At 36.9% G+C, this 115,337-nt stretch overlaps 1 protein-coding gene and 1 pseudogene across 2 annotated transcripts; one reads left to right on the top strand and one right to left on the bottom strand.

Moving 5' to 3' along the window:
• Window positions 1-2,691: 2,691 nt before the first annotated feature.
• Window positions 2,692-103,695, top strand: SNX7 (sorting nexin 7). The gene is made up of 9 exons (XM_082686480.1): window positions 2,692-2,951; window positions 27,463-27,645; window positions 33,266-33,376; window positions 33,701-33,865; window positions 35,921-36,119; window positions 39,780-39,979; window positions 42,764-42,850; window positions 74,844-74,996; window positions 103,222-103,695. Exons 1-9 carry the CDS (start codon window positions 2,712-2,714, stop codon window positions 103,306-103,308), a joined length of 1,425 nt encoding a protein of 474 aa, XP_082542606.1. The 5' UTR covers window positions 2,692-2,711; the 3' UTR covers window positions 103,309-103,695.
• On the bottom strand, window positions 80,935-83,209 carry LOC309842368 (60 kDa heat shock protein, mitochondrial pseudogene; annotated as a pseudogene). Its single transcript has one exon. The product of its transcript is annotated as a 60 kDa heat shock protein, mitochondrial pseudogene (transcript).
• Window positions 103,696-115,337: the final 11,642 nt, after the last annotated feature.

The raw sequence follows: 115,337 nt of genomic DNA on the forward strand, positions 1-115,337 counted from the left end.
AGTTTTTCCCAACAAGATCATCCATGAACTCACTAACTGGTTGCTTTCCCCTCAGATTTTACACATAACATTTTTTTCTAATCAATTAAATTACTGTCCAGCAAAAAAATCAAAGCTGTTGGGTAATATCCAAGGGGTGACCTTGGATGAATCCCATTACCAGAAACAGCTAACTTTATGGATGGCTGAATGTAATATTAAAGACTTGATTATGGCCTTCGGAGATCCCAACTGGAAAGGATGAGAGATAGGAAGGTTTTTGACAAGATGTATGTTCTAAGAAACAAAATTTAATATATGATACTATTTATCCTATAATCAGAAAAAGAGTCTAGGAACCAAGGGACAGGACTGGGTAGGCTTCCTCTTAATATTACACCTGTACTTAAAATTTTGAAGCATGCTGGTTGATAGGCTTTGGTACCCAAATAAGAATTCTCCCACTAAAGAACCCAGTGATGATCCCATTTAATGGGAAGTGTAGACTGTTGTGTGGCAGTTTGGGATTTTTCACGCCATTGAATAAGCAGGCATGGCATGCTGGTAATTAAATTCAAAACTTTAGTCTGTAAGTTGCAAAATATCAACAGGATTGTAGAACTGGAGGAGGAATAGACATATTAGACTTGGAGCTGTACCAGTCATGGATAGGTTTGGTTTTTCTTCCTTTGGGGAGTTAAGGACTATTCTCCCAAGTGCTTGAGGCATAACTGAACTATATTCTGCAGGAATGGACATGGGTGGGGGGAGAAAGTACATAAAGAAATATGATATTAATGTTAGGCAGTCAAAGGAGTGAATTCTGGTGGTAGGGATTTTTTTCGTTCTTTTTTTCCTTCTGACCAGCATCAATATGGCCTTTCTATGTTTAGAAAATTCTTTGCCTTAGAAATCTCTGTGGGATTTGGCCAGGTGCACCAAGCAGATCTTTCCTCCGGGCTTTTGATACTAGAACTATTAACACTGGAGAGAGGACTGTGGGGCATTTTTGTGGAAGTAATAGCAGAGGTGCTTCTCTGTGGCATCCAGGGATCAGCAACGGTGGCAGCAGGGTCTGCACATGAGTTCTGTGGCATAGTTTTGGCTGTGATCCAACCTGTGTAGTCCCAGTTTGTTCTGCCCATTTTCTGAGCCAGTCTTTATGCTTTCTGGCAATTGTGTGAGTCATGGTATCCTTAAGCATTTCCTGGTTCAGACTGCAGTTAAAAAACCTTGAATCTCTCACTGGCCAGAATGAACTTAGCGAGGAAATAAATAGTCTTTTAATAACTTGTATTCCTTTTAGACATTAGCACAGAGCCTTTTTAAGCAAGTATATCTGATACTGTGGCTTATTAATAAATAATGTGATCCTCAACCTTAAAATGTGAGAGTTTGCTAAGAAATATAAGGCATTTACATGCAATAAATACAATCTATAAAACGACATAAAATTAAATGCTAAATTGGGAACAGGCAGTGTTAATTTGGAAAGTCTTCTAGAAAGAGATGGGACTCTTTATTTGTTAATTCCTGAAGGATGAGTAGGAGATGGTATTCTGGGAACCAAAAAGTATAGGAAGACTATATTCACTGGGCAGCTGACCAGCCTGACTTATGAAGTGCATATGTGAACTGAAAGCAATGGGAGGTACATCTGAATGGTTAAGAGGTAACATAATATTAAGGCCATGTCCTCTAATCAGAAGTAGAGAAAAGCTCTATTTCCGCAAATATTAAATGTATCTATCTTTCAATTTTATTAGAACTCTAAACATTGGGTTAAATATTTTGCCAGGAGTCAAGTCTGACTTAGCCTCCTCCCTGCCTACGGGCAAACTTACTAGACATTCTTTCCAGGACCGATGAAGAAATGAGCTGGCTGGGACTTAGAGGAGTTAAATAATAAAACATGAAGATAGTCCCCAAATATATCAATTTGGGTTCAATTTTCCTTTTTTTTTTTTAAACTTATTTTTTGAAAAAAATATAATAAGCAGTGAAAAACTAATTACAGCTTGGCATTGGCCGTACAAAGTTTGAAGATTATTTCTTGGTGGCCAGGACCCGTCCTGCTCGCTGTCCTCGACTCTTAGACACATTTCTGCTCATTAACTTGAGGAAGACGTCCAGAAGTACAGGCACATTTGAAAGTGGCTGAAAATAGTTTTTAAATACAACTTCCTTGGCTTGACAGTGAGATGACCACACAGTCCGGTCCCTGGGTCAAAAATCAATTACAAAAACAGAAGGGAGCTTTTCAAGTCTTTTATTTTTGCATTAGCCTTGGTAAAAAGACGGACTCCAAAACCACAACCAAGAAGAAAAACAACCATTTAAAATACGGGAAATACAGTACTGGCTTTTTCTCTCGGCGGGATGGGTCGGCTGCCTTCCAGCCTGCTTGTGGATCCCCCCGAAGTTGACGGTTCGCTCGGTCGCTTCTGCCCAGACCCCCCGCCCCCGCGGAAACCCACGCTCGGCCGACCCCGAGCCAGGGCAGGAGAGGACGCCCTCCTCCTACCTCCGCGCGCTCGGCTTTCCTCCCCCGGACAGCGGCCCTTTCCCCACCCTCGCCAGGGCCCACGAGCCCCACTCCCCGCGTCTCCAGCAGGCCGCGAGCCAGGTGGGGACGAGGCGGCCCCGCGCTGGCCCCGCCAGTTCCGCGTCTGCGCAGCGGGCGAGGGGCTGGAGAGGGGCCGGCCGGGGAGGTGCAGGATGCGCGGGAGCCAATGGGCACGCTCGGGGGAGCCGGGCTGGCAGCCGCGGCGGGCCGGGCGCGCACTGTCGGGATGGAGGGCGACCGCCTGGCATCTCAGGCGCGCTCCTCCGGCCTCCCGGCGGGGGGCGCCACGGGGGAGAGCCCGGGGGTCGACGCCCCCCTCCTGGGCGGCAGCGGCTCTTCCGCCCTGCTGCAGGCCGAAGTGCTGGATCTGGACGAGGACGAGGACGACCTGGAGGTGTTCAGTAAGGTGAGGGCGGCGGCGGAGGCGGCGCGTCCCGGGAAAGTTCCAAGTCAACTCCGGGAGTTGGCACCTTGGTGCGGCGGCCGCCCCCAGCGCGCCCGGCCGGCCCCGGCGGAGGCTCGGAGCTGGAGGTGGGTGGGGTCTCCGCGGCCACCCAACCCGGGCAGGCAGCTCGCCGCACTCCGGGCTGCGTCCCGACCGGGCCGGGAACCGCGGGCGCGCCCGCCTCTGCACTTTGACCTTCCATTCCGCACGGCCGTGGCTTTGTGGAGTCGGCAAAGTTGTGATTTTGTCCGCTGTTTTCTCTTTCTCCTTTCCTGTCTGACGCGGACACCTCATCCGGACAGTTTCCAAGCGCGGGAGGCGGTGGCCCGAGAGTGCCCCTCCCTAGCCGCTTCTTTTCGAACGCAGCCAGCCCAGAATTCGGGGAGAGAGATCACCCTAGTCTAGAGAAATTACTCCTGATTTAGTGGTACTGATTGTGGGTTTAAGACTGAACTGATTGACACCGGAGGTGTGAGCCTTGCGCCCAGTGAGACCAGGTGGCAAGGAAGTCCCCTCTTCAAGAGCAAACGGGTCCTATGTCCGGCAGGAAGCTCCTCGGCCGCGGTGTTGAGGATTTTTTCAGTGATCTATTGGTCCCCAACCCACCGCCAGCCGCTTTCGTTTTCCTTTCCCCGGGAAAATCCGGGACCAAAGGGCCCTCCTAACTTGCAGTAGAGTTGGAGAGAAATTCACTCGGGTTTAGTGGTAGACTTGTGGTGCCTGTAGACTGGTGGTTGTGATTTCTTTTTGGAAAAGGAAAATACCTTTCTTAGAGGGCTGTTAAAATGTCAACCCAGTTTTTTTTTTTTTTTATCATTGCTGCTGGTAGAACACTCCAGATGAGAACAATGTATTAGTTACTAAGAAGCCTGTGCAGTGGTTAAATGTTACCTTGAGGTGTTAGGGAAAGCGATCTTCCTAACTAGTGCTATTTTCTGGGAGAGTAAACAGGAGTTACAAAGTGAACAAGCATACTGTGACCCCGGAGAGGAGTGTGTAAAACTCCTTTCTCCCTTTAGGGTTAAATGAAATGGTAGGCGCAATCAGATTCTCGATGTTCAGACAGAGTAACAGTTTTGTGCTCTTGAGAAAGTTATTTGACCTTTCAATGTGTTTAAATTGTTAAACAATGGAATTATTTTATGTTCACTTGTAAAAAAATTAACACTGCCGTTTTATATTCCACACATACTTTATGTTCAGATCCGGGACAATTGGCCTATCCTTCACGTTGCCTTCTAAGATACCATTAGTCTTTGCATATTAGTGTAGGGTTCTGTGTTGTGAAACTTCCAGCATGGGGGAGGGAGATGGTTGGCTGGGAGTGGCAGCTGTGTATCAGAATCATCTAGGATTGTTTCAACCCAGTCCTGCTCTTTGTCCTTCCCCAGATTCTAAGAGTCCCAGTTCCCTCTTAAGAATCCTGGTCTTAATGAGCTCCTGCCCAGAGGCAGATCTAAGATGAAGCTCGTGGAATGGGAGCTTCAGATGTTTATGGGCTTAGGCCTCTGGAAATGTTGAGAGTTACTGGGAATTGTGGATGTTCTAGGTGGGCAGGGAATGGCAGATCGCAACCAGAAGCATTTCTAAGTTAGCATTTCTGGTTAATTGCCTAAAGCTATGTCAGAAGAAAGGCATCTAGATCTCCAAGGCTTAGAAGAGTTGTTGAGATTTCTTTTCTCATTCTAAATTGGCATTTGTTTTTCTATTTGATTTTGTTTTGTAAGTTTGGATTCTTTTTAAAAGTATGTCAACTTCAGCTCCTTACACCATACACCTGGATCTACCCCACCTGTTCGTGCTTTATACCTACCTGTGTTAGACACTTGGAAAAAAGTTAAGAACCACGTTTATAGAGACTGGCCATGTAGATTAAGGTATATATGTAATGTTGATTAAGTCTGAAAAGGGTACTTGGAAAAATTTTAAGTTAGCTGCCTGCTTATAAGTTGAGTTTTACAACTATTAACCACAGTTAGTTAGACAAGCAGATTTAAGAAAGTCCTCTCCATTTGGCCTGCTCTCTCTACCACGCCCTTTCTAGCCTGCTGCTCTGTAGAACTTTCCCACTGACCCACAGTTTACCCAGGAGTACCTGAAACAATTACTTCTAAAGGATACTATTGCTACCCTCTAATACTTTCAGATCAACTACTTTAATATTCAGGCTAACATTTGTCTTATTCCCTTAGATTATTTCTGAATGTCTATCATCATAATCCCCTCCAGAAGCTTTTTAAAGAGTAGAATCTTTGGCTTATTATTAATTCTTTTCTTCCTACAGTATCTTATAAGTGCATGGCAAATACATGTGAAATACTTTTATGTAAGATATTGCACTGAGTGTCTGGGAAAAAAAAAAGACATGATTCAGTTCTTGCTGTCAATCTTGGAGTCCAGGTGGAAGATGTGACAGAAACTCTAAATGGCAATATAAATCAGGAGAGATGCAAAACAAAACAAAGTATTGTTTGGAGTTTTCAGGGAATCCAGTAGGAGGAAAATGATACCAAATCTCAGGAGACTGTAGGGAATGCAAAGGATATTGATTAAAAGAGTAAATATAGATGTTGGAAGGTAGGGGAACATGACCAATGATTCAAAAACAGAAAAAAGAAAAAGGAAAAAAATTATAACAGTAGTGTAAGAATAGTGTTAGGACCGGGCCAAAATGTGGCTTGCAAAAAATTTAGAGAAGAGAGTCTGGTTTCTATTTAAAAAAAAAAAAAAAAAAAGGAAAAAAGTTCTTTTTTGAAAATAATATGTTAAAATAAAATAAATAGTCTTTATTTATTTTTTTAAAAGATTTTATTTATTTATTTGACAGACAGAGATCACAAGTAGGCAGAGAGACAGGCGGAGAGAGAGGGGGAAGCAGGCTCCCCGCTGAGCAGGGAGCCCAATGTGGGGGTCGATCCCAGGACTCTGAGATCATGACCTGAGCCGAAGGCAGAGGCTTAACCCACTGAGCCTCCCAGGCACCCTAGTCTTTATTTTTATTAAATACTGTAATGTGTAGAAGGAGTAGCAACTGAAACGTAGCAAAGGTAACTAGGTCACAGTCAAGCAGTACAGTACCTATCTGGTACTGGGTAAATGACAGATCCTGTTATTGGTCTTTTTAGAAGGTATTCAAGACCATAAAATGAGATCTGTATCATCTAGTATAAACAAATGATTTACAGATATAATTAACCTCCTCACCACTAGTCATGTTTGAAGGGATAGGGATTGTAGGCATGGTGCAACAAAACTAAGAAAAATAATTCTTTTTTTAATATAATGGACAAAAAAGTTCTGGAAGGTATAGGCAGGCTTAATTTCAATCTTCAGCAAAACTATCAAACCTATAAACTATTTAGTATTTTGTTTATAAACACTATGAAAAGAAAGAGGTAATCTGGTTTTGTAACAATGATAGAAAATAGTATGGTGATCAGTCAGAAATATAACAACAAGTATGTTTATTTGAACAATGTTTTTGAATCATTTTTGTGAAAAAGGTTATTTTCAAAAGAATAATAGAATTTAGTTGTTGAGATAGCCAGCTTTTATATATATTGATCTCTGTCAATCTTGACATTATGATAGAGGGACATAATTGTACTATTCAACAATTATGTCAGATACTTAGTAGAAGTATTGGAAGTTTAGTTATTAATCTTTCATATTTGTTCCCTTCACGGTCTCTGTTGGGTTCCTATTGTGTGTCTGTATCAGTCATGGCCCTGTTAAGAATCAGAATTCTCTATGATGACTTAAATGAAGAGTATTTAATGAAGAACTTCTTTTTTTTTAAAATTTTTTTATTTTTTAATTTTTTTTAAAGATTTTATTTATTTATTTGAAAGACAGAGATCACAAGTAGGCAGAGAGGCAGGCAGAGAGAGAGAGAGGGAAGCAGGCTTCCTGCGGAGCAGGGAGCCCGATGCAGGGCTCGATCCCAGGACCCTGAGATTATGACCCGAGCCGAAGGCTGCAGCCCAAACCACTGAGCCACCCAGGCGCCCCTAATGAAGAACTTCTTAACAGGATTTGGGACAGGGTTCAGGAACAAACAAGGTATACCGAACTACTGAGAAACTTGCAGAGGCAAAAAAGCCATTGGCACCCAGAGTTTAGTGGGAAGAGAGTGTAACTGTATTACAGTGTTGCTGGAATCCAGGGAGAACTGGACCTGTAGAGAAGGGGCCAGCACTTCCACGGGAGCTGTACATACAGAGGGGTGTCTGTAGAGGAGTACCCCTGCCAGAAACGTGGTGCCAGAGGAAGAAAGAAATCGTATATTCCCTGAGCTCCTCTTCTGCTGCTCTTGGGTCTCCTGCTTGTTACCCCCTCCCACCCACCCACCCAAAGCAGCTCAGGTGATGTCATCCACAGTGAGAGGAGATGGTGGGAGCTGGGAGATTGGGGATAAAAAGACTAACTAGCACAATACATAGTACAAAAGTGTGGCAAGTAGCTTTGGATAAAGATAGACACATCTCTATCTCCTGTCGCATATGCTCTTCTATACAGTGACCTGCCGCCTTCCTAACTAGAGGTGGGATCTCTTCCCCCTCCTTGAATCTGGCTGGGGTTGTGACTGCCTAACCAGTAAGTCTGGTGGAAGTGCAGCTTCCAGGGCCGGATGATCAAAGGCCGCCGTGCAGGCTGTGCTTTGCCCAGTGGGACACTGTACTGTTCGGAGCTGATAGGTAAGAAATGTCTGTTTGAAATCCTGGCTCCGCTGCTTCGTGGCTTTGTTTCCTTGGGCAAATTACTTAACCTTTCAATGCCTCAGATTCTTCATCTGTAAAATGAGGGCAGATAATAAATATGAGAATTAAATGAGTTACTGTATGTAAAGAGCTTGTGAATAGTTGGTGGCCTTTAGCAAACACTCTTGACTGTTGATAGCTGTACACAGGTGCCTACTGCAGCAGCCACTAGCCACATGAAGCTTTTGAGTGTGACATAGGCACACACATGTGTATACATACGTGTCTAATGTGTGCATGTATGAATATGTATGTATGTATATGTTGTGTGTGAGTATATAGTATGCAAGCATCTATGAATGTATGTGAATATTTGTGTGTATATGCCCAACTGTCCAACTCACTTAAAATCTAGAATGTGGGATTCCAGCAGTCAGGTCATGTGTTCTCCTTTCCCCATCCATATCCTGATTCTGCCTCAGTGGGTTTTATTTGGACGGTTAAAAAAAGTGGAACCCATAAAGCAAAGTAAAGTAGGCCTGATCTAGGACGTTTATATTCTTTCCACTAGAGGTTCCACCATTTACCATCATAGCCCTCTTATATGTTAAGTACTCTTACATTCCTTCCAGAGGAGGAGGTGGAGTGAAGTAGAAAGAAAATAAAAAATCCTCAAGTTCTCCTTATGAGAGAGCATAGATGGTCGACAATAGAATTTAAATAAATAATGAAATTTCAAAGTAAGTTTAGGGAGACCTTGTATGGGACCATTATATGCATAAACATTCCTAACGGTTTTCAGGGACTGAAAGATCAGTGTACACAAATGACGTGATACTGAATCTAAATTAGCATCATATTTTCAAGGTCATGTGAAATATTAATTGTACTGTACTCTGAATTCTCCATGCCACTCCCAAAGTTTCATCCCTGTATGAAACTCTCTGTATTTTATTTTATTTTAAAAATGTGTTTATTTATTTTAGAGAGAGAGAAAGAGTGAGCATATATGCACAAGCAGGAGGGGCAGAGGGAGAAGGGAACAAAGAGCCAGATATGGGGCTCAATCCCATGAGCCCCTAGACCATGACCTGAGCCAAAACCAAGAGTTAGAACCCAACCCACTGTGCCACCCAGGCACCCTGCGTCCTCTGTATTTTAAAGGGGAATCAATTATATCAGAAAATGTCAAAGGGATGTCTCAGCTGCCAATGCTAGTCCCTTGCTATTGATTCTTTGGAATGCTGTGTTGAGATTGAGCCTGAGATCTTGTCTGAGCTCAGCAGAAAGAGGGCTTGGATCCATCTACACTGCCCTGGAAACAGTCTTGCCACACATTTGCCCTTGTGAGGGAGAATAAACAAAGGGGTTTCACTGATGATATGTTTTGGCAACCATGACATATGAAGAAAGGCTGGGGAAACGCAAAAAGTAGTTTGGCTCAGAAAAGACTTGGGTTAATTCTTTATGAAGAGCTGTTATGATCTAGGTTGATTAGATGGTTGTAGTTTTGAAGGATGGAACTAGAATTGCTAGGTCAAAAAAATGAGGAGACAAGTTTTGGGTCAGTTTATGGAAGAATTTTCTAAGTGAAGGTTCCAAAAGGGAAAGGATTACTCAGCATGGTCATGAATTCTGTCACTAAAAATGTTTGAGCATGAGCCGGATGACTGACTGTCCCAGAGGAGAGAAGGGTGTGGCGATCGGACTGTCCCTTTGCACTATTAAGAGGCTATTACAAGCAGAATTTTAACTTATGCTAAATTTAACTACAATAGTAGTGGGAAGTCTTAATTAGATGGTCCTACTTGTCTCTTCACCTTAATTCCCAAATCACATTATCTTCTGCCATTCCCTAGTTTTTATACTTCTCTTCCCACATTGGTTATGGTTTCCGTTTACATCTCTGCTGATGTGACAACTCCTTAGAAAGCCAGGATAAAATGCTTAGTGTTACTTTCTGTTTATTCCTTCCACTCACTCTCCATGTGTCCGACATACCTAAGAAGTCCCCATCAGTTTACCTTCTTGGTATCTTCACTATCCATGCCTTCTTTCTGTTCCCAGAACAGAAAGTTGTTTTACAGTTACTACTGAGAACCATTAAAATAGTCTCATAATAGTCTCATAAAGTCTCAGTCTTCTTATCTTCTGCCTCTAGTCTATCCCATATGCTCACAACCACACTGACGTTTCCAGAGCACACAGTTCTAATCATATGGTCGCATTTTGCATTCAAGACACATGATCAGGCTACCTGCAGCTCTCCTGCCTCACCACTCTGTCGTCCGCAACCTTGGTCGACTGAGTCCGAGTCTTTGAGTCTGTTGTATCACCCGGGAGCTCACTAGCAACGCAGTCTCAGAACCCACTTCCCAGATATAATGAATCAATCTGTATTGTATGTTACCAGGAGTCTGCATTGATTTGTTTGCACCTTACAGTTTGGAAGTACCATTCTAGAAGTACTGATCTAGGTTGGTTCACTTGTCACTACATGAGCTTGCTTCGAATTTTTCTACCTCTGTGTAGTTATTGTTGGGTTGACAAAGCAAATTCCTTTCTATTCCTTATGGCCTAATGTAAAACTGCCTCTTACCTAAGAGCGTCTTCATTCTTCAGCTAGAATTAATTTCTCCACTCTGTGCTCCCCATAATGCTGTTCTGAATCTTGTAATACTTACTACATTACCTTATGAATAGGTGTTTATTTCTCATCTTGATTGCTTGTCTATCTCCAATAGAGGAAACTTCTTGATGGTAGGAGAGTAGGAACTTTAAATATTTATAGGATAAATGTGTTATTGAGTGATATGGCCTATGATTTTTTTCTTGTGTATAGACCCAATTATTATGGTAATTTGCTAATGATCTGTTTTCAGTAAATTCAATTTGTATTGTGTTGGTCCTTCCAATCAGGATACTAAACCAAATAGAATTAAAACAAATTGGTCTTAATAAATGGTGAGTAAATGTTATTGCTAGATGACACAGGGCTATGTTGAATGTCAACCCTGGACAAAATCTCCTTTTTGAATTTTATTAGAAGAAATAAATGCAAAGCAAACCAAAACAAAGCAAGAACAAAACAACAACAAAACCCCCTCGAAGCCCCAAGGGAATCACTTAAGAACCTATTTTACTAGGAAAAAATAACTTTTAGAGCTAATAGCACCTATCTCAATCAAAAAGCTTGGTTGCAAGCAATGGAAACTAATTACAGCAGGAAAGGAATGAAATGGTGCATATTAGGTACTCGCAGAGTAGATGTGCAGGCTGGACATGGCGGGGCAGAAAGGGATAAACATTAACAGAAACTGTAGCCAATGTTGTATTTGGAAAGGGGATTGGATGTTGTATAGTGAAAAGAAAAATAAAATCCATGAGAACCTTTACGAAAGTTTTTTATGCAGGCAACAGTATATATTTACTGATCTGTGACAATGGGGAATATTATTAAAATGTTTTGGGAAAATGATGTCAAAGGGCACCAGATTTGAACATAATATACTCTAAAAAATGTTTTATTGAGTTTTAAAGGTGCAATTTTATTTCTGCATCCTTGAGGTTCTGATAGAATGCTCTAGTATTAACTCTTAACTGGTAACCTCCTACATTTTTACAAATGGCCAGTGTGATCAAAAAGAAACACAGATTCAATAGCTGTGTGGTTGTAGTGTTCAAAATTTATTTTATTTTAATATTTATTTGTATCCCACACTTTCCAAACAGGATATAAGACTAAAAGTTAAAGTAAACTTTCATAGTTATTCATTTTAGGAATGTATATTAAAGTTTTCTCAGTAAACAAGTAAAAATTTATATACTTGAAGGATTTTCTGTTTTAAATGGAATATTTTATTAACTGACACTGTATATACCAATCATGCTAGATAACACAGTATTGTTACCTATAATATTAATAAAAAAGGATAGTCAGGAAATCAAATTTAGTAACAAATACTGACATAAAAATCAGTAAAATGCACAGAACAGAGGGTTCTGTGCCAGTTAAAACCAATAGTTTTTAAAATTAAAACTGAAATAATTATATGTATGCTTATATATATGTTTTTTATTTTGAAAATGCTATGGTATGGAATACTCTTTTTTACTTTTTAAAGTAACTTCACTGAGGTATAATTTATATACTATACACTTCACCCAGAAGTGATTTTTTTAATTAAATTTACTGAGTGGCATAACCATCCCTGTAAACAAGTTTGGGAACATTTTTATATCCCCCCCAAAATCCATCACGTCATTTATAATTAGTCTCTGTTTTCACTCTCAGCCATGGACAACCTCTAATCTGTTATTTCTGTCTCTACAAATTTGCCTTTTCAGGAAATTTCATATAAATGGAATCAGACAATATGTGGTCTTTTGTGTCTGGTTTCTTTCATTTAATTAACATAATATTTTTAGGTTCATTTTTCCTGTAATTTTATTATTTTTTAGTCATGGCTCTAATTTTTTGGTATAAGAAATAGTTTTTATTTTGAAATGAAAAACAGAGCTTAATCATTTGAAATGAAATGTTAGGAATAGAAATCCTGTTTAATATTGAAATGAAAACCTTATTACATGTGATCAAAAACAAATGGTAAACTCTTTGGATAAGAATCTTCAAAATTGGGGAAAAAAATCCCTAATTTGTTCTTCTGCACTAACTTTGAGAAAGTTGTGTGTGTGTGTGTGTGTGTGTGTGTGTGTGTTCGTACACACATATATAAATATATATTTAATCTAATTGAACATCGAATAATATTTTCATCAGCTTTCACTAATTATGCTGTAATATAAGCAACAAGATCTCAGTGACTTACCTACAATAAAGGCTTATTTCTTTTTCATGAATCTGTCAACTGTAACTGAGCTATGAGTGTGTTCCATGTTTTGAGTCTCTTTCACATGTCTTCTTCATTCTGGGATCAAGACAGAAGGAAAGACCCCTAACTGGGACGTGTGATTCCTCTGGCAGAGGGAAAAAAAATAGGAGCACTGGTGAAAACAGGTAATGGCTCCCAAATCTGCCCAGACACATGCCATTATCCAAACTAAGTCACTGAGCAAATCCATTGCGGTGGGAAGCTATTTTCCTTCCAGAAGGAGGCACTGAAAGTTACCTGGCATTTAACCAGGAGATATAATCCTCTCCTAGGGAGACAGAGGGCCACTGGGAATCATCATACCATCTCCCACAGTGGTCTTGTGGCAAAGCTAGAGGCAAATGACAGGGTAGACCTCTCTGAATAAGGAAAAACACGTTTTTTTTCTTCCCTATAGGGTATTGAATACAAAAAAGAAAAGTTTTCACTAGGTAAGGAGCATAACTAAGACAAATTCTGACACAGTAAATGGTAAAGTGAGTATTTTGTTGTTTATACCTTCACCAAAGCCTGTATTTGTTCCCACCACTTACCACCTTTCTGGTCACTCCAACTTTCTGAGTCCTTTCCTGTCATAGGCCTCATTGATTCTCCAGACTGGATTCCTTTTCTCTCAGTGTCTTTTCATCACTGGCTCCTCTTTTTTTTTTTTTTTTTTTTTTGTAAGATTTTTAAAAATTTATTTAACAGAGAGGCACAACAAGAAAGGGAACACAAGCAGAGGGAGTGGGAGATGGAGAAGCAGGCTTCCTGTTAAGCAGAGAGCCCAATGTGAGGCTCGATCCTAGGACCCTAACATCATGACCTGAGCCGAAGGCAGAGGCTTAACCACTGAGCCACTCAGGTGCTTCTGCCTCCTTTTCAATATTACCTCCTGAAAGACACGTTCCCTGACAGCTTTATCAATTCTTTCTCCCTTCCTTAACCTTTAATCCCAGGAATCCCCCCCACAACACACACACTTTTATTTTAGAATTTATAAACTTGTTTATTAATACTTACTCAAATGTGGGATTTTCCTGCTTCATTCTCTATGTTTACTTGTTTATTATCTCCAACCCTCCCACTTAACTAAAGTATAAGCTTCTTAAGAGCCAGGAAGCATGCCATCTTGGCTGCTGTTTAGCCTCAACCAGTGCCTGACACATGGTTGACATTCAGTGAACATTTGGAAAATGCAGTAAATCTACACTGGGTGCTTTTTGTGTGTGCATTGGCTGGTGGTGATGGTAGTGGTGATTGGGTCTTGGCTCTACCAGTTGAGATAAGTGATTTGCGGAGAATTATTATGATCCCCATGCTACAAGTTTATCTATAAGATACAGATGATGATGATTGCACTTATTTCCCATCATGTTGTTGGCAGGATTAAATGAAGTAATGTAAGTGTATAGTGCTAAGGCACAGTTTCTGTCCCTTAGAAAATTTCAGTATTTGCCATTATTAAGATTAATGTTTTTAAGTTTAGGCTCATCCATTTTGCAATTTGTAATGAGATGGTCAGAGACTCACAAATATATTTGTTACTATATGGTTTTTACTTATTATAGAGAGTGCTACCAGAATTGGGGTATTGTCTCTTAAATGCTATATTATAGGCTTGCTCATTTTATTGTTCTTTCCTCTATTGCAGGCTTTGCCAATACTGTATTTTTTACCAATTGAAAATTTGTAGTAGCCCTGTGTCAAGCAGCTCTCTTGGCACCATTTTCCTAACAGTATTTGCTTACTTTGTGCCTCTGTGTCACATTTTGAAAATCCTTGCAATATTTCAAACTTTTTAAGCATTATTATATGTTACTAACCTATCATCAGTGATTTTTGATGTTATTATTGTAATTTGTTTTGGGGTTCCAGGAACAACACTCGTATGAGATGGGGAACTTAATACATAAATGTTGTGCGTGTTCTGGCTGCTCCACTGACTGGTCATTCCCCTATCACTCTCCCTTTCCTTGAGCCCCCCTATTTCCTGAGATGCATCAATATTGAAATTAGGCCAATGAATAACCCTACAGTAGCCTCTAAGTGTTAAAGTGAAAAGAAGAGGCATATGTCTCTCATTTTAAATGAAAAGCTAGAAATGATTAAGCTTAACAAAGAAGCATGTCAAAAGTGAAGATATTCCAAAACCTATGCCTCTTGCACCAAACAGCCAACCTCTGAATGCAAAGGAGAAGTTCTTAAAGGAAATTTAAAGTCCTACTCCAGTAAGCATATAAATGATAAAAAATGAAACAGTCTTATTACTGATATGAAGAGAATTTTAGTGGTCTAAAGAGGAGATTAAACCAGCCACAATATTCCCTTAACCCCAAGCCTAAGCCAGAGCCAGGCCCTAACTCTTCAGTTCTCTGAAGGCTGAGAGATGTGAGGAAGAGGAAGCTGCAGGAGAAAAGCTAGAACCTAGCAGAGGTTGGTTAGTGAGGTTTAAAGAAAGAAACCATCTCCGTCATATAAACGTGCAAGGTGAAGCCACAGGTGCTAATGGAGATGCCGCAACAAGGTATCTGCAGGGTCTAGCTCAGCTCATTAATAAAGGTGGCTACACTGAACAACTATTTTCAATGTAGAAGAAACAGGTTGTTATTGTTTTTTTTTTTTTAAGATTTTATTTATTTATTTGAGAGAGAGCATGAGAGAGGAGAAGGTCAGAGGGAGAAGCAGACTCCCCGTTGAGCTGGGAGCCCAATGTGGGACTCAATCCCGGGACTCCAGGATCATGACCTGAGCTGAAGGCAGTTGCTTAACCAACTGAGCCACCCAGGTACCCCAGAAGAAACAGTTTTCTATTGAAAGAAGATCCTACTATGACATTCATAGCTAGACCGAAGTCAACACCTGGCTTCAAAGATCCAAAGGACAGGCTGACTCTGCTGTTAGGGGCTCGTGCAGCTGGTGACTTTATAAGTCGAAGCCAATGCTCATTTACCATTCTGAAAATCCTAGAACCCATAAGAATTACAAATCTACTCTGCCTGTGCCCCATAAATGGAACAACAGAGCCCGGATGACGAGACATCTGTTTACAACCTGGTTTACCCAATATTTTAAGCCCACTATTGAGACCTCCTTCTCAGAAAAAATATTCTTTTCAAAATATGACTGCTCACTGACAATGTACCTGGTCACCCAGGAGCTCTGATGGAGATGGATAATGGGATTACTGTTGTTCTCACACCTGCTAACACAACATCCATCTTGCAGCCTGTGGATCAACAAGTGATTTCTACTCCTTAAGCCTTATAATTTAGGAAATACATTTCATAAGGCTGTAGCTGCCATGGTGATGTATCTGATGGATCTGGGGGCCAAGTAAGTCAAAAACCTTCTGAGAAGGAATGCCATTAAGAACATTCATGGTCCATGGGAAGAGGTCACAATGTCAACATGAACAGGAGTCTGGAAGAAATTGATCCCAGCCCTCATGGGTGAGTTGGCGGTCTCAGGACTCCAGTGGCGGCAGAACAGCAGATGTGGTGGAAATAGCGAGAGGACTAGAAGCAGCAGGGGAGCCTGAACATGTGACTGGATGGCTGCGATCTCCTGATCGAATGTTCATAGCTGAGGGGCTGCTTCTTACGGATGAGCAAAGACAGTGGTTTCCTGAGCTGGACTCTACTCCCGGTGAAGGTGCTGTGAAGAAGGTTGAAATAACAACAGAAGATTTAGAATATGACACACACTTAGTTGATAAAAGCAGCAGCGGGCTTGAGAGGACTGACTCCCATTGTGAAAGAAGTTCTGCTGTGGGTAAAATGCTTCAAACAGCATCATACTCCGCAGAAAAATTGTTTGTTAAAGGAAGAGTCAATATTTGCAGTAAATTTCAGTGTTGTCTTATTTTAAGAAATTGTCACAGCCATTCCAGCTTCCAGCAGCCACCACCCTGGTCAGTCAGCAGCATCAACATTGAGGCAAAACCCTCTGCCAGCAAAAACATTACAACTCACTAAAAGCTCTGGTGATGGTCAGCATTTTTTAGCAAGGAAGTGTTTGGTAATTAAACTATATGGACTGTACATTTTCTAGACATAATTCTATTGCACACTCAGTAGACTACTGTTTAGTGTAAACATGACTTTTCTATGTATTGGGAAATCAAAAAATTCATTTGAGTCACTTTATTGCAATATTCCCTTTATTTGGGTTGTCTGGAACCAAACCCTCAATATCTCTAAAGTGTGCCTTGTGTGTGGATATAGCTCCCCAGTTAAATGACTCATGATATGTAGTATTTGTCATGTTATTTGAAAGTGCTAGAGGAAAAGAATATTCCTGGTACAGCTGTTTTAACTATCTACTAGCTTTCTTGATATATTATAAGTATATATTAAGGCTCTTAGGAATGCTTTTAATGTTGTTGGTGTGGCTGATATCAGGACAACTCAACCTTTTCCCTAGAAACCATCTACAAAGATGAAACTTTGATTAAGGAGGGTAGTTAAAATTTATTGTGTGTCAGAATCCATTTTAGTCATGCTTGTTAAAGTGTACAGTCAGTTTGCTGTACTCCGGAGGGACCATTTTTATTTATTTATCTATTTATTTTTAATTTTATTACATTCCTAAGTTGGGTCTGCAGTGTTGTCTGCCCATAGAACTTATTTTCAACTTCTTCAATTCTGGTCAGAGTAATTCTTTTTCCTGGTTTGCCCCTCTCCTACTTAGTCGTCACTGAATCTAGAATAGGTAGTTATTCTTCCTATTCTGGTTGATGTTCTGCCTATTCTGGTCTGGTTCGAACTGGCTGATACTGTGTTTAATATGTGTATTCAGTACCCCAAACTCATTTTGAGGCAAGTTTAGTAGACTTGTCATTTGTGGATTTAACATTGAGGCCTTTAAATATCTTTGGCATGCAGTAACATGACATATTCGTGAAGCATGCATAGAACTGTACCAGTGGTTTGGAGGACACACCATGTGGGAGCGTTACCTGTCTTTTAGCCTTAACATTTTACTTTTTATTTACCTGTCATAGCTTACATATGCAGTGATATTTACTAAGGTGAATAAAAACATTAATGTGTGTGTGTGTGTGTGTGTGTGTGTGTGTGTGTGTGTGTCTGAGTATTAAAAAGCCCTTAAAAGAATACAAATGCTAAAAATCTAGAACTTACTTACTTTTGCCTACCTACAAACTGTCAATGGAACTTTATTTTTATTTCTAAGTTTTATGAGAAGACTTTAAAAGAAAATTACTGGATAGTTTTCAGTAATCCAAAAATATAACCTTATCCTCTATGAGCACACCTTTTATAACTTTTTTTGTTAAGATTTTATTTATTTATTTGAGAGAGTGAGCGAGGAAGCTAGCACAAGAGAAGGGGGGAGGCATGTGCGAACGGGAGAAGCATACTTCTTGCTGAGCAGGGAGCCCGACACAAGGCTCCATTCCAGGACCTTGGGATCATGACCAGAGCTGAGGAGAAACACTTAACAGACTGAGCCCCCCAGGTGCTCCCCCTCCAAAGTTTTTAAGTGATTTTTTACTCTAGAGTATTTTCATACGTACAAAAAAATATACAGATCTTCCTTCACTTATGATGAGGTTACATCATATGATGGGATAAATTGAAAATATTGTGAGTTGAAATACATTGAATACAACTAACCTACCAAACATCATAACTAGCCTAGCCTACCTTAAACATGATCAGAATATTTACATTAGCCTACAGTTGGGCAAAATCATCTAACACAAAGCCTATTTTATAATAAAGTGGTGAATATCTCATTCACCTGAGATACTGAATTTGCTGAATATTGTCCTGAAAGTGAAAAACAGATTGATTTTTATGTGTAGAGCATGTGTTAAGTGTAAAGTGTCTTGGCTGTTTACCCTCATGATCTCATGGCTAACTGGAACACTACTGTCCAGCAGTATGAAAGAGTATTACGTTGCGTGTGTATCGCTGACCCAAGAGAAGATCAAAATTCAAAATCAAAGTATGGTTTCTACTGAAAGTGTGTCACTTTCTCACTATTGTGAAGTCAAAAATCATGAGTATTGCTATCTGGTTTAAAAAAAAATGTGGAGGGGGATTAGAAAATACTCAACAGGGTTGTGGTAAGGTTTACCTAAGATATGCATACAAAGTCTTCAAGCAGATGATGTATGTATCACATTTATTCCTCTTTTTTTTTTTTTTTTTATCCTCTCCTTAATCCTCTGTGATCCAAGGTGAGATCTGACCTTTCTGCCAGACTACAGAGACTTTTTCTTTTAATATACCATGTTTTGGGGGGAGGTGGACAGAGGGAAGTTTTCTGTCAGATAGAATGATGTGAAAAATTACATGATTAGTATATAGCTTTATAGTTCACAAAACCGGAGGTAGTCCAAGTACATTCAAGGCAACAAAGTTAGAAAATAGAAATGCTTGAAACAGAAAAATGGATGAATCAATTATCATATATGCATACAAGGGGATATATCCTACATAGCCCTGGAAATTATGTCAAATAAGATTAGAGTGTTGTATGCCCCTTTATAGAACATGACATGAGCTGGCTTTTCCCCCAATCACATTTTCAACAGTGTTCTGCAGAAGGCCTTTCTGATTTTTTATTATTATTATAAGCAGGCAGATTGGAAGGAGCTGTAAACCAAAACACAGCTGGTAAGTCTAAATTTAGGCCCATCAGGATGAGTATCCCTCATAACACAGTTTCTCAAACTCCTTCCACTTTAAGTTGCTTTTTTACCAGATGTCTCTTGGTGTGTGTGTTTCTTGCACATCAGCAAATTTTATTTGCGTGGCCTTTTCATGCCACTCTTCTGATTTATCACACTTCTCACATTGATTTTTTTCCCCTCTACTTGTAAAAAGAAAATAGCTGTTTGTGCACAGATGGTGGGTATGATTTAGTATTATAAGAGTAATTCATGTTATATTTATGAGATGTTTCCAAGTAGCCTTTTAGTGGGAAGTATTCAGGAAGGACACCTTTTAGAAAGGTCGTCTCTCACCTTTTAACCTGTTTCTTTTGGTGTTTATCTCCTGAGTACTCAAATATTGGCAGGCCGTTGTTTGTTTTAAAATTCAGGGATGTTTTTTTATTTATATCCATCGTAGAGCCTCGGAACCATCCAAGATCATTAAAGGAGGGAGGCAAAAGCATTTCTCAGAAATTACTGGAGCTGATTGTTAACCTGTAAGAAAATGAAGGAATGGAGGAGCAAGGATGCAATGCAGTAATCATATCATTCCCCCTTCCTACCATTCCACCCTTGCTTCCTTCCTTAAATTTTTATTGTGTGCAACTCTGTGTATAGAAATGCTGTCAGTGGGCGCCTGGGTGGTTCAGTGGGTGCCTGGGTGGGCGCTTGGGTGGCTCAGTGGGTTAAAGCCTCTGCCTTCAGCTCAGTTCCTGATGCCTGCGTCTTGGGATCAAGTCCCTGCATTGGGCTCTGCTCAGCGGGGGGCCTGCTTCCTCTTCTCTCCTGTCTCTCTGCTTACTTGTGATTTCTGTCAAATAAATTAAAAAAAAAAAAGAAAAGAAAGAAATGCTGTCAGTTTGCCAGGGCTACTGTAACAAAGGACCGTAGATAAGCGGTCTGAAACCAGAGACATTAATTTATCTTTTTCATAGCTCTGGAAGCTAGAAGTCTGAAGTGCATGTGTCAGTGGGGTTGGTTCTTTCCGAGAGCAGTGAGGAAGGAATCTGTTCCAGGCCCCTCCACCTGGCTTGTAGATGGCTGTCTTCTCCTCATGTTTCTCAACATTGTCTTTCCTCTATACATGTCTCTGTGTCTAACTTTGTTCTTTTTATAAAGACACCAGTGGGTCATGTTGCATAAGAGCCCACCCCAGTGGCCACATTTTGGCTTAATAAACCTCTGTAAAGACCCTATCTCCAAATAAGGTCACACTCTGAGGTATGAGGTGTTAGGTCTCTTCAACATATGAATTTTGGAAGGACAGAATTTAATCCATAACAAATGCTTATTCTAAACCAAATGTAGCAACAAGGAAAACTTACACTTAATTTGTAATTGGTTGTGTCAATAAATTTCAGTGTCATGCTAACACAATTCTAATGTCCATTTAACTAAGTAAAGTCATTTAAGAGGTTTCTCTCATGATGGATGTGTTGGTTTGGAATAAGGGTAGAGGACAAAGACTTCTTACAGTAATCTGGCTTCACTGTTACACATTATATATTATGTTTACATCTGGGCTTGAAACCATCCCAGGATTTTGGTGTGTGTGCCTGTGTGTCTTCACTATGCTAGCTATAAGGAGGGTATTCAATGTTATTTAAGAAGTAGAGATCTACCACACAGATCATTTCCCTTCTGCTTTAATCTCTTGAAGAAAGAAAATGAAATGGTGTCCTTTCATTGTCTAGAAGACCAGTAGATAATGGACATCTATCCAAATGCTAAGAATGAATGGACTTATAAATAAAGTTCAGGGAGGCGGGCAGGGAGAGAAAAAAGAGAGAACTAATGAGAGAAAGAAGCACACATTATTGTGGAGGTGAGACCTTTGTTTGGAAAGAACAAATTTTAATGATCCATTTCTCCTGAAAAGCATCCACCACAAAAGGTTAAATGGAGGGCTTTTTTGGTTAATTGCTTCTTTGGATCTTCTCAAACACTTATTTTCTTCTCTTATTCATGTCCAAATGTAAATCTTTTAAACATTGTCGTTATATTTTCTTTCCCCTTTTTTGAAGTGAATATAAAAGTCTTTGGATAGTCAGTTTTATTGAGGTTTTAAGAATGTTTTTGAGTGATTCATAGTAATTTAAATCCTTCTACTGAATCTTGGATGTTGCTAAATTTCAGCCTGTAATTTTCTTCCTTTGCTCGATATCGAAGCATATTTTTGACACCACACTATGCTCATTGGAATTGTGAGCTTTTGTAAATTCATGCAGATCTTTCCCGCTCTACAAAAGGATGCATTTTAAGCAGAAGAAATAGAATGCTAAATTATGTAGTAGGTATAAGAAGTGGGCTGTGGTGAGTTAAGAAGGTGACTACAAAGAATACCAAAGCACATGGTTGTGTGCAGTGTCAGGGAAATTTAAAGTACGCGTGCCTGTCAAATTAAAATTTGTCAGCTTAAAAAGCTACTACAAGACCCCTCCCCCATCTGAAAGTAGAGCATTCCTACGAAATCTTTTGTAAGCTGAGATGGATTAAAGCGAAGAAGCAGTTACCATTAATCTATATGGAAACAATTTTTAAGCCTTCCCAGACCCAAAACACAACCTCTCTTGGGCTTTTCTGGCACCTTAAGATGCATTTTGCTAATGGATGCACAAAATAAATGGAGATAAAGCACAGATGTTCACAGACACAGTTCAAGCGGTGGAGTTTGAGGCCCTGATGCTGAGTGTAGTTCCTGGGGAAGGAGCTTGGTGGCGCCACTCTTACTGCGTGGGGTGCACCCCGCCTTTCTCAGGGTTGGCTGCGGACGGAGCCTTCGCTGAGCACTGTTTTTGCTTTTCACCATTTTCCAGAAAAATGAAAATCTTTGGATTGCAAAAACAGATACTTAATGTAGTGAAGTGGCTGTACTATATACAATATATACTATACAGAGATATTTTTATACCTGCTGACTGCATATTTATTTGGAACCTCTAAATTACATTTTTAATGACTCCTTAGTGTTCCATTGTGTTAGCATTCCATAATTTATCTTGACAATCCAATTTCCATGTGATCCTAGGCATTTAAAAATTTCCTATTTAATTAAGCATCTTTGATCAATTAACAAAAAAAATCAAATGTTATCCAGGGTCATTTGCCCAAATGGCCCTAGACAATTATTTTAACTTATTACAGTAATTCTTGCTGCCTTTGAACATATGCACAGTGTTGACATTAACAATTTTAATATTTTTCTCAGTAAATGTTTATTTTAGAATCTGGAAATGCAGAAACTCATAGAAAAATACTAAACTCAACAACCATCCCAACACCTGAAATAACTTCTGTTAACTTTTTTGGTATAGCTTATAAGGTTGTATCCTCTGTCTCTCACGCTTTTTTTCTCTTACCCTCTCCGTCTTAAACGCACATAAACACACATACACACCCAAGAATCTAATTGTACACAAATTTTATATCCTGTTATTTTCTTTTAATAATATACTGTGACCCTTTTTCCAACATACTGTATTCTGTTACTTCTAGAATAATAATTTTAATCACTTTATTGTGTTCTATCACATGGATAGACTTTATTCTAGCCTATTAATAGGGAAATACCATAATTTATTTTGCTAAACTTTATGGCAAGATATTTATTGTCTCTTATTTTGTGTCTCATTAGTACAACTGTTATGTGTCTATTCCTTGGTTTAAATCATGCCTAAGTGTTTTTCCTTTCACAAATCATTTTGTAATCACAGCAACCTGAACCTTCTAAATTTAAACAAACCTTATTGTTCTTACCTCTTCACTTGGTGTGTCTTACCATAATATCTCTTGTATTATTGCATTGAGGGGTTATCCAAATGCTGCATTATAGTTCACAGAACTATCTTTTTGTGTGGGAAGAGCCTTAAGAATAGTGCTGTGGATATTACTGATGCTTCAAAAGGATTTAAGTTGATTTGTTTTCAGGGGTAAAATAAGTCAGTATTACGATTTCAGTCTTTTTTTCATTCCTAGTACTACAAAAGCATTCCTTCTCTTAAAATATTGGGGTTTTGCTACATTTTTATATACTAATAAATTTAGAAGTTGTACTGTTTTAGCCTTTGAGGTGGGAGAGATTTTGCAAATTTTCAACTCCAGGTCCTCAATTTAACCTTGAAAGGTTGAATTAATTGTTCGAAGTTATTTGCTTAGTCAGTGGTAGAGAAAGGACTAGAACCCACGTTTGAGCCTCCTCTGTAATGATTTTTTTTTTTTTTTTCCATTTAGGACTGGCTAACTCTGTTGCTAAGTTATGATAGACTTTGTTGCTGAATTCATCTTTAAGTGTGTTGGTTAAATTTAATCTGTTCATAACAACAGACAAAATTTTTTATTCTAACATCTATACATATTCTTAATTTTGGAGGAAAAAAGTAGTATCTAAAAGAGAAAGCAGAGAGTTGGAAACATGTCATTTTTACTACTGAAGAAATAACTCAAATGTCATATTGATACTGTTAGTTTTATGTTTGCATATGAATGAAACATTACTGGTAGAATTTACTGCATGTTATCCTTTTGTTTCATTTAAAATTTTTTATTAAAAAATAACATGCAGCCCTTTCTTTAAAAACAAACTATTGATAGTGCCTGAGGAGGCAGTATGTCCAAAGAAGTAGCCAGTGGCTTTGAGTCTGAGGAGGGAACCAGTGTGGTTGTGAATGAGAACAAGACTGCTTTGGTTCATGGGGTCAGGGCTGAGAAGACAGTTGGCCTGGATGGAAGATTGGTTACATGTAGGGGGATTGAGCATTAATAAATATCTTCCGGTTACTGGGAGCCAGGCTTCTCTCTGCTGGAGAAAAGAGTTACAAACATGGAAAGAGGTAAAGCTGGAACAGTCAAATGGTGTCAAATTTTAACTGGAGGTATTGGTGTGAACTCATAGTATTTACTTTCTATCTGTATATCTCTAGATCCAGATGTGTATTGCATGTGTGTGTATGTGTATGTGTATTGTACATATATTTCCTATCATTCACATCTTGGTTTCCAAATTCCAGTTTCCTCTAAAGGAACCAGAGTTTCTTAGAGAAATATCTGATTCTATAGCTGGGTCAGGGAAAATAGAAGATAAACCTGAAACATCTTGTTCTGCGAAGTTATGTTATGTACAGTGCTCAAGGAATAATGAAGACAAATCAAAAACACACAGATGCCCCTAGGGGGTTCGACTAGGCAGGTCATGGACACTTAACATCAAAATAAATTATGACATTAATGGATTATAACCTATTGAATAATATAGGAATCTGTGAGTCTATACTTATATAGTTAATTGTGTAAATAAATAAATACTCCTTATTCTCCTTAGGAGGAAACCTAGTGATAATGTCAAAATTGAAAAAAAAAAGGAATACATGTGTTATTTTGAAATAAGGAATGTAACAAGGAACAAAAACAGCTAATAGAGTTCTGAATTTGCTTCTGAAGAGTGTGAACTGGGAATAGCAATTTTGGAGCATGGGAAGCTGCTTTTAAATTTTAATTTGCTTTGTCTTATTTTAAGCTTTGTAGAATTATTTGACTTTTTAAAACTATACATATACTTTTTATTTTGAAATAATTTCAAACTGGGAGAAAAGTTGCAAGAATACCACAAAGAACCTAGATTTCCCAATGACTGCCATTGCACAATTTTCCTTTCTCTCTCCCTCGGAGTTAGTTGAATACATTGAAGACATGATATTTTATTACTCCTGAATTGGCCTGCATATTTTTTGAAAACAGGGACACTCTCCTACCAAAGTACAGTATACATACACAAATCAGGAAACTGATAATGACACAATACTACATTCTAAACCACAGACCCTTTCATATTTCTCCATTTGTCCCAATAACATGATCAGAGAGAAAAAGCAAAGGTTCTCCTTCTTTAGTATGGAATCCAATTCAAGATCACATGTTGTAGTTAGCTATTATGTATCTTTGGTCTTCTTCAGTCTGGAACAGTTGCTCATCTTCCTTTTTTCCATCAGAGGAGTTGAATTTTTGAAGCTATTTTATAAGCAATGTCTCTTCCTCTCAAACATACACAGTACCTGTATTTTTCTTCTGATCAGTATAATTATATCACCATTTTTAGTTAAATTCAGGATTAAGAACAATTAGTGGGTGTTCACAGTCAAGCCATATAGTGAACCAGGATTACGTTTTCATTCTTGTACATCTTTTGCTTTCTTGAGAGTTTATCATTCATTTATTCCTTCATTCATTCACTTCCTCTCCTTCCTTATCCCACACTCTTGCTTTTTGCCCATCCTGGCTTCTCTGCACCCATCTCAGTTCATCTATAGAATCTAACATGACATGCTTCCTCTCATTATGTTTAAACATATCACATATTCTGTCACCTCCCTCTCTCCTTCCTCCTCCCTCCCTCTCTTCCTCTTTTCTTTTTTTTTCCCTCCCTCCCCCCTCCCTTCCTTTTTCTTCCTTCCATCTTTTTTTTTTTTTCCTTCCTTCCTTTGCTCACTCCTCTGGTCTTTACTTCTGTCCCTCCTTCCTTCTTCCCTCTCTTGCTTCATTCTTTTTCCATTCTTCTTCTCCTTGCCTCCCTGGTGACCGTCTTTCTGACCAGGTCTGTATACGATTTCTCTAGTTCTGCTGCAAAGCTATCAATCTGGAACATTCCTTCACACTCATTTGAAGAGTTTCTTCTGGTTCTCTTTTCTGTTGAGTCTGCTGTTTTTAGATTGTTTCTTCTTCTTCTTCTTCTTTTAAAGATTTATTTATTTATTTGAAAGATAGGGGAGGAGCAAAGGGAGAGGGAGAGGGAGAATCTCAAGCACAGTCTCTGCTGAGCACAGAGCCCTATTCTGGGCTTGATCCCACAACCCTGACATCATGACCTGAGCCAAAACCAAGAGTCGGATGCTCAACTGACTGAGCCACCAAGGCACCCCCTAGATCCTATTTCTTATTTCTCTGTGCCCTTATTTTAGAAAGTTAAAGAAGCTTCCAATGAATGGGTGCACGGGAAGTCAGTTTTGGGTATCCTTTATATCTGAGATGGTTTTAATCTATGTATACTTGAATGACAATTTGCCTGGCTATATAGAGTTCTAGGTAGAAGATATTCTCTCAAAATTAGGAAGACGTTTTATTGTCATTTAGTTTCCTGTGTACCATTCAGAAATCTGGAGCCATTCTCGATCCTGAGAGTTCTGTTGTATTTTACCTATTTATATTCCCTCTGGAAGCTAAGATCTACTATGAAATGTCGCAGTAGTAGATGGTTGCACAACACATCCTACCCCACCAAGGCCCCATTCATTTTGAGGAGGTATGAGAGGCCCTGTCAGCCTGGAAACACTTCAGTTCAAAGCCCATTTTTCCTTCTTCATTTTATGGAGTTAGTTTTATTAAAGCACTGCCTGCCTGGATCCTTTAATTTTTAAAAACACTTCCTTCTCCTTTTCCATCTCTTGTTCTTGTAATTCAGCTTAGTTCTTGACTTCTAGCTTTCAAACTTCCTGTTGAGTTGTTATCTTATTATCATATTTCAATTTTCATGAGCCTCCTTTTTAATTGTCTTGCTGCTGTTCTCTGAATTTTTTAAGAATATAGCTCCTGTTTTTATTCATGAATTAGATATCATTCTTATCTCTGATGATTTCATCTATTTTTTGTAAGCATTTTTTTTGTTTTGTTTTGTTTGTTTGTGAGTCTTCCACATCAGAGGCTTTCTGCGTACTTAAATATTTTGTAGTCTCTACATCAGGTAATAAAAAGTGGAGGAGATACTCAGCATGTACGGTAGGGGCTTCACTGCAGGGTGATTAGGCAGAGACCTGGCTAATGCATCAGGGATTGCAACAGTTAGTCTTCTCTCAGAATGGTGAAGGGAGAGGAACTCTCCGATCGCTGTGTGGAATTTTGCACATTGCTGCCAGCATCCTTGCGGCCAGCTGAGGGAAGAGGGCTGGCCATCTTCTCGTCTAGTCTACAGGACTTTCCATGGCTATCTCTTCCTCGATTCTGCTTGGCAACCTTGAGTTCAGAGACAACCCAGAAAGTAAACTTGAAGTGGGATTTTAATAGGAAACAAGAGATAAAAATACATGTTCATTATAGCAGATCTAACCAGGAGTCCAGTCATCCTTTTTGTTCTTGATATATTTCATTAGTATTCATGGTTTCTAAGAAAAAGAGGATTTTAATCTATTTCTTCTGTAGATGTTAATTTTTGAATGTGTTTTATTCCTCAGGATGCCTCACTGATGGACATGAATTCCTTCAGCCCTATGATGCCAACATCCCCTCTGTCGATGATAAACCAAGTCAAGTTTGAAGATGAGCCAGATTTGAAAGATCTCTTCATAACAGTTGATGAACCTGAAAGCCATGTTACTACGATTGAAACTTTCATTACTTACAGGATTATTACTAAGGTAAACTTTTAATGAACACTTTTTTGAATACAGTTGCTCTCTGAACTTTGGAAGTGCTTTTTGTTCACTATGACTCTCAACAGTACAGAATCTTAGCTGAATTGACTTTTTTTTTTTCAACCATTTTAGGTAAGATATTGCATCTAATCTATCCTTCACTTGTTCTGTATGAAATTGGTGGAATTCAAATTACAGCAGTCACTCATCTTTTTAGCAGTTGAGCATCTTGAAATAAGAACATTTAGTTTTTAGTTTCAAAAATAATAAAGAATTATCTTTGTAAAGAAATATCTTTGGAAAAGAAGAGTCTCAGTTTGCTAATAAACAACATTTTGAAAACATGATACAGTATTTTGTTGTAGCATTTCTTTTGAGGATTACAAAATACAGCTTCATTTGTTTTCCAAATAAGAGCAAGTGGCTGCTTTATAAGATACTGTTAGTTGTCCAGTAATTAAAAGGCAGAGTAAATCTAGAACCCAAATCTCCTTAATCCTAAGAGAAGGCTGTGGAAAAGACACTTTACTTCTGACAGAATTAAACAACCAAACAGTTTAATTAAAAAAATTTTTTTATGTAATAGCAGCCTTTTGAGAATTATATTCATAGGTTGTAACATTTTCTTTTCTTTTTTAAGATTTTATTTATTTTCGAGAGAGAGAGAGCGGGAGGTGGGGGACAGAGAAAGAGTCAGAAGCAGACTTCCTGCCAAGGAGGGATCCTGATGCAGGGCTCAATCCCAGCACCCTGGGATCACGATCTGAGCCCAACGTAGACACTCACCAACTGAGCCACCCAGGTGCCTCTATAATGTTTTCTTTATGAAACCTCACCCTAATCTCTTTTGTAGCTGAAAAGGGTTTGGACCATCTTCCTATAATCACTTCTTTCAATGCAAACTCCACCTTGCTGCCAGTTAGTATTTCGTAAAAGTGTATATATTTGATCTCTTCACTCAGATTCTTAAAATCCTTCCTTGGTTCCTCATCTCCTGTACAACAAAGTGCAAATTCCCTTGAATGACATATAAAGAGCTTTTTAGTCTGATGCCAGCTTACTATATAAAGACTCATCTCCTAACTCCCCATGTTTAATATTCCTGGTCTCTACTCATCTAGAGCTGTTTTGTTATCCGAATACTATAGGGTATTTTCTTTTTTAAGATTTTATTTATTTCTTTGAGAGAGAGAGCAGGAGTGGAGTGGAGGAGCAGAGGCAGAAGATGACTCCACACTAAACAGGAAGCCCTACTGGGGACTCAATCCAAGGATCCTGGGATTATGACCTAAGGCAGATGCTTAACTGACTGAGCCATCCAGGCACCCTTCTAGGGTATTTCTTACTCTCATGACTTTGTATATGCTTTTCCTTGTTTGCTATGTCCTTCCTCTCCTAGAGGAAGAATGAACAACTGTTTATTTTTCAGCAACTCAAAATGATGCCTGCTCCACTACCCAACCCCCTGCACCTGCAGGCAAGAAGTCCTCTTTCTTTATCCTGTTTTCCCATGTTGTTCTAATTGAATTCTTAAAGAATGTGAAACATTGGAGTCATTATAGCAAAGAAATTAAAGGTCTATATTTAATCCTGCTAAGCCTCAGGTTTTTGTTAAGTCTATAAAACAGAAATGATAATCGAACCTGGTTCTGTAGAGTTGCTGTAAGAATTGATTTAGGATTGGTAATCAATGTAAAACACTTAGCAAAATGCCTGACACATAATAAATGTTCATTACTCTCCTATCTGTATGTGGGTAGATCACTATGTGTTACTTGCATTTATTTCAGGCAAGTCTGTGAGCTTCTAAAGAAGGTAATTGTATCTTAAGTTCTCCATATTTCCAAACACAGTCCTTTGGATATAGTAACTAAGCAATTTAACTTTTTGGTGCATGGATGAGTGAAGAAATTTATGGTATCATACTTGTATCAAGAGGCTACAGAGCAAGACAGCACGGAATTGAATCTTGATGACTCCCCTTTCTTGCTATGTGTCTTGGGCTATTTAATTAACCTCTCTATGCTTAGTGTCCTCAGTTGTAAATAAGATCATGGTACTAACCCTGTAGGGTCTTTGTGAATATTTAATGTGTTTATACAGACATACTGCTAAGTATAGAACCAGATTTCTACTGGTATTACTATTTTAATTAGAAGCACCCATTGTTATCCTCTTTCCTAGCAAAGAATTTGTGCAGCTGAATTATTTTCCCATCATTATTGGTTTCTCTTAGACACTTTTTTAATAAGCCACCCTGTGAATTTTACTCTAATCAGAGACATATAATTCTGATGAATTATCCAAAATTACATCGTACTTTAAATGTACTGCTCTTATAGTAGTAGTAATACTGATAATATCACAGTGTGTTTAACTAACATTTATTGTGTGATTACTTTGTGCTGGGCAATGTTTTAACCACTTTATACATATTAACTTATTTAAAGCTTAACAATGATCCTAGGACCTAGATGTGAGCTACCCCCATTTTGTGCATGAGGACACTGAAACTCAGTAACTTGCTAAAGGTTACACACCATAATGATTACCTGAGCTGGGATTTTAATTCCAGACCATTTACTTTCACACTATATGGGTTTTCTGTTCTGTTTTTGTGCATCTCTGCACTGTTATGGCAAACTATCTTTCATTTCACTTTTATGAAATACACATTTATACAATACGTACCTTTGTTCTACTGCTGATTGTTTTTACTATATCCTAGTATTTAGACTGAATCTATATATGCTAAAATATGCCTTATAGATACAAATACCTAAACATTTAGTAGATGAATATCATGTTATCAAATATAGTCTTTTCTATGTTATTCACTTATTATCATTTATTCACTTTCTCACATATTCAGTGAAGTTTTATGGAGTGCCAGTTATGTCCCAGGTACTGTGCTTGTGTATTGAGACAACACCAGCAATCAAGACAGACATACCCCTTGGCTTCATGGAGCTTTCAGCCTAGGGGGGTGATGGATATTCAACAATTACATGCTTAATTAATATAGTCATAAATGCTGTGAGAGAAAAATACAGGATTTTTTGAGCACAGGGACCCTGTCTAGTTTGGAGGTTCAGAGGTGGCTTCCCTGAGAAAGTTTTAGTTTTATGAAAATTTATATTTATGACATTAAGATTATAAGGGTGAAACACGTATACATGGGAACCTGTGTACACTGACAGTATCCACTTAGGAGTACTTAAGAATGATCTGGCTATAAATAATGATGAGTTTTAGGAAGCCCACGTTCCTGGCATCTGTTCTCCTTGTGGGAAATTACCCTTTATTCTCCAGATTAGACTATCTACAGTGACTGCTGTAACGTACTTTTTCTTTTGGAGATCAAGAGACATGCCTTCCTTTAATACATATAGAACAAGAGCAAAGATATTTAACAAGGGTCTTCTCCCTCACATCCTCATCATGAAGACTGACTCCTAAATGTCTCACCAGTGTGGAGTAGGTGTTGAAGGATATCCCTGATCCTAAGACTCATTTTCTCACAAAAACAATTTTCTGTATCCTCAGAGCCTAGAGTAACTGCTCTTGACCAAAGGTCAGTGTTTGTCGAATGAGTGCGTTTTGGGGTATACATCACATGAGTCCATTAGTTCTAATCTTCAAGTACTTAAGCTTTTAAGGTCAGATATAAAAAATTAAACACCATTTATGATATAGCTTCCGTGGAAAACTGTATCCTATATTAGAAACATTATTTGTACTTCAGATTAACTTTTCAGAACACATGCTCTTTCTGAATTGGAGATCTGTCATCAAACCCTGTTATTCCTACAGTTGGGAAGCTACTTTCTATCTTCTAGTGGCCAAAATTGACCACTTTAGATAGAACAACAATTTTGTCCCTGCTGTTGGGAAATAAACCATGATCTGAGCCCAGCTGAGAATACTTGTTTTCCCTTCCATATCTTATTCTTATAACTCTTTGGGAATAGAATAAATTCTTAAAGTAGCATGAAAGAACACACTGTACTTATCTTCTGTTTTCTTCTTCTGCTTTTGCAGTATGTTAGAAAACTCTTCTAAGTCAATGACTGAGTGATGGGGACAGAATCAACCAATTATTTGACTTGATTTTGCATCTTCCTCTTGCCAGAATTTATGTCAGATTGTTCTATGTTTACTTAAAGTGTTGAAAATTCTTGAGGACATATAAAGCTCTTAACTGCCCAATTTTTGAGTATTTTAGTGTTGGTTATGCCAATTTATATTTTTGGAAATTGGTAGTGAACCTATACATATGTGCCACGCACAAGAAGGTGTTCAATAAGTATTTTTTAATGAGTGACTATAAACCATGTTTTGTGTGTGTATATATGTATGCATATGTGTGTATTTGCATATATATGTACACATACCAACTCGTATATATGTTGTTAAACTGTGTTTCTACTAGATTTAGTTTTCCTATTTTTACCATTTCCATAACTTGTACCCATAGTTAAGATTTCATAGTGCTTTGTGAACATTTAGTTCCTTAGACTTCTGCATCTCATTTACCTCCACTTTTTCCCAAGGAAATGTTTTGATAAAATATATTGTATGATATTCTAAACATTCATTTTAAAGGAGTAAATTTTGGAAAGTTTAACTTTTGTGAACCTTATTTCATGACAATTAAGACCGCATCTATGACTTGAACTACTTAATCCTACCATCGCATTCCTCTATATGGGTGACTGATATTTCTGGTGAGTGCGACGTATGCATGCAATGTGTTATTCCATCACCACTCCTCCAGGAAAATTTCAACCTTAATAATAATATATATAATTTTTAATATGCAAAAAGTTTAGTTAATACAATATTGTATGAGTGAGTGTGCATTAGATAATCATTTTTTATTTGGCTTGGGATTTATGCAGTGGAAATGAGGTTGATATTGTACCCACGTTCTTCTTGTCATATATGTTGGCATAGTTTTTTGGTTTGTTGAGAACAGATATTTTATTTTCTTAATTTTCAGGATTTTAGGCAAATAACTCAAAATCCCTTGAGAAATGACAGGAAGATTTTCTTTTCACATCAAATCCTCATTAATAACATTTTTTAAACAGTGGTAAAATCACTCTGTAAAATGTTAGAATTTTCATATACTAAAAGCAAATTTTACCAAAGCAATTCATTTGAGAAAATTCCAGGAAAACATTTTTTTCTCAGTTATTATTTTTCAAATTACAAAAATAGAACTTTCCTCAAATTCTGAATTCTAATCATCTTGAGAAAAATATATTTGAAACCTAAATTCAGAACACACTTTCTTGTTAGCAAGAAAGTCATGCCAAATATAATCATAGTTAAAATCTTGTGGAAGGCAGATGGCTGCTGTAAGACAGATTTTTCAGTTTGGATTTTAAATTTGAGCATGATGTTTGCTTTCTTTCTGGAAATACTGGAAAGTTTGCTTTGTTTCATCTGCTACATGAATTGATGATTACAAAAAAAGTACAGGCTGACAAACACTGAATAATTAGAATTTGTTAATTTTTCTTAGAGACCCATTTATTTCAGAATGTCTAAAATAACATTGGGCAAATGTCTCCCGTCTTATATTGCGTGTGCTGTTATTTTCTCCTTCTTTGTTCAGACATCTCGTGGGGAATTTGACTCCAGTGAATTTGAAGTTAGGAGACGTTATCAAGATTTCCTTTGGTTGAAAGGAAAACTTGAAGAAGCACACCCCACTCTGATTATTCCTGTAAGTCTGCATTTTTTTTCCCATATGGTGGCTACCATTTTGTCTTGTGAATCATTAGAATGCCGAAAGGCTAATGTCAGACCTCTGAGTTCACTGAAAATCATTGATCTTAGAAACGTTTGCTCTTAAACATTCAATCTATGTACAGATTTGTTTTTCTAAACTGTTCTAAATATGTTAAGATTTTGCAGGTTTGGGTTCTGGCATTGTGAATCTTGGAATCATCACATGCTCGAATAGTCTTCCAGAAAGGAAGAGTATAGAATTCCTTATAATCTCAGGCCACATAATGCTTAGATACATCTTAAAAATTTTTTGCCTCAGCCATTGCCTGAGAAGTTTATCGTGAAAGGAATGGTGGAACGCTTTAATGATGACTTCATCGAGACACGCAGGAAGGCACTGCAGAAATTCCTGAACCGAATTGCTGATCATCCAACTTTAACATTTAATGAAGACTTCAAAGTGTTTCTTACTGCACAAGCTTGGGTAAAGAATTTTGATTTATACTCATATAATCCTTTTGTGTCTTTGTGTATAGCAGGTTGTACGCTTCCTCTTGTTTACTTTTATAAATCAGGCAGCAGCATCCTTGAATTGAGATAGACTATCAGACATTAGAGAGATATCCTTCAGATCTAACCCTGTGTCAAATTTACATGTAAACATCACAGACATCTTCTATCTTCCTCACATATACATATTCATATTTCTCTTGGTAGCTGGTTTTTTTAATGTCAGGGTACTCCTTGCATATATAGCTAATACTGAACACATACAAATATGTTTCCTTTGTAACTGGTTAGGACTTTTCAACTTAGGCTAAAAGTCTTTATTGAGTGGATAGATGGTTGGATGGATAGCCATATAGAAAATATGATTTTCTTATTTTTCTTTCAATTACCTAATGAAGGGGACTGTATCTATTTCTAATGCAGAAATTTATATATTCATCCTCTTTTTTCTTTTTTACCTATGGAAATATAACTCACAAATAAGAATAATGGCTAGGGATATTGGTCAATATTAAATGATTGCTGACCAATATTGAGTCTTATATCTCTCAGTTGTTGCCAAAGTGATAGAGGCTAGAAGGTGGTTCGTCTCAGTCTTGACAGATAGTACTTATTTGGAAGCCCTTTGAGACTTCTGTGAAATGAATTTGTGGCCTGACTCCAAACCTTAGAAACTGCTAGAAACAGTCTCTGTAGTCACCATTCACAGTAATAGTTTGCCAGTTGTGACTTGCGCCATCTCTGATAATGTTGACTCTATCAAGTGACACTGTAGCACTCCTGAGAAATGTGTTATCTGGTCAAGGGTGGCATCTGTCGTCGTATGCATGGAAAATCATATTGACTTGGAAGCAAACAGTTTTACTTTTTATGTATTCTTCTGTGTAAGACCTTCAGGAAGGAAGATCTGGATAAAGATAATATATTATTCAACATTTGGATAAATAGCAGTATTTTTATCTGTGGATTTGCTGGTCAGCATTATTATTTATAGATTTTTTTTTCTTGTGGGTAACCTTTTATTTGATCCCAAATCTGCATTTACAAGTGGTATAACCATCACAAGAATCCCTTTGTCTTCTTCCTGGTGTTCTTTTTTAATATGCTGTACTTCTAAAGGGTTACTTTTGTGTGGTGTCTCCTTTTATTGCATTTCTTCTTTTCGCAAGTCTGTAGCCCTCTCTCCCAGATTAACTGAGAAGCAGCTAGCTACATATATTTTTAAAAATCTTTCTCTACAGCCTGCCAGATAGGAGAGATAGTGTCACAGTTTACCCAACTTCAGTTGATTGAAGAGCTGTGGTCAGAGAGTATCTATTTACAAACTACTGTTTGTAACATTACATTACAAAGACAAAGCTAGTCAGTGCTTAGCAGTGAAGACTCTGGAATCAGACTGAGCCTTGTCCAGCACTTAGCTTGGACTTAAAGCGAGCCTCTTAACCTTCCTGTGCTTGTATATTCTTCTGTAAAATGAGGATAATAATAGAACCTACCTCATCGTATTATTGTGAGTTATAGATTTTAAAAATGTGAATATAGTGCCTGGAACATCCTAAGCTCTTGACACATGTTAGCTATGATTATAACCAAAGAATTAATGAAATTTCCATTTTTTTTTTTTTCAGGGAGTAGTTGAGATCCTAAGAAATCTTCTCTCAATCATTTTTCCATTAAATTCCTGTTATAAAATATAGATTGCATCTCCTATTGTCCCCTTATCTTCTCCAGTATCTCTTTAAGCACAGTTCCCTCTGTTAAACCTTGTTCTTTTAAAGATCCATGCTGAGCGGAAGCATGTACACATGTTTTACTTGCATACTTTGAAAAGGAATATTATCAAGAAGAATAGACTTAGAGGAAGACGTGTACCCCAATAAAACTCAGCTGCTTCAAACTACATTTAAAAAAAAGTATATGAAACATTTTTATTCTCTATTCTTCCGATGAGATTTCCTTTGGTTGGTAATATTGGAATATTCCCCTCACCACGGATATTTCATTTGTTTGTCTGTCTGTCTGTTTCTAGGAACTCTCTTCTCATAAGAAGCAAGGGCCTGGATTACTCAGCAGAATGGGGCAGACGGTCAGAGCCGTTGCGCTGTCGATGAGGGGAGTGAAAAGCCGCCCAGAGGAATTCATGGAAATGAATAACTTTATTGAAATATTTAGCCAGAAAATAAATTTGATAGATAAAATATCTCAGAGAATTTACAAGGAAGAAAGGGGTATGTAGCATCCCTGGGGATGTGATCACAAAGTTGTTTAATTTCCAGTGGATCTTCCCATTTGCTGGTGTAGTAAAGCTACATGATGTTAGCATTTCTTTTGGGTTCTCTCTTGAGATTTCCATCTCTCTGCTTACAGCCCTCATCTCTTCTTGCATGCCCTTTGTTTTCTCCATTACGGTCTTTCACATACTAATCATTGTTCATTAAATTCCTGGTCTGATCTCTTCAAGGTCCCTGCCATGTCTGATTCTGATGCTTGTTCTTTCTCTTTAAATTATCTTTTTCACCTTTTATTATGCCTTGCCATTTTTTTCTTTTTCTTTTTTTTTTTTTTCAATTTTATTTATTTGACAGAGAGAGAAGTCACAAACAGGCAGAGAGGCAGGCAGAGAGAGAAAGGGAAGCAGGCTCCCTGCTGAGCAGAAAGCCTGATGGGGGACTCGACCCCAGGATGCCAAGACCACAACCCAAGCCGAAGGCAGAGGCCCAACCCACTGAGCCACACAGGCGCCCCACTTTTTTTTTCTTGATAGCCAGATATGACACTGGGTAAAAGGAATTGCAATAAATAGGCCTTTAATAATGCACTAAGGCATGGGGAGGAGAAAGTTCCTGTAGTTTTAAATACAGAAGAGTTCTGTAGTTCTCACTATAGAAAAAAGATGTTATACTTGAATGGTTCTATAGTTTTGTGATCAGGTCTCAGTCTTTTACAGGGCCTATGCCTCTGAACTGTGAATTTCACAAGAGTTTTTCAGTTTTTCCCTCCCTGCTTAGCTGGGACAGAACGGTCAGAGTGGGCTGGAGTTGAGTATTTCCCTTTTTATGGTTAACACATTTCCTCTGAGGGCAGGCCTTTGTTGAGAAGAGTGGAGTGCTCTGGCTATTTCAAAAGGGGTTCATTTTCCTCTACAAGGAGCAGGAGTAGTTTTTACTCAGTATCTGCCGTGGGGACCTAGTCAGTTGGTTTGAGAATCTCTGGATTGATGGCTTATGTTTTTTTTATTTTCTGGGTCCCCCATTAAATAGTAGATTCCATGAGGACCAAAAAGGGAAAAGATTTATTTTATTTCTAGTATCTAGACAGTACTTAACACATAGTAGGTGTTCAACTAAAACCTGTTCAATGATTGAAAAAATAAATGAATTAATGTATCATTTGGTGGTAGGAGAATTTGCTTCATCAAGAATCGATTGGTTATTAAAAGAAATATAGAAAAAATTGTTATAGCTGAATGTACATTTCACTTTATCATTTTTTTTCTGTATGCATTGGTACTTGATGATGTCATTATGGTAACTAACTGTAGTTTAATAATTTGAGACTTTTTGCTCTGCCCTTGTTATTTACCATTTGTATTTTTCTTTTTCTTTTCTGAGATGCTCAGAAGGAAAGCTGGATTTTATGGTGAACTTCATAAATATCAGTTCTCATTTTCAGGGAGTAATTGCCACTGGCCCAAACTTGAGGGATTTCTTAGTCTTTCCAATGTGAAGCCCACTTGTCAGATTTTATTCAAAGTGATGGATTGTTTTCATTTGTAGCCTTGGGAGCCTAAACTATGTAGGACATTTCATTCATATTCAGATCATGAAAATTTGTGATCATAACTAATGGTTTCTCTTTAAAAATTTTTTTTTTTTAATTCAAGTTTTGGGATGCCTGGATGGTTCAGTCTGTTTAGTGTCTACCTTTGGCTAAGGGTCCTGGGATAGAGCCTGGTCAGTCTCCCTACTCAGTGAGGAGTTTGCTTCTCCCTCGCCCTTTGCCCCACCCTGCTCATGCACTCTCTCGAAGAAATAAATAAAATCTTTAAAAAAAAAAAATTATTCACAAGTTTTTTCTTTGTTCTTATTTTCTTTTGTGTTCCCCAGTTTATTTGCCATTTTGTATTGACCACATGCCATGCTGTTTCTCTGTGCTGGAGGCTGAAGGTGGAATAGGATGGTACCTGTCCTTGAGCTTAGAGTCTAGTTGGGGAAGCATATATATTAATATTGCAAGGTTTAATGATACACACTGATGTATACAAAAATTGAGAAAAAGAGATAAAGGAGAACATTTTTCTTTGCTAGAAATATTAGATTACTATGACCGTTACTTAAAGCGTAGGCCTAGATCAGGAGGGTGCAATTTGCAAAGTCTTAGTGGTCATGAAACTAATACCTTTATTCAGTGACAACTAACATTTCCACTGTTTTTAAATTTTTTTTTAAATATTTTTCAGTTTACTCAATCATAAAAACTTTTGATATTTTATTAAAAATTTTGATATTTTAATTGTTTAATTTAGTTTAATTTAATGTAGTAACATATTTCAACTAACCCTAATGAGTAGTAAGATGATAAAATATAGAGAATTTCATCGTATGTAATAGATATTAGACAAAAACTTACTCACTGCTGATACATTCTCTATCATAAAAAGCTATCATTGAAAGATGATAGTATAAAAGCAAAAATGTAAAAATATTCAGAATTTAAAATGAACTCCAAATTTTTGAGTTAATGGCTTGTCAAGTACCAAATAATCTTTTGTTGTTCATTCGTTCTCTCTCTAATATGAAAATATTTATTGGATATACTGTGTTTCAGGCTTTGAGATAAAAGAAAATAATGAGACTCAGCCCCTGTTTTAAGGAGCATTTGGCCTAGGACCATATGATTTATGCAAGCAATTACAATAGAATGGGATTATACAAGCATAAAATTATGATAGGCGTTAATAGAAGTATAAAATTATGATCGGCTCATTGAGGACAAAACGTCTACAAATCTTTTGGAACAGAATCAGAAGGAATTTATTTGTGCTAGGATTTAAAGGATTAGAAGTAGTTTTCCAGAAGGTAGGAATGCCAAAGGACAAGGCAAAGGGATATGCGTAATGATTGAATGAGGAGAAATCATGAGCTATTCAAGAATGAGCAGTCATTTTGGCCTGAATCATAATAGCTGGACGTGGGGAGGCCACGTAGGGACTGATCATAAAGGACATTCCAATTCAGTCAAGAGGCCTCAGTGTTTATATGTGATGACAAAAATTAAAAGAGGGAGAATATTTAGAAGTCCCTTTGCAGTCGTGTAGTTACAGATGCTGAGGAGCTGATGACAGTGGAAGCAAGAATAGATAGGTAGATAGATGGCTGCGTGGATGGGTGAATGGATGGATGGATAGATATTAAGAAATATTGGAATTGGTGATTGAGTAGCTCTGTGCAGGTATGTGTACAGGATGATAACCTGGATTTTTTGTTTAGCTCACTGGAAACAGTAACTTTACGTAGGACATGTATTCAGGAGAAGGGTAGAAAAAACAAGTTCATTTAGGTAATGTTGCCTATGAGACACTGAGGTGTAGTTGTTTTGGTGGACAGAGGTCCATGATAGGGAATGGTGATCATGTAATTTAAATTCCAAGCCAGGATACTTTGGGGAATGAAGAAGGATGCTGTTACTGATTACTCTTGGACAGTAGTCATTCAAGAACTGGCCTGAGTAGATGGGAATGACCTCTCCACTCAGTGAAAGATGATATCCATCTTTTTCTCTTCATTTAGAAGAACATAGGCACAAGGAGAAAAAGGACTTGCTTACTGTTTTTAATATAGGGGTTTTTAAAACTTCTATCCATTGAAGAACTTACTTTTTGTTTTTAGAATATTCTGATGAAATGAGAGAATATGGCCCGATTCATCTTCTGTGGTCAGCATCAGAAGAAGATCTGGCTGATACTCTGAAAGGGGTTGCCAGCTGCATTGATAAATGCTGTAAGGCCACTGAGAAACGGATGTCTGGACTCTCAGAGGCCCTGCTTCCTGTCGTACATGAGTATGTGCTTTATAGTGAAATGTTAATGGTAAGAAGGCCTCGTTGTAATTTTACCTTGGTCGCTGACCTGATTATAAGCGTTACAAAGGCAGTTTCTCTTTCTGTTGTTTCACCACTATCCTTCTGTCTTAGAATGCTTTGCATATACAGATACCCCATAAATATTTGTTCACTATGTGAGTGAATGGATGAGTAGAGTATGTTAATAAAAGGCAGAATACTCCAAAGCAACAATGATGTGTAAGATTACACATAGATTTGAAACATCCTCAGTCAAGATTTACATAGAGAATACGATTAGCTTTTCCAAGCTTTTAAATTTTTACCTTGAAATTTTTAGTGTTTTAGAAATATCTTTTCATGACAGAGTTGCTTACCCCCTTACAGGTACGTTTGATTTAGCAATTTATTTATCATTATGTACAAAGTACTTGAGTGGATCTTGATGTTTGTTCTGTTTTCTGGATGCTTCTAAAAAGAAATCGTTCAAGTTAAAATGATTGTCTTTCACCAGTTGCAAAGGCTTTTCTTCCTCTTATATCAGAGTTTTACATTTAACCTCCTCAATTCCAACTAAGGTCTCCAGATATCTGGGATTTAGCAATTCTATCTGCAGAGCTAATGGTTTTCATCCTGTATTATCCTCTGCTCTCAGTACCTTGCACAAACTGGTGACCTCAGGGTTCTGGTGTTTCAGTGTGGCCATGGGGGAAGGGAGTCTGCTTACATTCAGATATATTGCATTTCTTCTGCCATTTCTGATTGGAGCCATGTTTTCATGTACTCTTGGTTTGGTGGTGGTGGTGGTGGTTGTTTTTAATTTCACCTCTGTCTTAGTAAGAAAAGGTCTCTTAGCCTTTCAGCATAAGGTCTGCCCCGTTCGTGTTTATCACGTTTAGGTTTTTCTTTCAGAGTATTAAATATTCTGTAGATATTTCAAGTTGCTGCTGTTACTTGCCTTTTTAGGGGTCTTCTATCAACAAACCCTTCTTGCTTCCCAGAAGCCTCTAATGTTTCACTGTGAAGGAGTTTCCTCCTTGTCTCCATCAATCTCCTTGGCTACATTTCATTGTTTTGCTTCATTATTGATATCCCCCTTGTGGGGCTCTTCAAAGAGATCTGATTTGTATAATTAAAAATAGTATATTCTTCTCCCTTAATTAGATGTGGTTTTCTCTTTATTATGTCAAGATGAAAATTATGTAATTTAAGTCATGTATCATTGTAGGTGTGGAAAAATTATAATAGTAACCAGAAAGAATTATTTTATGGGTTCTCATTTGATTATATTATTTTGCAGACTCCAAGGGTATAATCAGTAGCACTTATGTTACAGTACTGGTCTGTTTTATACTGGAAGTTTTTCTTCAGTGTGAGCTAAAATAATGAAGTGCGTGCCTTGACAAAAGGATTAAATTTGTGTAAATTTACTATTTATCTTCTGAAGCAAACTCTTACTTCAACTATTTCTACCTATGTGAAGCCCAGTACTTCACATTTATAGAAACAGACCTTACCTAAATAAGACTAAATTGCAGTACATGTCATTTGGGTTAAAGAAAGGAAAGGGTTCCTGATAGTAATAGCAATGAAACATTGAAATAAATACAAAAGATACGTGATAATTAGCTGAATTTTCTATTGATTTCTTTGAAAATAGGAGAAACGTTCATCTCTTTTGAGTGTTTTAAGTAGTGTGTGATTCCACCAGGCACAAAATTAGACTGAGTAATTTTCAGGATGCTTTTTATCCTTAATGCCTCTCAGTTCCCAAATACAATAGTCATCTTGTCTGGCCTCCATTTAACTGCGTTGTAGGTAGGCTCTTCCCTTCTTCTGAAAACCCCTGAAAGACTTGTGCCTCATTAAAACTCTTTTCTTGTATGTCCTGTGTTTCTACTCTTTCTGTTTGAGTTATTTCCTTACCTGGAGCTTGTTTTTATTTTTTCCTTAATCTGTTTAGGCCAGTTGTGTTTATCATCACAATTTTATTATTTAAACTAATACTGTGAAAACCAGTGAAAGATGAACACAAATAAAATGTGTCCTTGGGTCCATAATGCCTAAGTAGCATCTCTTGAAAGAAAAGTGAGTCATTCAGGGAAAGACATTGTAAAAGACTGGCAAGCATTAAAGGTGAATTCTGCACTCAGATTCCTTCACAAAGGTGTTTTAAAGTGTAAGGACACAGAAACATGACATCATGGTTATTCAAGAAAACAAGATGGAACTCTTCTCAGAGAAGAGACTATGATTTCTCATCAAAAGCTTGGCTCATTGATATATTTTATGCTAAAGCAAAGTCTCAAAATGTGAGTGTACACTTCAGTTTTCTGATTCCCCACTATAATTACCTATTTGATTTAACCATGCCTTTGGAATTGGTTAAGTGGGCTGCCAATTATTATAGACATTTTAGGTGACTGTCCCAGCCACTTCACACCATAGCATATACTCTCAGTGCTCTCACAGATTTTTTAGTTTGATTATTTGTTTTGTTTGTTTGTTTGTTTGTTTGTTTTTGCTTTTTGAAGAACTGGGTATGTCTAGAGTGTTCCTAAAATACCTAACCCAGTAAGATGTGCATTGGGAAAGACGAATAAAAGATTTATGGGAAAAAGACCCTCTTAAATGCCTGTTTTCAGTTTAGCTTTTAGAGATTAAAAAAACTTTCTTTAAGTCATTGTATCCCCAAATGACTGATGATTTGGGGAATAGATGCTATTTATATTCTAAAGTGTATATTTTTTTATCATACAAATATTATTAAACCTAAGTGCAACCTGTTCTATCCTTGTGTTTTAATATGAAGGGTGTTATGAAAAGGAGAGACCAAATCCAAGCAGAACTGGATTCCAAAGTGGAAGCTTTGACATATAAAAAGGCAGATGCTGATCTGGTAAGTTTCGAAGTTTCTTCTTATTAGTCATATAGAATTCATTGGCTGAAATTTTTATTAGCAGTGTGGAATTCCATTGCATGCTTGGTTTTAAGGATTCAGCAAATGATACTAAACTTTCTTCTAAAAATCTATTCTACATTGAGTACCCATTGAGTTGGCAAGCTAAACAGTGATGCTTTTCTGCTTTTCTATCTTATATGGTCTCTTATGATGAGTAAAGTACGAAGTTAATTTTTTTTAATTAGAGTGTTAGAGGAAGGTATGGAAAGGACCTAGCATTGTTCCAGAAGGTTGGTTGACAAATCCATTTTTTGCGCATTTTATAAGGTGTTAGTACAAAATAAGTCAGTGTTCCTATATACTTTTCCCTAGTTCTTGTAAAAAACTTTAGAGAGGAAGTGTCTTTGGTTTCAAATTTCATCCTTTCCTTGCAGAAGATTTTTATGGAAAATTTCAAACATAAAAAGTGATATAACAGGGGCGCCTGGGTGGCTCAGAGGGTTAAAGCCTCTGCCTTCGGCTCAGGTCATGATCCCAGGGTCCTGGGATCGAGTCCCGCATCCGGCTCTCTGCTCAGCAGGGAGCCTGCTTCCTCCTCTCTCTCTGCCTGCTTCTCTGCCTGTGATCTCCGTCTGTCCAATAAATAAGTAAAATCTTAAAAAAACAAAAAGTGATATAACAAACTCGTATACTCATCACTGGGCTTCATTAATCTCCAACATTTTGGCTGCCTTTCTTCATCTGTCTCTTTTCTCGCCTCCTTTTTTCTGAAGTGTTCTCATGCTGATTTAACATTATAGTATCACCCCCAGTATTTTACTATTTATAGTTTATTGTCTTTGCATATCTTCAGAGTATCATTTTGAGCCTGGAATTATTATTCTCATTTTAAAATTGAAGAAGAGGCTTTGAAGGTGGAGTGACTCTCCCAAGTTCATATAGTTCTCAAAGCAGAAGTAGGCTCAGAGGTGTTGGTATCACTTGTCTTCCTCAGACTGTGCTGCCTCCCAGAGAGCAAGTATAAAAGTGGGAAAAATTGTGAATTGCTTTGGTTAGCTTTTACTGAATTCTCTATGATCCTTTTTTAATGTAAGGATTTTGTTCAGTATTGAGTACAATATTGAGTATGCTTATGGCAGATGTGTGGGGAGCTCTTGAAACCCCCCATTAATACTAGTATCGTAGCCCCCATCCCATCCTGGTTTGGGGTCAGCCTCTCTCTTCTCAGCTTTAATGTCCTCCCTGACTTTAATTATCTAACAAGAGATATGATTTCATACTTACTGGTTTTCTTTGTAATCCTTCTCTCCCTCCCACCTGTCATCTAAGCACCTGAAAGGCAGGAATTTTTTTATTTGATTCCTGAAGTGTTCTCAGCCCCTAAAACAGTGCTGGAAATGTGGTAGCCACTCAATAAATATTTAGTGAGTAAATGAATGAATGAAAATTGCAGTGATAGCTCTGATTCACAAAAACATACTGAAGATTTAAAGCAAGAAGTCTCGATAAATTCAGACTTTGTGTAGAACATTGAGACTTCACCAAGAAGTGACTATGAATTATCCTCATCTCCCTTAAACTGTTTTTGTTTTTCAAACTCGAGTTCTTTCTCCTGGATGGAGAGCGAATGGGCAGTGGTGGACTGCAGTGGACAGAATAGGAGAATGGCATCTGAGAGAGAAAGTAATGGGAGATGTAAAGCCAGTGGAACTAATGCTCAATGGGGAATCATTTTGCCATTACCTCAAGATGAGAAAAAAGAGGAAACCCAAGGTTAACCTTTTCTTCACAGCAAGGAATGTGTGTGTGTTTGTGTGTATGTGTGCGTGCGTGTGTGTGTGTGCGTATGTGTGTGTGTGTAGATTTAAAGAGTCACTTGGAAAGAACAAAAGAGGGAGCACATGTACAGAAATTATAATTGTATCTTTTGAACTGTGGATTCTTTTTATTTGTTAAGTAATTTTTAAAGATACTGAAATTAGCAATTAGATAAAATTTGCCCTTGACTAAATACTAGATAAAGTACAGTATTTTAAAGTTTCAGGAGAATAGTTAAATGGCTTAAAAACCAAGCATCTGTTCAGAATGGTTTATATTCATATTTTAAAGTGAAGGGAAGAGTAATTGAGATTGTTCCAACCACAAAGATATAGGAAAAAATAGTTTGGGCCCAAATATGGCTAGGCTTTCCCAACTCAACTAAAAAAACACATTTTTTTTTCATTTGACTTGCAAATATTTTGTCTTTTGCTCTATAAAAATTTCCTTGATATCTCATTATAACCTAATGATCCATCTGTATTTATGATTTCATTTTATGTGTATGTGTCATATCTACTATAAAGTATTTTTTACCTAGTTATCTGCTATGTTGTAAGATTGGAGAAATTTGAAACTTTAATTATCTGCATTATATTCTGTAAGATATTTTAAATTAAGATTTGAAACAGACACATTTAACAGACATTGCAAATGTGGTGGTTTTTTTTTTTTTTGGATACCCATCAAAACAAACAGATCCTTCCTAAAATGTATGGGGACTAATTTAATGATTTATGAATGGTACCGTTTACATTTTCACGCAGCTTATTTGTTTACAGACCTCACTTCCAAATCGCTATGTGTTATGACGGTATCTTTGGGAGAAACCTTCCAGGGTGACTCTCAAAATGAACCTGCCACGATTGGTCACAGAACAACCGGAGGGAAGTTGCTTAGAAATATGCAGGATAGGGTCACCATGGAAACGCGCCCTTGTGAGGTCCTTCTAAGGAGCCATCCTTTGCAGTCACCATGACGACCCTGGCAGAGAACTGAATATAGCAATCTAGCCTGGTTGTTTACCATGGCAACTCAAGCAGGTCCACTTTGGAGACAACCCTGGGGCCATTTCTATGGAGACCTGCTGAGGCTGCCTTTAGAGGCCCCATCAAAGTCACCTTAGGGTGGGATGCTTTATGCAAACCCAGCAAAGCAACTCATAATGAAAAGGTCTGTGAAATTAAGCTTTACCAAGAAGGGCAAAAACTTGGAGAGTTATAATTATTGGGTAGAAATTAGCAGAGTTGTAACATTTCAGAGGTCCTTTTGGGCATATCAGGTGATCATTATGTGGGCTTTGTGGCAAACGAAAACAAGGTTCTGGACTTCTACCTTGCCTGTAATTTTGTAAACTCTGTAAATGGACAATAGTATTATTTTTACTTTCTTTCATCACACAAATATGCCTACAAAAATTATGTGTTTTCCTGCAAACTAAAACAGTGCTTTCGAGTGAATTCTTTGATTATCTGGGTGGTTGTAAAGTGGCAGCTTCTTAGAGCTTGTGGTTTGTAGTTCTTATCTCATAACAATAAAGTTATTATATTAAGTTATTACCTAAACTCAGCAAAGACTTTCAGAATACCCAATTTGAAGGTCAGTTCAGCTCTTTATCTATTTAGAGTTTTGACATTTAGGCTTTGAAATTAGGGAGACATAGGATCCAATCCCAACTCATCTCATTAAGTCTGTGACCTAGGGCATGTTGCCTCACTTCTTTTAGCCTTGTTTTATCATGTATAATTTGGGGGAAAATTATTAAAATCTTTCTAATAGATTTGCTTAAGGGTTAAATGATACAATGGAAGTAAGTTATTTGACTCCTAGTAAGCACTCAGTAGTTGTTAGCTGCTGGTTTTTTGATGACTTTATAGAAGTAATATTTGAGGTGGCTCATGTAAAATGACTTCAGAATCGTTCCTTGAAGAGCAGGGAGCGTGTTACATGTACAGCCAGTATTATGAAAAGAAGTAAAAGCTCAAAAAGCATGCTAAACTTAGAAAACTAGGTTGCTGTATAGAGAGCAGGTATAGGGGAGCTGAAGAGATGCGTCTGTAAGGATACGCCACAGTCAGATAGGAAGGGAGCCTTGTTGTCTGGCAGGATGAGGACAATGGACTTGATCCTTTGGGTCGAGTGGGAGCCTGAACTGAAGAAGTAGTAAGGGAGAGAGGGGGATAAATCTGAGAGAGCTGTAAAGTGGAAGATAGAATCTAGAGCAGTTAAAGAATGAAGGGAAGCCAGTGTTTCAAGTTGTTAGTGACTCTTTGCATCTCTGGTTTGCAGGGAGGGCAGATAATGAATGGCTTTAGAGACTGAACTGTAGCATATAAAATGGAGGAGAAAATGAGAGATGTGCAACTTTATGTCCTGATAAGATGACCTTTAAGGTCGAGATATTCAGTGAAACCTGCTGACAAATGTTATTGAGGACCTACCATAAGAGAAACACTTGCAAGCAGTGGGGAGATGGCAGTTAAGAAAAGCAGACCCTCATTCTATTGGATGGAGACAAGAATAAACATTAATGAATTAAAATTTAAATTGATTGTCCTATAATGATAAGTGTGGAGAAGAGGGAGTGTTGGGGAGCAGTGAAGTTTAAAATCGGGGGTAAGGGAAGGTCTTCCCAAGAAGATGATCAAGTAAAACCTGAAAGGGGTGAGGTCTTGAGCTACATGAATATCTGGGAGAAGAGCATTTCAAGTAGAGTCCGTAAGTACAAAAGGGTAAATATGCCTGTGCGGTTCAGAAAAAGCCTGGAGACTAGGGTTGTTGGCATGGAATGAGCAAGTGGAAGAGTTATAGGAAATAAGGTCAGAGGGTCAGATCATGCACTCTGGTCTGCGTGAAATAGGAAGAGAACAGTTGAAAGAGGAGTAACACCCATGAGATGTTAAGTTATGAAACAATTACTGTGCCTGGGGAAGACAAGAGATGGTGCAAATGTGCTGGGTGCATGGGATAGGAAAACACCAGCTCTGGAGACTAGCTCTTACAATCCCACTGAGACATCAAAGCTTGGACCAGGGTGAAAGTGGTGTGAAGTGGTCAGATTCAAGATTTTTGCGAAGGTAGAGCTGTATGCTATTTGGGCATCTATGGATTGTGAGTGGGCAAGGACGACTCCAAGGTTTTGGGCCTGAGCAACTGGAATTGGCCTGAATTGAATTAGCAGATAGTATATAAAGCCATGAGATTTGCTGAGGTCACTAATAGATGAGAAAAAGAGAGGTCCCAGGACTTAATGGGACTGAGCCATGGCATATTCCCATATTAAAAACCAGAGAAGGGGGCTCCTGAGTGGCTTAGTGGGTTAAAGCCTCTGCCTTCGGCTCAGGGTCATGATCACAGGGTCCTGGGATCGAGCCCTGCATCAGGCTCACTGCTCCGCAGGGAGCCTGCTTCCTCCTCTCTCTGCTTGCCTCTCTGCCTACTTGTGATCTTTGTCCATTGAATAAATAAATAAAATCTTAAAAAAAAAAAAAAAAAGAGAAGGATTAGCCGGTGGGGAGAAAGAAAGGAAATTTATACGCTTTGGCTGCTGGTAAATGATTGGACCAACACTATGAACTCAACAGATTTATTAAGGGTCATTCAACTTTTTAGCCACTTCTCCATTACGAGGCATTTATAAAAACAGCTTGATACAGAATAGTTAAATAGGGATAATGAAGTACTTCGAGAAAAATCGAGGGTTCTATTATGTGCCCCAATAAAGAAGATGCTCAGTGAAATAGATACTGCTCCAAGTAAGAGAATTTCTGACTATGGAGATAAAAGTATAATAGTAACTGAGATTATGAGGAAAATTCAGATATTTGAGGGAATTGTGGTTTTTGCAGTTTCGTTATTAAGTTTTCAGAATCAGAGCTTCTGTTGGAGAATGCTTATTCACTTCGCTGCTTAACTGCAAGATAAGTCAGGTTCATCTGTTGTGCTAAATAATGCTGCATATCCATTTTATTTTTGTTTTTATTTTTGAATGGATGATTTATAGTTTTCCACTCAAAGCAGCATTCAAATATAAATGAATATGAATACATTTGACATTTAGCAATATGTGCATAGAGTCTGAGAGTTGGATCTAGATATAATGCCATAGCTGTTGAGCCGTGTATTTATGTGAGAAAAAAAAAATGCATTTTCATAAGATCATTATGATCCAGATTTGCATATAGCCACATTCAGTAGATGCAAACAGATACCAAATTTATTCAAGCTGGTCTTTGCTCTGTATGACTTGCTATTTTTGAACCACTATTTTACTCTTGTCCTCAAAGAGCGGCTATTAATCTTCAAGTGTTCTTAAAAGTGTACTAAATGCTGCACAAAGCGAGACTGGCTTTCTTCTAAGCTTCTAGGAAATGAGAGTATTGACATAACTTCTTTTTTTATGTGGTGGGGAGGGGGCAGAGGTCCCTTCTACCTTTTCTTGGATATTTATTGTCTTCCCTCTCTCCCCTGACCTTTTTACAAATTTATGCCTATATGCCTCATTCCTGTATTCCTGTATGCCTCATTTCTTAGTATCGGTTTTCCTCTCTCTGCTTTTTTGTCCGTTTGCATCTTTGTGTGTGTCTCTCACATACACACAGGTACACACATGTGCATGTACCACACTCATCCAGTGGTGATGGATGTAACACTAGCCAGTGGAAGGAAAAGGGACTTTTTTCTTGCATATTTCCTTTTATCCATTTATTCTAGAAGGCATCCAGCAGACTTTTCCTTGTTTTTCAGAAGCCAGAGTTGTGAAAAGTCCGTGATTGAGACGGTTACTTAGAGTGGGAATGTGGCCATCAGAATTGACTTAGATAAGCCAACAGTATGCTCCGTGATCCACATGCCAGAAGAAAACCAGGGCTCTTTCAGGTAGTAAGAAGGGGAGGGGAGAATGGATTCTGGGTGAACAACTAATAGACATGTGCCACAAATACACAGTGTAGCACATATCGGAGTAGTATACCACAGCTGGGGGGGAGTTAGGGACGGCAGAATGGGGGAGGCTACAATCAAAATGGCCCTCAGCAGCTTCTCCTCCCAGAACAGAGTCCCCTCAGAATTCCTCTCCCTCTATACCTTCACTGGCAGGCCTCTCATTCAGGGCATCATTGATTTGAGTGGGGGAGGGGGGAACCTGTACTCCTATTTATATAGTCCTATAAAGGAGGCTGGTGGATATTTAAGTCAATGGTAAATGTCATGTCTACCTTATGAGTAAGAGTCTGTTGAGTCTGGGATCTCCATCTGAAATTATACCATATTACTTTCCCCTTCTAACATTTATTTTTATGTTCCTGGCACTTCTAAGTAGAGCCATCCCTGCAAAGTATTTCACACAGGGTCTCAAACCCAATTGCACAGCTGCATGTAATTTCAAGCACAGTACTGTGATCCTTTGTAATTTTAGGCAAGTTACTTATATCCTCCTTCTTTAATTTCCTCAACTGTAACAGTTGTGGGGAGTATCTTCCCCAGAGTGTTGTTAAATCAACATCCGAAAACTCTTAGTCCAGTGCCTAAATGGTGTTAGACCGTAAATATGTTTATGAGCAATATTAGAAGAACTTTCTTTGAAGTATGTATTGGATGTTTCATTATTCTGGAGCAGAGTTCAAGTATGGCTATAGTTTCACTTCTTGAACCTTCACAATGTCAAAAAATATGTATTTTTTAAAAAGAGGCAGCAGTTAACTTGGCTGAAAAGTGACTGTTCCCAGTGACCTCATCTAGCCACTCTAGGTAATTGACTAGATACTTTATTTATTTATTTAATATTTCATTTATTTGACAGAGATCAGAAGCAGGCAGAGAGGCAGGCAGAGAGAGAGATGGGGAAGCAGGCTCCCCACTGAGCAGAGAACCCGACGCGGGGCTCAATCCCAGGACCCTGGGATCATGACCTGAGCCGAAGGCAGTGGCTTAACCCACTGAGCCACCCAGGGGCCTCTTGACTAGATACTTTAAAATGTATCTGAATTAGTACAATCAAAAAATTGTGTTTTGGACTGCAGAGGGTTATTGTAACTAAACTGTACTTGGTATTGTGCCATTGATTTATAATGAAGGACATTTTAAGAAGGAGAACCATAAATCCCTTTATGAGAAGCATCAACATCACTGACTACATTTTATTTTTCATTTATGAGGACTCTTGAGAAAAGTTTCATCTTTATGTCTCAGCATCAGCAATAGGATCTAATTTCTCCTGAGCCATTAGCTTTTTTTTTCAGTATATACACATCAGGTTTTATGCCTGATCCTATCACACCCTTTACATCACTTCCTAGGCTATTAAGAACCCCAATTCAGATCCAGTTTTATGTGGCAAATAAATGTTTCTTTTGTGTGTCACCTTCACCCCTGGCTTTAACTGTGTTTTTCCCCTACTCTTAGTTTTCCTTTGCACTAGTGCCTTTATCAACTTAAGGGGTTTAAGCTAGTTGTAGATTATAACTTTTGAGGCCATCTCAAATCTAATATGGAACAAGTGAGAAACAGCAATAAAAAGAATTAAACTATTTCAAATCAACTAAAAAATCAACACATTTTTTATAATATATTTGTGACAAGAAGCATTTTTTAGTCTATTTTTTTTGGAACCGACGAACACTAGCACGTCTATTGAACGCTTGCTGGCTCATGTTAACTTTTACCAAGAAAATTAGTCAGGAGATATTTGGAGGTGACGTGAAAAACTTGAATTACTTCCAGAAATTTTTACCTATGGAATTTTCTTAGAGAATGTATTACATTTTAATGTTTACTGTTTTGAAAAAGAAGAACACATAAACCTACAGTCTTGATGAATAAGGCTTGTGTATATTTGTGGTGGGTGAGGGTAGAAGGAAGGAGGAGACAATGGAAGACTGTAAAAAAGCAGAGGCAGTGTAACATTGTGGTAGATGATTTTCTAAAGGAAGATTGTTAGCTCCCTGTCTTTCTCTAGGAACATTTTCCCCCCACTGTTTTAACTGCAACAGAAAAAGTAACAAATGGATAAGTGAAAGAAGTGGTTTTACATTCTAGCCATTTCTTCTCGGGATTTAAGAAATTCTACTAAGGGTGCCCTTGTGGATTTGTGGTTTGGTCTGTGGAGTTCTGCGCACCGTAGATATAATAGTTTGAATAGCTGTCCCATATAGAAACTCAAAATAGATTCAATTTCCTTTTAATTTGGACTTTTTGTTAATAAGAAATATGTCCTAAGGGCCTATCTTACATATCTCTTTCACTCCCGGCCCTGCCTGGGCACTCAATAAATATTTGATTATGCTTAGAGCAATAACACACTGAGAGTCTGAAGCCTGGAGAGAGCTTTGATTCACTTTTACTTAACTTGTGACCTTAATCAGACATTAATTATTCTTTACCCATGAACATGCAGAAATAATACTTACTTTGAAGAAAATTTTTTTGAAGATGAATTAATGTTTATAAATCTAGAGCTTGTGTCAGTAAAAATTTTGGTTAAGTTAGAGGAAGAAAGTATAAAAGAATAATATGCTAGGGAAGATATAATGGTACCATGAAACATGTTATTTAAAGTATGAATCATTTAAATAGGACTTCTAAAAAAAAAAAAACACTGTATTGCCACAAAGAAATTCAGTAGTTTTTCTTCTAGAACAGTGCTGGATCACTAAATTAAGTGCATTTTGATTTGTTAAATTTCTAGGTTTTGGAAAGGAAACATTTTTTCCTCTATTAAATCATAGTCAATAGGGCTGTAAGTTTAGGGGGAGATAACCTGTCAAAGCACCATTCAACTTTCAAAGAGGTTCTAGACCCAAACTAGTGCTTTGCATTATATATGCATATTTTGCATCTGTTTAGTACCTGTTGTGTGCCAGGCACTGTGCTGATCATTTGCATGTATTATTGAATGTATAATACTGTGAGGTCAGTAGTAGTTTATTCCCATTTTGTAGATGAGAAAATCGAGGCCTAGCTTCTCAGTCAGCCAAAAGTTATTAGCTTCTTCCTCCTTGTCCAAGCACTTGGCTATGGGGAAGTTGCAGGGATGGGGACCGAAAAAGCCCCTCTCCTAAAAGGTGATTATAGTCTACTTGGGGGATACTGAAAATAAAGGAAAAAGCAACAAATGACTATGATAATTTGATAAACAGATTAAATAAATTCAATAATAGTAAACTTAAATTAAATTAAATAATTTAATAAATAATGAAGAGACTAAAACTGGATGATGTGATAGAGAATGCTAGGAAGGGAAGAGAAGGCCTTTCTGAAAAGGTAACATTGAGGACAGGTGAAGGCTGATAAGGGTCATTCATTCCAAAGATCTGGACCCAAGTGTCCTAAGAAGAATCCATGCAAAGCTCTGAAATGGATATGGGCTCTGCATGTTCTGGGAGCTCAGTTACAGCGAGTGTAGCGGGAGTACAGAAGACGAAGGGGCAGAGGTTGGGGACGAGGACTGAGCAAGCAGGATAAGAACACGTAGGTCTTGGGTTTTATTCTAGTCGCTGTGGGGAGCTACTGACAAGTACCAAGAAGGGAAGACTTATGGTGTGGTAAATTGGGTGCTTTGAAGTTTGGTATTTTTTAAATCTTAATTGACTTATAGAAAATTGTAAGGACAGTTCAAAGATCTTTTTTTTACCCCCTTGAACCATTGGGAAGTCAATTACAATCCCTATACTTAGGACTCCTTGATGGTGCACGTTTCTTACACACAAGGATACTCTCCTACATAGCCATAATACAAATAGCAGTATGAATAAATTATCATTGGAACATGACTTTCATCTAATGCTCAGACCCCATTCAGATTTTGCCAGGGTTCTGCAATGTTATTGACAGCATTGAGTTACATGTCTTCTTCAGTCGGCAACAGGTCTTTCATCTTTCCTTGACTCTCATGACCCTTTCACTGTAGAGGCTAGTGATTGTTCAGAATACCTCCAATACCAGCTTGTTTGATTTGTTCCTTATGATTAGCTTTAAATTATCAATCTTTGACAGGAATATTGCTCAAGTGATGCTGTGATCTTCTCATTGATCTCTGTCAGGTAGCACAGGATTTTTATTTGGCCAGTTAATGACATTGTCCTCTTGGATCAGCTGACGAAGGTGTTGTCTGCCCAGCTTCTCTGCTGTAAAAATCAGTCATTTCCCTTTATAGGTAATAAACACTTTGTGCAGGACTACTTTGAGACTATATAATTCCACCATTACTAATCATACTCTAAACTTCCAATTGATTCATGTGTGTATGTGTGTGTTGTGGTTTTCTGTTAGTCAGTAGCTCTATTACTATCCCTATGTATTTTGATATGCAAATTGCCCCCAATTTACCTAATAAGGCAGTTTTCAAGCTTTTTTTTTTTTTTTTTCCTTTTTGACATGCTCCCATCATTGTTTCTCATACAACAAAATGTTCCAGGCTGTTGTACTTTTCTTGCCCTCAGTCCTTTTTCTAATAAGCCCTGGTTACTTTTAGTTGAAAAAACTATATTTAGAATACAGTATCTTGGCATATGGGCGCTTGGGTGGCTCATTCAGTTAAGCATCTGCCTTGGACTCAGTTCATGATTTGGGGGTCCTGGGATTAAGCCCTGCTTCAGGCTCTCTGTTCAGCAGATAGTCTGCTTCTCCCTCTCTCTCCCTTTGTGATCTCTCTCACTTTCACTCTCTCAAATAAATAAATAAAATCTTAAAAAACAAAAAAAGAATATGGTATCATGGCATTGGGTATGTTTGTTGCTAGTGAGGTGTCACTAAATCCAAGGCCTGAGTGGATAGAGATAGGGAATATATCTGTGTGTAACCACACACACACATATTTATATCTGTATTTATTTGTCCAATTATATATATTAAAAATAGAATTCATACCAATGTCTCTAATTCAGATTCAGTGTCACAAGGCCTTGCTCCATTTTTAATTTGCTTATTTGTAGTTCTCTTTGACAATGAGAACCAGTGCCCATTATCCTTCATCAATCCTGTTTGATCAATCCTTTGTTTGTAACCAGTCTTACGTGGGTTTTGTCATCTTCTTTCCTACCTACCTTCTTCTTTCCTACCTACCTTCCTTCTTACCTACCTCACTCCACATGGGATTTTGTATCCTAAGCTTGGCCACACCCATCCAAGAGCATCTTTACACTCTAGAATTCTGTTTCCCCATGCCAGCCCCCCACCCCCCAGCCCCCAAAATAAGGCTGGGTTTTAATTTTCCATTCCAGACCACTTTTTGCAGGGATTACTTTATCATCTTGCAAATGCTTTGGTATCCTGCTTTGGGCCACCCTTACCTCTCTTCCTCCACCAGCATGGACAGCCGCTTTGCTCTGCCCCACCAAGTAAGTTTCAGGACTGAATTGTTCAGGAAGAGAAAGGGAAATGGAAGAACTTGCATTTGCTTTCAGATACCCACTCTGTTTCCTGCCTGGGAAACAAAAAGACCTGCTGAGTCCAGTACAATAGGAAGATGATGATGGCATAAACTAACGCAGTTGTCATGGAGATTTTGATATGAAAGGTTAAGTGATTTGTGCACAGTTAATGCAGCTAGTTCACCAGCAGACCAGACCTATAACCTGGCTCTACACACCCAGTTCTCTTATAAATACCATTTTTTTTTTCCTGATGGGTGGGCCAGAAGCCAAGAGAATCTGAAGACAAATAACAGTTATTTTCTACTACAATTAAAACAGAAAGGAATTTTAGGAATTCAGTGCTTTCTCCTTTTATCCCCTCCTAAAAATCATATATAGAAATCATGATACTTTGGAAATTGCAACTTGAAAACACTTTGGAACATATAGAGTTGTTGATGATCTCAGAAACTTGAAATTCTTTTTGTCTTCTTTTAAGGAATTATGATATAGAATTTTATTTTACCAGGTCAGTATGTTATGCTAAAACTAACATGATGATGATGATGGTAACACTTAGTATTTCTTGAGTACTTTCTGTGCTTCTAAGTGCTGTCTATGTATTATCTCATGTCTCACACCGTACAGTGAGGGAGGTACTCTTACTTCCTCATTTTACAAATGTGAAAACCAAGGCATAAAGTTCCTGACACAGTGTTGTACGTGTTGGAGTTATCGTAGCAGGACTCCAGAAAGTATGCTATAAACTGTATTCCAATTAGATTAGGTTAGATATAAAACTGTATTCTAGGGCAACACGTGAAAAGATGCTTATCAACATTGCTTCAAGTAACTAATATCAATCAGTTAGAGTTTGCATGTGTGATAAATTCTATTTGCCATTTCTGCTGCAGAACATTAATGGTGATTTCGAAATCTTCCGTCACAGTGAACTGGCAGTTTTCACGGCACTAATTTTATAGTAAATTGACCTGCTTTGCTTATCTCTCACTAAAAAGAAGGTGTGAAATGAATTAAAGAGGCACAATTTCTTCCCTGATGTGTGTCAGTGGTTCTCAGTAGCCATGTGGCCTGAGAAGGGGTATGAGTTCAGGATCAATAGGGCATTTTTCAAAATATACAAACATGCAGATGTTCTGCCCTGCCAGGAGACCCTCTGATCTAGAAGCTTTTAATTTAAAATGAGTAAGAAAGAAGAAAGAGAAATGTGTTCAAAACAAATCTTTCATGTATTAAAAGAGCTGGCGCAGAGCTTACACCAGGAAAATGCTGGACATCTTATGGAGAGTCCATAAATGAAGCTGTGGAAAGGGCGTGGACACATACATACCAGATACGGTCATCATGATCACCTGGAGAGATGCAAATGTGAGTCCCCCAGGACACACGTTTCCCAATGACGATCACTCACAGACAAGGTTTTTGTCCAATGTCAAATTTTTAGTTATAACATTTAGATTAACTTAGTTATACACATTTAAGATCGCATGTATATATGAAGGTGTGGTTTTCTAATATTAAGTAATATTAGAATTAGTAATAATTAAATGAATTAAATAAAATATTAGTGTAGAAGTATCACCTTTTTCCACTCACTTGCATCTTCAACATTTCTTTTGAGTCATGAGTCTCTTTTCATTGGAGAAGGTTATATATTCATACAGTTCAATAATCAGGAAAAGGAGTCCAGATTTCTTTATTTCTGTGCCTTACTTTTGAATCCTTACGTGATATGTCCCTACAGATATTATTTCCACCATCAGTACTCATTTAGATGACTTTAGAAACTTCAACATTTCATTTCTCCCCAAACATGTATACTTTTGATCTCTCATGTAAGAACTTAGCATGTTGTTTAAAAAAAAAAAAAAACTAAACTAAACTAAAATGATTTAAATAGGTAATACCTTCACATGGTTCAAAATATATAAATTTTAAAACTCACATTTAGTAAGTCTTCTTCCCATCCCTGTATCCTTGGTCCGTCAGTTCCCACCACCCACATTACAAGTGCATGCTGTCGTTAGTTACTTTTCTGGCCTCCCGTGTTTCTTCATGGATGTACAACAAATACAAATATACATCCTAATTTCCCTTTTCTTAATGAATGTGGTAATATGCTATAAAGTTTTGGCACTTTGCTTTATTAATATAATACACTGTCTTAGACAGCATTATAGTCACTGGACTTTTATAGCTACATGGTATTCCATTGTATGAACGTATCAAAATTAACTTAACTCCTGCTCACGCCTGTTTACTTCTAATCTTTTGCTGCTATAAACAACCTTTCCGTGAATAACCTCATACAAATATTTTATAAATGCACCGGTAGATCTATAGAATAAATACCTAGAGGTTAAATTGCTGAATCAGAGGCTATTCAATTTTGAAATTTCCTTACTAAATGTGGAATCTTGGACAAAGGACAAAGGAGCTAACTTCTTGTCCTTGATTGAGTTTATTAGTTTGTAGGATAGAAATAACAGTACCTAGCTCACAGGGCCAAATGTGTTAATATATACAAGGTGCTTAGAATAGTGTCTGGTCCAGAGGAAGGTGCAAAAGAATTAGCTGTTGCTGTTATTGTTGTTGTTGTTGTTATTATTACCACCAAATTGCTTTTCCTGGGGAGAATTGTTTACATTCTCACCAGGATGTTTTTGATTGCCTGTTTATTCCTGTACCCTCCACCCTAGGCTTATCAGTGTTAAACTAGAATGCTCCCATCTGGTAAGTGAAGAGTGGTAGTTTTAATTTGTGTTTCTCTTATGATGAGTGGGATTAAGAATTTTTTTATGTTTAATTGTATTAAATTTACCTTTAATTTATGTAAAATAAATTCCTTTGATCCACCTGTTGGTTAAGCCCTACAACCGTACTGTTTCAATAATGAAGGTTTTAGAACATATTTTATATTTTATGGGACTAGTCTATCTCCACTTGTTGCTCTTTTTGTCTATTTGCAGTGTTTTTAAAAGTAGACTTTAAAAATAATATTTGTAATGATCAATGATCAAACACTTGAATTATGAGTCATTTCCTAGAGATAATTAATGTGTTGTCATATTAAAAAAAACCCTAATCCCATTAGTGGCCTATTAGTGGATGGATACATATCCAAAAGTACCATTAACTGAGTTTGTTTCAGGCTAATATTTCTTCCAATTTTTTTCATTTTTTTAATGAAAAATGAACTAATTCAGAAATATTCAATAATATGAGAGGCTTTTTAGGAAAACGGGAGCAGTACTAAAGGATACCTGTGTAAGAGAGAACAACTAACTTAGAGACTTGAGCATATCTGTTATTCCAGTTATATTAGTCAGAGCTTTCCAAAGCTGTGCTGAACAAGATAGTACCCACTAGTCACCTGGGGCTATTCACAATTATATTTGGATTAGTTAAAATTAAATACAATTTAAAACTCAGTTCTTCGATTGAACTAACTGTATTTCAGGAATCATGTACAGCTATTGCTGCTATTCTGGGCACTCCAGAATAGAACATTTTTGTCATCACAGAAAGTTCCATTGGCTAACTCTGTTCCAGAATATGTTACAAGAGCTGTTTTTTATGTATAGTAATTTGGTTGATTTGGTCAAAGAGGGAAGGTCATATCTAATGTAGGTTTTAAGTTTGGTAGAAATTCAGATGGAAAAGAGATGAATGTCTGAAGGAAACATCAAGAGAATTCACTTGACTAAATGTGTAATGTAACAATACTTAGCAAGATAACATGTAGTCACTAGACTTTTTGATCACATGCTTCATCACTTAAATATTTCTGAGCACACCACCTATTATATGTACATTTTAAATCCACAAATAATCAAGTCATACTACTAGACTCATGTATTTTTTTGTATTATAAACTATGCAAATAAGTTAAAAGCATTGAATAAGAATTAAATATAAGGTTGTCAAGAGATACATACTTCCAGTTATAAAATAAAAAAAGTCATGGTGATGTAATGTTCAGTATGGTAACTATAGTTAACGACACTATATTATATATTTGAAAGGTGCTGAGAGAGTACATCTTTTTTTCTTTTTTTTAATTTTTTATTTTTTATAAACATATATTTTTATCCCCAGGGGTACAGGTCTGTGAATCACCAGGTTTACACACTTCACAGCACTCACCAAAGCACATACCCTCCCCAATGTCCATAACCCCACCCCCCTTCTCCTAACCCCCCTCCCCCCAGCAACCCTCAGTTTGTTTTGTGAGATTAAGAGTCACTTATGGTTTGTCTCCCTCCCAATCCCATCTTGTTTCATCGATTCTTCTCCTACACACTTAAGCCCCCATGTTGCATCACCACTTCCTCATATCAGGGAGATCATATGATAGTTGTCTTTCTCTGCTTGACTTATTTCACTAAGCATGATACGCTCCAGTTCCATCCATGTTGTTGCAATGGCAAGATTTCATTTCTTTTGATGGCTGCATAGTATTCCATCATGTATATATACCACATCTTCTTGATCCATTCATCTGTTGATGGACATCTAGGTTCTTTTCATAGTTTGGCTATTGTGGACATTGCTGCTATAAACATTCGGGTGCACATGCCCCTTCGGATCACTACATTTGTATCTTTAGGGTAAATACCCAGTAGTGCAATTGCTGGGTCATAGGGCAGTTCTATTTTCAACATTTTGAGGAACCTCCATGCTGTTTTCCAGAGTGGTTGCACCAGCTTGCATTCCCACCAACAGTGTAGGAGGGTTCCCCTTTCTCCGCATCCTCGCCAGCATCTGTCATTTCCTGACTTGTTGATTTTAGCCATTCTGACTGGTGTGAGGTGATATCTCATTGTGGTTTTGATTTGTATTTCCCTGATGCCGAGTGATATGGAGCACTTTTTCATGTGTCTGTTGGCCATCTGGATGTCTTCTTTGCAGAAATGTCTGTTCATGTATTCTGCCCATTTCTTGATTGGATTATTTGTTCTATAGGTGTTGAGTTTGCTAAGTTCTTTATAGATTTTGGACACTAGTCCTTTATCTGATATGTCGTTTGCAAATATCTTCTCCCATTCTGTCAGTTGTCTTTTGATTTTGTTAACTGTTTCCTTTGCTGTGCAAAAGCTTTTTTTTTTTTTTTAAAGATTTTATTTATTTATTTGACAGAGAGAGGTCACAAGTAGGCATAGAGGCAGGCAGAGAGAGAGAGAGAGGAGGAAGCAGGCTCCTTGCTGAGCAGAGAGCCCGATGCGGGACTCGATCCCAGGACCCCGAGATCACGACCCGAGCCGAAGGCAGCAGCTTAACCCACTGAGCCACCCAGGCGCCCCAACTGTGCAAAAGCTTTTGATCTTGATGAAATCCCAATAGTTCATTTTTGCCCTTGCTTCCCTTGCCTTTGGCGATGTTCCTAGGAAGATGTTGCTGTGCCTGAGGTCGAAGAAGTTGCTGCCTGTGTTGAGAGAGTAGATCTTAAAAGTTCTCATCACAAGAAAAAAAATGTGTAACTCTGAGTGGTGATGGATGTTAACCAGACTTATTGTGGTTATCACTTTAACATATGTACAGATACTGAGTTGTTATGTTGTATACCTGAAACTAATATAATGTTATATGTCAGTTAAAAAGAAAAGATTTACATGCAGATGGAAGTTCCTTTGTGTAGCTCTGAGAGCTGTTTTCTCATGCACTGAAGTTCACTGGCCCATTTTGGAGTTGAGTAGTGTTTTGAGGGTTGGATCACAAGTTAGAGAACCCAGGTTTCAGAAAGAAGTTACAGAAAAAGTCACTGAGACCTCAAAAGCCTTACTTTTTTCTTGTTGGTAAAATGGGAAAAATAACGTTTGCCTTATAAGTGAGAATTAAATGAGATAATATGTGAGGTATTGTTTGGTTAAGCAATGAATAAAATAAAAGTCTCTTTTGATAGAAAATTGTAGAGCCTATAAAGACTTGTAAAAGACATGTTTAGATTTTGCATTGAAATAACTTTTAATCTCAGTACAACCTAATGATAATAAAGCATATTGCTTTACTAAGCTTAGATTATGCTTTTCAGAAACAAACACAGGAAATTATTACATTGGTCAAAGATCTTGATTTTTTTTTAAAATTTTTATTTATCTACTTGACAGAGAGATCACAAATAGGCAAAGAGAGAGGGGGAAGCAGGCTCCCCGCCGATGCGGGGCTTGATCCCAGGACACTGAGATCATGACCTGAGCTAAAGGCAGAGGCTTAACCTACTGAGCCACTCAGGTATCCCCTTGACTTTCTTTTTAATATTTAAGGAGATACATCATTTCTTTTTAAAAGGTTTATTATGAACAAGACTCATGGAAACACCTAGAAAGTGATAAATCCTCTTTAGTCCAATATGAATTTACTATACCTCTGTTGTACAGAAAATTCAAAGGAGATCACTACTTCTTAAAAAATAGGACCCTTTAAATAATTGGCTTTGTTGCCTCCAGTGTTACAGGAAATCATATTCTTTATTTGAGAGATGTTAGTGGTGCTGGAGATGCTGAATTGAAAGGTGATGTGTCAACTACATTTGTGGGTGTTTATGATTCAAATTGACATTTAAAAAAATGCATTGTGTTTTCCTGAACATGTTCCATTTGGATAATAAAATTACCAATGGGTTTCAGGGAGAAAGGTTTCTACTTTTTAAGAAATGTGTGTATTGTAAAGTATATAAAAAAGGTACCACTTAGTAATCATATGTATGCCTGAGCAGCATTGTATAATCAGGCATCTGATTTCTCCAGACACATCTTACCTCTCTCACGAATCAGAAAATAATATAATTTTATTGTTAAGAGCCCTCTTATCTCTCCCCTGCAATTTAATTAATACTTGTTAAGAAGACATAGCTGTCAGATTAGAATTGGATTTTTGAATTTTCTATTGTCTTCTGATGGAGTGGCAATCTAAATCTTTTTATTTAGGTATATTATTTTCAAGAACTTTTCGAAATGATAATTTCCCAGCTTTTCTGATGATGAAGAGAAATTTTTAGCATTTGAATAAATAGATTGAATGGTTGATTTTTTTTCCATAAAAGGAAATAATAGAGAAGCCATTTTAAAAAAGAAAACAATGAAGATATTTTTAAGAAAGAATAGCTATTATTCTCAAATTGTTTTGTTCAAAATTTTGGTGATGTTATTACTTTAGGGTTAGGGTACCGGCTCATTTTAATTTTGTGTGGTATTTAGAACTGTAAAGAAATAATCATTGGAAAGGCAGTAGGGAAAAAGGCCTAGATTCATCACTAATATTTCACTTTTCTAAAATCATCCCTCCATTCTAAAAATAATTATCAAATTCCCACCTAGTGTAAACATGGGGGTGATGTAAAATGGTAAAAAAAATAGACACACGGTCTTCATGGTACAAACTTACATTTCAACATAGGAAATTTTTAAAAAAAGATTAACTATTGTTAATCAATGTTAAGGAAATGAACAGTGGTCTGAAATAGACAACAGCAAAAGAAGCCACTTTGTACATAAATATTCTTCTGGAAAAGATTATCTGAGAAACATTTTTAAGCTGAAATTAGAGAAAAGAGAACTAGCTAGAAGATGTAAAATAGAATGATTTGTCAGATACTCACCATTCATATTTAAGTCTTTTTGTATATCTCTCAATAAAGTTCAAAAATGTCTTTTCCAAAAAGTTCTTCTACATTTTGTGATAAATTTATTCCTAAGAACCTTATTTTTTGTGTGTATCTTAAATCATAAATCTAAAAAACTTTTATTTTACAACTTTGTATTTGGCTCGAGTAAAGAAATGTAATTCACTTGAGCATATTTATCTTATATCCAGCAATCTTCTAAATCAGTTTTAATTTTAATACTTTGTAGACTCTTTGAGATTTACTAGGTAGAATATCCTTCCTATCATGGGTGCATATTGATAGTTTTGTTTATTTTCTTGGTATTTAATATCTATTCAACCATTATACTTTATATTTCTTTTTTTATTTCATTTCTTACGGAGCTGGCTAAAAAATGCATTATAATGTTATTAGTGATGGGACATTCTTCTATTATTCCTGATTCTACCATAAATGCTTTCAAGATTTTTTTCGTTAGTAATGATGATTGCTATCCCCCCCATTTTTAATCAGATTTAGACAGTTCCTATTCTCCGCGATAGGAAGTTGATTCATAAGTGAGTGGTGAATTTTATTAAATAGTTGTCTGCATCTACTCGTGTAAGTGTATGATTTTTCTCCATTATGCACTTAATGTGATAATTTACACTAAGAGGTTTTCTCACTTTAACCGTCATTGGATCCCAGGTAAATTCAACTTTACCATCGGTGGGTTTGGTTTGACTTTGTTGTAGGACTTTTATATCTCTATTTCTTATTATTTATTTATTTTTTTAAAAGATTATTTATTTATTTATTTATTTGACAGAAAGATCACAGGCAGGCAGAGAGAGGGGGGGAAGCAGGCTCCCTGCAGAGCAGAGAGCCCGATGCGGGGCTTGATCCCAGGACCCTGAGATCATGAACTGAGCTGAAAGCAGAGGCTTAACCCACTGAGCCACCCAGGCGCCCCCATATCTCTATTTCTAAGTAAGAATGATTCGTTATTATCTTGTACACTTCAAACATACACAATTTCATTTGTCAATTACATCTCAGTGAAACTGGGGAAAGAAAAAGAATGACTTGTCATTACTATTGCTTATGGAGGGAGTATCAGTTTTTGTATCAAGTCTTTCTAACCTCAAAAATTATTCCACGTTGGACTGAGTTTTGTGATATTGCCATTACTTGTTAATGAAGAAAAAATTCTTCCAATAATGCTTTTGGAGCAGACCCCAAGAAGCTGTTTCATTGTTAGGTTAGGGACTTAGTCATGATACTGGAGAGACTCTTCAATTATAATTGTGCTGCCTGTATGGTCTTACTACTGTGCTTGCAAATGGAGACAAGACAGGGTGAGGGAAAGGTGCGTTTACTTGCCACTAGTTCTAGATTATAATGTAAGAGATAAGCAATGAAAGATGGATGATTGAATAGTCAGCTAGGGTAATTCTTGGAGAGGTCAGTGAAGTCGCCCCTAGACCGCTATTTAGAAGGGATAGAGCACAGTGATTGAAAAAAGTTTGACTGGTATTTTCTCCCATCAGCCTGGCAGCTATTCCTAGAGAAATAGACTGTGAGGAAACTGCTTTCTCAGTCTGTAATTTTTATAAATGATACTTTGACAAAATTGTTGGTAATCATGGCAATTAACTCCTCTAGAATTACCATGCCAAAGTATATTAATTATTTATTAAATATATAGTTCAGCAGTCAAGCAGATTTGCTTCTAACACATATTTTAATGTAGTGTGTAATTCAAACATTTTTACCCTAAGAGTTTACTTTCTTCGATATAGAAAAGTTGGAAAGTATACCCCAGTCATCTGAGAAGGACCCATTAATTGCCAATGGAAGCTGAACATTTTTTTAAGCTCTGACATTTTAAAGTTTCATTTGAGTATCACTACTCCATAATAGGTTTATGTTTGTATTAATTTAAAACTATTTGTATATGATCTCCATAAAATATCTATCCACATAAAATATCATAAAAGATTATGCCACATTTATTCATGACATTAGCAATAATTAATACTCAGGCCATCCCTGAGTATTAATGTGTATATAGGAATTCCAATTTCAGAGACATAGATTAAGGCATTCCATATTGATCTCATCATGAAATTGTATCTGAATGGAGAACATTTTCTGACATTAGGTAAAGAATCTGTCTCTATGAAATCAGTATGCCAAAAAGTGAGTGCTAGCATGTCACTTGGCACAGTTAGAATTCAACAAGTAGCTGTTGACTGAACTAATATATTTTCTAGGAACTAATAACTAATCTCTGATAAATAAGAAAAACTAAAGGCCGAAGAAAATGTTTGGAAATATGGCGGTCTTCTTAAGTTGCTGATCAGGTGTTGTTAGTTACTAGGAGGAGACTCTAAAGTGCCTTCAGAGTCAGGGGAGCAAAAGGTCCATTTGCATTTTTTGTTTTAGGATTTTATCATTCCGTGATTAACAAGATATGAATGTTCCTTGGTTAAAGTGGGATACTTTATTAAGATGACATGGCAACCTAATTCTTTAAAATGGAGGTGATACCTGGACTTTTTCTGATTTGGAGGGGTTCCTGATGGAATGGCCTTACATAGACGTCTGGGCATGACTGCATTGTGCAGTCTGGATACCAACACTCTTGGGTATATTGGGGCTTGTGGGGAAGCTTTCTGAGCTATTGATAGAGTGTCTCTTTGTTTCTTTTATGACTGCTGTTTCCTTTTTTATGCAGGTTCTCTGTAAGGATTCTCTAAGATAGTAAAAATGAGTGAGCTGGCAGACTCAGGACATTTCTGACACACCAGTCCTTCCATGGTCACTTTGGGGTGCCGCTCTAACCCTAAGGTGCACTAAGTGCTTAGTTCCAGGGTTTTTACCAACATATTATTCAAAGAATCCTATTAAGTAGGGACTTTCTCCTCATATTACAGAGGAGGAAACGTGACTATTAGGGAGCCTATTCTACATGTGTGTGATTGTGAAATTTTTAAAACTCGGGAAAACAGGAGGAGCCCAAACCAATGTATTAATGCCCTAAGGCAACGAAGAAAAGTAAATGTTGGGCGCCTGGGTGGCTCAGTGGTTAAGCCGCTGCCTTCGGCTCAGGTCATGATCTCAGGGTCCTGGGATCGAGTCCCGCATCGGGCTCTCTGCTCAGCAGGGAGCCTGCTTCCTCCTCTCTCTCTCTCTGCCTGCCTCTCTGCCTACTTGTGATTTCTCTCTGTCAAATAAATAAATAAAATCTTTAAAAAAAAAAAAAAAAAGAAAAGTAAATGTTACTTCTGCAGAGTGGAGCTGCCTCAGTGGACGGGACATGTGGAATCTGGGTCACAAAAGCATCTTGTCATTAGGATGTGGAGAACTTGTCACTGAGGCAGGCACACTCCAGGTACATGTCCTGCTTCCCGCTTGCAGCAGATCCCTGGATATACAGAAATGTTCTGGAAATGAGGATATTCAGTGTAAATGACATTTGAATTACTTGTAAAATGTTTTACAGTTTTCTGAGGACCTTGAAAGCATAATGCTACAAAATAATTGATCGAATCAAGAGATATGGCCAAAGAATGGAACCAGACTTATATATTCATATATTTAACGAGGAGGATTAGGCACTCATTTTATTGGAACAAGTGTTTTAATAGTTTTCAAATGAACCGCATCATTGTTTTCTGTTCTAGAAGAATTCTAAGGCAAATTAAGCATCATTAACATATTGCACTAAAAACCTTGGTAATAAAGAGAAGTCTTGTCTTGTCCAGAAGCTAGGCAATGTGCATCAGCTGCACTGAGATGCAGAGCACTTCTCTGGGTGTTTTCCAGAAACATACAGCTCTCATTTTTTGTTATTTAAAATATTCATCTGTGTTTGCATATAATTAGCATTTCCCTATCACCTCCCTGGTTGCCCAAACCACCCAAATTACTACAGCAAAGTCACTTTCAGAGTTTTAGAGCTTGAGTGTGATCTTGAACTCCAAAATTTGTTTGTCGCCCTACATACAACAGTGGTTTTCAATGTTTACATAGAAGTGTACATCCCTCTCTTTCTATAAGACTGTACCTGTCACTTTCAGGCTTTCATTTCCTATCTCCCGCTATCCCACCTGTTCTTCCAGTTAATCTTCACAGCAAAATGGACTTTTCTCCCAATCCCCACATATTGTCAGTTGACAAACCCTACTGATTCTGTCCCCCAGCATTTAAGTTTTCTCCTCTCAGTGACCCTGCATCAGGAATCTGATTGTTACTACTGTCCCTGGGTCCTTTCGGTTCCTCAGCCTCCTTCAGTGATTTTACTTGTCTTCTGTTAAGGAAACCCATCAGGACCTGAAAACTACCAGCCTCTCCTTTCCTCATCTTTTTAAATTCCCTTCCTCATGCTCTAGGTACCAACTTTCACAAACCACCTATAATTTTTCAGATGCTCCCAAGTAAACATGCTTCTAGGGCTGTAAACAGCTATTTGCTTTACGTGAAATGCCTTTATCTGGCATTTCTTTATCTGGTTGATTGTTTAATCCCTTCCCTCCCTTTGGGTATGAGTCCCTCAGGGCAAGGTCAGTTTCTTGACTCTTCATACAATATCCTCTTTATTTCAGGTGTATATCATAGTGATTCAGTATTTTTATATATCACAAAGCAAGCCCCATGATAAATCTAGTTACTTACCATCTGTTACCACACAGAGTTATCGCAATATTATTGACAATATTCCTTATGATTTATTTATTTAATAGCGGCAAGTTTGTACATTCTACTCATCTTCACTATTTCACCCAACCCTCATCTCCTCCACATGGCAACCAACCATTTGTTTCCTATTTCTATCAATCTGTTTCTGTTTGTTTGTCTTGTTTTATAGATTCCACATATCAGTATTTGTCATTCTCTGACTTATCTCACTTAGCCTAACACTTTCTAGGTCAATCTATTTTGTCACAGATGTCATGATTTCATTCTTCTTTGTGGGTGAATAATAGTCCATTGTATATCTACACCACATCTTCTCTATCCATTCATCTATATGTGGACACTTGGGTTGCATCCATTTATTGGCTACTGTAATTAATTGAACATAGGGGTGCATAATATCTCTTTGAATTATTTTCATTTTCTTCAGATAAATACCCATAGGTGAAGTTGCTGAATTATACAGTAGTTCTATTCTTAATTTTTTGAGGAATTAAAAATTTTTTGAGGGATCCGTAGTGGGTGCACTAATTTACATTCCCACCAACAGTGTTCAAGGGTTCCCTTTCCTCCACATCCTGGCCAGCACTTGTTATTTCTTATCTTTTTGGTGATAGCTATTCTGACAGATGAGAGAGGTCATACCTCTTGTTTTAATTTGAATTTCCCTGGTGACCACTAATGTTGAGCATCTTCTCATGGGCCTGTTGCCATCTATATGTCTTCTTTTGGAAAATACCTATCCAAGTCCTCTGTCCATTTTTTAATCAGGTTTTTTTAAAAATATAAATTGTGTATGCTCTTTATATATTTTGAGTATTAAACCTTTTATAGGTCTATGATTTGCATATATCTTCTCCCATTCAGTAGGTTGCCTTTTTGTTTCGTTGATTGTTTCCTTCACTGTACAGAAGCTTCTGGTCTGATGGAGTTCCATGTGTTCATTTTAGCATTTGTTGCTCTTGCCTGAAGAAATGGGTCCAAAAAAATATCTTTATGATCAGTGTCAAAGAGTTTACTGCCTACTATTTTATGCTAGGAGTTTTTTATAGTTTCAAGTTTATATTCAAGTCTTTAATCTATTTCGAATTTATTTTTGTATGTGGTGTAAGATATTCATCCAGTGTCATTCTTTTGCATGTGGCTGTCCAGTTTCCTCCATACTGTTTATTAAAGAAACTGTCTTTTCCCCATTGTATATTCTTGCCTCCTTTGTTGTATATTAATTGGCCATCTAAGGTGTGGGTTTATTTCTGGGCTCTCTATTCTATTCCATTGATCTATGTCTCTTTTTTTGCCAGTATCATACTGTTTTGATTGCTGTAGCTTTGTAGAATAGTTTGAAATCAGGGAGTATGACACTCCTGGCTTTGTTTCTGTTTGTTTTCCTTCAATATTGCTTTGACTATTTGGGGACTTTTGACTATTTTAGGACTACTTGTTCTAGTTCTTTGAAAAATGCCCTTGGCATTTTGATGGGGATTTTGTGGACTTGGGTGGTATGGACATTTTAATAAATATTAATTCTTCCAGTCCATGAGCATGGAATATCTCTATATTTATTTGTTTATTTCTTTTATAAGTGACTTACAGTTTTCAGTGTCCTGGTCTTTCACCTCCTTAGTTAAATTTATTCCTAGGTATTTTATTCTTTTGATGCAATTATAAATGGGATTATTTTTTAAATTTCCCTTTCTGATAGTTTGTTATGAGCATATAGAAACACAGTTGATTTCTGTATATTAATTTTGTATCCTAACACTTTACTGAATTTATTAGTTCTAATAGTTTTTTGTGGAATCTTTAGAATTTTCTATATATTGTATCATGTCATCTATAAATAGTGACAGTTTTACTTATGTCCAATGTAGATAGTTTTTATTACTTTTTCTGTCCTAATTACAGTGGCTAAGACTTTCACTACTATTTTGAATAAAAATTGTATAGTGGGAAGCTTTGTCTTATTCCTGATCTTAAAGTAAAAACTTTCAGCTTTTCATCATTGAATATAGTGTTAACTATATTAACTGTGGGTTTGTCACCTATGGCCTTTATTATATTGAGGTACACTACTTCTGTATATAATTTGTTGAGAGTTTTTATTATAAGTGGATGCCAACTTCTGTCAAATGCTTGTTCTGCATCTATTGAGATCATCATATGATTTTTATCTTTTGTCTCTTTTATGTGGTGTACCACATTGATTTGTAGATATTGAAACATTCTTGCAACCCTGAAATAAATCCCACTTTATCATGGTATATGATCCTTTTAATGCACTTTCGAATTTGTTTTACTAACACTTTGTTGAGATTTTTTTACATCTATATTTATCAGAGATATTGGCCTCTAATTTTCTATTTTTGTGGCATTTTTGTCTGGCTGTTGAATCAGCCCTCAGTTCTTCAGGAAAAATTGCTCTGTATATATGTATAGATCTGGTGTGCCCATGGAGGAGGTAAGCTCCGGGTCTTCCTACACTGCAGTCTGGGATGCCCTTTATCTTAGTTCCTAATACAGACTAGATGGATGCTGAGTGAGTACTACTGGATGAGGGAGTGCCTAGGATGAAGCCGGTCCTCCTTACCATTATTTCTTCATGATGCCAATGCAGTTAATTGGTTTCCTTTTTTCCTCTCCTCCCTTTTTCTTTAACCATCCCTGTACATCACTGACTTTGGAAATAGAGCTCTGTCCTGGTCAAAAACTTTTAGTGATTTGCCATTTCCCAAAGAATCCATTTCATGCTCAATATAATTTATACCCTCAAGCAGTGAAACTTTAATTAGCCTATCCAGCAGTGTTTCTGGTTTCTTCTTGTCTACCTCCAGACTCCAAACCGACCTCTTATCCATTCCATTATCATGGTAGCATGCCATCTTTGTGGTTTTGTTGATACCTTACCTTCATCCAGGTGTTTCTTCCCCAGTCTCTGCCTTCTGAATTGACAGTTAAAACGTCCCCTGCTCCAATCAGAATCAATCCTCCGTTCTGTGTCGTCCTATATCATTCTTAATTTTTTCCTCAATTGTGGTATATATATCACATTCTGCTTTGTATTATAGTCTTTGGTTTTTATTGCATTTTTGCCTTCATATATTCTAATAGATTACAAGCTCCGTGAGTTAAAGCTGAATCATTTCAACATTGAAAGCCATAGGCAAGCTAGCTTGGTGCTGTTAATATGGAAAAAAAAAAAAAAAAACATGGGCTTTGACTTAGGCAGACTGTAGTTTGAATCTCCGTAATGCTATTAAAAAACTGTATGATCTCTTTCATTTTTTTCTCCCAGTTTCCTAACGTGTAAAAAGAAGATAATAATACCAAATTTGCAACATTATTATGCAGATTAAATGAAATAATATATGTAAAGTATATAGCTTAATGCAATGGCCCATGGCAGAAGTGCAATAAATGGTTATTATTCTAGTTGCTGTTACTGGTACTATAGTAGGGAGTCACTATTGGACAAAGACTTTGTTTTGTTTGCCTGAGCTCTGCTATTAATGGTTTTCATTTAATTGTGTGGCTAATTTCTAGCTGAATATAACTGAAGCTAGAAATTACCCATTAGCCTTGCTGTTAAATATAAATCTTATTTTTTTTCCCACTATCTTACAATCTTGTACTATTTATTCTGGTATTATAACATTTTCCTGGCAAAAAGGGTTGCTTGCTTCTTCTGTTTTTCCACTAACAGAGGGCCAAATCACTTCCAGGATTTGTGAAAACAATTATTCAAGCTTTAATCCTTTTTAATTCAGTCTTTTCTGTGCTATTATATAGTAGTGAATATGAATTGAATTTCCTGCTTTTAGAGTTATTGAAACCTGCTGTGTGGCAGGAAGGGCTTCCTTGGCCTGCCAGGTTCTGGCACATCTTACTCTCCCACTTTGGTTATCTTTTGTTGAGTGTATATGTTCTAAGCCTGGATGGCACCATCCAAATGCACAGTTCCTTATACCAAAGAACTTGCCAAAATTGAAGTCAATTAAGGGAAAGGACATACTATGCTTTTCCTAATTATTAGGAAAGATAGAGTCCAGCTCACTCTTCATTTGAACCAGATGCTTTGTGCTTATTATCAATTTGAGATTCCTAGAATTGAAATGATGGGAAGATGATTTAGTGTGGGGAAATACCTAATGTCTCTTTTCTCCTTTTCCAACTGAAATCATGATGAAATCATCCAAGAAAGAAAAATTACTCATGTAGAGTGACAAAAAAATGACAAGAGTTGATCATAGAGATTTAAAGCATATGCATCATCTTCCACCCTGGTGAGAACAGATAAAGAAATAGCACTAGAAAATGACTTAAGACCAAGACCCTGGCACAAGAATGCAATACTCCCAGAGAGCAAAATTCTGGAAAAGGAGAGGGAATCGATTTCAGTTCACCCACTGTTGATGATGTTGATGACTTTTATGATGGTGATGGTTATGGTCATAGTGGTGGAGGTGGTGCTGGTAATACATAACATTTAATAAACAAATTGCCAGGCATTGTGAAAGAATTAGTGTTTATTATTTTATGCATTTAAAGTCCCGGGGCACCTGGTGGCTCAGTGGGTTCAGCCTCTGCCTTTGGCTCAGGTCATGATCTCAGGGTCCTGGGATCGAGCCTGGCATTGGGCTCTCTGCTCAGCAGGGAGCCTGCATCCCTCCTCTCTCTGCCTGCCTCTCTGCCTACTTGTGATCTCTCTCTCTCTGTGTCAAATAAATAAATAAAATCTTTAAAAAATATAAAATAAAATCCCTATGTGTAGGTATTGTTATCTTTATATCCATTTTACAGTTGAAGAAACTAGGGCTTCAACAGCTAGTGTTACCCAATGCCACATAGTTTATAAAGACAGAAGTGAGACTTAAACTGAAATCAGTCTAACCCAGCTTCAGTCTCCTTAATCACAGTGCCGTGGTGATAAGTCTGTACCCCTTCTTTCTGTAGGTGAGAGTGAGGTCAGAGAACAGGACAGGACTTCTCCTGTAACTCTCAGCTGGAGCAGAAGCACCAACCAGCCAGACCACCAGTTCCAAGGGCTTCTGTGAGGGGAGTTGTGGATTGATGAAGGGAAAACTCCTGTAAACCCCTTATGGCAGGGACGTCATGTTAAACTGTCAGGAAGGGGAGAAAGATAAAATATATATGGCTTTGATACTCTATTTCCTAAAGCCTATTTTAGGAGAGGGTCTGCCAGTGATCTCATTCTAGTGCATAGCAATTTTAGACTGCAGAAGCTATGGAGAGGAGAGTAATAGTGAGCTTACCGCTGGTGTAGGTGCCTCCTGGTTCTACATAGGAGAGGCATTTTGCTGGTAATTTCCATATGATTATGAAAAATAGCACAATTTCACCCAACAACCCAGAGGAGTGAAGTTCTCTAACCTGCCCCTGAGCTTTTTCCAGCAGACCCAGATCCTGTTTGAAATATTTGGACTTTCAGCAATTTTACTCTTATCTTATCCCCTCGCATCCACAGCCGACCATCGAACATCCTTTTTTTTTTTTTTTTTAAAGAATTTATTTATTTATTTGACAGAGAGAGACCACGAGTAGGCAGAGAGGCAGGCAGAAAGAGAGAGAGGAGGAAGCAGGCTCCTGCTGAGCAGAGAGCCCGATGCGGGACTCGATCCCAGGACCCCGAGATCATGACCTGAGCCGAAGGCAGCGGCTTAACCCACTGAGCCACCCAGGCGCCCAAACATCCTTTTAATATAGCCCATTAACACCGCTTTAGACAGAGTCTCTAAGATTTAATAGAATAATCACCCCAAAGAATACACATACTCTAAAATAATAAGTGGCCTCACTGAGATAGTTCACAAACAAAACGAGTAAAAAAATATCTCCTTCTCCTGCCCCTGCAAAAAACAGGTAAGTTAACCTTACTATTAACATAGATCTCCCATTGGTAATGGAAGATTTTATATAATACCAAATGTCTATTCTTAGGAAATAAAAGCAAATATAGCTGCAATGAAACAAGGACAGAAAAGCAAAATTCCATAGCAAAAATAATAATGATGATAATGAAAAGAATAAGAGTAATAACTCACATGAGCATTTGAAGCAAAATAACATATTTTGATTCTAAGACACATTTTCACATTTTAATGTCTCCGAAATGGGGATCTTCTTAAGTAATGGCCTCTTTCAAATACTTTTCAGTACACCACAGTGGTAAGGTATGATGCCCCTTTGAAAATATGAGAGAGATGTTATCAGTTCTGCTTGATGTTTCCTGGCCTTGGGATCAAACCGCATAAAATCCATCGACTTTACCACCAAGTGCGTGGCTCCGTAGGATCTGTTCACCCGTTCCTTCTGTGACTTCATCTGCTAGAACCTTCCCTTTGTTGTTCACTCCACTACATGCCACAGCCATGCTAGTCTCCGTATTCTTCTTGGGCCTTCCAGGCATGCTTCCACTTCCAGTCCATTGTCCTGGGGTTTCCTCAGCCAGGAATGATTTTCCTCCTGAGAGTCTCATGGTTCACCGTCACGCTGACTCCAGATATTTAATCAAATGACACACCCCCACTGAGGCTTGCCCTGTCATCTTATGTGAGCTGTCATCTTATGTGAGCTCCTCCATTTTGTATCTACCTTTCTGCTTCCTTTTTTCTCTTTAGCAATAATTCTCAATTGATAGTTCCTGTTTCATTTATCTTGCTTTTGGTTTATCTCTGTGGTTGAGTATAAGTTCTGGTACAAGCAGGGATTTTTGTCTGTTGTCTTCACTGCTGAATCTCCCAAGTCCTAGAAGAATGCCTGATACAGAGAAGGCACTTAACATGTGCTGAATATATGAATAAATAGGTACATAAATAAAGTCTGTATAAGTATATGTATTAATTTGTAAACACACCAAATATAAAACAATAAATTGATGGATTACATGCTCAGAAGTTGGTGGATGAGAGGTAAATATCACACTAAGCCTGTCTGATGGTACATGGACTAGCAGGCATCTAGAGATACAAACCTGCTTCTGTTACCAGCTCCGTGATATTTGGCAGGTTAATCCCCTGGGTCTCCAGGTGGGACTGCATAATCCTCGTGGATGTTATACCATGTCAGTTAATTGAGCCTTCTAAAAACAACTGAAAAATGAGGACCAGGAATGCGAAGCTGGCGAATGACACCATACCTCTTAACATAAATATTATCACCACACACAATAGTGGTAATGAGACTTAGTGCAAAAGAATTTTGAGGTAACTTGTTCAATTTCCTCTGTTTTATAAATAGTGAAACCCAAGCCCAAGGCTTGAGGGACTTAGCCAAGGTCAAATGCTAATTGGTGGCAGACCTTAGAACTCTACCCAGCATCTCTGACATGTACCCAGTCTTCTTCTTCTGTAACTGGTTAGTACTGAGGGTGAATGCCGGTGACTTTCCAAACAAAGAATTATTCTTAAGCTGTCTTGACAGAATGATTGGCTTGGATCCGATGAATTCATTTCAGTAACAAGAATCCGTAGATTGATGCATCTCTCGTTGTGATCTAATTCAGCTTACAGAAGAGATCGGAAAACTTGAAGATAAAGTGGAATGCGCTAATAATGCCCTGAAAGCAGACTGGGAAAGATGGAAACACAATATGCAAAATGATATCAAGTCAGCGTTTACAGAGACGGCTGAGGAGAATATCCACTATTATGAACAGGTAATTAGTGATAAATGATATTGCTTCATTTTATGAAAGTTACCCTTTCTTTAACTTTCTATCTGTCCTTTGTGGACAGAGTCTATTAAGGGACCAAGGGTCACATTCAAAAGACTCCTTGGTGACTTGGTGAACCCACCCACTGAAACAAATGTGTGTATGTGGAGGAAGGATGAAAGTCTTCCTTCTTACACAGCATGCCCCGAGTGCCTAATTAGAGCCTTGATGTGGGAAAGAAATAGGATACCCTTTTGCTTTATTTGTTTTCTCCACATTTGCTTGTTTGGGAAGGATTTGAATTTTTCAAAACCACTTGGTGATGCTTCCTTCTGATTCTCCTATTTTATTTCCTCCTCTTCTCCCTCTTTTATGGTAGGAAGGGTTTGCAGCATGAGAAAAGGACCAGAGGTTTGAAGGAACAGAAAATCAAATCTTGTGTCCCTGCTGATACCATCTCACCTCTGTAGCTGTTTAACACCTCAACAAAAGAGCATGCGCTTCTATTTTTTTTTTTTTTTTAGTTCAGTTTAGTTCAGCTTTTCTCTCTCTCTCTCTCTCTCTCTCTCTCTGTCTCGTTTTTAGTTCAAGATAGAACCTAGGCACCATTTTGCTTCTCAAATGACTATTTTTTAATTATTTTTTTATAACTAACAGTTCTCTAAGGTAGTTTTATTTTAAATGATTTATACTATCACTTTTTTTAAAAATTAAATTTATTTATTTTCAGCATAACAGTATTCATTATTTTTTCACCACACCCAGTACTCCATGCAATCCGTGCCCTCTATAATACCCACCACCTGGTACCCCAACCTCCCACCCCGCTGCCACTTCAGACCCCTCAGATTGTTTTTCAGAGTCCATAGTCTCTCTTGATTCACCTCCCCTTCCAATTTCCCCCAACTCCCTTCTCCTCTCTAACTCCCCATGTCCTCCATGCTATTTGTTATGCTCCACAAATAAGTGAAACCATATAATAGACTCTCTCTGCTTGACTTATTTCACTCAGCATAATCTCTTCCAGTCCCATTTATGTTGCTACAAAAGTTGGGTATTCATCCTTTCTGATGGTGGCATAATACTCCATAGTGTATATGGACCACATCTTCCTTATCCATTCGTCCGTTGAAGGGCATCTTGGTTCTTTCCATAGTTTGGCGACCGTGGCCATTGCTGCTATAAACATTGGGGTCCAGATGGCCCTTCTTTTCACTACATCTGTATCTTTGGGATAAATACCCAGGAGTGCAATTGCAGGGTCATAGGGAAGTTCTATTTTTAATTTCTTGAGGAATCTCCACACTGTTCTCCAAAGAAGCTGCACCAACCTGCATTCCCACCAACAGTGTAAGAGGGAACATCCCCTCCAACACATGTTGTTTCCTGTCTTGTTAATTAAAAAAATAAAAAATCTAGCATATTCTAAACATACTCTTCTTGGAAGGTTCATTTTGAACACACATCTTTAACCTTATCTCTGGCTGGATTAATAACTATGAAATTGGTACATTAAGAATATTTTATGCTTTAGTGTCTATAGTGTGTGTCAGTTTAATACTATAAAATATTGTATATTTTGAAAGATGAACTAACTGATAATGATATTTTCATTTAACACAAGTTTCTTAAGCCCCTACTTCTAGCAGACAGTGTGCTGGGCCCTAGAGGGACAGTATGCAAGACAGACACTGTGCCTTTCTCATGGAGGCACAGTCACCAAGGGAACAGACAATTAATACAAAAGATTATAATAAAGTATAAGACATTCTAGCATAGAAGGCATTGCGAAGGCATATAACCTGATCTAGAAGGAATGTGGGAAGTTCTGCAGAGGACGTTTTTAAGCTGAGACCTGAATGATGAATAAGGTAGGCAGACAAAGATGTGAGAAAGGGTTCCAGTCAGAGAAGATACATGCAGAAAATCCTAGAACATGTTCAGATAACTGAGGTTCTTTTTATTTTGGAGGTTGGTGAAGCGCAGGCTTTATGTTCAGTTGAAGAAAGAGGTTTTTGTAGGGAAGGAAAAAGTTTTCCTGAACTCTCTTAGGGTTCCTGACTAGGTCTGAAAATTATAAGGAGAAAGATAAATTTACAGGAGAAGAGAATACAAATTGATTTAATGTAAGTTCTCTAAGACACGGAAGCCTTCCTAAGGACACAGAGTCTAGAAGAAACAGACCTGAGTATTTTATGCAAGGTTTGTTGAAAGGTGGAGAGTCGTGTAGAAATATGGTAGATTAAGGAGTATGAGGTATGTATAATAAACCAGGGAAAACTTAACAAGGCCTCTTTGTTAGGTGTCTTCTTTGTGTTCCTTCCCTTTAATAAGGACGTTTCTTTCCTCTGGATATAAGGAAAGCACCTTTCATGTGAGGGTTTTATCACCTGCGTCGCAGGGTGAGGGTTGTGAAAGGTCCAAGTGACTTTCCTGCCTCTGCCATAGTTCTCCAGCTCCTTCAGCTTAAAGGATTCAATACAGTCAGGTACGATATTTTGCTGCCATGTGTCCTGAACCCCACTGGGCTGAAGAGGGCCTTATGATATAAGTCTTTAATTTTTCATCCTGAGGAAAATAGGTAAGGCCACTGAAGACTTTTCAGCGGAGAAATGACAGGATCTATCAGACTTGCCTTTGAGAAAGGTCACTCTGGCTTTTATGGGTCAGAGTGCAACACAACTGGACGTGATGAGACCTAATTGTTAGGGAACTGTTGCCGCGCCAGACAGAGATGGGACCTGACATGGGGATTTCATGGCAGAGGCCTAGAGCCTCAAGTGATTGAAAAGACCATTTTCTCTTTCTCCTTAATTTCTTTTTATTCTACTTTAACAACTTTAAGTAAATTCAAGTATCTCAAAGGGATTTCACATAAGTCTTAGATTTTGAAATTGTTTAAAATATTTTGTTGAATAAAGCACATTGACCACCATAGACTTTCTTACCACTTAACTATTTAAATCCACAAAAATAGCCTTCCTTCTTCTTTACATTAGGACTGTCCATTCTGATGTTACAGAATTGTTATGACAACCAATCAAAATAATTTATAAGAAAATGCCTTGAAAATTAAAATAATGCAATATACTCTAAGTGATTATGATTATAAAACGTAAGCATATTAGGTTATAAAAATCACATGACAAATGTACTGACTGTATTTTCCTTTAAATGATAGAATCTGCAGAAGTTTTTTTCTAAGTTTGGACTTTTTTTTTTTTTTTTAAGGGAAAATGTTCATAGCAATTCCACTGAACTCCAACTGAAATATTTGGGTTTTGACTATACCTGTCATATAAATTCATATTTTTGTCATTCTCATAGACTGAATTCAGTTTATATAAAATACTGTTTTCTTAGAAACAGTTAAATTAGCATCATTGTGCCATATTGCCATTCTTTTTCTTCACAGAAGTTTATATCAGTATGTTTTTTAACTCTTTCCCCCAAATGAATTCTATTTCTAAGTGCTACTAAAATGTATCAAGTTACATCTTACACATGTAACTTTGAAGGAATCATTGTTTTTCTTTAAATTCAAAAGAACCCCACAGTTTCAATTATTTGTTGTTTTTTTTCCTCTGAGTGAATAACTTTTAACTGATTTGCCATATCAGTCCAAGCATAATCAGGAAGTTGGAGCCCTTAAATAATCAAGGCTTCCTAATTAGCACATAGACTGTGTGGCCTGAAACAGTAACCGTCTGCTGTTATCTGTTAACTTCAGAATATCTTAGATATACAGAGAAGTGAACTGTTCCAGAATCTTTCCATTTCCTCTTTTAATTTAATCACATTCTCATGGAAACACTTTTTTTTTCCCATCAATGTTTGCAAATATAAATCCCCAAAGGGGTTTGTTTCTAGTGTGATAGATGAATTGGGGTATAAACATTTGCCTTTGGACTTGTTTTATGAAGTGAAATGGTCACAGCTTGTTTCTCACTTAAAATTTAAATATCAAAGTGACAGAGGAAAATCAGCTTATAGATGTGGAGGCATGGGTCTGTATCAGAAGCCAGCTATTGTCATATTGAAATGTAGTACTTAAATGTGTGAATTTACTTGGAGATGGTTGACACCAAATATAAAACAGGTATTTCCAAGTGAACTCTAAATAAGTAAAATGACATTCCATTTTGTCCTATATGAACAATAATTAAGAATAAATTTCTTATTTCTAAAAACAAGAATTAACAAAGCCTTATAACAAAATTCCAGTTGAACACTACATCAAAAACTAATGATGTACTCTATGTTGGCCACCTGAACATAATTAAAAAATGAAGCAAAAAAAAAATTCAGTTGAACATGGGTAATTTCAAAGTATATTGTTACCAAAAAAACAAGGAAAGTTACTTCCTGATAAAATACGGAGGTATGCTAAAACCATAAAAGATGACTTGCTGGATTAAGTGCATGGACACTTTCTAATTGTTCTCTGGTAGGCACAGAAGTGTCTGTTTCTGTGGTGGTTTATGCTGATGGTAATGATGATGATGGTGGTGGTGGTGGAGAGATTTGAAAGGAAGTGGTCCTTGGTAGGTATTGCAAACTGAAAGAATACACTCTTTGAAAGTTCAAGTTTAATATCATAATGAAAAGACCATACATTTGCCAAATAAAGCAGTTTATGGTTAAGTGAATATAAAACTTAAGGGAATGTAATACAACTTATTCCTTTGCACAGTTTACTTTATAATATTAATGTATGGAAGTCCTTGTTCCATAGTCTTATTTTTGTGGTTATAAAATTAATATATATGTACACTAAAAACAAACAAAACGACAACAAACTAGGTACACTGATATATAAATTAAAAATAAAGAGTACCGGTAACCTTTTCTCCTGGAGAGAGTGGCATGTCTAAATACATAGAAAAATAATTTGCTGTGTTTAGGTCAAAATATTTTAAGATTTCAACATGACTCTTTTTGAATGAGTCAACATAAAAACATGATGACTTACTTATTTTATGTCACGATGATTACAGTGGATATGTGTTATTTTGAGATCCATATTTCTTATTTGTTTACTTTTCTATGTTACATAGACTCTTAACATAATCAATCACATTGATATGATACACTTCCGTTAGCAAAGGTAACGACTAATAGTTGAAACTTTAGGTTATTTTTTTGCTCTCACAGATAATATTATTACAAATAATTATGAACATTAGACTTTAAAAATTCTCTGAATAAGAATTTCAAGAAATAGCCAGGTCAAAGGACATTTCATTTCAAATTCTATCAGTTTTATTTAAGAGTGTCAGGTGTCTAATGTGAAATCATTCATTTAAGATTCTGTTAACATCAAAATCCCATACTAAGCACTCCAGAGCATCCACCTTCAAACTTTAAATCTTGCCATTATTACCTTAGAGTTTACTGGGGTAGAATAATAAGTATATGTATTTTTCACTTGATTACTATGACTTCGTTTTTTTTTTGTTTTGTTTTGTTTTTGGTTTTGTATTTTTACTATGACTTTGTTTTAATGGAAGAGTATTTAAATTAGTTTTATTTACTTGAATTGTAATGAACAGATTTAATCAAAGGGTTCTATCACCATGGAATAATATAAATGTATGTGTCAATATGGAAGTGTTAGAAATAAAAATGATTATAGCATAGGACATTTTCTGGAAAATAAATGAAGAAAAACATCATTGCAAGAGTATACCAGCTAGCCCGATGAATAATACAACTAATGTTTTCCTAAAACCCAAGTCCAGTTATTTATGGGCCACTTAAGAATTAGAGAAATTTTAAAAAGACACGTGCACACGTGCGCACACACACAGGTTATACTATAACATATTATAGTAGTCCTACAAAGTAAGTAATGAGCATTGAATGTCCTAGAAGTTCAAGTATAGTTGTAGTTATTTAAAAATGTATTCCTTGTTATGTTGGGGAATGGTAAAAGAAATTCTTTTTTTTTTTTAACTTTAAACAAATTTTTATTACACAAAGGTTGTCACATAATTGGATATTTCTCTACTTTGTACACAATTATTCTTACTCTCCACAGAAAGGCTGCTTAACTTTTCATCTGGTGATGGCAAACACTAAAATCCTGATTTTAACAGAATAGTAGTAAAAATGCCTCAGTGATTTAAGTTGAAAGCAGTACATTGGTACATGGCTCTTGCACTCAGTTATCAGGAATGTACAAATGTCTTTTTATTCAAAAATACAAAATAAATTATCTGTAGGCATGGACAATGACAACAGTAAACCATTATATGTTGTCAACTGAAACCAGTAACTGATGGTTATAGTGATTTTCTTAAACATCAGCCAGCCTTTTCTTCAGTCATTTCCTTCAACTGACTTCTCTGAAGTTATGGGTGAGGAGCACAGTGTGGGCTTCCTCTCACAGTTCATTCATAATGATAAAGCACTATCCTAGGACTCAGAACATGCCGCCTCCCATACCCCCTCCCATTCCGCCCATTCCGCCCATTCCGCCCATTGCTGGGTCCTTCTCTTCTTTAGGAATTTCGGTGACTACAACTTCTGCTGTAGTTAACAGAGAGGCCACTCCAGCAGCATCCAATAAAGCAGTTCTTACAACCTTCGTTGGATCAATGATTCCTTTTTCCACCATATTCACAAAATCTCCAAGCATAGCATCATAACCAACTTCTGGGGAACTCTGCATAATTTTCTCAACTATCAATGATCCTTCAACACCTGCATTCTTAGCAATGGTCATTGCAGGAATTTTGAGTGTTCTCTTAATAATTTCTATACCAATTTTTTGATCTTCATTAGTTGGAGTTAATGAATCCAAGGCTGGAATGCACCGAAGCAGGGCACAACCCCCTCCTAGAACAATGCCTTCTTCAACGGCAGCTCGTGTAGCATTGAGCGCATCTGTAACTCTGTCTTTCTTTTCATTCACTTCAACATCACTCGTCCCACCAACCTTCAACACAGCTACGCCATCTGAGAGTTTTGCCAAATGTTCATTCAGCTTTTCCTTTTCATATTCGCTAGTTGTAATATCTAACTGCTCAATGATTTCTTGAATACGTTTTTCAATTTGAGCCTTGTCACCTTTTCCTTTTAAAAGCATGGCATCATCTTTGGTCACAATGACCTCTCCAACTTTTCCTAAGTCGTGAGGCTGAACATCTTCGAGATTTAGAGTCAATCCTTCTTCCCCCAAAACTGCACCACCAGTAGCAATAGCCATGTCTTTAAGCTGGTTCTTTCTATTGTCACTAAAACCTGGAGCTTTGACTGCCACAACCTGAAGACCAACTTTTAGCCTATTCAAAACGAGTGTACTCAGAGCTTCTCCATCAACATCTTCAGCAATTATGACCAAGGGCTTACGGTGAGCATTGGCAATTTCAAGAGCAGGTACAATGGACTGGACACTAGAAATTTTCTTTTCACTCAATAGAACATAGGCATCCTGGAATTCACATTTCTGACCTTTTGAGGTATTAATAAAGTATGGAGAAATGTAACCTCGATCAAACTTCATGCCTTCAATAATTTCTAATTCATCATTTAGTGTTTTTCCATCCTTTACTGTGATGACACCCTTTCTTCCAACCTTTTTCATTGCATCGGAAATGATGTTGCCAATTTCTTTGTCTCCATTTGCAGAAATGGTAGCAACTTGAGCAATTTCTTCAGGGATTGTCACGGGTTTAGACTGCTTCTTAAGTTCAGCAATTACGGCATCAACAGCTAACATCACACCTCTCCTGATTTCCACTGGATTAGCACCTTTGCTAATCTTCTCGAAGCCTTCCTTGGCAATAGAGCGTGCCAAGACTGTAGCAGTGGTGGTGCCGTCCCCAGCCTCTTCATTTGTGTTATTGGCGACATCTTGAACAAGTTTAGCGCCAATATTTTTGTATTTATCTTTTAAGTCAATTGACTTTGCTACGGTCACACCATCTTTTGTTACTTTGGGACTTCCCCAACTCTGTTCAATAATCACTGTTCTTCCCTTTGGCCCCATTGTAACGGCTACAGCGTCGGCTAAAAGGTCTACACCTTGAAGCATTAAGGCTCGGGCATCTGCACCAAATTTTACATCTTTGGCATAGGCCCGAGTGAGATGAGGAGCCAGTGCTCTGGACACTGGCCTAATTTGGCGAAGGACTGCGGGTAATCGAAGCATTTCTGCGGGGCAGCGGCGGAGCGTGCGCACGGTGAGGCAGGCCGTCGGAGACGAGTGAGGGCGGTAAAATAAATTCTAATAAAAGAGTTGTTTGTTTTAAATTCAGGGGTGCACTACGTAGCTTGGAATGTGTTGTAAGTTTTATAAATTTAAAACACCTTGGCCCAGGTAAAGAGAGTTCCCAAGCATTGTGACTCAAGGAGGTTAGTCTTGATAATGATTATAAAACTGCCAGATAAGCAGGATTCTGCGTGGCATTTAGATTTTTGTCCAAAATTTCATTCTTCTTTTAAAAGAACTGGGAATCAGATAAGTGATGGCCTCTGTGCTCATTTATATGAATTAAAAGAAGCCGTAAGGGGGAATAGCTTCCCTAGACTTAATTTCATCCAGCAAAGAGGAACTGTTCTATAACAGGACAGAAACCTGGGGGAAAAGTACCCTTTTCAAATTCTGGGAGGCAAGAGCAAAGGAAAGAAACCCAGGCTATTCTCTAGGATTTAGTAAGGTGGTTTTAAAAAGTTATAGAAAGTTTAGTTGTTATTATGAAGTCACAGACTGGAAAAGAGAATATAAGAGGAATGAACAATTCTAAAAAGTAAAAGTGAAGCAGTTACAAGATCAGATATGATTATACCGTGGACCATGGACTATAAAAGACAAAGACGCAAGGGATGTAGTCAAAGATGAAGACAGAGGAAACAGTGTCAGGAAGCACATTTCAGGAAGCATTGAGGTTTGGGGAAAAAAAGTGAATGACTTCCAAAGAGTATCAAAGTCACGTGGAAGTGGGTGTTGAGGAACCTCTTTGGATGCAAGAAAGCTAGGAATTAGTAAGCTGTAATAAAATTAGTAAAGTGAATCTTTAGTGGAAACCATGTTATGGAAGCTGGAAAAACAACTACTTCAATTCTATTTCATTCCTGTTTTCTCCATCAAAGAGGATGAAAGTATAAGTTGAAAGATTTATAAAGCAAATATAAATCAACGCTAACAAAAATCCAGTATATTTGAAGAGATAATAAAGCAACAACTCTCCATTTCCACAAAAAGAGAAGTCTGGGTATATTCCAGTGAGAGATGCAAAAGCCCTTTCTTTACCAGCCCCAAAAGCAGCGCTTACCAAGCCTTAGTTGTAGCCCCTATAATTCTAAACTGACTGAAGTCAGGAAGCTCAACAGACTTCTGCTCACCCAGGAGAAATGCAGACTGCTTTTCTTTCCTAGGTAAATACTAAAATTAGTTTCAGAGAAAGTTTTGGGGAATACTGGAACAATGACACCTTTTTTGAAGGTAGTTAACCTCTGTAATTTCTGATATATACCATATACAATCACATAATAACTGCTCAAGTCTTTGTGAATAGCCTTTCTTGTAGAGAGAAGCGTAGGGGTGCCAGAGACTCTTCCCATAGAGTTATTTAATATCATTTTGACCCCAAGGAATGACAGGTAGTTTTTGAGCTTTCCTTTGACATGTTGGGACAGAGGCATAATAAGTGGCCTATATTGAACCATTTAAAAATTATTTTTTATATTGGCAGTCTCTAGGATGAAACCAAGTAAACAGATACTTTCTTTAAAGTTAATGTGTCTCAGGATGCCTGAGTGGCACAGTCAGTTAAGTGGCTGCCTTTGGCTCGGATCATGATCCCAGTGTCCTGGGATCGAGTCCCGCATCGGGCTCCTTGCTCGTCAGGGAGCCTGCTTCTCCCTCTGCCTCTGCTTGCCTCTCTGCCTGCCTGTGCATGCTCCCTCTCTCTCTCTCTGACAAATAAATAAACATAAAATCTTTAAAAAATAATAATAATAAAGTTAATGTGTCTCATCTCAGCTCCCTAATCCTAAGAACAAAGAAGGTGGCTACAGCTGGGAATTAATTCAGTTATCTCGGACAGCGATTTTTAAATCCATGTCAGGGGATTTTTTAAAAAAAATATATTCATGCCTCATACCATCTACTAAAGTTGGTACCTGACCTGATCCCTAGGACCCAAGAAGACAGATTTCTTGATGGTGCTAAAATAGCCCTTCAGACGAGTCTACATCTTTGAAACTCTTTGAAGAACGTTTCAGAATTACATTATATAGATCCCAGGATTAAGTAGATTCCTACTGTGCATAGACTAGATGTCCTGGAAAGCAAATACACCAGCTTAAGAGGCCAAGATGCTTAGATTTCTAATTAGTCTAACCATTTTTATACCAGTTAAAATTTTCAATACATTACATTCTTGTGTCCACATTAACTACTTTCTTACTTACCGGAAGTCACTCACTGGGGGCCTGAATGTCTGGATTAGCTAATTCAGGCTACATCACACCACTTTTCTATGGACCATCCAATTCATTTAGGGGTGGTCATCTTCACCAAAAAGAAAACACCAAGTTTTCATCTTACTGCCATTAAATGGCAACCCATTGAATACCTAGGAGCTTTCCCTTTGTGTTTTTAGTGTAGAGACCAACACTACTGATTATTTAATGAGTCATCTTGTCTTCATCTTTACTATCTAGGCCATGGAAAAAATTTTTTTTCGTGAGCACTCGGTTCCTATTTTAAATGGAATCTAAAGGTGTACAGTAAAAATGATCAGAGCAAGGAGAACAGAAATGATTAACAATGTTATCCTAAGATTTTAAAACTTTGTATTCTCCCTGTTGGATGAGAGGCTTCAGCACTGATTACAGAACTAAAATCATCTGTGAAAACCTTAGAATGTTCATAAAAGGCTATTACCGTTGTCTGTTAGTTGTCTGTGGGGAAGGATATCTGGAGATGAGCTTCCACAGATGCCAGGAAGCTGCCTTCTCAGTTTATACTGGGATTCTTGGGTAAGTGAAGAGGTGAGAATCTGAACTGAGGGAAAACTACATTAAAGATGGTGTATACTTATTTGTGGAGCATAACAAATATCATGGAGGACAAGGGGTGTTAAAGAGGAGAAGGGAGTTGGGGTAAATTGGAAGGGGAGGTGAATCACGAGAGACTATGGACTCTGAAAAACAATCTGAGGGGTTTGAAGTGGCGGGGGTGTGCGAGGTTGGGGTACCAGGTGGTGGGTATTATAGAGGGCACGGATTGCATGAGCACTGGGTGTGGTGAAAAAATAATGAATACTGTTTTTCTGAAAATAAATAAATTGAAAAAATTAAAAAAAAAAAGATGGTGTATAAATAACTTTTTAAAATCAACTGTTGCAAATAGAGGAAGTCCCTGGGTATAGTTCTTTGGGTCTCTAACTGTTGTATATTTGGGGGATAATTGATCAACAGTCATTTATTTCCATTGATTTTACTTTGGCTATCTTTGAGTATGACAGTTCAATAGCAGAGCGCCTTCCATCTAGGTTATACAATGTCACTTTATTGGGGAGGTTGGCAATGCACCCTAGCACATTTACATTTCCAAGAAACTCTTTGGGAAAAAAACCTGTTCACCTTTGTTGAATGTCTCAGATTATTTGCTCACAGAAGCATTTATGGAATAAACAAATATTCTTTAGAAAAGACTTAGGGAACTAACAGAAATGAGAAACTTTTAATGCTCATTAGAACTTTTACTCGTAAGACCATCTGAACTGTAAGCTCTTAGAGTAAATGTCAATTCTATTTGGCTTAAAAGACTGCTCTATTGTTACCAACTAACTACCTTTTGAACTTATACCTCAATAATTTGATACAAGTGTTTGGTGATACAGGTGAATGTTCCCCTACTATTGCAAAATATTATCCCCTACATTGATGACAGGGTCCTGTTTTCATATTCCAAGTTGTAAATCTACCTCTAACTAGTTTTTTTCCAAAGAAGTCTTTCTACTCAAGCCAAAATTATTTTGCAGTAAAATCATCTTCAGCATGTGAAATAATCATATATTTTGTGGAAGACAACTCATTTAATTCACTAAGTCTTTATCTTGGTGTTCACACTGAAATTTGCTCTCTTCCAAATTTAAGTTTTATGCAAACCATATTAAGTTCTGGTTATGCTAGAAGATACCTCTGACTTAAAAAAAATAGAGCAAACTAATTATCTACATCTTTCACTAGCTATTCAAAATACTGAATTCAGTCCTAATGATGCATTTTGAAAGTAACGTTGACAAACTAAGATGTAATCAGAATAAGGTTATGGTGATAATCATCTTAGAAGTGCATCTTCATTCAAAAAAATAGAAAAGAAAAAAGGAATTTGGATGGCAGTCATGGAAGAAGGATTACATGTTTTATTGTTGCTTCAGATAATATATCTAAAACCAACTCTTAGAAATTGTATAATTTGAACTCACACACAAAACTATTTCCTATGTGTTACAATTTTCTAAATTATATTAAATTGCATTTTAAAGAAATAAATTCTTTGCCACTGGGAGTTTTTAAACAATTGTTGAGTAATGTAAATCAGTAACTTTGTGTATACTCGAGTCTCTCAATGCATTTTATAAAAAATTAGTGTTTTGTAATGTTAATGAGTGATAATTTTTTTAAAAAAAGATTTAATTTATTTATTTGACAGACAGAGATCGCAAGTAGGCAGAGCAGCAGGCAGAGAGAGAGAGGAGGAAGCAGGGTCCCAGTCGAGCAGAGAACCCGGTGTGGGGCTCCATCCCACAACCCTGGGACCATGACCTGAGCCGAAGACAGAGGCTTTAACCCACTGAGCCACCCAGGTGCCCCAAAGAGTGATACTTTGAAAGAAAAAGTTCTGTAGTCAAAGAAGTTTGGATTAAATGAAGTTAAACAGGTTTATTTCCTAAAGAAGGTCTTAGCATACTTTATGTGCTTACATGGTTTGTGAATCTGAAGATACAATTTCCTTGACTAGATCAGCATTTCTTTTTGAGGGATTAGCATGTCATGGAGCACAGCCTGGGAAACCTGGGATAATTATGTTGATCTCTAAAGTAACGCTACTTAATGTGTGGACTGATGCACAGTCCATAAGTTGTTTATTTAAAAGATTCATAACAAGATAAATCAGAAGTTGAAACTAATCAATTAAAAGCTTCTACAGCATTTAGACATCACCCTGACATCCAGGTAGTTGATTAGTAGACTTGTTATGTTGACTAAGTACTGGCCAATTAAGTATTGGCCAATATCATTTGGCTTATACGGTGACTCATGTGGCGGGCACTGCAGACTAATCATGCTTAGTAGGATCACTCAATGGAGCTTGGGGATTGAAAGAAAGAGTTGTGTTCTTCACCATTGATAGTCTGAGAAGCACTGCTCTGAAGTCCCATCTATTTTCTAAGAGTCCGCTCATCTCTTAGGCTTAACATAGTGCCCTTTCTCATTTAAAAGTTTACACTTTATTTAATATTCAAGTATTATATAAAGTATATAAAACAGTCAATTAAAAAAAAACTCAATTATAGAATTAAGTTTAAATGCAACAGGGTGTAATTTTTACTTCTAAAGAAACCTTAAAATCAATTGTCATTTTCAGAATTCTAAAGTAATTATGTAACTAACTACTGTTGATCCTTGAACAACACAGGAGGTGACGGTTGCCAATCCTTCATGCAGCTAAAAATCTGGGTACAACTTTTGTCTTCCCCAAAACTTAATTGCTAATAGCCAACTGTTGGCCAGAAGCCTTACCAGTAAAATAGTTAATTAACACATTTTATGTAAGTCATATATATTATTCTGTATTCTTACGCTAAAGTAAGCTAAAGAAAAAAATGCTATTAAGATCATGAGGAAGAGAAAATACATTTACAGTACTGTCCTGTAAAAAACCTGCAGATAAGTAGACTCATGTAGTTAAAACCTGTACTGTTCAAGAATCTGCTGTATTCTGTTGTTTTATTAAGTGAGAATTTCTGTTCTGAATTGTACATTCAAAAGCCATAGCTACAGCTCAGGTTCTCACCTAACCATAGACATCTTTTGTTAGGTTTCTGTAAGTTTTGAAGGTTTTTTTGTATTTCAAGCTTCTGCTTTCTTAAAATCTTATCTTAAAAATATTCTCATTAATCTCATATTCTGTGATATTATTTCTCAATTATATATACAAATGAAGTTAAGTTTAGGTGTGAAATGGACATTTATGCTGGAGCATAGACCGTCTGTGCCTCTTTGCCATCCTTTAGATTAGACGAGTTTTTCTCTTGTTAAGCTAATCAAGGATTTGAATAGAAGATTACATATTTATAATTTCTAAAAACATCTAGTTTCTGAATCAAGGACTCTCATCTTATTGTGCTTCGTAAATGATAGACCCTAGTCTACAGACCAATAATATGTAATTCCTGTAAAGGAAAGGAGGGGATTTAAGACACACACACATGCACATGTACACACCGCATGATATAACATCTTGAAGAAAGAAGGTGATTGAAAAAAATTAACGTGGGTATCAGGATGGTTGCTACTAGCCAATTGTAAAATCTTAGTTGTGTCTTCTCTAAACCCAGTTTTCTAATCTGTCAGTAGAGGTGTTAATAATCCTCCCCTTCCCCACCACTATCCACACACTGAACTCATAAATCTTTAGGAGAATAAAATTAGAACACATGTGTGAAATGCTTTATAAAACAATGCACTGAAACATCATAGCTATGCCTTGATAAATTTTCAGTAATTCAAAGTTAAATGTGCTCCTTTTTAGTTTGCTGTACTTTCAAGGTATGGTTAAACAAGTGCAGATAAACTTGGTGTTTGAAATGTCTGGAACTAAACTGGACATCATGTATATTATTGGTCAAAAACTGATGATAAGGAATAGGAAAGTATGAATTGAAAATATTTAAATTTCAAATTTTGGCTCTTGTATTAATTCTTTTGCTAAAGATTTCTGATGTATCAGACGTTTTGCAGCTCCACTTTTCCGATGTGTAAAAATGAGAGAAAGGGAATAAATTATATCCAAGCTTCTTTCTTTTATTTTTTTCAGCATAATTTTTTTTTTTTAATGTTATGTTAGGCTCTTTGTTTCTTTAGCAGATCTTAAGTTAGAGAAGCCAGACTAATAGGACAAAATAATAAAAACTTGGACCACAAGATGGCGTTTGTAGCTAATGAGTCCTTTTGCATTAACTGTAAGTATTTGCAGATTTATAAATCAAGCTTATTACTTATATTCTTGAGAGAGATATAAAAGTAATTTTTAGAAAAAATATGCAAATTCTGTTATTTCAAAGTTGTTGATAGTTCTAAAATTATAAATTGGCAGATGATTCTTAGAGGCTGAATTTAGACTTTTCCAAAAATGAAATATAATGAGCAACTTTAAGCTATTACAAAATAATAGAAGTTGCTTTCCTCTAGCAATATCATCTCGAATTTCTTTCTGGATTGATTACATTCACAATTTAAAATACGCAGTTCCTGTAGGTTTTCAATACTGTTCTGAATCTTAGGTTTAGCTGGTAAAAACCAATTACTAAAATATTACACATCCCATTACCCTCATTTTAGGCATGATCTATAATTTTTATACTGTAATTTATTTCGCAGTGAAATTGGCCTAGTACAGAGATGTTTACCGATTTGAGCTTCAATGTTTCCTCAAATGTAGGTGATGTTATTTGTGCCCCAGGTTATTTGAGATAGCATTAAAATACTTAGAGGACTTTCAGTCCTATTTTTCATTGTCACTTTATTAAAAGACATGCAATTAGGCAGGGTACTGCCTAAAAGGTATTTTTAGATTAGTGGGATAAAACTAGAAGCACAACAACTTTCGGCTTAATGTGGAAACTTGAATGGTTAAAGTTTGGCTTTTATCACATTTCATAATGAGAGGTTTCATTGTTACTGTTTTACGTAGATTTATGGTTACTTTATTATCATAGAGATATATAAGTAGTATTTTAGAGATATATAAGTAGTATTTTATTATTTTGACTTATGTGATAATTTGGGTGAAACTAAATTTTTTATTAGCTGTTCCACAAACAAGGTGGTAGCATTACTGGTGGAGACATCAAACTTTATATTGACATTGCATGTTGGCCAAGAGCATGGCTGTGGACAGGCACACCTTGTAACTTGGAGCTGAGAGAGCTCAAAGACTTTATCTTAGTGAGCATCAGTGTCCTCCTCTATAAAATGCTAAAAATAAGAGTATATCCATCACAGATTTGTTTGGGTATTAAAATATATCTGTATGTATGTGTGCATGCATGTATGGAATGGAATAGGAAAAATGAAAGAAAATTCCTAGAAGCAAAATTTAGTATTCCCTATAAGTGACTAAAAATAAATTATTTTAATGCTTTTATGGTCATAAACATCCTTCTAGGAGTCTCCTGCAGCTTATTCCTTAAGCCACAACTTACTCTACTTGAGACTGAAATTGTCATATAGGAAATGTTTCAAAGCTGATCGATTATGATAGATAGATAGATAGATTAAAACATACATAATATCCTTGGCTTGGCCTTATTGAAAATAGATTTCAATAAATGTAGATTACCAATAGAGCGGCAGTAGTAGTCATTGAAAATATTTCTCATTAGTATATGAATCACCTCTTTGGAAATTATTCATAATGAATATTATGAAATAATATATAAATATATAAAACTAATATACAAATAATATATATAACATAATGAAAATCATCTTGTAAATATCAGATACTGAGGAAAGAGGTAAAATTTTATGTTCGATGCATTTCCACACTGTGTCAAGCCAAGGAGAGCAAGACAGTTTTATAAATTATGTGCGCTATCGTTTCCCAACTTCTTCCGGTTAGCCCCTGGAAACATTCACTTTCAGTTCTGGGCTCACAATTAATGGACTTATGCAGTCCAAGCCCCTTATTTTATGAAGGAGTAAACAGGCCCAGAGCAGTGAAGATACTTGTTTGAAGTCACACGGCAGGACAGAACCCCTTCATACATCATGAGCCTGAGAAAATATGGATTCTTAAACATGCCAGCTTTCGTTGGAAGCTACCTTGTATCTATAGAAACACCGTTCTTGTCATCATTCATTCTCTGGAAAACTTGGTCACATCTACTTGTAGGATGATTACACATTTACAAGAACTGAAGAGACATTTCTCTTTTCTTTTTCTTTTTTTTTTTTTTTTTAAGATTTTATTAATTTACTTGACAGGCAGAGATCACAAGTAGGCAGAGAGGCAGGCAGAGAGAGGGGGGAAGCAGGCTTCTCGCTGAGCAGAAGCCCAACATGGGGCTCGATCCCAGGACCCTGGGATCATGACCTGAGCTGAAGGCAGAGGCTTTAACCCACTGAGCTACCCAGGCCCCACATTTCTCTTTTATAATGGCAGATTCTCATCAACACCTTTGCTGAAGTAGCATACAGATTTACTTTCACCCCAGTGTTGGAAATTAAAACTTATTTCCTATTTCCTTATTTCTGTCCATGTGTTTAAGAAGTTTTTAAGCATGTGTATAGGAACAAAAAGGCTTTTGTTTACCTGTTGGGTCTGTTCCCCCAGCTCTGGCTCACCTTCCTCACTGTACAGCTTCATTTTCCAGTCCTGCCCTTCAAAGAGAAGCTACAGTTTCGGGGCCTGTGGCTACAAACTGGGGCCACCTCGGGAAGACATGCTTAGTTAATGAGGATTTGTGATTTTTTGGTCACCCACCATCCTGCCCAGTAGCCTGTACAGCCTATTTATTGGCTTGCTTTTTCTGCAGCGAGGCACAAGAGGCAGTGGGAAGAAAAGTACTGAAATCCATAGGTACAGTTTTCTTAACTATAAGAAGCAATTCCTTGATTTTGTCAAAATATTGTTGTATCAAATAAAATGATAATGTGTGGAAGATTAGGACACATTACTCAATTCACAGTGGAATTCCTATTGTTGATTCTCTGATGATAGCATGAGAATTTTAAACTAGAATGAGCTGCTGGGTCCTGCTAAAAGGTCAGGCCAACAGTGATGCTGGGTATTTTTGATTGTTACTCCAATTTTGATAGATATTAGCTTGCTTCACTAATTGTAATGATTTAAAAGTGGAAAAAATCAATTCCTTGCTAGAAAGCAATAAGAAGCCAAATAGCAGAAATATCTTTTTAAGAAAACACAATTTACAATTATAAGCAAGTCTCACGCTAGGTTTTGAGATTATGTTGCTGTTGTTCTGTTTTGTTTTGTTTTTTTGCAGTAGAACTTCAGTATTTTTTTAAATTATTTTTATTAACATATAATGTATTATTTGCCCAAGAGGTACAGGTCTGTGAATCATCATCAGGCTTACTCACTTCACACCACTCTCCATATCACATATCCCCCCCAATGTCTATAACCGAACCAGCCTCTCCCTACCCCCCTCCTCACAGCAACCCTCAGTTTATTTTGTGAAATTAAGGGTCTCTTATGGTTTGTCTCCCTCCCGATCCCATCTTGTTTCATTTTTTCCTTCTCTATTCCCCAAACCCCTACTGTGACTCTCAAATTCCTCATATCAGGGTGTGTGTGTGTGTGTGTGTGTGTGTGTGTGTGTAGGAATACTATGTTGCTGTCATTTTGATGACTCTTAATCTCCAGTGATCACAGTCCTGGACACAGTAGATACTGAACTAAAGTGCTTAACTACATGATACAAACAATCCATTTCTTGAGACTTTGCTTGGTTTTTCACGCTTAAAACCAGAAAGAGAAAAGAGATTTTTTAAAGAGTTTTAGGGATTATCTTTTATTATTTTAAAATAGATTAACATACATTAATTGGATAAATGTACAAATATCAGGTAACAGGGTAATATTAAATATTGGCAGAGGGGACAGTTGACATATTTACTTAGGAGAAAAAAATCTATCAAAATTCCAAAAGAGGTCTGGTAGCATCAGGACCTACCTAGTTCAGGTTTAGAGAGCAATAGAAGCCAGGATGTCAATTAATTAATATTCAGGTTGAAAACTGCAGTTTTTGTGACAACCAGTGTATTTGTATATGTAGTTCAATACATTCATTCTCTCTAATCATCTGCATTTACTGAACACTTAATGTATCCCTATCATGTATTAACTAGGTCCACTTCAAAGCGTTTGTGTGCTCCTAGAAATACATAAAGAATTTCCAAGAGGTATGGAGGGAATCAATTTCTACACAATCCACCTGCATATACACACTTCCCTAAAATTTTTTTGGCTTAATGCCCCCTGCATTCATGCAGTTTCTTAATCATCTCTCCTTCCAGAATTGCCCTTTTTCCACTAGGTAAAAGAAAGGTCTCTCATCTTGATGGCCCAGTGACGTGTTGAATGTATCCTGGTGGTCATTCAGGAGATTAGTTACTTTCCATTTGTTGATGAATAAGTATTGGCTGTACTACTTACCAGATTTGTAATATCACAGATGTACTTAACCTTTTGTGCCTCAGCTTTCTCATCTGTGAAATAAGATATGTAGCAATCATTGTAAGGTGGTAATATTAAAGTAATGTGCGATAAGGAAGCCATTGCAATGCCTGAGCAAGGACTCACATTGATACATATTGCTGTGTCATGTTATTTCTACATGTAACATTCTAGAACTCATATTTCAAAATACATAAATTGTTTTTCTTCCTGTGGTTTGGTAGATGGTAAAGAGAGAGTTCCGTAGCTAACTTGTCTTTTTTACTAAGTTTCCCTGTCCCATTTAGGACTTAGTTGAGAAATGAAAATGTTAATTCACAACACTAATCAGTGCGGATATCTACTGAATATCTTCCTCAGACATTTATTAAACTGGGATAGTTGAAGCAGAATAGGACAAAAAAAGTTGCTTCACGGGAGAATTAATGCCGTCTTTGGTGTAATTTGGATCACTTATTTGACAGGAATTCTAAACTGAGCAGACTGCTCAGAATTACATTTTGAATTTTACCTTGAGGACTTAAGAAGTTTATTCAAATGATAGTTTGGCAGGAGTTATCAGAAAGATGTGGTATCTCCTGAAAGCAGTAATTGCTTTGGGCTGCCCGGCAGGGTTACCAGATAGTAGAATTGTGTATGGATTTGCAGAGGAGGCCAGAGGGCTCTAATAGAAATGACGTTCACAAGGGAAACAGGGATTTTCCCAGAGGCAGCATGTGGTCTGCCCTCTATTGTGCCACGGGTCCCCATGTTTTACATATATTGTAGCTAGAGACTTAAAGTGATTTGTATTTTGGTATTTTTCTGTTTCCTGCTTTGTTTAGATATAGAATTTGGTGAAAGAGATCTTTGAGTATATGTAAAGCTGAGTTTTACTTTCTTTTTTTCCCTTGGGATTGAAAAGAAATGAAATACTAATGACAACTAATATTAACCCATGTCTGCCTGTGATGTTAACTTTAAGGTTTTTGCAGGTGTTCTTCCTCAGGTTGTGGACATTCTTCTCAATTCCTAATTTGCTGACAGAATTTTAAAATCAGAAATGGACATTATAATTTGACAAGTGCCTTTTCTGTGTCGATTGAGATGATATTACATTTAATAGTTAATTATATTGATCAATATTTGAATGTTAATCCAGTCCTATAATCCTGGGATAAACTCCTCTTGGTCCTGATATATAATTCTTCCTTTTCTTTCTTTCTTCCTTTCGCTCTCTCTCTCTCTTTTTCTTTTTCTTCCTTCCTTTCTTTCTTTCTTTCATTATGTTAGTCACCATATAGTCTGATGTATAATTCTTTCTATAGATTTTCTATAGAAAGTAATCTATTTTCTATAAATCTTCTTTTCTATAGATTGCTGTATTTGCCAAAGTTTTGTTTAGAATTTTTCTATGTTTATGAGAGATATTGTAATTTTCTTCTCTTACAGTATCTTTGGTTTTAATAAATTGGAAAGCATTTTATGTATTCAATTTTCTGGTAGAGTTTGTGTAGAATTAATGATTCCTTCCTTAAATGTTTGATAGAATTCACTAATGATGGTCATTGGGTCTAGAGTTTTCTTTGTGGGAAGATATTTCACAACAAATTCAGATTCATTGGTGTGAGTCTGTGTAGTTTGTGTCTTTGTAGTTTGTGTCTTTCAGGGAATTGGTCCATTCCATTTACGTTGTTAGTGTGTATGTATAAAGTGTTTCATAATATTCTTTTATTTTCTAAAGTAGAATCTGGAGTGATGTCACCTTTCTCATTCCTAACAGCTGGAAATTTGTGTCCTCTCTCTTCTTTTAGGTCCAGTTAATTACTACCACTTTTATTAATCTTCTCTAAGAGCCAACATTTGGTTTCATTGATATTTCTTTATTTTTCCTTGTTCATTAAATCCCACTCTGATCTTCTCTCTTTCTTTCTCTCTTTTTCTTTCATTCTTCTTTCTCCCTAGTTTGGGTTTAATTTGTTTTACTTGTTCATTTGTTTATTGATTAGTTTTTAGTGTGGAAATAAATCATTTATTTAAGACCTTTCTTCTTTTATTTATTTATTTTTTTAGCTTCTATTTTAATTCCAGTTGGTTAACATACAGTGTAATACTAGTTTCTGGTGTACAATATAGTGATTCAACACTTCCCTGCATCACCTAGTGCTCATGGTGAACCTTTCTTTTCTAATAGATATTTCGTGCTATAAATTTTTACGTACAGCTTTAGTGACATACAGAATTTTTTATATGCTGTGTTTTTATTTTCATTCAGTTCAAAATACGTTCTGTCTATATTTCCTTCTGAATTCTTCTTTGACAGAGGGTTATTATATATGTAAGTTTCCTGTTTAGATTTCAGATATTTGGATATGTTTCAGATGTTCCCTCTCTATTGCTGATTTCTAATTTAATTCCATTATGTCCAGGGAACAAACTTCATGTGACTTGACTCTTTAAATTTACTGAGACTTCTTTTGTAGCCTAGAATATGGTCTGTTTTGGTAAATGTCGTATGTGCACAAGAATAAATACGCATTTTCCTTTCTGTAGGTGTCAGGTCAGCTTGATTGATAATAGTGTTCCAGTTTTCCGTATCACTTCTGATTTTCAGTCCACATGTTCTATCAGCTCTTGTGAGAGAGGTGTCTCAAAATCAATTATAATTGTGGATTTGTCTTTCTCCTTACATTTCTATCAGTTTTTGTTTCATGTATTTTAAAACTCTGCCATTATATAGATATAAATATTTTAAATTATGCCTAGATAAATTGATGTTTATCATTTGTGAAATAACCTTTATCTCTGATAATAGTTTTTGTTCTAAAACCTATTTTATCTGATATAGCCATTCTAGCTTTCTTTTGACATGCGTTTCATAGTGTGTGTGTATATATATATATATATATTGCCTTTTAATTTAAATGTATTTGTATATTTTTCTTCTAAGTGGAATATTGGTGGGTCTTGTTTTTTATTTAGTAGGACAATCTGTGTCTTACTAGAATATTTTAGCTTATTGACACTGAAATTGATTATTGATATGGCTAGATGTTGAGTCCATTATTATGCTCTTTGTTTTTTATTTGCTCCATCTCTTTGCTCCCATATTCTTCTCTATGCCTCCTTTTGGATAATAGACAGTTTTGTATGATTTCATTTTAGCTCATTTGTTGGTGTTTTAGATATGCTTTTTATTTTTGATGCTTATTTTCAGGTTTATTGTTTATAGCTTAATCTTATCATTAAGTATATTCAAGTCATATTATACCACTTCACCTGTCATTTAAGAACCTATAATCATATTTCTCATTTTCTTTCTCCTGACCTTTATGCTCTTTTTGTCATATATTTTATTTGTACATGTATTATAAGCCTCACAAGGTCTTGTTACTATTATTATTAATAATCAAGTAGTCAATTATATTTTAAATAAATTTAAGAAATATATTTTTCTTATTACCTATAATTGTCATTCTGTATTCTTCATTCCTTTGAATGGATTCATATTTCTATCTGGTCTCATTTTCTTTTTGCCTGATAAAATTTTTTTTTAAACATTTCTTGTAGTATGGTCTGTTGGTGACAAATTCTTAGCTTTTATATGTCAGAAAATATCTTTATTCCATCTTTGTTTTTGAAGGATACCTTTGCTAGGCATACAATCCTATATCTTTTTTAATATTTTTTCTTTCAGTACCTTCAAAATATTACTCTGCTGTCTTCTTATTTACATTATCTTGGATGAGAAATACTTATCCCTATTTTTCCTTCTTTTGTATGTAACATCATTTTTCTCTGTCTTTAAAGATTGTCTTTATCACTGGTTTTGAGCAATTTGGTTAGAAATTGGCTTGATGCATTCTTCCTCATGTTTCTCATGTTTAGACTTTATTGTGTTTCTTGAATTTGTGGATGTGTACTTTATCAAATTTGGAAAAAATGGCCATTTATATTTTCAAAAGTGTTTGTGCACCTCACCTTCTCAGCAATGCTAATTACATATATATAATCCTACTGCAAGCTGTCCTCTGGCTCACTGATGCTCTTTTCCTTTCTTCTCATTGATCTTTTTTCTTTGTGGGTCTGCTTTCAGATGCTTTCCATTTCTGTGCCTTCACCTACACTAACATTTGTCTTCTGCATTGGTCTTACACATTATTAATTCCATTCATTATATTTTCTCATCTCACACATAGTAATTTTCATCTCTGGAAGGCTAGTTTGTGTCTATTCTTCATTTATTCCATACCTCTACTTAACTCTTTGAACAGCTAGGACACTTTTATAATAACTCATTTAATGTCCTTGTCTGCTAAATCTAACATCTTTTTCAATTCTGGGTCAGTTTCTTTTTTCTTTTTTTTTCCAAATTTTTATTTAAATTTCAGTTAGTTGACATGCAATGTAATATTGGTTTCTGGTGTAGAATTTAGTAATTCAAGACTTACAGACAACACCCAGTACTCATGACAAGGGCCCTCCTGAAACCCCATCACCCATCTAGCCTATCCCCTCTCCACCTTCCCACTCTAGGAACCTTCAGTTTGTTCTCTATAGTGGAGAGTCTCTTTTCTAGTTTGTGTCTCTTCCCCCTCCCCTCAATGTTCCTTTGTTTTGTTCCTTAAATTCAACATATGAGTGAAATCACATGGTATTTGTCTTTCTCTGATTGACTTATTTCACTTAACATTATACAGTCCAGCTATATCCACATTGTTGCAAATGGCAGGATTTCACTCTTTTTATGGCTGAGTAATATTCCATTGTATATAAATTTCAATTGATTGATTTTTCACCTCATAATGGGTTATGTTTCCTTCCTTCTTTTTATACTAGTAATTTTAGTTAGATGCCAGATATGAATTTTGTTGCATGTTGAATATTTTTCTATTCCTATAGCACTTAATTTTAAGTTGCTTAGACAGAATTTGATCCTTTAGGGTCCTGCTTTTAAGATTTGTTAGGTGGTACTTGAGCATCTTTTAGTATAGGGCAAATTATTTCCCAATATTGAAGCAAGGCCCTTCTTTATATTCTACCCGATAGCTCATGAATTATGGGATTTTCCAGTCTCTTTTAGTGAGATCCTGTACTATTCCAGGCCTTGGGAGAACATGGACACTGTTCACTCTACTCCTCACCGGTGGCTTTTTTCCCAGGCCTCAGGTAGTTTGTACTTATCAGGACTCCACTCAATACCCAAGGGAGACCCACCACAGATCTTCAGAGTGCTCTCTCTGCTCTCCTTCTCTGGTACTCTGCTCTCCGAACTCTCCTGCATTACCTTTCCGTAGACTCTTAGCTCCATCTCTTCAACTCCATCTCTTCAACTGCCTGGTTACATCTAAGTTCAGCTTCTTCCACCATGGCCTGGAAATGCTCTTAAGGCAATAAATAGGTGTATTGGTGTGCTAAGACTGCCATAACAAAATACCAATACTAAGTGGCTTAAAATACTAAGTGGCTTAAACAACAAAAAATTATTTTCTTGCAGTTCTGGAGTTTAAATGTGCAAGATCAAGATGTTGGCAGACTTGGTTTCGTCGGAGGCTTTTCGTCTTGACTTTGCAGATAGCAGTCTTCTCCCAGTGTCCCCACATTGTCTTTTCTCTCTGCTGTCGTCTTCTTGTATAACCAGTTTCCTCTTATAAGAATACTACTCAATTTGGATTAGGGCCCATCTTCACAGCCTCATTTCAACTGAATCACCTCTTCAAAGGCCTTATGTCCAAATACTTCCACATTCCTTAAGTACTTCAACAAATGAATTTTTATTGTATTAATTTTATTTTTTTTAATTTAACTTCAGTTTTTAACATACAGTGTATTACTGGTTTCAGAGGTAGAGGTCAGTGATTCGTCAGTCTTATGTAACATCCAGTGTTCATTATTTCCCATGCCCTCCTTAATGTCCATCACCCAGTGACCCCATCCCCCCACTCCCCTCCTCTCCAGCAACCTGCAGTTTGTTTCCTGTGATTAAAGGTCTCTTGTGCTTTTCCTCCCTCTCTTGTTTCATCTTGCTTTATTTTTTCTCTCTTCCTGTTTTCTACAGATGAATTTTGAAGTATCTTGGAATGTGCTTCAACAAATGAGTTTTGGGGACACAGTTCTGCCCATAACCGTAGGGTAATCATAGAGCTCAGATTGTTTTTATCATGTCTCTCAGGGACCGCTGTCCTTTGTTGCCTGATGTTCAGGGTCTTAAAAACTATCATTTCATATATTTTTTTCTTTATCTATCTATCTATCATCTATATTTTTTTAGCAGAAGAGTAAATCTAGGCCTAACTACACCATTTTGGCTAGCAACAGAAGTCCTAAGCCCAAGCACTTAACCAGTGGACTCCTTACATTGCCCTTCTACAGACATGAACAGAGGTTTACGGGCGTACTCCTACTAGGAAACAAGCATTAACTCATTCCAGTCTGATTTAGATCCCACTGATACTTGTTTTCATCATACCCTGCAACTTCATAGACCTTGAAGTTGATTATATTTGCTTACTTATGTCCCTTTGCTAAATCACAATTTTTATGAGATCAAGGATTGTGCCCCAGAACCTACTGTAGTGCCTGATATTAGTAAGAACTCAAAAATATTTGTTGAGTGAATAGATATTTTATGTCAACCCCTACATCTCAAATTATGTATAGTTTGGGTGTTTATAAAAGACATAGATCTAAAAGTTGAAAGAGAGATCGAATGTGAGGTATTTATCTTTAATGCCTTCTCATGGGTATAAGCATTGAGATGTAAAGATATCTCCTCCTTCTCTGGTACCATGCCAGAGGAGGCCCCTCTGCCTGCCAGGTGGCCCCTGTCATAGCTGCCTGGCTTTCTCTCTATTCCTTGACCTCTCCTTCCTTCCCCCTATTTTATTTTGTTATTTCTCATCCCAATGAGGTAGAAATTATTATTTTACACACAAAGTAGAAAATCAGAGAGTTAGTAACTTACTAAAGAATAAAGGTAAATCCCAGAACTGATTCATCACAGTAGCTGATATTGTGCTTCATGGCTTATACTTGGCTTCCAGTACGCTAAAATTTTTAAATCAAAAATATCCCTTAAAGTCTTGATAGACTTAATTATTCTTATGAGACCTATATTATCCCAAGCCTGACTTCCAAAATACATATATCACAAAATAAATACTCAACATTTTACCCAGTAATTTAGTCAGTTTTTTTTTTAATTTGGCAATTAAGTCTTCCACAGTATTTTCTACTGTTCTCATGCAAATATATAATTTTCTAGCCTTATTATTCATTTCCTCTTCAAACTATCTCAGAATCAAATCACTGCATATACCCTTTATAAAAACCTTGTTTGGCAAAATGTTTCCCATATTCTAAATCTTCAGTTTGAAAAACTGTTGTATATACACACATATATGCATATGGGTGTACATATATGTGTATGTGTGTGCATACACATACATGCACACACACACACACATAAGTCCATACTCTCTGGAACACAGCACATTTATAATTTGGGAAGTTTAAAAAAAATCTTTTTTAAAGATTTTATTTATTTATTTGGCAGAGAGAGATCACAAGTAGGCAGAGAGAGAAAGAGGGAAGCAGGCTTCCTGCTGAGCAAAGAGCCCAATGCAGGACTCGATCCCAGGACCCTGAGATCATGACCTGAGCCAAAGGCAGTGGCTTAACCGACTGAGCCACCCAGGTGCCCCTGGGAGGTTTAAAATTTTGAGTTTGTACTGTGTTTGGCAAATTGCTGGTTGTCACTTAGTACTTGTTGGATATGGACATATTAAACCTATAAAAGGATTAGAGGATAAAGAAGTGATATGAGAGTAGTTTAGAGAAGTAAGCCAGTGTTAATCAGTCCAACTTCAGTGTATTATATATAAAAAAGATATATATGTATTTGTATATAGCAATCTATCCACATTTGCAAAAAACCCCCATGATTTCTTTCCTAATCAATATTAGCTCATACTGAATGTATGTTAGAGTAGGTTTTAGAAGAACCCTAAATATGTGCAAACTATTAAAATTATGCTGTGGATAAACTTCATACAGATAACTGAGACTCCGCCTAGGCAGGTCAGCACTAGGCAGTATCACAAAGGTGGCCACATTCCTGTTGGCGTGTCCCCACCACCTTCAGTCTCATCTGATCCTTTTTCATCTCCTGTGGCACATGAATGACCAAGTTTCACCACCTAGTCCCAAGAGACCATCATAATACAGCAACTGCTAATTTTTACTTTGCGCTAAGCATTCTGCATAGGGATTTATACAGATTACGGAACTTTGATTTTTTACATTTGCCCTAGTGGTTCAGTATTTTCATTAATGTAATTTTATAGCTGGAGAAACTATAATAAAGATTCATCAGCTTGCACAAAACTCAAACTTGTAGTAGGATTCAAATCTGATAGATGCATGCTTATATCCCCACTTCCCTGTCTAGATGCTTAACGCCTGCCTCCTCAGATCCAAATGGTTCATCTTTTCATCCATAATTTAGCAGTTTTCTTTCCTGACAGTGGGGTAATATGGGATTATTTTAGCAAACTAATTCATACTCATTTTTTTAACCTTTTGTTTTCCTCTTATTATCAATAGTATCCCTCATTATAAATTAAAATATGTAGAAAACAACAAGGATTCTCGTGGGAGATTGAAAACAACAAGGATTCTTGTTGGTGGGAGAGAGGAGCAGGGAAGACTGCTCTAGGAACAAATACATAAGGATTTATTAATCCTTTCACCGCTGAAAGTTAACTACTGTTGATCTCCTCATGGTGTATTTCCATTATTCAGTGCCTTGCTACATGGGAATCCTTCCTTGCATCACAGACTGACCTCCACATGGAAGAAACCTCTGAAGATAAACCTGAAGCCCACTGAGGACTTCCGTGTGATCTTTGGGAGACAGCATCTATTAACCAAAGTTACTCTTTCTGGATGGGTTTTGTCCTTTATGAAGTGGATGAAAAATGTTTCACACTATCTGGAAAGCCAACAGCTTGAAACTCAGGTATTCCAGATAATTGATATGAATTTGGAGATATATATATACAGATAGATCGATAAATAGATAGATAGATATATGCAGATAGATCGATAAATAGATAGACATCTGTATCTATCTATCTATATATTTAGCTTAGTTTTTATTTTAAATTTGTGTGCCAATAAGTACAAATTTTTTGCCCAAATGTTTGTTTGTGGAACATGTCATTTTAAATATATTATGAAGACTCATAAACTTTTAATAAAAAGTTTAATATGAAATGACTGGCTGTGGTGTGTTCTTTTTGTACCAGTAGCTCCAGCCTCTGAAGCAGATTCTGATAAGGATTCAGCATGTTACCAAGCATACTATGCATTTACCTTTATTTCATCACAATTTTCTCTAAAATACTATTCACTTTGACATTTGGATCTTGAAGTAAATATATAAAAAGTAATTTACTATTATTAAACATTAATGATAACTGTTCACAAGTTGGTTTGGTAAGAGTAACGTAATTGTTTTTCGCAATTGAAAAAAATCACCCAGATACATTGACATTAATCTTTGAGTTATTAATAATCCTACGCAACCTAGTAATCAAGTAATAGTGGCCATACAAAGTGATTTCATATTTAACTTATGGCTATATTTAGAAACTACATATGTTGGTTATTTAATATTTGCTAATTTGTTGAAAAATAGATCTTTCTCAAGACTTTACAGTTTGAGGTATTTGGCTATGCACGTTATATTACATGCAGGACATTAAGTATCATTTGGGTATTAGCCTTAAATAAGTGTCACAAAAACAACCTAGACATTTGTTTTAATCAAAACAAATAGATACACAAATGCAGATGTAAAGCTAAATGTTTTTCATAAATATTGGCATGTATAATTTTTAAACCATTTGTGATAATCTGACTCCATTTTTTATGTTAGGCTGCTGGTAGCTTTTAAGCACACTTTCTCTCTTCCTCTCCTACCACATCTGGTCAAGCTGTAAGAAAGCCCAAATGCTCCCTCCTTTGGCATTGACATGAGGTTCAAACCATCTGCCCCCTTTCTGCCTGCAGGAACCCACCCCCTGACCCACCATAAAAAGCCCAAGCCATTCTTCTTCAGTTCTCTCAATCTGTTTTCAGAACAGCCTGAGAGGCCAGCCCAACTCTCCCCAGAAAGCCTCATTATGTAGTAATAAACCTTTTCATACCCTCGAAGGGTGTTTTTGGCATCACTACACTTGGCATCTAACACAAATTTGGGGTGAGAATCCTTCCTTTTTATTAGGATGGCCCTAACCATATTGTTATGCAACCTATTTTACTACTCCAAGCTGTGTTTTCCCTATCTGGAGACAATGGAGATAGTAATCTCTTGACTCACAGGTTGTTAAAATGATACAGTAAACATAGAACACCTACCCAGAAGTAGAGGGTGAGGGAATTAGGTGCAGTGGTCAAAAGCTACAAACTTCTAGTTATTACTTAAGTCCTAGGAATGTAGTGTGCTACATGATGACTGTGTGTTAACAATACTGTATTATATACTTGTCAGTTACTAAGGGAATAGATCTTAAAAGTTCTCTTCACAAAGGAAAAAAGTTGTTTATGTGATGAGTGTTAACTGATCATCCTGTGATAATCATTCTGTAGTAAATACATGTATCAAATCATTATTATACAACTTAAACTTAGAAATGTTAAATGTCAATTATATCTCAATAAAACGGGAAAGAAAGAATACCTGCCAGATAAATGGTAACCATTAAGACCATTAATTATTTAAGTGGGAATCACATAAAAATACTTTATATTTTTTAAAAAATAATGCTTTATATTTAGGTACAATACCTTTCTTTTTCCTCTTTAATTTTACATGTCTTGTCTCCCCCCTCCTCCTTTCTGTCCATATGATTGCCATCCCACACACATACTATGCATACCCACACAGTTAACTTTTGTTAAGTACTATGTATCTTTCCTTATATCTTCTTACAGTATTTGATACAGACTTACATATACATATATACACACATACACACTCCCACGGTTTTAAAATTTGCTTTATAAAAATGAAGCCCTATTATACATACTATTTTGCCTCTCATTTTGTCACTCAACAATGCCTTGTGGAAATGTTCAAAGTCAAGAATAGCTCTAACACATTTCTTAAATGGGTCTACAATATACCATGGTGTGAATATGTAGTAATTTATGCGGACATTTCTTGTTTATAGTTATTTATTTTTGCTTCTAGATTATCATCTAGATAATAAATAAATCCTATACATTTTGGCTATCACACTAACCACCACCCCCTTCTGTATCTCCAGGCCTAAGGAAACACCAATCTATTTTCTGTCTCTAGAAATTTGCCTAGTCTCATTATTTCATAAGAGTAGAATCCTAGGGGCGCCTGGGTGGCTCAGTGGGTTGAGCCTCTGCCTTTGGCTCAGATCATGATCTCAGGATCCTGGGATCCAGGCCCACATCAGGCCTTCTGCTCAGTGGGGAGCCCGCTTCCCCTGCCTCTCTTCCTGCCTTTCTGCCCACTTGTGATCTCTCTCTCTCTGTCTGTCAAATAAATAAATTAATAAATCTTAAAAAAAAAAAATGTGGAATCCTATAATATGTGATCTTTAATGATATTTGCTGATGTCTTCAGCAAATATTGTAGCATTTGTCAGTATTTTATACTTTTTTTAAAACGGCCAAAGATATTCCATTGTATGGATATACCACATTTTGTTTATCCATTATATTTGTTTATTCTTTCATTGATAGACATTTAGATTATTTTCAATTTTGACTATTATGAATAATGATGCTATAAAATTGGTGTATACATTTTTTGTGAGAACATATATTTTCATTTCTCTTCTTCTTTACATAGGCGTAAGATTTCTGGGTCATATCACAACTATACTTAACCATATAAGGAGTTCCCAGATTGTTTTCCAAACTGGCTACACCATTTTACATTTCATCCAGCAGTGGATGAGGGTTCTGATGTCTCCATATCCTCATGAATGCTTATTGGTTTCTGGTTTTATTTGTTTGTTTGTTTTTGTTGTATTGTAGCCACCCTATTGGGTGCAGTGATATCTTACTGTACCTTTGATTTGTATTTCCTTTTTCATCTTTTCATGTGTTTTTTGGCTATCTGCATATATTCTTTGTAGATATGTCCATTCGGGTCTTTTGTGAATTTTTAAAGTGAGGTTGTCTTTTTATTATTGAGTTAAATAGTTACTTATATATTCTAGATAAAAGTCCTTTATCAGATTATGATTTGCAGATACTTCTTTTCACTTCTTGATAACGCACTTTGAAACAAAGAAGTTTTCGATTTTGATGAAGTTCATTATTTCTGTTTTTTTCTGCTGCTGCTTATGCTTTTGGTGTCATTTTTAGGAATTCATTTTCAAATCTGAGGTTATGCAGATTCACCCCTATGTTTTCATCTAAGAGTTTTAATTTTAGATTTAGGTCGTTGATTCATTTTGAGTTAATTTTTGCATATAATGTGAAGGAAAGACCCAATTTCATCCTTTTATACGAGGCTATCCAGTTGTCCCAACACAACTTGCTAAAGAGGCTGTCTTATAATTCTCTGACTGGAGAACAAGTCCCTGGGACTCTTTATGTCATCATCCTCAAGGTGGGACACCTGGTATAGCTTTTGAGTTGGTTGTTGTGATGTGTGCTATGATGGTTGTTATTAATATGGAAATAAAATCATCATAAAAAGCTTCTTAATAACAACAAAATAACTCTTTTGATTTTTACTTAAAAGAAGGATTTCCCCTGAAGTTTACATACATTTTTCATTCAACACAAGCCTTCTTTCAATAACTGCTTTCCAAAACACAGATTTCCTGCTTTCAGTTAATTTTCTCTGAGTCGTATAATCTTTCAAAAAAAGACAAAGAAGGATTTTAAGTGGATGTGCCATAGCTGTTATATAGCATTGGTAATAGACTTAGTATGTCTTGAATATAATTTAAGTCCATCTTGTAATATTGCTTGTGGCCAGGTATTACTGTTTTTTCTTTTTCTCTCCCCACCCCCCACCTAAGGATTCCACTCCCTCTACCTGTTTTATTCCAGTTACCTAGGGGGAAATTAAGTCTTCTTACCTCAACTGGCTCTTCAGAGCACAAGCATCAATGCTGCATCTATCATTTTGACCTGAAATCATAGGCAGAAAGAAACTTATCTCCTGCGTTTACAGGAAATGAGGTTGTATTGGGGTGAAAGTCATCATCATAGAGGATGACTCATGTGAGTTTTGGAGTCAGTGGGCTCATGTGTAAGATCCGATTTGGAGATACCACTTGTTGGGTTCACAGGTTGTATTTTTCCTTTTCTTTTTGTATTACTGGCAGCTGATTGGATAGGAAACATATATGCTCCATTTTTAGAGAACTACAAACACACACACAAACACACACTTTAAGTAGGAAATCATCACTGGACATGTGTATAATCCCAAGAAGATACAAGTGAAAATCTGGGTCCTTTCCCTTCCCTTCCCTTCTTCTTTTTTTCTTTTTTCTTTTTCTCATGTCAAGACTACCTTGAAGATAGGAGGCTCTGAAGTGAAGATAAGTCTACTTATTCTATTGACCATCTGTTTCATAATCAATTTCTTTATCTTCTCTTTTCTTTAAACAGGCTTGTAAGTTATTCTCTTTTTTTCAAAACTCAGTTGAATCTGTGCCTTGACCAAGCCCTATTATGGACTGATCTCTTTTTTTATTGTGCTTTGGCTCTGTTCCTCAATTTGTCTTTTCCTGCTATTGTTTCAGAATTTTTATTGTTCCACTTGACAAAAGAAAAAAAAAACAAACTACTTTAGATCACAGGGAATTGATGCACTTAAATAGCCAAAAAGAAAAATGGTATATTTGGGTATAACTGGTCCTGAACAGGTGTATTTCTCTTTCTGTCTTTATTTCTTGTTTCTCTTGAAAGGGTCAACTTTGTTTACTCCTGTTGCTACATTTACATGAGGCTCATTCTGTGGTTCTCAACTGGGGGATATTTAGCAGAATCTAATAATATAGTATGTTATAATATATAATACTATGTAGTATCTAGAGATATTTTTGGATGCTATAGTATGGGAGAAGGGCACTACTGGCATCTAGTTGGCAGAAGTCAGAGATGCTACTAAACATCCTACAATGAACAAGACAGCTTCCACAACAAATTTTCTGACCCAAAATGTCAAGACTCCTGATGTTGAGAGATCCTGGACTAGATTAAATGTCTGTTAGTAGCTCCTGGATCATAACTTCCTAACTATGAGGAAGGGAAGAGCTCTTCCCTTCCAGTTTTAATTAAGTTGAAAATTCCTAGGGAAAACTTGGGTTGGGATACAGCCAATGCCCCCCTACACCTTTAGCTCTGTTCCAGGCCAATTTTTGTGGCTAGGAATGGAAATACTACAATCAATACAGCCTAGGTCAGTTTCTCACTTTTATACAAACTACAACAGACAGGGAAGATGGCAGCTTTCACTCAGACCACAAGCAGAGTATCGGGGAAGATAAAATAATACCTTACATCCATACTCTCATTTTAAAATGAAGAAATGATTTTTCAAATTCTATACTTGTATATAATTAACAATATTCTGTTCTTATGCCTAAAATTCTTCAATGGGAAAAGACTAAAGTAAAAATACCTCTTTAAAGAACATGAATTAGAGATTAAAAGTGTAAATAAACCATTAGCCCAGAACATATAATTACATAGGAAGTCAATCATAATTTTATTGGCTAAGAAATAGCACAAGACTGTGAAATTGGAGCCATTAGTGTACTCGTCTACATTGAAAATACAACCTTTAGATTAGGTTTTATTGAGCCCAGTGTATAAAGTATATTCCTAGGCTGAAATAGGCATTGAGATTCCATCAAAGTGATGTGAAGAATATATTGAGCGGTGATTCTTTTACAAATATGTTCAAATACACGATCATCTTACATGAATGGAGTACTGAGGGACTGCTACACCCAACTTCACTAAAGACCAGTGTTCTCACTATTTCATAAAGATTTGAAATTTAATAATAATGAAATTAATCTGCCATATGGAGACAAGGAGGTCTTTTAAACCAAGTTAGCCCCTAAAAAATGGCAGCTAGGCACCTTTAATTTAACTGTAAGGGACGATGTCTATAACTGATCTTGCACTTAATAAGTCTGTTCTTGAACTTCACCACCATATTATATTTTCACCCCCTTTAGCAGTGTTGCGCTTTATTCTGGCAACCTGTGGCAGAGAATGGATGATTGTCCATTCAAAAAGCAACTAATTTCTTCATTATGTCTCAAATGGAACTTGCACAAGTACACAGTATCGGGAAAAAAAGCTTCACAGCTAAAGCAGTAGTATTGTGCCCATTTATTCCCTCTCTACAGACATTTTGCAAAGGACTTATTTGCTGTTTTATTTTATTTTGCCTTTTTTAAAGATAAGATTGAGCCCTATTTTGTTTCTCTTCTGAAAATAAAGGAACAAATTGTGGATTTCTTACAACTGCAGAATGACTAGAGTCACCTGTAAGGTATAGTATGACTACAGCTTTCTGCCCATAACACCATCATTCATCAGGTCCCCGAAGCTTAAGCTTTTGACATACTGTTTTATTTCTGTCATCTGGCCGATGTACTTCAATTGGACATCTAGAATCATGACATTTGACAACCAGATCTTAATAATATCTCAATCAACCTTTCTCATATGAGAAAAGAACAGCTCCAAGGAGCATAATGACTCCTTGTTGCTTGCCCTCTGCATTTTGTAAAAATTAATAAAAGGAAACCTCATTTAAGGTTAAGTCTGGAGGCCAGAACTTCCTACTGCATACGCAATAGGAAGCAACTTACCTTGCAAGTAGAAAGTGCTTTAGCTATGACAATGTTACTGTTCCAGCAAGAGGGTAAGTTATAGCAGTCTCATTGCCAGGGAACAGCCCAGGCAATGAGACTGCTATAACTTGCCCAATGAAAAGTCACTTTCCTTGGCACTCCCAGTCTACTTCAGTGGCCTTTTCCTTTATAACAGCCTTGCCAACTTCCCCCTTTTCCTCTAAAGGAGTTTTCCTTTCCTTTGTTCTCCGTCTGCCCTATGGTTTTGTTGTAACTTGCTTGTCCCAGAGTGTAATTTTGTGCCATTCCTGAATAAATTTTGTTTTAAATTCTGATAAAATACTGGCAGTTTTACTTTTAAGGTCAACATTTTCCTCACTCCTTCCATACTCTCATTAACAGAAAGTCAGGTCTTTGTCACATCATTCCTGGATTTTAGCAGCATTCCCCCCCCCTTAATATTTTACTCCCTTGCAGGCTCTTTCCCCCATAGTCTCCAAACCATAATTTTCTGACTCATTTCATCCTGGCAGAGTTTTCTTTGGGTCACATTAAAATCAGAAACTTAAGGACAATGCACTGTAGTCTATATACAGCCAAACTGAATTCAGTTTATGAATTGTTTAGAAACAGTGTCTTCGTTAAAGTCATAAATGTGCCTCTTTTTTTTATGCGGTTATTGGTAATACAATATCCTTAACTTGGTAAAATAAAGTTTAACTGTCTGTAATCATTTATTTCTTTGTCAGCTGGACTGGACTATAGGGTGCCCAGATAGTTGATCCAACATTATTCTAGATGTTTCCATGAAAGCGTTTTTGATGAGATTAACGTTTAAATCCATAGACTGAGTTAAGCAGATTGTCCTCTTTAAAGAAACTTGGTCCTCATCCAATCAGTTGACTGCCTAGATAGAACAACAAAACTAAGGGAAGAACTCCTGCTGCCTGACTGTCTCCAAATGGGGATATTGGCTTTTTTCATTCCTTTGTATTCAAACTGAAACATTGGGTCTTCCTGGGTCTCCAGCTTGCCAACTGCAGATTGGGACTTGTCAGCTTCCATAATTTATGAGGCAGTTCCTTATAATAACACGCACTCTTTCTATCTGTCTCTCTTTCTCTTTCTCTACACATACACACACACAGAGACACACATGCTATTGGTTCTGTTTCTCTGGAGAGCCCTGACTAATGCACCATCATTTTGTCTTATTTTTTATTAAAAAATTTTATTAGTTGGGGCGCCTGGGTGGCTCGGTGGGTTAAAGCCTCTGCCTTTGGCTCAGGTCATGATCCCACGGTCCTGGGATCGAGCCCCGCATTGGACTCTCTGCTCCTCGGAGAGCCTGCTTCCTCCTCTCTCCCTGCCTGCCTCTCTGCCTACTTGTGATCTCTGTCTGTCAAATAAATAAATAAAATCTTTAAAAAAATTTTTTCACTAGTTGGTGAAGTACAAAAGCCCGGAATCTATGCTGTGTTCCACCTTACTTGGTCAATCTGATTCCCTTCCTTTAAGTCTATTGTTTCTGCCTTAAGTCCCTCAGGGCCCAACCTTGTGTACTCAGAGTTTTCTCTGCTAGCCAACTATATAATCTCATTCTTGTGGCCATCAGTGCCTCTACAGCCGAAGTGAAGATGAGAAGATTCTAAATAGTACAATAGAAGGAAATATTTTGATTGGTATTCCAATATATTGTCCCACTATATGATTAATTATTTTAAAAGAAGAGCTATGATCTTTTCAGGTGTTCCAAACCTATCAGAAGCATAAATTAAGTGCAATTTTAAGAGATATTTAATAATAGTTACCAGTTATTAAGTCCCTTTTATGTGTCAGGCAAGCTTGGTTATGATTTCCTTGCATTTTCTCATTCCTACCAATTCAGATCCAGAGGTACTATGATCTCTATTGTTCAGGAGCAGACTGGATCTTAGAAAAATTAATTTATCCATTATGATCAAGTTAGGACATAATGGAACAAAGAGAACCCAGTCTCCTCTCAACATCTTTGTGTCCTATACCACTGCTTCTCAAACTTTAATGTGTATTAGAATCACCTGGTGATATTGTCAACATGCAGATTCTGAGTCAGTGGGTCTGAATGGAGTTTGGGGGTCTGTATTTCTAACAAGCTCGGGGGGGATGTTGATGCTACCAGCCCAAAGATCACATTTTTAATTGTCAAGGTTCTATCATTACTGGAAAGGTACACACCAGGAGAATGTATTACATGATGTAGATAAGAGCCTCTGTTTACTTGAGCCGTAAAGTCACACTTGTCTGGCTCTATTACTTAACAGTTCTGTGACCTTAGGAAAATTACTTAATTTCCTTTACCTGTTCTATAGAAAGATTAATAATGATACCTAATTAATATCGCATTGCATAAAATAATGTATGTAAAGAAAGTTTGGTATATATTCAGGCCACAGGTTAAGCATAAAAAATAAAAGGGTCTTAGGAGGATATAACTGTTTTCCCAGAACGGTCGATCTTACAGCACAGGCTTCTTCCTAAATAGGAAAATCAATTTCACTGCTACATAATCTAAAATAGAAACATGAAACTATTAGGTGCTGACAGACCCACAGTTATTATACTAATCAAGAAAAGGTTCGCCACTTCAAGCTTTTTGTTTTTTAACCAGATGTAGGGTTATAGCAATGTGATCCATGAGCAACCTAAATTCAGAGAGAAATAAAGGTTATCTAGAAATATTCTTTCTGGCAACACAATTCTGACATCTAGCTTATAAATGTAGAAATAATGTTCTTGTGTGTTTAATAATGGCTTTAGATAAACTCTTAGATCGGTAGAGGTAGAATTAAATTCTGAGCATACTGTAAAAAAGAAAAAAAGGCATTTTAGCATTTAAAATTCTGAGCTTGCTAGTTAAGTATTCTAGGCCCCAATTCCCCATCTGTGGAAAGGGGGAATTAATCTGCCAAGATCTACATTGCTGGGAAGTACAAGAATAAATTATACACAGCTGACTTTGACTACTTTCTTAAAAAAAGAAAGTATTAAATTTTATATCAGCTTCCCCCTGGTTACCCCCAAATACTTAAAACTTATAGTCCATCCATGAATTTAGAATATCCTGAGATAAGGCAAGCTAATGGTCATAGTTGCTAAGGTATATTACCGTAGAAAAGATTCAGAATGTGATGCCTATGTGTGAATATAGATATACATATTTAAGTTCATATTTATGTACATGAGTGTGTGTGTGTGTGTGTGTGTGTGTATGCTTGTGTGCTGTGTGAATATATAGAATAATTAGTGGAGACATGAATTAAAAATCATTGGAGCTGGAAGCCAATTGCATGCATACTATGCTTATCTTCCTCCCTTTCTTCATGTATTACTATTCCCCAAGGTTTGAAATTGTGTTTATGTTGATGTTCTTAAGGTTATTGAACAATGAGATCCTTTAAAATGGGACAACTGTTTGTGTGTGCTTGCTACCATATTAGCATGTGTAATTCTTTAAGGCTATAATTGCATATGTCAGAAAAGGAAAGTGGGGACCTCCACAGTTCCTGTTTATATTTCTCTTATTGTAAAATCGTGGAGATTGAAGAGGTTGTATTTTTTTCTAAAACATGATAGTTAGGGTGATCTTTTGGTGAGATCAGAAGAACAATGCTTTCTCATTTTAAGAGAAATCATCCCAGAACATGCAATTTAAATAGCTAATCAGAGCTGGTTAAATGAGGCATTTGATAATTACGCATAAAAGATTTTCTCTTCCTACTTGAAGTATTATGATTACTGATGTTAAAATTGAATTATTATTGCTTTTAAGTGGTTTATTTGAACAACCTGCAATTCTAAAATCTTTTGAAACACTTTGCATTTAAATATCATCATATATGCATCCATTCGTGCACTAATTCACTAATTCCATAAATATTCCACTGCTAATAGGTGCCAGACACCGTCATCTGTGCTGTAGTAAGCAATAATGGTAAATAAAATACACCGGACCTGCCCTCAGTAAGCTAAAAGTCTAATGAGGAGATAGGCATCATACATAACTAATGAATAAATCTCAATTAATGCATGCATCGGTCTTAGCATTGGCTGATGGGGAAGTTAAAGAGGCTGCAGACAGAGATGTCGCTCTGGAAATGAACTCGGCAGCAGAAAATCCAGCAATGTAGACTTGATTCAGGCTGGTATTCACATCCAAATTGGTCCCATTTCACAGAGAAGTATTAGAAGCTAGAGGCTTCATGCTGAGGAACAACTGCATGCCAATTCCAGCAGAGCAGCCGAGGGAAGAAGGCCAGGAGAGGACTGGCCCATGTTGGATGCCAGACAGGTGCCTATGTAAGCAGAAGAATGGAAAGCTAACACTAGCCAAGAAGTAGGATCCATTTGGCTATAAAAAGTAGGAAACTGACTCTACTTGGTTTAAGCAAGGAGGAAATACATCCTCACTTAACTAGGAGGTCAGGGAGAAAGTGGTTGCAGATCAGCTTAACCAGGCTTCTCCACGTCTGCCTCTCTGTAGACTCTTGCAACTGTGTCTTGTTGGCCTGTCCTCTGCCTGCTTTCCTCCCAGCATGAAAACGACAGCTTTTGACTCGCATTCACATACACAATATTCACAGGAAGCTAGAAACTGTCTTCCAATGGTTCTAAGAATATGAAAACTCTTGGGGAGCCTGGGTGGCTCAGTCCGTTGAGTGTCCGACTCCTGATTTTGGCTCAGGTTGTGATCTCAGGGTCCTGGGGTCCAGCCCCAGGTCTGGCTCCATGCTCAGTGGGGAGCCTGCTTGAGATTCTCTCTCTCCCTCTGCCCCTTCCCCCACTTGCGATCTCTCCCTTTCATTCCCTCTCTCTCAAATAAATTAATAAATCTTAAAAAAAAAAATAGAAAAACTCTTTTCCAGAATAACCAGTAAACTTTTCCTTGTGTCTCATTTCTCCAAACTGGAGTTTATACCCATCTTGAACCAATCCCTGTACAATTTTATTGTATGACATTTTGTCTAGGCCTGAATTCCTGAACCAATCTTAAAGGGA

The sequence above is a fragment of the Mustela nivalis genome (assembly GCF_964662115.1).
Source record: "Mustela nivalis genome assembly, chromosome: 10".
In the NCBI taxonomy this organism is placed as follows: domain Eukaryota; kingdom Metazoa; phylum Chordata; class Mammalia; order Carnivora; family Mustelidae; genus Mustela; species Mustela nivalis.

Excerpts from the sequence above, each read along its gene's own strand:
- SNX7 (XM_082686480.1), top strand. The coding sequence starts at position 2,712 with ATGGGCACGCTCGGGGGAGCCGGGCTGGCAGCCGCGGCGGGCCGGGCG. Across the intron at positions 42,851-74,843 it reads AAAAGGCAGATGCTGATCTG|CTTACAGAAGAGATCGGAAA; the intron begins GTAAGTTTCGAA and ends GATCTAATTCAG. Across the intron at positions 74,997-103,221 it reads ATATCCACTATTATGAACAG|TGCCTTGCTACATGGGAATC; the intron begins GTAATTAGTGAT and ends TCCATTATTCAG.